At 41.5% G+C, this 144,179-nt stretch overlaps 1 protein-coding gene across 1 annotated transcript; it reads left to right on the top strand.

Annotated features, from left to right (window-relative positions):
• The first annotated feature begins 49,238 nt into the window (after positions 1 to 49,238).
• Positions 49,239 to 143,811, top strand: LOC126176730 (zinc carboxypeptidase-like). Its single transcript, XM_049923898.1, has 9 exons — positions 49,239 to 49,394; positions 68,431 to 68,567; positions 79,599 to 79,674; positions 90,927 to 91,068; positions 97,967 to 98,127; positions 103,955 to 104,039; positions 120,268 to 120,473; positions 133,246 to 133,330; positions 142,835 to 143,811. The coding sequence occupies exons 1-9, from the start codon at positions 49,242 to 49,244 to the stop codon at positions 143,011 to 143,013; spliced, it is 1,224 nt and encodes a 407-aa protein (XP_049779855.1). The 5' UTR covers positions 49,239 to 49,241; the 3' UTR covers positions 143,014 to 143,811.
• Positions 143,812 to 144,179: the final 368 nt, after the last annotated feature.

Genomic DNA, 144,179 nt, shown 5'->3' with positions numbered 1-144,179 from the left:
TGCAGCGCCCCTGACCGCTCGGCTAATCCCGCGCGGCCACACATTCTTCCTGAACATCCAAGAACGAATGAGGATTAAATGCATAGATTCGAAGCGTGTTATGGTCCACTTTAATACAGGGCATGGAATGTACCCACAATATCTCCATCGTTTCGGACTAAGTGGGGCAGACATACATACATGTTGAGGAGTGGCTCAGTGGAACACATCAAAAAACATTGCAACATATTTAGATACATACGACCACAACATCACGACAATGGCATATGACAAAGGATAACACTGCAGGATGAATAGTTAGAACTAATCACCATCGCAAAGAAAAATTCACAAGCACTCCATACAGCATGTAGACAGGTACAACCTTACATGACATGGAGAATAGGGAATCGCCTTACAAGAGAACACAACACATGGAACGATTCTGACCACAACACAGCCACTGACACAGGTGTCTCACAAACTCAGAGCAAGACGATATGGATACGCAGAACAATGTAACAGTAAATAATAGAACAATGAAGAAAGAAAAGTATGTATAGATCATTAGCCAACGATATAAAATGTATAAGGAGTGTAACTATAGATAAGTAACATATAAATAATAGCTAAGTTTAATTTAATAACTGCTTACATTACGGAAATATTCTGAGCTAAAACTTCCGATGAAGACAAGGCTCGATGAACTCCCGAGGCACCCCTCCCATAGGAAAGGCATGTCACTGCCACTAATTATTCTAGAGTATAATACTATTGTCAAATTCCATCTAAGCTGTAAATTTCCCGTAACAGATAATTTTCCCTAATGCATTACTAGAAATTGCACTATAATAGTAAAATTAATGTGAGAAATATATACTAATTTATTATCTATATAATGAAAAACTGTGAATAACATAATGAAATACAATGTGTATTTAGATCTAAGCAATTTGCTGCTCCATCTGGGACTGGTTAAAAGTTGTTCCAATGCCCTCCTACCTGGAACAACCAGATAGTGGGACACCCTCTTCTGTTAAAAACCTCTCCTCAATCTATTAGCTTCTTCTTAAATAATCAAATTGTTTCTTGAATGAAAATTTCATTCTGGAAACACACCCCAGGCTGTGGATAATCAGTGTCTCCGCAAATCCTTTCCTCAAGGAGTGCTAGTTCTGCAAGGTCTGCAGAAGAGCTTCTGTGAAGCTTGGAAGGTAAGAGACGAGGTCGTGAGCCTTGCTAGCGTAGAGGCGTAGGTCCCGAGTTGGACTCTCACAGTTTTAATCTGAGAGGAAATTTCAGATTGTTTATGTTTTCTTTTGCTCAAATTACGTCCATTTTATACCAGTATTAACTAGTTATTGATACCCTTGCTTTAGTACTCAATACAAATTTTGTTATAAATATGGAACCATATACTGTAACACGTAAAATTATAAAATGTACGACCTGCTTTCTAAAATAGGCAGCAGGTTTTTAAATATGTGATAAATGAAATGAAATGATTCCACTGGCCGATTTCTCGGTGTATGGCAAGTCTAGGTCCTGTTCGCAAGTTGTTGGATTTGAAGTCCACGCGAAATCTCGGAAGTCAGCGGACTGCCTGTGTCAACTACTGGGACAAAATTAATTAAATTACGAGCATTAGAGTTTCTACTGCCACTAAGTCACAAGTGAAGTGATTCTAGTTACCCTCTATGAAGCTATTTTTTCTGAAACATCAAGCATATTTCCATCACACACCAAGATAAAAGGGTAATAGTAATGCACCTGCAGAAAGTCCTGCGTGAGTCGAGTACAGGCTGTTGACCTTTCCACATCCACATCCACAGACAAAGGAGGTGATTTGATATTAGAAAGCCACAAAAGAGAAGCCAGAATGGTTGATATCAACAAGTACAGATAACACAGTGAAACAAATATATAAACTTATTAGGTCCTTGCTAATTAATTCCAGAACTGACCAAACTGTGAAACCGCAACGTATCAACAAACTTTTAATAAATCTGTGCAAATGTATGCGTATCACGTCTTAGCACTGTTCACACAGGAAAAAGTCAAACATACAATCAGATAGTCGACTAACAAGGCACCAGGAGAAGCCGAAATAAATTCGGACATGTTCAGATAGATGGTGATGTCGTGGTCCAAACCACTCAACAAATATTGCAGGACAACTCGCAAACTGAGAAAATCCCCAAAGAATGGCGCTGTGCACTCGTAAAAAAGGGAGAAGTAAGACCTAAGGAGATACAAAAAATAGATTTACTTTTAATTTTAGAAAAGGAGTGCTTATGGAACAAATCCTAAACAATCAAGTCATTCTACAAATTCGAAAAATCAAACAAGAAGTATTGCTAGGGTTCCGTTTTTCGTGCACTAACTAGGTAAGATTTTTAAAAAAGAAGTTTGTATGTAGAGAAAACCTAAACAGTCACATCACCCTTGAAATTCACAAAACCAAACTAACATTAATAATTAGAGCCCAGATTTTCATGCACTACTTAATCGCAAAATAGTTTTGCATTCATGCAGTATCATGTTACTAAACACGCTCAGTGAGGCAACAAAACAATAAAACTGAGCAATTCTTCTAGAGCTGTGCACAATAACCAGTTTCCCCAAATTTTCTTTACTTTAGCTCATGCGTTTATCAGATACGACAGTTGTGTACATAGTAAATAAATATTCTACGCCACGAGAAATGACGTGCATACATACGTAAGTGAAGAAAGTTTGGACAAAGTCAGATTATGTGGAAAGTCTTTTATATTTTTGCAATTTTTTGTGTCACCTCTATAAACTCGAAACAGGATGTCTCCCGATAACTTTATTCGTATTTTGCTGCAACATGCACTTCTCTGTAGCATGATTCCAAAGATTTTTCAGATTCTTCAATAACAGTCAGAGATTCCAACAGTTACATGTGGCTGCCAACTTCATCGATGCAGCAGTAAAATGCGCAAAATTGGATTTTATGTAAATCAGGTTTGGCTTCAAATCTTTTTTCCTGAATACCACTTCTGTGACTTTAAGGCAAGCTGCATTAGTAGTTTTCAATTTATCTACAGTTCAGAACCTAAAAAGTAAAATTAGGGAAAAATTACTTAAGGCTTTTAAATACATCTACATCTACATCCATACTCCGCAAGCTCCTTGACGGTGTGTGGCGGAGAGTACCTTGAGTACCTCTATCGGTTCTTCCTTCTATTCCAGTCTCATTTTGTTCGTGAAAGAAGGATTGTCGGTATGATTCTGTGTGGGCTCTAATCTCTCTGATTTTATTCTCATGGTCTCTTCGCGAGATATACGTAGGAGGGAGCAATATACTGCTTGACTCTTCGGTGAAGGTATGTTCTCGAAACTTTAACAAAATCCCGTACCGAGCTACTGAGCGTCTCTCCTGCAGAGTCTTCCACTGGAGTTTATCTATCATCTCCGTAACGCTTTCGTGATAACTAAATGATCCTGTAACGAAGCACGCTGCTCTCCGTTGGATCTTCTCCATCTCTTATATCAATCCTATCTGGTACGGATCCCACACTGCCGAGCAGTATTCAAGCAGTGGGTGAACAAGCGTACTGTAACCTTCTTCCTTTGTTTTCGGATTGCATTTCCTTAGGATTCTTCCAATGAATCTCAGCCTGGCATCTGCTTTACCAACGATCAACTTTATATGATCATTCCATTTTAAATCACTCCTAATGCGTACTCCCAGATAATTTATGGAATTAACTGCTTCCAGTTGCTGACCTGCTATTTTGTAGCTAAATGATAAGGGATCTATCTTTCTATGTATTCGCAGCACATTACACTTGTCTACATTGAGATTCAATTGCCATTCCCTGCACCATGCGTCAATTCGCTGCAGATCCTCTTGCATTTCAGTACAATTTTCCATTGTTACAACCTCTCGATACACCACAGCATCATCTGCAAAAAGCCTCAGTGAACTTCCGATGTCATCCACAAGGCCATTTATGTATATTGTGAATAGCAAAGGTCCTATGACACTCCCCTGCGGCACACCTCAAATCACTCTTACTTCGCAAGACTTCTCTCCATTGAGAATGACATGCTGCGTACTGTTATCTAGGAACTCTTCAATCCAATCACACAATTGTTCTGATAGTCCATATGCTCTTACTTTGCTCATTAAACGACTGTGGGGAACTGTATCGAACGCCTTGCGGAAGTCAAGAAACACGGCATCTACCTGTGAACCCGTGTCTATAGCCCTCTGAGTCTCGTGGACGACTAGTGCGAGCAGGGTTTCACACGACCGTCTTTTTCGAAACCCATGCTGATTCCTACAGAGTAGATTTCTAGTCTCCGGAAAAGTCGTTATACTCGAACATAATACGTGTTCCAAAATTCTGCAACTGATCGACGTTAGAGATATAGGTCTATAGTTATGCATATCTGTTCGACGTCCCTTCTTGAAAACGGGGATGACCTGTGCCCTTTTCCAATCCTTTGGAACGCTACGCTCTTCTAGAGACCTACGGTACACCGCTGCAAGAAGGGGCGCAAGTTCCTTCGCGTACTATGTGTAAAATCGAACTGGTATCCCATCAGGTCCAGCGGCCTTTCCTCTTTTGAGCGATTTTAATTGTTTCTCTATCCCTCTGTCGTCTATTTCGATATCTACCATTTTGTCATCTGTGCGACAATCTAGAGAAGGAATTACAGTGCAGTCTTCCTCTGTGAAACAGCTTTGGAAAAAGACATTTAGTATTTCGGCCTTGGCCTTTATTCTGTCATCCTGTGTTTCAGTACCATTTTGGTCACAGAGTGTCTGGACAGTTTGTTTTGATCCACCTACCGCTTTGACATAAGACCAAAATTTCTTAGGATTTTCTGCCAAGTCAGTACATAGAACTTTACTTTAGAATTCATTGAACGCCTCTCGCATAGCCCTCCTCACACTACATTTCGCTTTGCGTAATTTTTGTTTGTCTGCAAGGCTTTGGATATGTTTATGTTTTCTATGAAGTTCCCTTTGCTTCCGCAGCAGTTTTCTAACTCAGTTGTTGTACCACGGTGGCTCTTTTCCATCTCTTACGATCTTGTTTGGCACATACTCATCTAACGCATGTTGTACGATGGTTTTGAACTTTGTCCACTGATCCTCAACACTATCTGTACTTGAGACAAAACTTTTGTGTTGAGCCGTCAGGTACTCTGCAATCTGCTTTTTGTCACTTTTGCTAAACAGAAAAATCTTGCTACCTTTTTTAATATTTCTATTTACGGCTGAAATCATCGATGCAGTAACCGCTTTACGATCGCTGATCCCCTGTTCTGCGTTAACTGTTTCAAATAGTTCGGGTCTGTTTGTCACCAGAAGGTCTAATATGTTATCGCCACGAGTCGGTTCTCAGTTTAACTGCTCAAGGTAGTTTTCAGATAATGAACAAATTTTTCGAGAATTTTCTTTCACTTACCGACATAACTTTACAAAATTCTCACAGTGAAAGATAAGGCTAGATTCAGTGAGGAAGCCTTGTGCCCAGCGACCGTGAAATTATTATAATCGGGGATGAACACAGTAATCTGTATTATCACGTAAATAATGCTTATATTTGATCTTGGAGTCACTTGAATATTACACCAAAGGTATTGTTTCATATAATATTTTTTTTAACATACAGTAGTTTCTTTGTCTGTCCTTTCATTCCTCCAGTAATTGTTCCGCAGCAATATAGTATGGGGAAAGCTGAGAGAAAATTTTCGTTAAGTACTTACATCCTGTCATTCATTATGCGAACGGAAGTATCGGCACCAGCGAGCCACTTGGTGTAAACATTTTTACTTGGTTAGTCGGTCACCAAGAGTGCGACATCAACACTTCTGTATGTGAGTGTAAGTGAGCCCAGCTGGAAAGTGTAAGACTACTGCAAACCGACGTGTCTCCATTACTATCCTGACATTATGTAAGAAGCACTCCGGATACAACAACAACCTTTCTTGGTTTTGACGAACCAGTTATGACACTGAAACAATTTGATTAAGCTAATGCATCAAAACTGAAGATTGCTGACAACTTGTAATGAGGTGACTGATTCCGTTTTTACAACTGATGCCATACAGCAAATCCACTCCTTGCCACCATGAATACTACACCAGCCTAGCCTAGGGGTAGTCTAGGAGTAGGACCAATGGCATTCATGTCATTCGTACTTGATTCTCTGATTACTGTAAGGTAACATATTGAGTGGGGTCGTTGCAGTATTGCTCATACACTTGCTGTCTGACGTGATGCCAGTGACGTCTCTGAACTGGTGGAGGCACTGTGTCATTCCAACGCCTCACGACAATCGATGGTGATGAGTTGGCTGCCGGTCCTTAAATACGGCTTCCTGCCACTGGTGTTTGCGCTTCTTTCTCCCAGTAGGTAGGTGGAATACGCTGGTGTTGCTTAGCTGGCGTAACTGATCCGATTACTGTAGTCGAAGTTGACTCTAGGGCCAGCTGCTTCTTGTCATATCCTCCTATGTCGGTGATGAACTCGACCCTCCGGCGACCAGTTTCCGTCACGGTACCGTACCACTGACCGGTGCAGCAGAATGTAACACTCACACGACTTCTGGTCCCCATTATTCCTGAAAATTTTAAGTAACTTCATTATTGCAAAACTCCTACCTTAAACTAACTTAATCACTTTAATCAGACGTAGAGGCGCAGAAATTGGACCATGCTTACAAATCTGTAAAAAAGTGGCATCATGTAAACAAAGCAGTAGTTTCTCAAAACAGACGTGTCAACACACACACAGTGGTTCATTGATAGTGACCGGGCCAAATATCTCATGAAATAAGCATCAAACGAAGGAACTACAATGAACGAAACTCGTCTGGCTTAGAGGGGGAAACCAGATGGCGTTATGGTTGATCCGTTAGATGGCGCTGCCTTAGGTCAAGCGGATATTTTTTAAAATAGGAACCCCCATTTTTATTACATATTCGTGTAATAAGTAAAGAAATACGAATGTTTTAGTTGGACCACTTTTTTCAATTTGTGATAGATGGCGCTGTAATAATCACAAACGTGTAAGTACGTGGTATCACGTAACATTCCGCCAGTGCGGACGGTATTTGCTTCGTGATACAGTACCCGTGTTAAATTGGACCGTTTACCAATTGTGGAAAAGCTCGATATCGTATTGATGTATGGCTATTGCGATGAAAATGCCCAACGGACGTGTGCTATGTGTGCTGCTCGGTGTCCTGGACGACATCATCCAAGTGTCCGGACCGTTCGCCAGATAATTACGTTATTTTAGGAAACAGGAAGTGTTAACCCTCATATGAAACGTAAACCACGACCTGCAACCAATTTTGATGCCCAAGTAGATGTTTTAGCTGCTGTCGCCGCTAATCCGCACATCAGTAGCAGACAAATTGCCCGAGAATCGGGAATCTCAGAAACTTTGGTGTTCAGAATGCTACATCAACATCGATTGCACCCATACCATATTTCTATGCACGAAAATCCAAGATGGCTGCGACAAGTCAGAGACCTTGGCGGGTGGCCCCCATTTTATCTATAGCAATCTAAAAGGTGCAATGTATGCTGATTTTCTACGTAATGTTCTACTGATGTTACTACAAGATGTTTCACTGCATGACAGAATAGTGATGTACTTCCAACATGATGGATGTCCGGCACATAGCTCGCGTGAGGTTGAAGCGGTATTGGATAGTATATTTCAAGACAGGTGGATTGGTGATCGAAGCACGGCCCGCACGTTCGCCGGATCTGACGCCCCGGATTTCTTCCTGTGGGGAAAGTTGAAGGATATTTGCTATCGTGACCCACCGACAACGCCTGACAGTATGTGTCAGCGCATTGTCAATGCATGCGCGAACATTACGGAAGGCGAACTACTCGCTGTTGAGAGGAATGTCGTTACACGTATTGCCAAATGCATTGAGGTTGACGGACATCATTTTGAGCATTTATTGCATTAATGTGGTATTTACAGGTAATCACCCCGTAACAGCATGCTTTCTTAGAAATGATAAGTTCACAAATGTACATGAATCACATTGGAACAACCAAAATAAAATGTTCAAACATACCTACGTTCTGTACTTTAATTTAAAAAACCTACCTGTTACCAACTGTTCGTCTAAAATTGTGACTCATATCTTTGTGACTATTACAGCGCCATCTATCACAAAGCGAAAAAAGTGCTCCAACTAAAACATTCGTATTTCTTTACGTATTACACGAATATGTAATAAAAATGGGGGTTCCTATTTAAAAACACGCAGTTGATATCTTTTTCACCTACGGTAGCGCCATCTAGCTTGCCAACCATAGCGTCACCTGGTTTCCCCCTTCAAGCTATACAAGTTTCGTTCTTTGTAGTTTTTTCGTTTGACGCTTATTTCGTGAGATATTTGGCCCGGTCACGATCAATGGACCACCATGTATATATATGAGGAATTTACTGCTGCGTATAGAAATGTCGCCACATTTGGAAAGATCTGTAGGCGTGGTCCTGTTTATTAACTTCGTGTGTGTTGATGCTGGTGTGTTTGAGGGTCTCTCCATAGTTCGCACGTTTTTTGATGCATGTCTGTTTACAAAATTACTAAATAATCTGGCGATTCCCCAAATGTGAGAAACGTGTTATTACATAATCATTGTTTAGCAAACAAGACTGTTTGAAAAAGGTATTCGATATTCACAAAGCGGAATCGCTGGTCAGCGACCTTACTTGTCGCGGTGCCGCACAAGTCACATTTCAACCAACTTCAGCCAAAGATGTATATATTTGTCGTATCATAAAAATATGACAGTGTTGCTTACCTCTCGCTTTTTTAGTTGATGTTTCTACAAATAAACGCAACCCAAAACTTTATTAGGAGTATAGTAAACAAGCAGCTTAACATACTAGCCGGGACGCTGAAGGAAGACACTGTTGTATACGGTCGACAAAACGCTCTCGAAGACAGTACACGCGGTTTCTGACGCGCGATATCGCACGCATGGTCGCACTATTCAGTTTGAACACAAACTCAGTCCGGTTCAATACGCCGTAAGTAAAGGCCTCCAACAGTATGAAGGAGTTAGATTTTGTTTGTGGTTTTGGAGAGATGTACTTCAGCTCTGACGGGGAATATTATTTTGTGGACTATTTGAAGTTAAAGTTAGTGCAGAAAAACGCTTAATGTGCAGCGACACTGGAACAGTGCCAAATACATCTACTGTGTGAAGAGAAGTGCTGAAAATGACAGCCAACTAGACGCTTTTATTTGTGCAGACAGGACCATCGTCAACTGTGCAATCATTCCTCAAGTCAAACGTTTGTTTTGATGGGACGTACACAACAATTATTCATAATACATGTTGAGATCCGTTATCCAAAAATTATTTAGTTTATCCTTTTTAGCATCCATTATGGACTCAGATTTTAAAATTCACCTGAAGATGGGACATAAGTCCAGAAACCACGTTGTGATTTTCTTTTTACAAACAAATAATTTTTTCAACTGTAGTGGATTTTATCAATGATGATTGCTCAAGGGCTTATGTGAGACAGTGGTGTTTCGCAGCATCCCAATGGAGCAGCTGAAGATTCCACGCTTCTGACAGTTCTTGGAGGAGTTCACAACATATTAATTTCCTGATGAATTGACATTGCGGAAGAATACGTATCCATTTACTACGAGGAAGTGATCAGTCACCGATGTGGATGGGCGTTACGTTGCATATGTTGTTGTTGGTGTTCTGAAAGTGGCAGGCTTGGAGAAGTATTCCTCCTAACGTGTGAAGCTCTTGAGAGAGCAAACAACTCGACAATGACTATTTTATTGGACATATCTATGAAGCTACTACGGCCAGATGGAGAGAACAGAGACAATTTTTTGCTGCCGACAGACAGTGCTTCATACGTTGCTAAAGCAACCAAAGGGCTTCAGGTTCTATACTCCACTACGTGTAAGTCACTTGCTTTGCACGTACGTTACACAGAGTTGGAGAAGAGGTACGATCAAATTGCTGATGTGGACTTGCAGATTTCCTGTGGCAAGAATATCAATATGAAAGCTCAGCTACTGGAACAGAGATTAAAGGAGCAACCGCCTTTCTGCCTCTCCTCTTCTTACACAATGGGGCTCTTGGTTTAATATTGCACCATCCACCCCAGTATAAAGAAAATTTTTGTTAGAGTGCTAGTGATGAACCAAGTGCCGTCAAAAGTGTGAAGGAGGTCCTTGATACCTTACCTGGACGCTTGGGATAAATCAACGCCAACTTTTCAATAGTATCAAAAGCCATCATACTACTGAAAGCTGCTGGTACTCGGTTGAATGACGCCCTCGATGTTGTGCAACATGTGCAGAGTGAGTTGGAGCGAGGTAATAGCTAAGTGTCTGACGAAGTGAACAACAAATTGCAACACATTGTCCGGCAGAATCCTGAATATTACACAATGTGTTTTTGACAGTCTTTCTGAAAATGCTACAACATTAGAATGCCTGCATCCTGTGATGCGAAGAGGAGATTTAAAATGTGACAAAACTATCCTCAGCAACAACAGTAGATTTCTGAAAATAGAAAACGTTGTACCTTTTGATCCAGGTGCTCTGCGGAAACTTAATATTAACAGGCAGGACGTGTTAACTAATTGGGATGTTTTAAACAAGTGGCGCTTTGTAGTAACAACATGTCTTTATTGTTTGGACAGGTGCGTAGGGGTCAGTCACTTCCAGGCTGGTAGCCCTACAGTTTTGCCAGCATGAAGGCCGAGGAACCTGAGTGGTGTCGCTGCAGGCTATAAAATAGAATTAAATATTACTTCGTTTATTTTTCTGTGTACAAATAGTTGCCGTATTTCCTGTGGTGGCTGGTGGCTTAGCAAACCAGTGAAGGATCTGCTGAGCCCAGCAGCTGGCTCAGGTTATCACAGTTCGCTACATCTGTTTCAAGGCCGGTGACTTCTAGAAAGCGGGTTGCCACCTGAGCTGTAGATGGCATGCCCCTTCTGAAGCTCTGCGTGGAGATGGTGGTGGCCAAGGCGCGTGTGTGTTGTGTTTCACACGCAGTTCTGGGAGCATTCTATCCCTCCCAGGTCACTCCTATCAGATGGACCATATGTCAAATGCCAAAAGGAACACAGTATTCTGAGAAATGAAAACCTCTGTCTGCATGTTTCAAGCCATTGGTTCACACAGACAAACAGGTAGTGGCCTCTTGAGAAAGACGGAGATAGGAAGCGAGTCTGGAATTTGTCGATCATCAGAATGCCACCACCTGATGCTTTGTTTTGGGGCCGCGAGCTCGAAGGAGGCCGGTGTGTGGTCTGTGGTCGGTAGTATTTGGTAATATGATCTGTAATTAGGACATTGGGCGGTTTTGACCTTCGTGGCGACGCCGTGACGATAGATGCACCCACCGGAGACCCAAAGCTGTGGCCACTACACTGCACTTAATTCCATTTATTATCTGTACACCACTTTTGCAGGGTTTAACTATCAATGTAATATGACTGCTGTATGTTTCTTGATCTGTGAAAAATAGTTTGTCGCTAAGAGTCTAAGAATTTGTCCGCCTGCAGAAAGTGGCGATGGATTTCGAATTATGTCATGAACTTTTAGATATGTAATTGTTTGATTTTCCCCTCTGTGCTTGGACACCAGAGTGCTTCAAAACGTGAGAAAAATAAAAATAATAAGAGCCTTAACGTCCCTAACTCCGGCAGCAAATATAAACTAAACCGCCTCAGCGTTTCCATACGTTATCAAAATAAAAAAGCGCTACAATTGCTAAAAATTCCATACCGCGTCGTCAGCCGCAAATTGTTTCAATAAACAGTATCCCATACACTACTGCCAGTTTCCCGACAAATCCCTTAACTAAATAAATCATCACCTTGTATCCCATAAACTGTTTATTTAAATAATATACCACACATTGCCTTGTCTACCAGAAATTGTATAAACCATATCCCGTGGACTGCAATCGATTTCCCACCAAATTCTTTAAACAAATAAATAATTAAACTATATTCCAAACACTGCCTTTTACCCCATAAATTGTTTAAATAAACAATATTACACACATTATCTAAATTGTTTAAACGGAATACCGTACACTGCAATGGAACAATAGGTTGAGGACCTGTCAATCAAAAGAGAACAGTAGGTTTGCCCCTGAATGTATACCTGCCCCTGACGTAGACAACCTGAACTAACAAATTGTCCTGGTGTCCTTCTTGCCCTACTACCTACGTCGATAAAATAAATGACACGTCTTTTTACTATTTATTGCATTTTTATTGCTAAAAGTCACACAAGTAGTATGTCACAAAACGTCTAATGAACAATGCTACTGTAGAGAGCCCACTCTCGCTCTTATAAAGGCTTCTGAACAACTGCTCCATTGTTAACAGTACACTTTTTACTAACTGGAGCTAAAAATTATCAAGTGAATTTAATCTGACATACGTACAAAATTGTGTCAGATGCTCTTACTAGTTTCAGATGTAGAGCTCCATCAAATAACGATGTTATAACATAAATTTGCATCAATTGTATAAAACCGACAACGCTTTTTGCTAGTATAAACAGCATTTCTGTTTTTTTACACAGAAAGTATCTTTTTATGGTTTGTTGACGTGTTTGGGTTTTATAATTCCGCAAATTGTCTTAATCACCTTGAAAGTTAGTGACTTTCGCTACAAACATTTGTTATACAGGTGGATAGTAACCATTTCATATGGTATTCCGAACTTTGCTTCAGGTACTTTTTCTAACAGACGAAAATGAAGAGCACTGCGTTATACAACTTCATTGTATCTTAATTAGAACAGAATGCGATTATCCCAGAAGTTTCTCCCAACTGACTGAGTTCAGTAAGTCTGATGTGTTGATGTTTCATTATGATTTACATTTTATATCACCGACACAGTAGAGATTACTGGCACTGAGATAATAATTATCTCGTTAATTGCAATCTGGCCGATTACTTGCCTTTCTGGAACTATGAGTTGCTGTATCCCTAAAAAGTGAAGCCATGAGTTTAAGTAAAAGCCATCAACAATATAACATAAGAATCACCTTAAGTTTTCGAGGCACTCCTCAACAGAATAGAAGGAGTGACCCATGAGGAAACTCTTCAGTTTCGATTTGAAAGCGCGTGGATCACTGATGAGATTTTTTAATTCTTGTGGTAGCTTATTGAAAATGGATGCAGCAGTATACTGCACACCTTTCTGCACAAGAGTTAAGGAAGTCAGATCGAAATGCAGGTTTGACTTCTACCGAGTATTAACTCAGTGAAAGCTGCTTATTCTTGATTGTAAGCTAATATTGTTAACAAGAAATGTCAGTAAGGAATATACATATATTGGGAGGCCAATGTCAAAATACCCAGACTCATGAGGAGGGGTCGACAAGAGGTTCGTCAACGTACACCACCTATTGCCCGAACCGCCCGTTACTGAGCCAAAAATGTCCTTTTAGAATGGGAAGAGTTACCCCCAAATATAACACCATACGACATAAGCGAACGAAAATAAGCAAAGTGGACTAAGTTTTATGTCGAACGATCACTTACTTCAGATACCGTTAGAATAGTAAAAATGGCAGCATTAAGTCTTTGAACAAGATACTGAATGTGGGCTTTCCTCGATACTTTACTATGAATCTGAACACCTAGAAATTTGAACTGTTCAGTTTCACTAATCATTTGCCCATTCTGTGGAATTAAGACGTTGGGTTTACTTGAACTGTGTGTTAGAAACTGTAAAAACTGTCTCTTTCTGTGATTTAGCGTTAGTTTATTTTCTACAAGCCATAAACTTAAGTAATGAACTGCACTATTTGAAACCAAGCCAGTGTTGCACACAACATCCTTTACTACCAAGTTAGTGTCGTCAGCGAACAGAAATATTTTAGAGTTACTCGTGATACTGGAGGGCATATCATTTATATCAATAAGGAACAGGAGTGGCCCCAATACTGATCCCTGGGGCATCCCACATTTGACCATACCCTACCCTACTCACACCCCACATCATAGCCATTTTCAAAACTGTGATTAACGACGTTTTTCTGTGTGTTGTTAAAGTAAGATGTGAACCAGTTATGGCTACTCCTCATATTCCGTAATGGTCCAGCTCCTGGAGCAATATTTTGTGATCAACACAATCAAATGGCTTAGTTAAATCAAAAAATATGCCTAGCGTTCAAAACCTTTTGTTTAACCCACCAATAGTTTTCTCGAAAAGAACGTCGCCTTCCCTCCAGGTGTCCCCATTTGAGTTCCTGAAGCATCTCAGTAGCACTTACTTGTTGCTCCAACCTCTGGTAACAGATCTAGCAGCCCGCCGCTGAATTGCTTCGATGTCTTCCTTCAATCCGATCTGTCATGGATCCCAAACACTGGAGATAGCATCTTGGACCTACTGATAATAAACAGACCCGAACTTTTCGACTCTGTAAGTGTAGAACAGGGAGTCAGTGATCATAAAGCCGTTGCAGCATCTCTGAATATGGAAGTTAATAGGAATATAAAAAAAGGGAGGAAGGTTTAGCAAGAGTAATAAAAGGCAGATTTCAGACTACCTAACAGATCAAAACGAAAATTTCTGTTCCGACACTGACAATGTTCAGTGTTTATGGAAAAAGTTTAAGGCAATCGTAAAATGCGTTTTAGACAGGTACGTGCCGAGTAAAACTGTGAGGAACGGGAAAAACCCACCGTGGTTCAACAACAAAGTTAGGAAACTACTGCGAAAGCAAAGAGAGCTCCACTCCAAGTTTAAACGCAGCCAAAACTTCTCAGACAAAAAGAAGCTAAACGATGTCAAAGTTAGCATAAGGAGGGCTATGCGTGAAGCGTTCAGTGAATTCGAAAGTAAAATTCTATGTACCGACTTGACAGAAAATCCTAGGAAGTTCTGGTCTTCCGTTAAATCAGTAAGTGGCTCGAAACAGCATATCCAGACACTCCGGGATGATGATGGCATTGAAACAGAGGATAACACCCGTAAAGCTGAAATAGTAAACACCTTTTTCCAAAGCTGTTTCACAGAGGAAGACCGCACTACAGTTCCTTCTCTAAATCCTCGCACAAACGAAAAAATGGCTAAAATCGAAATAAATGTCCAAGGAAAAAGAAAGCAACTGAAATCACTCAACAGTGGAAATTCCACTGGACCTGACGCAATACCAATTCGATTCTATTCAGAGTACGCGAAAGAACTTGCCCCCCTTCTAACAGCCGTGTACCTCAAGTCTCTAGAGGAATGGAAGGTTCCAAATTATTGGAAAAGAGCACAGGTTGTTCCAGTTTTCAAGAAGGGTCGTCGAGCAGATGCGCAAAACTATAGGCCTATATCTCTTACATCGATCTGTTGTAGAATTTTAGAACGTGTTTTTTGCTCGAGTATCATGTCGTTTTTGGAAACCCAGAATCTACTCTGTAGGAATCAACATCGATTCCGGAAACAGCGATCGTGTGAGACCCAACTCGCTTTATTTGTTCATGAGACCCAGAAAATATTAGATACAGGCTCCCAGGTAGACGCTATTTCCCTTGACTTCCGGTAAGCGTTCGATACAGTTCCGTACTGTCGCCTGATAAACAAAGTAAGAGCGTGCGGAAAATCAGATCAGCTGTGTAGCTGGATTGAAGAGTTTTTAGCAAACAGAACACAGCATGTTGTTATCAATGGAGAGACGTCTACAGACGTTAAAGTAACCTCTGGCGTGCCACAGGGGAGTGTTATGGGGCCATTGCTTTTCACAATATATATAAATGACCTAGTAGACAGTGTCGGAAGTTCCATGCGGCTTTTCGCGGATGATGCTGTGTATACAGAGAAGTTGCACCATTTGAAAATTGCAGCGAAATGCAGGAAGATCTCCTGCGGAGAGGCACTTGGTGCAGGGAGTGGCAACTGACCCTTAACATACACAAATGTAATGTATTGCGAATACATAGAAAGAAGGATCCTTTATTTTATGATTATATGATAGTGGAACAAACACTGGTAGCAGTTACTTCTGTAAAATATCTGGGAGTATGCATGCGGAACGATTTGAAGTGGAATGATCATATAAAATTAATTGTTGGTAAGGCGGGTACCAGGTTGAGATTCATTGGGAGAGCCCTTAGAAAATGTACTCCATCAACAAAGGAGGTGGTTCACAAAACACTCGTTCGACCTATACTTGAGTATTGCTCAACAGTGTGGGATCCTTACCAGATCTGGTTGACGGAGGAGATAGAGAACATCCAAAGAAGAGCGGCGCGTTTCTTCACAGGGTCATTTGGTAACCGTGATAGCGTTACGGAGATGTTTAGCAAACTCAAGTGGCAGAATCTGCAAGAGAGGCGCTCTGCATCGCGGTGTAGCTTGCTGTCTAGGTTTCGAGAGGGTGCGTTTCTGAATGAGGTATCGAATATATTGCTTCCCCCTACTTATACCTCCCGAGGAGATCACGAATGTAAAACTAGAGAGATTCGAGCGCGCACGGAGGCTTTCAGACAGTCGTTCTTCCCGCAAGCCGTACGCGACTGGAACAGAAAAGGGAGGTAATGACAGTGGCACGTAAAGTGCCCTCCCCCGCACACCGTTGGGTGGCTTGCGGAGTATAAATGTAGATGTAGATGTAGACGAATAGGTCGTATGAGCGTCCTACATGCGGTCTCCTTTACAGGTGAACCACTCTTTCCTAAAATTCTATCAATAAATCGAAGTCGAGCGTTCGCCTTCCCTAGCACAGTTCTGACATGTTCGTTCCACCTCATATCGCTTGGTAACGCTACGCCCAGATATTTAAACAACTTGACTACGAACCAGTTTTATGTGTTCACTCCACTTTAGGTCATTCCGGACAGGTGTTACTGATACTGTTTCCAGAAATGCTTGACGATAGTGCAATCGCATGGCCTTGTCAACCGTTTCCAGCTTAGTTTGCATATCAGTACAATTTACTTCTTCCCAGTATACTAAAACATCGTCAGCAAACCACGTCACAAAGTTTTCGATTTTATTCACAGTATGATTTACGTACAACGTGAAATCTTAGAGCACCGTAACACTCTCTTCGGGTACGCTTATGCTGTTTTTATTTCTGACGATTTCATTACGTTAAGGAGGTAATGAAATAACGAAACCGGTTCGATATTCCATAATCTGATATTTTTCCCTACACAACGCAGCAGAAGTATAATGAACGCATTCTAAAGTCAAGGTACATAACATCAACGTGATCGACGTTGTCTACGGTCTTCTCGATCTCACGGGAGAACTGCACAAGGAGATTTTAATAAAATTTATTTTCAATTAATCCATGCTGTTCCTGCAGAGAATATTTTAGTTTTCCAAGGTGAGCAGACATAAGCATAAGACGTATTTCATAATTCTACACACAACTGACGCAAAAGATATTTAAACAGAATTATGTGGACCTGTCCGATCAGCTTTCTCGAAAACGAGAATGTCATGTGTCTTTTTTCTGTGGCCTAAAACCCTTCGTTGCCCCAGTGCCTAACAACATACAGCCGCTAGAAGTGCGGACAAAGACTCGTGATCATTACTTCAAGTCTTTCTTGATTCCATGTCGTGACCTATGGAGGCTATGGTTGCAGTATTTGGAGACTTTACACCCAATCTCCAAGTCAGAGATTATGTACAGTTTTATATACTTTATTATTTGTGCATTCTCATGTTTATGACTGTGGGGCGTCAAGTTTTCACTCGAATGCACCCTTTTGCTGCAGAAATATTCAGAAACGTTTGTGTATTTATTCAGAGTTGGGCAACAAGTTCACGCCAATCATCAGTGTAGAAACTCAGAATCTGAGTGATGTTCCTGCTAGTACCTGTTTTGAAGTACTCGTATTGATATCAAGTCAAAGAGTAGCTGTGCGTTAAATGTTATCCCTGCCTGGTCGATAATACCGACGCTCTCAAGCCTCTCCAATTATCACAAGTCTTATCGGAGGCAAAAGATACGGATCAGTGTTTTCTGCCAAGTTATTAACGTCACAAACGTCACATTAAGGTGCAGTCGGGTCCTGGCCATTGGAACCGATATTGTTCTTAGGCCATCGGCAACGCAGCGTTCGATATCAACGAAGGGAGGTACGTCACGAATATCCAAGGGCTCTTCGGAAAGTACGGTCCGATGGGTCGAGAAATGGAAACAACTGTGAAATAACAACGAAGCTTTGCAAATATGTGTTGGGTGGCGTGTCTAGTATCCCTGTCGATTGAGTCACGTCGTTCTTTTCAGTTCGGAGCATACCGTAAAGCTCGTAAAGACGACTAGAACAATAACGTCTCCAGCTAAATGTCGGTGCCTGCTGAGAGCTTTCGCCTGATTTCATGCAATACTATATAACGTTTCTGTTACGAATTTGCTTCTTCATGCAGTTACCCGCCGTACACTGCAGGAGAAATGAGGGCGCCCCTGGAGTATTTTCGGTGGGAAGTTTTTGATTACCCACCACACAGTCCTTACTTCGCTCCCTCTGATGTTCATCTCCGCTCACTTGAACCGCTGCTTCCGCAGACAACATTTTAGCACAGAGAACGAACTGCAGACTAGGGTAGAGAAGTGGCGGAAAGCACGGGTGGCTGCCTTCTATGACGAGGGTATAGGGAAGTTCGTACAACGCTGCGACAAACGTCAAAATCTAAGAAGTGATTGTGTAGAGAAGTAGCTGGACGGTATAGCGAACTGTTCCGAACAAAACATTTTTCATTTTCATTGTGGTTTCCATTTCCCAACCGATCAGACCTTACCTTACGAATAGTCCTCGTATGTATCTTCTGTATAAGCGACATTCTACATAGCTGTAACTTCTTTCACCTCCAAAGTCTGAAAATTGCATTTTGGATGCGTAAAAATACCCTTAAGGACGAAGTCTGAAAATTGTATGTTGGATGAGTAAAAATACGCAAAAGGACGAAAAAATGTTTCGCATGATGTATCACTGCCAACTAACTTAGGTCGACCAAATATGGACGTATAGAAAGAATTTCTACAGTCAAATGCAGAAAGTAACAGGAAGGAATACCGAAAAAGACGAATAGGAATGACTTTTTATGCAAATACAATAACCACTCTTAAGTCGCCGCGATTCTTTGTGGCCTTCTGGGCATTACAAATCGTGGGATATGGTTCTTAATGGAATGATGGATCACCACGGTCGCCAATGTATGCTCTTCGACACGCTTCTGGGAAGGCACTCCATTCCTCAACCAGGTTTGTCGACAGCTGCCGGGTGGCCGTTGGTGCAATATACCCACCCCAATACATCCCACACGTACTCTATGTGACTTAAGTCGGGGGAACGGGTCAACGAACCCGTTCGCCGAATACCCTCTCTTTCCAAGAGTTCCTCCATCTTCGCTGTTCGGTAAGGTCTCGCACAATATTCAAAAGAAATGAAATCAGGGCCAAATGACACAGGGAAGTACTACAGTCTCACCATAACGTTGACAGGTGAGCATAACTTTCCAATGACCTGGATGTCAGTACACCCATGCAACATTATGACTCCTGACAACATAACACCTGGACCAACAAAACGATCTTGTTCGGAAATGTTCCTAGGTGCAGTTCCTGTTTCCACTTCCCACCATACGAGGGTATGTAATGGGCCCAGCAGAATTGTCGCAAATGGTCACTTTGGAGGTCCATGGTGTGAGGCACAATGTTGCATGGGCATACTGACCTAAAAATCTTTGAACACGGTATGCTCTCTGGTCCCAATGGCCGTCTTTTCATAGGTGTATTCAACCCTGAGTTCATTTTTATGGATAACTTCGAACAGCTCAGACGGTGAAGTATTCGAGGAATGGACTGGGGTGCGACTTAAATCCCATCGACCACGTGCAGGATGCTTTGGGGGGATGTACTGCAGCAAAAGTTTTTATCTGTGAGAATTCACAACTGTTCTGCAACATTTTCATGGTAAATAAATCCTCCAAAGTTGTGAAATGTTTTTTGACCAAAGTCTTGCACGACAGAAGTCACTGTATATTACCATGGTTTCGGTGTCTTAGCCCCGTCATTAGGTGTATCTGAAATCCAGCAGTTGTAGGACTTCTTGTCAATGCCCTAACAACTGGCAGAAAATCATCTACCGTAGGCTGACCATCAAATAACATCCCCCTTTGAGGCTATGACTGAAAGTTGGAGTTCTTCGCAGTCAAAATTTGGGACGTTATTCGACGGTACACCAACGGTAGATGTTTGCCTACTAGTTGTTAGGGCACGGACATGACCTCCTACTACTGCTAGATTTTAGATACACGTGATAATGGGGCTCAGACACCGATACCTTACAATGAAAGTATTGCGGCACGTCCATATGCATCAACGATTATCCAGCACTTGTCTACAGCACTGGTGGAGGTGTGAAAAACTCAACCACAAGAACTGTCTACCAACCCTGCGTCCTGCATGGAATCACACAGCCGCGTGTGTTGATGACAAACCCCATTAAGAACCACGTACCGCCTTATGAAATATCCAGGGCATGATCAAGAAATGCGGTGACTTCTTTGTAATTATTCTCTTTGAAAAAAGTGTTATTTCTGTTCTTCCCACTCGGTATTTATTCCAGCTACCTTTTTTATTTTACAGTAGCAGTTCTTTCGACGTATGGCCTAAGTTCCGTCGAGCTATGTTATTTAGCAGTGACACATCATGTGAAAGCTACTTTCATCCTGAAATCTTGCACGCCGGTGTGTAATGGTCGTTTACGGAAAAGTGTACAATTTACCTATATCGTTATTGTACTGAATTAAGATATGCTAGGTGTCATATCAATTAACGGAGATTCATTAACTACTGAAGTCAGATGCAAACATTTTAGCGGCTAGTACTGTTAAGGCAGTGCTCTTCTGCGAAGAAGCTACAACCACTGTTTCCCATACGGAAACTATATTACGCTGCAAGGGAAGTGGATGACTCTAACTCCAGCGTGACTTTTTAAGTCCGATTACAGTGTCGCCCAAGTGGTCTGGTCTAGAATAGCTTTGCTAAACTACTTTTGAACAAGTACGTTAACAACGTGGATTACTTCAGATTTATGGGATGACTATCTGCAAATCAAACTGAATACAAGGAATGACCATCAATAGTACACACAACAGCTTCCTCATCAACCAATCATAACACACTGGCTAATTGCTCTGTTTTGGAAACTGTGCCCTCTTAGAGACATGCACCTATTGAATCATGTGAGAATTTTACAAATGTATACAATTTCCTAATTCCATCTCGCAAGATTCGTTTCGGCACTGCTACAGTTTCTTTCCTACAACAGGTAACATACCTCTGCTGTGTGTTGTTCAGTCGTAAGAACATGAAGTGCCGAACTGCATGATTCTGAAAGAAATCACTGCGTGGATTACTACTTTATCATTTACTTTAAGTTGCTTTGCTAAAGTATAATTTTGTTATCTTTCCAAAAATGCAGCTAACTGTTCACGTAATAGCGTTATCCGCATACTGTAATGTAAGAACGTGAGGATAAATTTAATGAAATGTTTGCAAACGAATGAAGAGGTTGCTCTGAATTTAAATGGTAAGGTGGTCCTTTTAATAACATAGAAGTGAATCGTACTAATGTGAGTCTATGATCTTTCTTTGCATTAAGGTATAAAATGAACACCCATTCAAACAAACAGTACTTCAGTTATCAAACTTGCTCTTTGCTTTTCCTACAAAATGCTTTGAAGTAAAAGTGGAGGGTGACAAAATAATAGTAATTAATATGTTCGACTCATGACCGACAGTTCGCCCTGGATACCAAACCGCAAATATAGCTGAATAAAATGTAATCTTTACACCACAATAATTACTCGACTAGCGCTGCCAGCAAATAAGAACTATATCCACGCTACGTTTTATCCAGATGTACTGTTTCTCTGTTAGATCATCTCAGAACCATTCTCTATTGTCAGAAACACCAGAAGGCATCTCAAATAAAATTCTTTCTCTATCCCTCATGTCAGCTATCAAAGCTAATCTCTCTCTCTATGTTTCTCTCTCTCTATGTCATTGTCGTCCATTACTTATAATACACATCTGGTAGCCAAAGAGTAACAGAGACACTCATTATGGCAAACCTTCCAAATGATCCTGCCATTTCTCATGATATATGGCGTGATTCAGGAGGAATGTCACATAGATAGTGTGATCAAAAGCATCTGGACACCTGGCTGAAAATGACTTACGAGTCCGTGGCGCCCTTCATCGGTAATTCTGGAATTCACTTAGGCTTGATGACAGCTTCCACTCTCTCAGACATACGTTCAAACAAGGGCTGAAAGGTTTCTTGGGGAATAGCAGCCCATTCTTCACGGACTGCTGCACTGAGGAGAAGTACCGATGTCGTCGCTGGAGCCCGGCACGAAGTCGGCGTTCCAAAACATCCGAAAGGTGGTCCATAGGATTCAGGTCAGGACTCTGCGCAGGCCATTCCATTACAGGGATGTTATTGTCATGTAACCACTGTGCCACAGGCCGTGCGTTACGAAAAAGTGATCGATCGTGTTGAAGGATGCAGGCACCATCCCAGAATTTATCTTCAACAGTGGGAAGCAAGAAGGTGCTTAAAACGTCAATATAGGCCTGTGCTGTGATAGTGCACGCAAAACAAGAAAGGGTGCAAGCCCCATTCACGAAAAACACGACCACACCACAACACCACGGCCTCCGAATTTTACTGTTGGCACTATACACGCTGGCAGATGACGTTCACCGGTCATTCGCCATACCCACACCCTGCCATTGGATCCCCACATTGTTTACCGTGATTCGTCACTCCACGAATCGTTTTCGCACAGTTCAATCGTCCAATGTTTACACTCCTTACACCGAGCGAAGCGTCATTTGGCATTTACTGGCGTGATGAGTGGCTTATGAGCAGCCACTCGAGTTTTCTCATCTCCCGCCTAACTGTCATAGTACTTGCAGTGGATCTCGATGCATTTTGGAATTCCTGTGTGATGGTGAGGATAGATGTCTGCCTATTACACATTAAGAATCTCTTCAACTGTCAGTGGGCCTCTGTCAGTCAACAAATGAGGTCGGCCTGTACGCTTTTGCACTGTACGTGTCCCTCCACGTTTCTACTTCACTATCACATCGGAAACAGTGGACATAGGGATGTTTAGGAGTGTAGAAATCTCGTGCACATACGTATGTCACAAGTGACACTCGATCACCGGACCATGTTCGAAGTCCATGAGTTCCGCGGAGTGCCCCATTCTGCTCTCTCAAATTGTCTAATGACTACTGAGGTCGCTGATATGTAGCACCTGGCAGTAGGTGGAAGCACAATGCACTTAATATGAAAAATGTATGCCGGCCGCGGTGGTCTAGCGGTTCTAGGCGCGCAGTCCGGAACCGCGCGACTGCTACGGTCGCAGGTTCGAATCCTGCCTCGGGCATGGATGTGTGTGATGTCCTTAGGTTAGTTAGGTTTAAGTAGTTCTAAGTTCTAGGGGACTGATGACCACAGCTGGTAAGTCCCATAGTGCTCAGAGCCATTTGAACCATTTTTTTGAAAAAGGTATGTTTTTGGGGTGTCCGGATACTTTTGATCACATAGTGTAATTTGTGAGGTGATTCTACATTTGAAAATATACTAAAAAAACCTACGAACATGTGTCCGATTTTATATGGTTACGGAACTGGAGCAGGTTGTAGACTACACACAGCCGTGAATGCATATGAATAAAAGTGTGAAAAATACTTAGCGAAATGCTGTGTAGATGCTGTGGCGGACAGTATAAGAGTGGAACAGATAACTGATCCATCCTAAAAGAGGTGTGAGGGTCCTCCAATAGATGGCAGTATTGTGACGTCGCAACAAGGTAACAGCTGCAAGCGTAACCAGTGTGCAGTCCTGGTTTGGATCAGTGAGAAATTAGCGAGGCCGTGTGCGTTCCGTGCATGACTGTTATTCCACTGAGCAAGTGCATTGTGTCCGTAAATACCAACACTCCACGTGCATTCACTCATGCAGAATATGCAGACATAGACATGTTATTTATGTAGGAGTATTGCAATAGCAGAGCCTGTGCAGCTGTGACAGAATACCACAGACGTTTCCCTCATAGACGAGCCCCATGTCCCAGGTATTTTCCCAAGCCTTTCCAACATCACGTGAATCCGGAGCACTACACAGTGTACACATTACACCAGAACGTGAGGTTGCCAAGTCATGAGACGAAAAAACTTCACTATTGCAATGGAACCACGGAGTCCAAACACCAATACACAATGCGTCAGCCGTCAGTTCGATATTCTAAAAACACGAGTGTGGCGTACGTTCCAATCTGAGGGCTTTTACCCGTTCCATGTGCAGCCGGTGCAACATCTGCATCCAGGTGACTCAGTAAGCAGACAACTATTTTGTGCAGTTTTATGTACCAACAAATATCGCCAAACAACCGTTTGTTTTGAGAAATGATTTTATTTTATTTTGACAACTTCTCAAACCCTACGGCTGCTTGGCGATTTTCTTTGGTAAATATTGGACGAGCCACAATCCCGTGTCCACAATGGATCAACACCGATTGAGTTCTGAGAATGGTTGGCTGCACAAAGAGACGTCGTGGGTACTCTTTATTTACAGATGAGGCTAAATTGAAACCCAGTGGTGTCATGAAACCTGCAATTCTCGTACAAGGGCGATGGAGAACCGACACGACATTACGAAAACAAGATTCGAAGTCAGGTTCTCAGTGAACGTCTAGTGTGGTATGATTGATGACCTGGTGATAGGGTATGACAGCCACAGCATACGCATGTTTCCTGACAGGAGACCTACCTGCATTTTTGGAAGATGTGACATTATAGCAATGACGGAAGCTGTACCTGAAACATGATGGATTACCCAGTTTCTGAATAATATGTATATTTCCTCAATGGTGAATTTGTCGTGAGGTACTCATTAACTGACCTGCCAGATCACGCGAGCTAACCCCATTAGACTTCTGTTTTTGGGACTCACCAAATGGAGATGTGTATGTTACGAAGCTGGATACACATGAAGAACCCTCGCATCACCGACGCTGTTGTGTGCATTAATACCCACCGAGATGATGTTAGATGTGCAACACAATACACCCTCGAACGCACTGACATTGTGCTTTGAGATGGATGAGCGACTTTTTTAACATCCCTTGTAGGATGGATCAATCAGCTGTCCCATCACTACTCTCCGTCCACCACAGCGCATACACAGGATTTCGGTAAGTAATATTCACACTTGTCCTCATTTTCATTCATGGATGTGTGTAGTCTTCAGTCCACTCCATTTCCGTAAAGGTCGAAAATTGGACACATGCTCGTAGCACTTTTCGGTTTATTTTCACACGTAGAATCACATCGTAAACTATGTGAGTACCTCCTGAGTCACCCAGTATAACGTTTTCATCTTCTAACGATTGTATTATTATCAGTTCGTGCAGTTCTAAATCAGATTCTGTTGTACATAAATTGCCTCTTTTACTGTTCTGTCCTCCTGTTCCACGAATCCCCGAATATTGTTCGTGAGTGGTCCATTACCCACATGAACTGTTTATATTGGCCAACTGTGTAGTGTTTTGTTACCACTTCTTGCTTGGCATCTATTAGGTGTCCGCATCATGCTAGATGAGTGCAAATATTCGAGGAGACCTTTGAGATCTGATATAAGGCACCTTAGGTGAGACTGGTATACCACAAGTTAATGATTCTCTAATGGCTTATGCTTCCGAAGAGGAAACAGAAAGTTCGTTTGATGATTAATTTTACCTTGTTTTACATTTCCTCTGAGTTAAGATCCATTCCTTCTGAATGCTGAATTTTAGGCAAACGTTATCGAGCAGCAGAAATAGATATATTAACACTGTAGAATAGCGTTAACAGCACCTACGTTGAAGCTGATGAAAGATTTTCTTAACTGACAAGCCGCCGTTCTTAAGATCCTGAACGCCAAATATAAACCAATTTTTGACCACAAATTTTTTTCAAACAACTGCCGTAATGTATCCTTCAAATGTACTGAGCTACCTAGGCCTAGCCTTTTATCCCACTTAAATTATGTTTGAGAATCATTTTTTGCTTTCAAATCTAATAGAGTCTGCATGTGCATTTTGAGTAATATACATCTATACCAATCTGAAAACAGGATTTCCAGTTAGATATAGACACTATTAACTTGTGAGTCTAGCAATGACGATAGCTCCGAATTGCAACATTCTACAAATGGAACAACATGGATCTTTCCCTACCTATATGCTCACTCTACAGTAAGAGTCATAACTCTAAAACTATAAGTACAAAAATGTGTTATATGTAAGAAACACCACGGTTCTAATTATACTACAGTGAAGGATAAACCGTCTTATTAAATAATAAAGAAGTTTATAAAGTCACTTGCATTAACTGTAACGAACTGTATATTAGTCAAACAGGCAGAGATATATTGGCTAGACTGGCTGTGAATGAACGTGGTTCTAGTTTATTCATGTGAGATACCACATCGTCTGTACACGTATGGATGGAAGGTCACAGTTACAAAATTAACGAAGAGTTGCTACCCAGTGGGATAAAAACTGGGCCAGCATAGGTCAGTACATTTCAGGAACACATCATGGCAGCTGTCTGAATACACACTGTAACATAAAAAACACGCACCACGAAGAAATTGTCCCCTTGGGACGAAAATCGGTAGACTTGATGTACCTTTACTGAAAAACAAATTATTTTAATTTAAAAAAATGGATTATTTATTCAAGGAACGAGGTTCGCAAACTGAGGAACTCAATAATGTGTTAGTCCACCCCTGGACCTTGTGCAACCAGTTATTCGGCGTGGTACTGGTTGATAGAGTTGCTATATGTCCTCCTGAGGAATATCGTGTCAGATTCTGTCCAAATTGCACTTTAGATAGTCAAAAACCTGAGCTGTTTGGGCGGCCCTACTCATAATGCTCCAAAAGTTCTCAACTGGGAGAGATCCGAGGAATTTCTGGCCATGGTAGGGTTTGGCAAGCACTAAGAGCAGCAGTTGAAACTCTTGCTTTGTGTGGGCGTCCATTATCTTGCTACAGTGTAAGCCGAGGATGGCTAATCATGGAGGGCCACAAAATGGGTCGTATAATATCCGTCAACGTACCACCGAACTGTAAGGGTGCCGCAGATGACGATGAAATGAAATGACACCCCTAGCCATTACACCTGATTGTCGGTCCGTATAGCAGGTGACTGACATATTGGTATTCCATCCTGTCTGAGCCGTGTCCAGACATCTCTTCATTGGTCATCGGGGCTCACTTCTAAGTGGGACTCACTACTGAAGACAGTTCTACTCCAGTCAATGAGACTCCATGCCGAAGAGGTTTCCGAGGACGCTCCGGACAGCGGCGGTTACCAACCTGACTGTCGCCTGCTATACAACACGACAGCCAGATGTGGTGCCGTGGGGTGCCATTTCAATTTCATAACAGGTCTCATCCGTGGCAAACTTACATCACAGAGTTACGTCGACGATGTTCTACGCCTTGTTTTGTTGCCCTTTATGGCGGGCAATCTCGGACTTACATTTCAGCAAAATTATGCCTGTCTACACGCAACTAGAGTTTCTACTGCTTCTTCTCGTGCTTGCCAAACCCTACCTTGGTGACCGAGGTGATAGGATTTCTCCCGAATTGAGAACGTCTGGAGCATTGTGGGCAGTGCTAGGGATTTTGACTACCTAACGCGCCAGTTGGTCAGAATTTGGCACGATACCCCGCAGGAGGAAAACTAACAACTCTATCAATTAATGTCAAGTCGAATGATTACCTGGTGAAGGGCCAGAGGTGTATCAGCGCGTTATTGATTTACTCAGTTTATGAAGATGTTTCTCTTGCATATATCATTCATTTTTTCTGAAATTGTAATCACTTATCAGACTGTACATATACATATAATCTGCCGATTTCCGTCCCACTCACATAATTCCTTCGTGGTATTTCGCTTTTTTCCTCTTAGAGTGTATTTGTGATAAACAAAGGGAAAACAGTACCTGATTAGAAGCACCTGAGGTAAGCAAGTTTTATATCGAAAATCACACCTGGTTGTAACTGATCGGTTGCAGCAGAGACGTCCTTACTCTTAAGCATCATATAATGCAATCGACTAGCCACACATTTCCAAACCACAAGTCAAATGATGAGAATCATCTCCTTGAACTTGAACGATGAGAGTGTTGTAATTATATGTTACTTTCTTTTTAATTATAGTTTTTGTATTATATACACATGACATGCACATTTTAATTTTATGTTTTTCCATAATGTACTGTGTCTTATGCTATTCATTTTGTAAATTGTAATTTAATACTGTAATTTAACATGTCCGTTGCAAAACGCGAAAGCTGAACCCTCGATTTGACGTTTACTACCTCATGTTATCGCAAAAGTTTCTGCTTGTGTTGATGGTATCATTGTTTCTGACATATGGCTTCGTTCACACTAGCGTCCCTACTGGACGATAGTCAATTGTCTCTCAGCAATGGTCCAGTAAGCCTGAAACTTGTTCGAAATCAACTATTAATAGAACAAAGACGCATTTTCTTGTTTTCATATTTGCACAACGCAAAACGGGTTACCTATTATGGAGACAGGAAAGGCTTCCGGCCACTCGCTAACGTTAACATTTTCAAACCCGACAGTAAATATGTGGACTTCGTGGAGGTACAGGATAAAGCTAAAAGAGAAATAAAAAGAATCAACGACTTAGGTACTACTTTCGGTTCAACCCTAATATGATAAAACACACAATATCCAATGGTAGCTACTCATCACAGTACCTGAGGACATCTTACATTTATTATCCACATTTACAATACTTGCCTGAGATCACAAGTAAACATTGCTCAATACGGCATGAAACAATAAATGCTAATCTTAATCTATGTAAATTGTGTTCAGAATCTTAAATCTCAGAAAGTTCTTCAAATTCTGACACAACGTTTCATTTGAATACGGAGTGCCATATATTAATATAGAAACACAGGGTGTAAACGGTTTAAGTTTCCAAAAAATCGTGATAGAACACAAGTAACTGCTTTAAAACGCCGAGTAACATGACTGTCCATTACGGTTGTTTCAGAAAAAAAAGCAGCTCACCTCGAGACAAGTGTTTGTGCAAGTATACACTGGACTGTGCTTCCAGATTTGACTGACTTGTGTAAATTTTATGCACAGTATACTGTGGGAATTGATTAAACGGGATCAAAACACTATGGATTGCCTGCTCCGCCCCCTCCGACTGCACAGCTCCTCATATCTGAGCAATCGGTTTGTGTTATTCACCGCTGCCTGCTCTTGTTGACACCGAGATCGAATAGTCGCATACACATAGGCATCTACTGTACGCGTCGTTGAGGTACTGCAACACGCCAATCGTCGACAGTCGTCGAGTTACTTGTGCAGACGTTATTGCAACTCTGTTAAACGTTATAATAGAAGGCAGATTTCCTATCGCTGAACTATGGGGTATTTATTTAATTTATGGTGAGGCAAAAGGTGTTGCGAGGGCAGTTGTGCGGATTTATCGAGAACGCATCCCACAACGAAGACTTCCTGCACAATCGACATTTGATACAGTTCACCAAAGATTTAAATCATCATAATTCTCCGCTTTTACCCGATTATTTTGGAGTACATTCGTGACGAAATACAGTAGTTAACTATACAATTTTATCATTTAATTCCGTATGCGAAACATATTGTCTGTTCTCAAATGCTTCCAATTTATTATTAAATAAATCATGGCAGAATACAACTTACGAGTATTTGCATAGGTTGAGAGATATTGGCTCTTTACTATACCGTGCAGAAGGCAATGGCCCACAACGTGAAGAACGTATTTTGGAAGCTGAGAAATTCTGGACCGCATCCACTTAGTGTGCTAGAAGCATCGCCCGCCAAGTGGCTGTATCGCACAGATGAAGCGTGTTTCACTTGCGACGGAATAACTAATTTCCATAACACGTACAGGTGAAGTATACACAGTCCGTGCCATTTAGCAGCAACGCATTTTCAGGGCCGCTTTTCGTGAATTTAATGGTGGGTATAATCGATGATTACATTGTTGGGCCTTATGTTTTTACTTGCGCTACTGACGGGTAACCATTACCGATGCAGATCGAATTGGTAATTGGTTAATTTTGTACTAACGGAAACACATCTTATTTAATGTTAGCTTTTCTTTACTATCACGACCTTCGTTAAGGTAACTTTGTAGAAGTGGAAAGCCTGCTTGCATTTAATTCATTCTTTACGAGAAATGAATTACACGTTCTTGACAACTAAAACTTTGTTAAAATTGCTTGTTCCGGTAGCACCTGACCACAGCGCAGCATCGTTGTACACGTCGAATGTTTACATTGCTCTGGTTCTTCCGTCGGCTTTCTCTGAGCACTGCGTCGATGGCGGTAGTAGACATTCAAGGTCGTGTACAGTCAGTTGAAATAAATGGAAAAGCGTCTCGAATCATACCTACAAATATCTGTTTTTAGGAGCGTCAAAATAAAGAACATGATACAATGTACTTCATTAGACCTGTTTGTCAAGCACACCGAGATGTACCGTCTCTATAATTCTGGCAGCTGATACCGTTTACACCCTGTGCATATTACGAATGAAAGCACGCAGAACACACATGCAATATTCTACAACATTTATTTGTTATTTCACAAACCGGTGTTCGGCTGTTACGTCATCTGGTACAAAGGTAAGTGTGTGGTGTAGTGAAATGTTGTTGGATCAAACATTTTAAAAAAGATCAGCTACAGAAAATCTCCATTTCCAGAGATGAAAATGTTAACGATAGGTTTATGAATAAAACAATAGGGATTATTTCAGTGTAAATGCGAGGTAAGATTATTTGACTAAGATAAAATATGTGACATATAAACTAATGAACGATATACAAATTACAGCAGTTGTTAAATTGAATAATAAACTTTGGTGACATATTCCAAACGTATGGCTGAACAAAATAATCTTGTCTTTAAATGTCCTAAATTACAAACATGCAAGGCATGCTAGTGAGATTATGGAGGTAAGTGAAGCACATGTATTTGAACAAAGTAAAATATTTTTTAACACAGCAAGAGAAAGTATAGTAACTGAAATAAAGGAAAATATGGCATGTGAGTAAGAGGTGTATCTACAACATGGACTGGATGGGATTATGAGTAGAATCTACACATAGAAATGGTGATAAGGAATTAAGCTTTGGCTGATGGACACATGTTTATTAATATCCCCTTTTTCAAGGTAATTCATATTACTTCCTTTGCAGATGTGAGTGACACTTCATGTTTCACCTTGTAGCTATGGCTATCTTCAAGTAGGTAGCCTTCAAAAGTAAACTCTATTTTTCTAAGTTTCCAACTTCTGTGGTGTTCCTTCAAGCGGGTGCATATTGCCTTGCCAGATTGACCTTTACAGAATTCGTCACAATCACTAGTACTTTTATATATCCCACTCTTTTCCAAAGATGGACTGCTGTCTCTACCATTGGGCAAAAAGTGTCGAACAGTGTCGTGCACACAAAATGCTGTTTTCGTGTTCCTAGATTTAAGCTTTCTGGCTACATGCAATGAGACTTTTCCTAAATAAGGAATCGTGCACCATATATAGTGATCTTGAGGTGATGGGTCGAAAACATTGTAGAGAAGAGAGTACTCCTGTTTTCATCTGTTTTTTGTGCTTTATGAAGTCCACTAACGTAGGAGGGTAGTCATTAATTGATGGTTCATGATCTCTTGCATTTAATTCCATTTTAAACTTGTCTTCACTCATGGGGATGGATATTAGGCGATGTATCATTGAATAAAAGGCAGCACGTTTATGGATCACTGAGTGTTGAGAATTCGCTGATATGACAATATCTGTGGTGGTGAGTTTCCTGTAAATCTTGAAAGTATGAATATGGTCACTGATGTCTTTGGTTCCTTCAAAATGTATAAAATATTTTACCAAGAACCCTCAGAACAGTTAATCAACGTAATAAACATACACACACACACACACACACACACACACACACACGCACACGCACACACACAAACACACATGTTGGATAACGTTGTCAGCAAAAAATCTGGAAAAGTTCCAGGCCGATTTATTTCATGTTTTTACATGATATTTTAATGAACATTTTGATGCACATAGGCTTTATATATTTAATATATATAAGGTGTATCAAAATTACACAGACAGATTTCGAGGGGATGTAGAAGATGTCTTGAGGAACAACAGGAGGGTAGGAACACTCGTCGGGGAACATCATCCAAAGACATTAGAGAGAGTCGAAGTTTTAGGTGCTGGCTCTCATATAGAGGAGCATACAGCTGCCCTTACCAATGGATTTTATGCAACCCCCAATGTCTTCAAAAATCAAGGGTGAGATTTTCATGTTCTCTCGCTAGCCGAGCGCCAACTATTAGTTTTACAAAAATAACAAACAACAAATTTCTCTAGGAAGCTTAATGTGTTAATTTTTGTTAAATGTATCAGTCTGAAGTAACGGACCCTAACCCAGAAACGAACGAGTCAGAAGTTATAAGCGAAAATCGTTCTAATACCTCTGGGAGTAGTACAGTTGTTGCTAAGATTTTATGCAGGCAAATTTCAGAGGTGGTGGTATGGTCTAAAACAAGAAAAAGAATTTCTAGTTTACATGGTCTCTAAAATGCATACCTTAAGAGCTATGAGAACTTGTTCAGTAGAGGAAATAAATTTCACAATAGCGAAGAGGAACAAGTGCTCTTAGCTCCTTAAGTATTCACTTTAAATCTCGTCTGCAATCCTAAATTAAGTTTCAGAGCATTGTTTTGTAATTTGGTTTAGGCAACTGTCTTGGGTTTCTTTAAAGAGGGCTTGTCGAACATTATTTCTCATCTCCAACATTCACACATTATGTTTCGTCTCAAATAATCTCATCGACGACCCGGTGTTAAACTCTAATCTACTGCTCTTCTCGAACACAGTCTTTTAATTAGTTATGAAGTTATTACGTTGTATTACGTTGTCTATTATGAGTAACGCGTAAACTGTACAGAGTTAGTGGCTTATAGAAAATGGAGCCTGTAAAGAAGCTACATCAGTTCTCATATTCTTCAGTTGCCAATAACTACATCGAAAGTTGCTCATTAATCACTGCAGTAAGCAGACGATCTTTTGCTGGTAAGATATACGGAAAGAATTTTTTTTCCTGTTAAGATTTTCAAACGTGAATTCTGATATACACTCCTGGAAATTGAAATAAGAACACCGTGAATTCATTGTCCCAGGAAGGGGAAACTTTATTGACACATTCCTGGGGTCAGATACATCACATGATCACACTGACAGAACCACAGGCACATAGACACAGGCAACAGAGCATGCACAATGTCGGCACTACTACAGTGTATATCCACCTTTCGCAGCAATGCAGGCTGCTATTCTCCCATGGAGACGATCGTAGAGATGCTGGATGTAGTCCTGTGGAACGGCTTGCCATGCCATTTCCACCTGGCGCCTCAGTTGGACCAGCGTTCGTGCTGGACGTGCAGACCGCGTGAGACGACGCTTCATCCAGTCCCAAACATGCTCAATGGGGGACAGATCCGGAGATCTTGCTGGCCAGGGTAGTTGACTTACACCTTCTAGAGCACGTTGGGTGGCACGGGATACATGCGGACGTGCATTGTCCTGTTGGAACAGCAAGTTCCCTTGCCGGTCTAGGAATGGTAGAACGATGGGTTCGATGACGGTTTGGATGTACCGTGCACTATTCAGTGTCCCCTCGACGATCACCAGTAGTGTACGGCCAGTGTAGGAGATCGCTCCCCACACCATGATGCCGGGTGTTGGCCCTGTGTGCCTCGGTCGTATGCAGTCCTGATTGTGGCGCTCACCTGCACGGCGCCAAACACGCATACGACCATCATTGGCACCAAGGTAGAAGCGACTCTCATCGCTGAAGGCGACACGTCTCCATTCGTCCCTCCATTCACGCCTGTCGTGACACCACTGGAGGCGGGCTGCACGATGTTGGGGCGTGAGCGGAAGACGGCCTAACGGTGTGCGGGACCGTAGCCCAGCTTCATGGAGACGGTTGCGAATGGTCCTCGCCGATACTCCAGGAGCAACAGTGTCCCTAATTTGCTGGGAAGTGGCGGTGCGGTCCCCTACGGCACTGCGTAGGATCCTACGGTCTTGGCGTGCATCTGTGCGTCGCTGCGGTCCGGTCCCAGGTCGACGGGCACGTGCACCTTCCGCCGACCACTGGCGACAACATCGATGTACTGTGGAGACCTCACGCCCCACGTGTTGAGCAATTCGGCGGTACGTCCACCCGGCCTCCCGCATGCCCACTATACGCCCTCGCTCAAAGTCCGTCAACTGCACATACGGTTCACGTCCACGCTGTCGCGGCATGCTACCAGTCTTAAAGACTGCGATGGAGCTCCGTATGCCACGGCAAACTGGCTGACACTGACGGCGGCGGTGCACAAATGCTGCGCAGCTAGCGCCATTCGACGGCCAACACCGCGGTTCCTGGTGTGTCCGCTGTGCCGTGCGTGTGATCATTGCTTGTACAGCCCTCTCGCAGTGTCCGGAGCAAGTATGGTGGGTCTGACACACCGGTGTCAATGTGTTCTTTTTTCCATTTCCAGGAGTGTAGATAACAATGTGTTTTCCAAGGAGTGCTGAAGTCTTGATTTCTGTCTCCAGAGATATCTTGTTTGTAGCGCAGCTGGGAAGCTTTTGAGTGGCCCATTGACTTGTAAGTGGATTTCGTAGCAGTCGGAGGCGTGTGCTTGGGAGTGACTCTTGATATTAACTCAGGTGATAAAACTAATGGGATACCTCCTAGTATCGTGTCGGAAAATCTTTTACCCTGTATATTGCAGCAACTCGACGTGGCAAGGACTCAACAAGTCATTGGAAGTCCCCTGCAGATATACTGAGCCATGCTGCCCCTATAATCGTCCATGATTGTGAAAGTGTTGCCGCTACAGGAAGTTGTAAAGTTGTACACGAACTGGACTCTCGATTTATGTCCCATAAATGTTTGATTGCATTCATGTCTGGCGTTCTCGGAGGTCAAATCATTCGCCCGAGGTTCCCAGAATGTTGTTCAAACAAATCACGAACCACTGTTGCCCAGTGGCAATTCCATCGTTGTTTGGGAACATGGAGTCCATGAATGATAGCGAATGGTCTTCACTCAATGATCGATGAACTTTGTAGGCCACTATAAGTAATGGCCCTTCCTCAGACATTTATTCCAAGTGCCGATCTCATGCTGTTTCCTTCGGCATGTTCGCTCGGAAAATGGTTGAGATGTCAGCAGGAATTCCTGTTGGGTTTGAAACCGTTTGTCACTGACACAGCGGGACGCTGCTCTACGGCTCTTGTCCGTTTCACGACAACCGCCCTTACGCTTGTTGCGTAGCTGCGACTAGTACATCATACATTGCAGACATATTGGAGGGTCTGCGTTGATGTGCAAACAACTCGAGCAACTTCGGCCATGGTGTGGTCACGGGCAAGTTCAAACCTAATAGCTCTTTTCTGTCACGTCTGCATGTCGATCCATCTTATTGCAATGATTCCATGCAACCTCCTGGCACATACATACAACAGTATTGTAGTAAGGTTTTTCTATATGTAAAAATTGAAACAATCATTGAATGGAATCATGTCTGCAGTGAAGGGTCACCCAATCCTCTGGCACCAGTTATACACCAGCTACACAGGTCCATAGTTTTTGTACTTGCTTTAAACTATTGTTAGTTTCCATGTTATCATATCCCAATATACCCCTTTGATTAACGTTCCCGTATCACTGTACAAATCAGATAAGGGTGAATAAGTATTGCTATTATTATTGTTGTTTCTTTTCTTTCTCAGGCATTATGTCTCGTTGACAATGGAAAGTGACGCGGATCTTGATCAAGCGTGACTTCCTTTTAACTGTATGGTATATGTTACATTGCATTTAGGAACTTTTGGGTAATTGAACAAGTATCAATAACTACAGATTTCTGTAGTTGTATATATAAGTTTGGATGTAGCTGTATTGCGTTGATGTACTGGTGGATATTGTTTGGTATGACTCCTGTAGTTGATAGTATAATCGGTATAATGTCAACTTTATCCTGATGCCACATGTCCTTGACTTCCTCAGCCAGTTGGATGTATTTTTCAATTTCTTCTCCTGTTTGCTTCTGTATATTTGTTGTATTGGGCATGGATATTTCGATTAGTCGTGTTAATTTCTTCTTTTTATTGGTCAGTATGATGTCAGGTTTCTTATGTGCTGTTGTTTTATCTGTTATAATCGTTCTGTTCCAGTATAATTTGTATTCTTCATTCTCCAGTATATTTTGTGGTGCATACTTGTATGTGGGAACGTGTTGTTTTATTAGTTTATGTTGAATGGCAAGTTGTTGATGTATTATTTTTGCTACATTGTCATGTCTTCTGCGGTATTCTGTATTTGCTAGTATTGTACATCCGCTTGTGATGTGATCTACTGTTTCTATTTGTTGTTTACAGAGTCTGCATTTATCTGTTGTGGTATTGGGATGTTTAATAATATGCTTGCTCTAATATCTGGTGTTTATTGTTTGATCCTGTATTGCAATCATGAATCCTTCTGTCTCACTGTGTGTATTGCCTTTTCTTAGCCATGTGTTGGATGCATCTTGATCTATGTGTGGCTGTGTTAGATGATACGGGTGCTTGCCATGTAGTGTTTTCTTTTTCCAATTTACTTTCTTCATATCTGTTGATGTTATGTGATCTAAAGGGTTGTAGAGGTGGTTATGAAATTGTAGTGGTGTAGCTGATGTATTTATATGAGTGACTGCTTTGTGTATTTTGCTAGTTTCTGCTCATTCTAGAAAGAATTTTCTTAAATTGTCTACCTGTCCATAATGTAGGTTTTTTATGTCGATAAATCCCCTTCCTCCTTCCTTTCTGCTTAATGTGAATCTTTCTGTTGCTCAATGTAAGTGATTTATTCTATATTTGTGGCATTGAGATCGTGTAAGTGTATTGAGTGCTTCTAGGTCTCTGTTACTCCATTTCACTACTCCAAATGAGTGGATTAATATTGGTATAGCATAAGTATTTATAGCTTTTGTCTTGTTTCTTGCTGTGAATTCTGTTTTCAGTATTTTTGTTAGTCTATGTCTATATTTTTCTTTTAGTTCTTCTTTAATATTTGTATTATCTATTCCTATTTTTGTCTGTATCCTAGATATTTATAGGCATCTGTTTTTTTCCCTCGCTTCTATGCAGTCGCAGTGGTTATCCAATATGTAATCTTCTTGTTTAGTGTGTTTTCCCTTTACTATGCTATTTTTCTTACATTTGCCTGTTCCAAAAGCCATATTTATATCATTGCTGAATATTTCTCTTATCTTTAGTAATTGGTTGAGTTGTTGATTTGTTGCTGCCAGTAGTTTTAGATCATCCATGTATAGCAAATGTGTGATTTTGTGTTCGTATGTTCCAGTAATATTGTATCCATAATTTGTATTATTTAGCATGTTGGATAGTGGGTTCAGAGCAAGGCAGAACCAGAAAGGACTTAATGAGTCTCCTTGGTACATTCCATGCTTAATCTGTATTGGCTGTGATGTGATAGTATTTGAATTTGTTTGGATATTAAGTGTGGTTTTCTAATTTTTCATTACTATGTTTAATAACTGTATCAATTTAGAATGTACTTTGTATATTTCCAATATTTGTAGTAACCATGAGTGGGATACACTATCAAAAGCTTTTCGGTAGTCAATGAATGCGTAGTGTAGCGACCTTTGTTTAGTTTTAGCTTGGTATGTCGCCTCTGCATCTCTTATCAGTTGCTCTTTACACCCTTGTGCTCCTTTGCAACAGCCTTTTTGTTCTTCATTGATAATTTTGTTCTCTGTTGTATGTGTCATTAATTTCTGTGTAATGACTGAAGTTAATATTTTGTATATTGTTGGTAGGCATGTTATGGGCCGATGTTTAGCTGGCTTTGCTGTGTCTGCTTGATCTTTAGGTTTCAGATAAGTTATACCATGTGTAAGTGTATCAGGGAATGTGTATGGGTCTGCAATGTAACTGTTAAATAATTTAGTTAGATGTGAATGTGTTGAGGTGAACTTCTTTAGCCAGAAATTTGCTATTTTATCTTTTCCAGGGGTTTTCCACTTGCGAGTAGAATTAATTGGTTGTGTGACTTCATGTTGCAAAATTATCACTTCAGGCATTTGTGGTATCATCTTGTATGTGTCTGTTTCTGCTTGTATCCACCGTGCATGCCTGTTATGTTGTACTGGGTTTGACCATATGTTGCTTCAGAAGTGTTCCATGTCTGTTATGTTTGGTGGATTGTCTATTTTAATGTGTGTGTTATCTATTGTCTGGTAAAATTTCTTTTGGTTTGTGTTGAATGTTTGGTTTTGTTTCCTTCTATTTTCACTTTTTTTGTATCTTCTAAGTCGTTTGGCCAATGCTTGTAATTTCTGCTTCTTTTCATCTAATTGCTCTATCGCTTCTTGTCGTGAGATTTTAGCTAACCTTTTTCGTTTTTTGTCTGATATTTCATTTCTTATAAATTGTGTTAGCTGTCAGATGTCTTTTCTCAGTTTTTCTATTCTGATCTGTAGCCTGTGTTGCCATGCTGCTTTTGTGGGTTTCTTCTATGTGTTCGTTGGTTCTGATCTCTGCCTAGTGTGTATATTTAGTGTAGTGAGTGCTCCTATATAAATCAGTAGTTGTAACTCTTCCATAGTTGTATTTTCATTTATTTTGTTGTGTATGATTGTGTTGATAGCTGTTATTGTTGTTTCGACTTGTGGGTTATTTGGTGGTCTATGCAAGAATGGTCTAATGTGTGTATTTGCGTCTTTGTATTCTATATATGTCAGCTGAAATTTTTCTTCTATATCTAACATGTGTGTCACTTCGTGTTCTATTTGTGCTTGTTCTGGTGGCTGTCTTAAGATTTCGTTTTCCTCTGATTGTTTAATTGATGCGTGTTGTTCATAGTTTGTTTGCTCTGGGATGTTTGAGTCCATTACTGTATTTTCTTCTTCTTCTGGTTGCACATTATTTTGTTCCAGTATTTGTTGTACTTGTTGTTTGATGTTTTCTAATTCTGACTGGGGTATCCTGTTATTTTTGGTTATTACACAGATCTGATCAGCTAGTCGTTGTTCTGTTAAAAATTTTAGTTGTGGGTATCTGGTAATAAATGTTGTGTATACTTGTGATCTGTATCCAGTTGTGTTTGTTCCTAAGTTTGTTGCTTGGTAATAACAGAACATGATGTGTCGGTTAACTTCATCTGACCATCTCATCCTCTGTCTTTGTTTTCCTTCTAGAGTGGTTGCAGGAAGCATATCCTGCAAAACACCTCTATTTGAATTTAAATCATTTTCCGAGTGGCTAGCAGTGTCGTTACCATTGTGGCCGGGCATAGGGTTCAAGTGTCGTCCCCGACCATGACAGCACTTGTCCGAGGCTTCATTAGTTCTGTCCTGAACCAACTAATCACACTAAAAGGGGGGTTAGCCCTATTAGTGGTTTGTTCTTTTCGTCGCCTTGTACGACTGGCAGAACATACCGGAGGCCTATTCTTTTCCCGTGCCTCCACGGTTATTATTATTATTATTATTATTATTATGTTACATTATTTCGATCTACGTTGGGCATAACTGGACGACAGTGATGTTTGAGTAGAACCACTGGATGGAAGAGGAGCAATAAAAGAGTGACAGATTCGGCAAAGTAGCTGCTTAGCGAAATAATAGGCGTTTGTTTATCATGTCCATTATCTGACGCTTAGGTTCGTCCAATGTTGAATCTGCGCCGCAGCTTTCCTGCAGGTGTGAGTCTGCCTGCGTCGAAGTTGGCGGAAATGTCACCCGCGTGCCATTGTCTCGGCTACCACTTGAAACATATCGAGTTATCCGTCTGGTATGTTTTACTGCCGCCCCCGCTCTGAGGTACTGTCACTGCAAAGCCAGGGAGTCAATATTGCTCAAGGTGGGTGGAAGAGATGATGTGTGTTGTGTTTTTGTCATGTGGGAGTATGACTGCAAATGAGAGTATTGATAGTTGAGTGAATGTTGTGGTTTTACGGATAGTGAACGAAAAATAACGGCCAAACAATCTGACTTTAGAGTAGTGTTACCTAGGGATTGCAAGAACCATACTTATGTTGTTGTCCACCTAAGGTTAGCGCCAACAAAAGTCACAGTAGATTGCTGCTAGTATACACATTCATCTACATCTACATCATACTCCACAAGCCACCTAATGGTGCGTCCCGAAATTTCAGTAGTAAACCTCTCCGTGATGCAAAACTTTTTCTCTCTGCCAGTGAGTTCGTTTAGCATCTCGCCAGCTAAACGATCCCGTGACAAAACGCGCCGCTCTTCGTTGGATCTTCTCTATCTCCTTTATCAGTCCTACGTGATAGGGATCCCAGATACGTGAACAATACTCAAGAATCGGGCGAACAAGTTCCTCATAAGCCACTTCTTTCGTGGATGAGTTACATTTCCTTAAGATTCTTCCTATGAATCTGAGTCTTGTGTCTGCTTTTCCCACTATCTGTTTTGCATGGTCATTCCACTTAATGTCGCACCGGATAGTTACGCCTAGATATTTTACGGCAGACGTTGTCTCCAGCTGTTAGTCATCAATAGTGTAGCTGTATAGTAGTGGATTTCTTTTCCTACGTGTGCGCAATATGTTACGTTTATTTACGTTCAGGGTCAACTGCCAGACTTTGCACCATTAATCAATTCTCTGCAGGTCTTTCTGGTGTCGCTACTTCGGTATAAACAACTACATCACCTGGAAACAGTCTTAAAGAGCCTCCGACGCCTTCTACTAGATCATTTATATATACTGAAAACGTCTCAGGGTGTACATTACCTATGTGTGTTTTAAGTGTCGCATTGAATAGCAATATGTAGTGTTTCTACAGTTACCCTCCTTCAGCCTGTTCTATTGCTATGACGATGAAAGTATGTTGGACACTACCACTTTGATAGGATTCATAGGATTCTGTCAGTTTATGAAAGTTACAGGCTTCGTGCAATAAGGGAAATCTGGACTCCAACGTCAGAGAGATTTTAGGTGCATGAGTTAATCTGAACGCCATACTTCACTAGAACAAGTCCAGCAAGGAGACTCATATTGAAGTTGCGTATTAGAGAGAATGTAGCTAATCAGAGACATATAAACAGTCTGAAATTATTAGAAATGGATTTTAGGAGAAGATCAGTAGGAATTTCCAACATAGAACATGTAAGAAGCACTAGAGTAATAAAGAAAAAACTAATTTCAGAACGGATCATGGAGAGGAAACTGAGAAAAGAAGAAGATATTGGCTAATGACTACTTGGCTACCAAATGTACAGATGACAATGAGAAGATTTGGTGCAAAAGAAGAGGACTCATAAGATCGAAATACCTGGAGGAACATCTTCAAGGGATTGTGATTGATTCTTATGCAATATTCATTATAATAAATATTTACAATAATTACTATTATAATACGTTCCCAGTGTATATCGGAGACAAACTCTGTGTTGAGGAATTTCTTAATCTGTTATCTGTAATATATATGAAGTTCAGTGTATGTGTATGTGTGGAGGATATCCTCCAAAACCCCTTCATCGATTTCAAGCAAATTTGGCACAGAAATAGCAGACTTCTTGAGTATCAACACGGTGCAGTTTATAACTGCCTAGTTATGACAAGAGTGGAGATATGGGAAGAGAAGGCTTTTAGGCTGCGCTGCACTACAGGCATGTTGTACGAACAATACGGGCCTGCCAAATCAACTTGCTTTGCAGGGCAGGCCAATGGACACCTAAAAATGAGACGTCGAATAGGAAAGCTTTCAGTGGCCCACAAAGTGGCCATACCCAAATACTGAAACGGAAGTAACGGCATTTGCGGGTAGAAACGTAGAGAAGGAATGACACTTCTATGCGATGTCATACGAAACACAGCTCATGATTGGCACGGGAACACGTCGTAAAATTTAAAGCCAGCTCTGTGTGGTGGTACATGAATGATGAAACGCAATGGATTCGTGTTGCAACGTCGAAGTATCGAACATTCCTTGTTTAGCGTCCTCCACCTTCATATGTAAAGAAATAGGTCTCGTATCAGTGACACGTTATAAAACTGAGAAAGAAGCTTGCTTACTCCTTAGGGCAAATCTGAAACTCTGGTGAGACTCTCGTTTACTTCGATATGCCATCCAGCACAACAGTCGAAGGAACAGGCGCCGACAGTATACTGGTCCGCACTATGGGCAGTGAGAAATCATGAATCATCGTGATGTGTGTGCTTGTCGATGCCTTCCTCAACCGTAAAACTATAGCAAAGGAAAAGCTGCTGGTTGGTGACATATTCCGTTGCAACGGAAAAGAATGGATAAGCAATGAGTTGCCTTCGTACAGTCTGGAGTAGGACTCCAGGTGCTCTTCTAAAGAATCGTAGGAGGTTGATCCTTGATACTTTCAGGGAACATATCGCACCAGCAATGAAGGCAGAAATTCTGAACTTAAACACAGATCTCATCGTCATTCCAGAAGGCCTGACTTCGCATCTACAAATGTTTGATGTGGTGGTGAATAAGCCATTTAAAGAATATCTGACTGGAGGTTGATCCCTGTACTCCCACATATGAAACAAGTGTCTCAAGTCTTACTTTCTGATTCACTTCTCACAGCTTAATATCTGCAGCATAGTGCCCAGAGTCGATCGCGGTCCTCTGGTTTGGAGCCGTGTGGAGGGTCTAAACCAGAGGCTCAGACGACTCTGCGACTATAATGGTTGCAAATTCATCGACCTCCGTTATTCGGTGGAGAACTGTAGGGCCCCCCTAGACAGGTCAGGCGTGCACTACACACCGGAAGCAGCTACTAGGGTAGCAGAGTACGTGTGGCGTGCACACGGGGGTTTTTTAGGTTAGAGGGACCCCCCCTTGGGCGAAACGATAAAATACCTGACGGCTTACCAGAGAGGACATTATCATCGTTGATAAAGAACGTCCGTCCTCAGAGACCAAAAACAGGAAAAGTTAACGTAATGTTGGTAAACTGCAGGAGTATCCAGGGCAAGGTTCCTGAATTAGTATCTCTTATTGAAGGAAATAGTGCGCATATAGTATTAGGAACGGAAAGTTGGTTAAAACCGGAAGTGAACAGTAACGAAATCCTAGACACAGAATGGAATATATACCGCAAGGATAGGATAAACGCCAATGGTGGAGGAGTATTTATAGCAGTAAAGAATTCAATAATATCCAGTGAAGTTATTAGCGAATGCGAATGTGAAATAATCTGGGTTAAGCTAAGTATCAAAGGTGGGTCAGATATGATAGTCGGATGCTTCTATAGACCACCTGCATCAGCAACCGTAGTAGTTGAGCGCCTCAGAGAGAACCTGCAGAACGTCGTGAAGAAGTTTCGTGATCATACTATTGTAATAGGGGGAGACTTCAATCTACCAGGTATAGAATGGGACAGTCACACAATCGGAACTGGAGCCAGGGACAGAGACTCTTGTGACATTATCCTGACTGCCTTATCCGAGAATTACTTCGAGCAGATAGTTAGAGAACCAACTCGTGAAGCTAACGTTTTAGACCTCATAGCAACAAATAGACCGGAACTTTTCGACTCCGTGAATGTAGAAGAGGGTATCAGTGATCATAAGTCAGTGGTTGCATCAATGACTACAAGTGTAATAAGAAATGCCAAGAAAGGAAGGAAAATATATTTGCTTAACAAGAGTGATAGGGCACAAATCGCAGAATATCTGAGTGACCACCATCAAACGTTTATTTCTGAGGAAGAGGATGTGGAACAAAAATGGAAAAAATTCAGAAACATCGTCCAGTACGCCTTAGATAAGTTCGTACCGACTAAGGTCCAAAGCGAGGGGAAAGATCCACCGTGGTATAACAATCATGTACGAAAGGTACTACGGAAACAAAGAAAGCTTCATCATAGGTTTAAGAGTAGTCGAATCATAGCTGATAAGGAAAAGCTGAACGAAGCGAAAAAGAGCGTAAAGAGAGCAATGAGAGAAGCATTCAACGAATTCGAACATAAAACATTGGCAAACAATCTAAACAAGAACCCTAAAAAGTTTTGGTCATATGTAAAATCGGTAAGCGGATCTAAATCCCCTATTCAGTCACTCGTTGACCACGATGGCACCGAAACAGAGGACGACCGAAGAAAGGCAGAAATACTGAATTCAGTGTTCCGAAACTGTTTCACTGCGGAAAATCGTAACACGGTCCCTGACTTCAGCCGTCGCACGGACGCCAAAATGGAAAATATTGAAATAAACGATATCGGAATTGAAAAACAACTGCTATCACTTAGTAGCGGAAAAGCATCCGGACCAGACGAGATACCCTTAAGATTCTACAGTGATTATGCTAAAGAACTTGCCCCCTTTCTATCAGCAATTTATCGTAGATCGCTGGAAGAACGTAAAGTACCTAGCGACTGGAAGAAAGCGCAGGTCGTTCCCATTTTCAAGAAGGGTCATAAATCAGATGCGAATAATTATAGGCCTATTTCGCTTACGTCAATCTGTTGTAGAATAATGGAACATGTTTTGTGTTCTCGTATTATGACGTTCTTAGATAATACAAATCTCCTTCATCATAACCAACATGGATTCCGCAAACATAGATCATGTGAAACTCAGCTCGCCCTATTTGCCCAAGAAATTCACAGTGCCGTAGACACTGGCGAGCAGATTGATGCCGTATTCCTGGACTTCAGGAAGGCATTTGATACGGTTCCGCACTTACGTTTAATGAAAAAAATACGAGCTTACGGAATATCGGACCAGGTTTGTGATTGGATTCAGGATTTCCTAGAAGAAAGAACTCAACATGTCATTCTTAACGGTTCAAAATCTGCAGATGTAGAGGTAATTTCGGGAGTACCGCAAGGAAGCGTGATAGGACCTTTATTGTTTACAATATACATAAATGACTTAGTTGACAACATCGGTAGCTCCGTGAGGCTATTTGCAGATGACACGGTTGTCTACAAGAAAGTAGCAACATCAGAAGACTCGTACGTACTCCAGGAAGACCTGCAGAGGATTAATGCATGGTGCGACAGCTGGCAGCTTTCCCTAAACGTAGATAAATGTAATATAATGCGCATACATAGGGGCAGAAATCCATTCCAGTACGATTATGCCATAGGTGGTAAATCATTGGAAGCGGTAACGACCGTAAAATACTTAGGAGTTACTATCCGGAGCGATCTGAAGTGGAATGATCACATAAAACAAATAGTGGGAAAAGCAGGCGCCAGGTTGAGATTCATAGGAAGAATTCTAAGAAAATGTGACTCATCGACGAAAGAAGTAGCTTACAAAACGCTTGTTCGTCCGATTCTTGAGTATTGCTCATCAGTATGGGACCCTTACCAGGTTGGATTAATAGAAGAGATAGACATGATCCAGCGAAAAGCAGCGCGATTCGTCATGGGGACATTTAGTCAGCGCGAGAGCGTTACGGAGATGCTGAACAAGCTCCAGTGGCGGACACTTCAAGAAAGGCGTTACGCAATACGGAGAGGTTTATTATCGAAATTACGAGAGAGCACATTCCGGGAAGAGATGGGCAACATATTACTACCGCCCACATATATCTCGCGTAATGATCACAACGAAAAGATCCGAGAAATTAGAGCAAATACGGAGACTTACAAGCAGTCGTTCTTCCCACGCACAATTCGTGAATGGAACAGGGAAGGGGGGATCAGATAGTGGTACAATAAGTACCCTCCGCCACACACCGTAAGGTGGCTCGCGGAGTATAGATGTAGATGTAGATCCGTTGTTAAGAACCTAGAAAGCCTCATGGCAGGACCAGATCAGCAGGTTTCAAACTGACAATGAAACGGTTTGTTCTAACGTAGAAACTCATTAGCTTCTCGAGATAGTGTCCCTTCTATGGGAATTTGTGGACCTAGATTTCATTCACTGTTTCATTCAACATCATGTAAAGTCAATTGAATTCCAAGCGTACTGTGAAGTTCTTTTCTTGTTGGCCTTCAGATAACTTAAACCAATGCTACGCCTATGTTGAAGAAATCTTTACTACAGTTAATTCTTGTCGCAAAGTGTACAATTTTCTTTCACGCACCTGTAATCGCCGATAGCCCATTACTTTATTTTACATTTTCGGCAAGTTTCCATGCGTGTTCGCTGTTGTTGGGCGTCCTTAGACATCTTCTAAGAGCCATAGGACCACTTTTGAAACTAACCATTCTATTATTAACTGTTGAAAATGAAATATCAGGCCCTTAACAAACAAACATTCACCGACTTTGAACGAAATACCATTGTCGACAAACGTCATAAATAAAGAATTACAAAACAGTACAGTATTTCAGATTACCATTTTAAAGAAACACTCTCAATACGATTGCTTCAAACAGATGTAGTGTGGAGACTCTCTAGAAGTAGATAACTCAACAATAATGTTCTATTATGCCACTGTCGAACAGCCCTCGGAGGAAACGAACAACTGTATCTTTCCGCGAGAGCTTTGTTTTCCCTTATTTCATTGTGATGATAGTTTCTCCCTTTTAGGTCGGAGTCAACAAAATATTTCCGCATTCGGATGAGAATGTTGGTGACTGAAATTTCGTGATCCCGCAGCAACGAGAAATGACTTTGTTCTAGTGATATCCGCCTGAAATCCTGTATCATATACGTGACACTCTCTCCCCTACTTCTCAATAACACAAAACGTACTGCTCCTATTTGAACTTTCTCGATGCACTCCGTTAACCTATTAACCAATAAATCACAGTCTTCCATTCGCCTTCCCCGTAACATTTTATATATGTTCTTTCCAGATTTTGTAGTTCGTAGTTGTAATTCCTACGTATTTAGTTGAATTTACGGCTTTTCTATTCGATTGTTTTATCGTGTAACCGAAGATTTTAGCACTCATGAGGATGACCTCACACTTTTCATTATTTAGGCTTGATTGTCATTTTTCGCCTCAGTCAGATATCTTTTGTAAATCATTTTGCTATTTGTTTCGACCTTCTGTTGACTTTACTAGGCGATAAAAGACAGTATACTCTGCAGACGACCAAATCTCTTCGTTTGAGGGCAGCACTTACACCACCGTCCTCAGTTACTTGTTGGGTATGTTCCAACTTCCTTGTTCTCCTACAGTTTTTAGCCTCTAAAGCTGCCTTTCGTACAATGAAAGTTATTCACTGATGCCCTGTCATCTCGTTCCTTGTTCTTAGCAAAGTTTTCTATATCTTTCTTTCCTCGTAGGATCTGCGGAGAATCTTCACATTTCTTATCTTATCAGGCTATCTCAAGTTCAGCATTCTTCTAAAGCAGCACATGTCAAACGCTTTGATTTTCTTCTTTTACGGGTTCCCCACAGTAACCTTAAAGAACATGCTGTCATTACAGATGAATAGAACGTATATACTATTTTAAAAAACACTCGTAGGTTGCAGAATGCTTTTATTAACTTAAGAACTACGCGTTTCTCTCGGCTAGGGCGTCATCATGTTATCTGAAAATTTAAGGGAATCACTATATTACAATGAATTCGGCGTAGTCCTACTCTGGATTACTATGAAAGCAAATAAGCTTCAACATCCGATCGAATTAAATTACGCAGACAAACGTAATGTAACTCAGGTTAAAAGAAAAGAAATTTTCTATTTCATTATTCTGTTAAACCGCTTTTGAGCATAAGGATTTTCTATATCTCTGTGCATAGCTTTCGATCTGGCATGTCCTGCAGGTACTGTTTATTCCCATTTACTCAGTTATTTCTAATTTATTTCTTAATTTATCATTTACTATTCCAATTTTACGCTATTATCACACTGTAAAACTGACGGCAGCGCCGCATGGTGACTGTCATTATCACTAGCCCAATATTTTGCATGAGCTCCTATGTATACTCCACGCGAATACGAACGAACCTCTGGGGCAGTTACAGCGTATGGCTGTTAACGGTTTGCGTGCGAGGTCCCGTTTTGCGCTGCTATACCTGTCGTCGCCTCCCTGAAAGGTGATAAGCATTTCTTGGTTTCTTCTTCGCTCTCTACTAGTGCCTGATCCCGTTGATTTTATTTCATTAAATTTTGGTATTTTTTCACATAGGTTGCCTTTCAGTATGTTTTATGCGGATGCATGCCTTATTCACGGATACTTTCTGGTAGACAATTTCTGATATTTCAACGTGAGTTACATTACGTTTCTCTGTATAATTTTATTCTGTCGGTTTTTGAAGCTTATTTGCTTTTATAGTAATCCAGAATAAGACCACGCCGAATTTATTGTGATATAGTCGTTACCTTAAATTTTCAGATAACCTGGTAATCCCTATCCGGCCGAAACGCTTCGTTCTTAAGTTAATATAAAACAATCTGCAACCTACGACTATTTATTAAATAGTAGTAATAGAAGATTGCTCTACCACAACACCAAGGTGGAATGAAATAGTTTTTACAATTAAGATCATTTAGTTGCTAGATCTGAGGAGGTCTGCTTAGTATTACTCAAGCAGCGAGCACAGTAACATAGGAAACGCTCCATAGGGGGTGTGTAAGGGGAACATGTGCTCATCTTTTAACTCATTTTGCGGCGTATTTGATAAATGAATACACGATGCACGACGTAATGGGGCACATAGTGGATGGCCGGGTACTACTGGAAAATATGCAGGAGCTACGTGCTGTGGCAGCAGCTGACAGCCTTGATGCATGGAGAAGAGTAGAAGAGGCCTGTACCCTTCAGTAGCAAGCGACTGATGAACATAATGCTGGTTAAGCTTTGCTGAAGAATATATATCCTGATTTGTTTATACTGTCGAGCCTTCTAGGAAACCAAGAAAGTAACCATAGCCTCCACCAGCGTAGGCAATGAAATGACGGTCTTCAGTAATCGAAACTTTTAATCCGACTCGGATTCGAATGGTTGGTCTCTTTTGCAGATCAGCTTAAATTTTTATGCACTGACCGTGAATGGAAAGGATCCGCTTTTCAGACACAAATCGCGTACAGACATTAAGTTTGTTAAGAACGCGCTGTAGACATTTATTCTCACTTTTTTTGGCTCTTGTGAGTACAACAGTAATGGTCCAGGACATGAGAGTTATCCCTCTGGGTTTCAGCTTCAGGATGGATCCTCGAATTTTGATGTTCCTGGTGGCTGTTGTGGTGCTGGTTGCCGGGGAGATGGTGCGCTACGACGGCTACCGAGTCTACCGGCTGGTGCCAGCGGATAAGGACCAGCTGGAGTTCCTTAGAGGACTCGTCAAGTATCATCCCGATGTGAGTATTGCATCACCACCCTAGCGGAATGTTCCATATTGTTTTTGGCTGCTGTCCTTGTAACAGCATTGGGACTGAAATGTAAGTCGGGATGTCTAACCTTGCTTAATATAACTACAATAATTAAGAAATATTCAATGAGTGAATTTAATTATATTGTTCAGATTAATGTGCCGTTTAACGCAACAAGCAATCAGAATATAAAGTTTATGTTAAATTATCATTGGACAGTCGTAGAGTGAAGGTTTATCGGCTTCTGAAGGAGAAACTCTTAATGTTCAATGGAACTACTTCCTCAGTACAGAATCTAAATAATATTCACTTTGATTAACAAGTTATAAAATAACTAAATGTAGCGTGAAAACCTATATTTAACTCATCGAAGGATATTATAATTCCTAAGAACCTAGTGTGCAATCAAACACCGTACCTGGCGCACTCGAATACTGATAATTTCATTTACTATCGGTATCGACTACAGTTCTATTCTTTCTTCCGAGAACTCCAAAGAAAACACTTACAACACAAGCGGCGACCACAACAACTAACCTTTTAAAAACTGTACTCAGGAATATGTTACATTTCAAATAAATACCCAATCCCAGTTTCACAATTATTTAGTTTCTGCTTTAACCAATTTGTTATCAATATCTTGTGTTGTGAAACTTTTCTTCTCTGACAAAGAACAAGATGGTGGATCATGTAATAGCTCCCTATACTTATATCAGATCTAAATTACTTTTCTCTTTTGAAAACTTAGTTCACCTTTTACATATTGTACACGAAAGGATCTCTAATTATCATAAAGGAGCAACCTTTTCATCGAAGCATTCATGACAATACTAGTGTACTTTGTGGTTTTCGCACTTAAATGATAACGATACATACGTAAAATCGAAACTGGTTCTCAGTTAGTTGCCACATTAAATTTATATGATTTGAAACATTACATTTCCACTAACACAATAGAAGAGATATCGCAACAATAACTAGTAAATGAAATTGTTGTTGAACAGAATGCACCCTGTACCAGAAAAGGGAAGATTATATTACAAATTCAGTTCGCAGTGCTTACAGATACACTGGTAAGATTGTAATAATCACATGTGTTGTACTTTTCAAACATGAAAAGCAAAAATAAGTAATGCTTATATCTTTCTTACAAAAATAAAAGAACGGATGATTTATTGTGCCTTACTACAGTTGGGCGTCCAGTCATCAGATTGCAGCGTTCTGACTTGGACAATTACAAAACGGGTACTACGCTCTCCTCACGACGTAAGACTCTACACGCCAAAACCATCAGTATTTCCTTATCTCGTGGGTGGAGACTACTGTCGTAATGAAAGGATATTTTACCCTCAGGGAGCAATTAAACTGCACACAATTGCAGTACGTACACAAATAAAATGCAATTTCATAACATTTGTAATATTTCTTGTTTTGCACGGAAACAATAAGTTCGAACAAAATCAATACAAATCCACTGCTGACCACTAAAACTGCAACACCATGAAAGAGGTGTGTAACAAACGCCATGTTAGATTACAGTGTGCTACACGTTTGAATATGCAAATGCTTAGTATCTCAACATCACCGCGAGATGTAGACAGAAGTAACACCATTTACATTCCGTATACTGTATCAGGAAAGATTTTATACAGAAAACTCATTTGAATGGTGGTTGTATGTCAGCTGGTGTTGCGATACGTGTAAGAAGGCTAAACCTGTACTAACACGTGTAGGAATTTGTCAGGGGAGGGAGCGTTGCTTGTCGAGAACGATCGGCTACCATTCGTCCGTATCACAGGCCTGTCATGCGAACGTCGAGTCGATGCTGTCAGGAGGTTGATATCCAACTCCATGCTGGCTCCCAGCGGCCGCGATCGGCTAGGTTCGAAATGACAGACACTTTATTCTCTCGACCGTGCAGTATTACGCTGCAACGTCTTGTAGTTGTTGTTGTTGGGGTCTTCAGTCCAGAGACTGGTTCGATGCAGCTCTCCATGCTACTCTATCCTGTGCAAGGTTCTTCATCTCCCAGTACCTACTGCAACCTACATCCTTCTGAATCTGTTTAGTGTATTCAACTCTCGGTCTCCCTCTGCCATTTTTAACCTCCACGCTGCCCTCCAATACCATACAGTAAAGCTGCATGCCCTCGGGAAAAATTACGGCCGTAGCTTCCCCTTGCTTTCAGCCGTTCGCAGTACCAGCACAGAAAGGCCGTTTTGGTTAATGTTACAAGGCCAGATCAGTCAATCATCCCGTCTGTTACCCCTGCAACTACTGAAAAGGCTGCTGCCCCTCTTCAGGAAACACATATTTGTCTGGCCTCTCAACAGATACCCCTCCGTTGTGGTTGCACCTACGATACGGCCATCTGTATCGCTGAGGCACGCAAGCCTCCCCACCAACGGCATGGGGGAAGACTGCACCCTAGACACAAGAATTATTGTGTAGTGTTCGTTGTGCTACTGTCACGTGGATGCTACAATGAAGAACAAATCAGAAGGCAGGGTCGCCAACGAAGTGCAACACTTAGCACTGATATCAGAGTTATTACTGTTACCAACGTATAGGCCGACCATTGTGGCCGAGCGGTTCTCGGCGCTTCAGTCTGGAACCGGCGACTGCTACGGTCGCAGGTTCGAATCCTGCCTCGGGCATGGATGAGTGTTATGTCCTTAGGTTAGTTAGGTTTAAGTAGTTCTGAGTTGTAGGCGAGTGATGACCTCAGATGTTAAGTTTCACGGTGCTCAGAGCCATTTGAACCATTTGAACCAACGTATAGCCAGAATAGAGCTGACTTTGTAGGCGGAGAGTGCAGCTATTTATACAAACATGAATATTCCAGAATTCACAAATACTAGATGTTTCGAGGACCATCCAGAAATATGAAATACTAAGTAACAAATAACTGCTGGTATCGGGACTGAGCAGGCGCACGCCAGCCAGCAGTGCTGATCACTAAGCCACACTGCATGCAGTGGCACAGCTCTCCCTCCTGGCGAAACAGTTTCTTCTTGAAGTCTGAGGGTATTTCGCCAGTCTCATACATCTTGCTCACCAGTTGGTAGAGTTTTGTCAGGACTGGCTCTCCCTAGGCCGTCAATAGTTCTAACGGAATGTTGTCTACTCCGGGGCCTTGTTTCGACTCAGGTCATTCAGTGCTCTGTCAAATTCTTCCCGCAGTATCATACCTCCCATTTCATCTTCATCTACATCCTCTTCCATTTCCATAATATTGTCCTCAAGTACATCGCCCTTGTAGAGACCCTCTATATACTCCTTCTACCTTTCTGCTTTCCCTTCTTTGCTTAGAACTGGGTTTCCATCTGACCTCTTGATATTCATACAAGTGGTTCTCATGTCTCCAAAGGTCTCTTTAATTTTCCTGTAGGCAGTATCTATCTTACCCCTAGTGAGATAAGCCTCTAAATCCTTACATTTTTCCTCTAGCCTTCCCTGCTTAGCCAATTTGCACTTCCTGTCGATCTCAGTTTTGAGACGTTTGTATTCCTTTTTACCTTCTTCATTTACTGCATTTTTATATTTTCTACTTTCATCAATTAAATTCAATATTTCTTCTGTTACCTAAGGATATGTACTAGCCCTCGTCTATTTACCTACTTGATCCTCTGCTGCCTTCACTACTTCCTCCCTCAAATCTACCCATTCTTCTTCTACTGTACTTCTTTCCCCCATTCCTGTCAATTGTTCGCTTATGCTCTCCCTGAAACTCTGTACAATCTCTGGTTCTTTCAATTTATCCAGGTCCCATCTCCTTAAATTCCCCCCTTTTTTCAGTTTCTTCAGTTTTAATCTACAGTTCATAACCAATAGATTGTGGTCAGAGTCCACATCTGCCCTTGGAAATGTATTACAATTTAAAACCTGGTTCCTAAATCTCTGTCTTACCATTATATGATCTATCTGATACCTTCTAGTATCTCCAGGATTCTTCCATTTATACAATCATCTTTCATGATTCTTGAACCAAGTGTTGGCTGTGATTAAGTTATGCTCTGTGCAAAATTCTACCAGACGGTTTCCTCTTTCATTTCTTAGCCCCAATGCATATTCACCTACTACGTTTTCTTCTCTCCCTTTCCCTACTCTCGAATTCCAGTCACCCATGACTATTAAATTTTCGCCTCCCTTCACTACCTGAATAATTTCTTTTATCTCATCATACATTTCATAAATTTCTTCATCATCTGCAGAGCTAGTTGGCATATAAACTTGTACTACTGTAGTAGGCGTGGGCTTCGTGTCTATCTTGGCCACAATAATGCGTTCACTACGCTGTTTGTAGTAGCTTACCCGCACTCCTATTTTTTTATTCATTTCTAAACCTAATCCTGCAGTACCCCTATTTGATTTTGAATTTATAACCCCGTATTCACCTGACCAAAAGTCTTGTTCCTCCTGCCACCGAACTTCACTAATTCCCACCATATCTATTTTTAACCTGTCCATTTCCGTTTTTAAATTTTCTAACCTACTTGCCCGATTAAGGGATCTGACATTCCACGCTCCGATCCGTAGAACGCCAGTTTTCTTTCCCCTGATAACGACGTCCTCTTGAGTAGTCCCCGCCCGGAGATCCGAATGGGGGACTATTTTCCCTCCGGAATATTTTACCCAACAGGACGCCATCATCATTTAACCATACAGGAAAGCTGCATGCCCTCGGGAAAAATTACGGCTGTAGTTTCTCCTTGCTTTCAGCCGTTCGCAGTACCACAACAGCAAGGCCGTTTTGGTTAATGTTACAATGCCAGATCAGTCAATCATCTAGGTTGTTTTCCCTGCAACTACTAAAAAGGCTGCTGCCCCTCTTCAGGAACCACACGTTGGTCTGGCCTCTCAACAGATACCCCTCCGTTGTGGTTGCACCTACGGTACGGCCATCTGTATCGCTGAGGCACGCAAGCCTCCACACCAACGGCATGGGGGAAGACTGCACCCTAGACACAAGAATTATTGTGTAGTGTTCGATGTGCTACTGTCACGTGGATGTTACAATGAAGAACAAATCAGAAGGCAGCGTCGCCAACGAAGTGCAACACTAGCACTGATATCAGAGTTATTACTGGTACCAACGTATAGGCCGGCCGGGGTGGCCGTGCGGTTCTGGGCGCTTCAGTCTGGAACCGCGCGACCGCTACGGTCGCAGGTTCGAATCCTGCCTCGGGCATGGATGTGTGTGATGTCCTTAAGTTAATTAGGTTTAAGTAGTTCTAAGTTCTAGGGGACTGATGACCTCAGACGTTGAGTCCCATGGTGCTCAGAGCCATTTGAACCTTTTTTTTTTTTTTTTTTTTTTGTATTCACAACTGCGAATATGGAATACCATCGACTTTATAATGGAATGACGACAATGAAAACTTCTACAGGATACGGACTCAAACAAGGATTTCTCGAGTACCGCGAGCAGCTGCCTTACAATTTCACTACACGAGCACGACTCACGACCAGACCCAAGCTTCCGCATGCATGTCCGAAGGGACTTCGCTGTTTAATTCGGAATAATACAGGTGCTGCAATATCGAGTTCATCCGCCGACACCGGCGAGCGACGTTCAAATAATATGTCTGCCCTGTACGGAAATATACATAATGGAATACGAGTACAGACACATGGTTGACGACATATGGAAGTTTGGTTCCGCCCATCAGTTGTGCTCGAAGAGCCAAATGCTGCCGGCACAGTGGCTCAGTGTGTTCGATCAGAGGGTTAGCTAACCTCTGTAATATAAAACCGAGTGAACGTATCGACGAAGAATTTGAACGGGTGTCATCGGACGTCTGCCCCGAACAAATTAAACTAACTATATAGAATGAAATGAGGCGCGCCATGGTAGCCGAGAGCGCTAACGTGCTGCTTCCTGGACTCGGCTAGGCGGGCCGGCCACAGATCGAATCCGCCCGGCGGATTAACGACGAGGGCCGGTGTGCCGGCCCGCCTGGTTGTGGTTTTTAGGCGGTTTTCCATATACCGCTAGGTGAATACCGGGATGGTCCCCATGTTCCGCCTCAGTTACACGGCTCGCAGATATCTGTACACTTTCACACTATTCCATGGATTACGCTCGATGCAGACAGTTGGGGTACACTAATTCCATCACGGAGGTTACAGGGTGGCGGCAGGATGGGCATCCGGCCACCCCTTAAACATTAACGTGCCAATTCCGATTAACAATGGCTGACAGTGCGTAACTGCGGGACAAGGCTCAAGCGATAGAATATAGAACGAAATGAGATAAAAAAAATGCTAAGGGGAGCGCTTGCGATAAGCGGGAAATCTGCGTTCGAGTACCTGTTCGGCAGAAATTTTCATTGTCGTTATTCCATTATACAGCTGATGGAGTCCACATTCGCAGTTGCGAATACATTTCATGACTTATTACATTGTCGTAACAAAAGATGTTCCACACTTCACGAGAATTTTCATTTCTGGCAGACATATAACAGCCTGATAAACAAATCAGTACGTTGATGAATTTTTAGCTCTGATATGAAACTTTCTGGCAGATGAAAACCTTGTGTTTCACGGGAAACGAAAGCCACGAACTTGCTTTTCACGGTCATTTACTACACTGGCTCATCTACTCAATCGCGACTCGCAAACCCTCTTCGCAGCCTTACAATAGCCAGGTACCACGTTTAAGTACCGATTGGGCACACAATTTTAGTTAGCCATTAAGTTTCGTATCAGGCTAACACTGCTGCAGAGTAAAAAATTAATTTTGGAAACAATCTCCAACAAATGGCAAGGAAGAACTTCTGTGATGCGGGCAAGTACAGGCAGAAAAAAGTTATGACTGCTGCTCGTGTCTTCTGCTTGCAATGCTCAGTCATTAGAGTAATTGCCAGTAAAACGCAGTCGGCCTAATTTTGAGTTCCGATCCAGTATACTACTTTAATCTGCCACAATGTCTCAAATATTTCCTGGTTCGTCCGCGTCGTTTTACCAGCAGCCTCTGCTACCCAATGCATACTTTCGACTTGATTTTGAAAACACCGACATAAAATTACATAACGGACATATGTACGGGCTGCCAGTACTGTAACTTAAGAAAACTTCAGCAAGCATGTTGCTTTCTAACTGCTACAGCGCTGTATGTATTTATGGTATGTGGACAAATAGGGTTCAAAGTAAACGGAAAGCCTAGATGTCGAGCACTGCTCTCTTTAGTTTTGAATAGCGTTAGGTCTCGTATAATTGCATAGGCAAAAGTGTTGTGACCATTGCCCATGCAACGTCGAGCGTAAAGAATACTGAAGTATGTACTCTCCGATCCACGCATAATGGCCCTAAAAACTTTATACTGATGCATAAATTCGTGGAGCTTTTGTTAGGCCTGTTGTAAGTAGCTTGCTATAAGTACATTCACCAGCAGTCATTCTTTATTTGAGGTTCTCCTTTCTTCTTCCTGTTACTTATTGACTGTTGCAGATTTGAAGGATTGAGTGTTGTTGAAGCGTAAGGAAATGGAGTGTGAAACACAAAAATTCTAAAATTTGTGACATTTTGTTGGATGTTCAGCTGGAAACCCGTGTGCTATGTATGGGGTAAGTTCATTGTGGACATCACGTCAGAAAATAGTCTTCGTTTCAAGTAGGATCTTTTTGACATCAGTTATTCGCTACATTTAAGAAGACTAATTGACGAATTGAGGAAGTAACGGAAAGCTTAGCTTAGGATGACAAAATGGGAATTTGAAACATTGTTTGCTAACTTCAGAAAACAAAAATAGTGGTTGACTCTAACAAAAAAATATTCAGAACAAAGACCAGTGTGAGCCCTCAGACTGTAAAGTTATGTACCTGGTGGCACAAAGAATGAGTTTTGTGTTACAAACTGTATTCCAGGGTTGTGTCCATCGCCAAGCTCGCATCTGCTGCCAACTACTGAGACGCTTTGTGGTCGCAGTATAAGAAAACTGCCCAAGGAATCTGAATCAAGTATTTATACCGTACAAGGACGCCTCTATCCACACTGCTGATTGTACAAATTGATCTCTCCAGGAGCTTGGCTGGAAAACCATTCCTACTGCACTTATTCTAATCACGCGCCCTCAAGCACTGACCTTTCTCGCTTCTTATTGAACAGCTCTGATGAAAATTTCTTTGTGGCAGAAAATTTACTTTAAATTTGGACTGACGACATCATTATCGCTGAACCAGTTGGTTTCTACAGATGCGGAGTCGAAAACCAGCCTCAGAACCATCATCAGACTGTTTTTGTTGATGATTAATTTCTCTCTATTGTCTTTCTGTTATATTCAAAAAACCAGTGAAAAACGCTACATAAATGTGCATTGGTCCAATACAAATGAATTACAACTTACCATGGTTACCTTGTGTCTAATTTAACAAAACAAATATTGTGCAAAATACGAGTCTGCCCAGAACTTTACACTTTCTTGATACACCAGTAAACCACCGATTCTTTAAAGAATCGGATTGACTGACGACCTCAGAAGTTAAGTCTCACAGCGCTCAAAGCCAAAGAATCGAATTCCAATGTATGAAACATTTTCAAACATCTGATCACTTTATAAATGAGTTAGTGGGTTAAGTATGTGACGTTAAGAATGTAAGCGAGAAAAGTTTAGCAAAACATTTGATATTAGGTTGAAAGTTTATTGGGACTCGCTAAGTGTTATAATTAACAAATAAAGGTTGCGTATATTCCGGGCAATGTGCACTAAATTTTAAGCGAAAGATAATTTTTCAAGCTATTCAGCGTTTAAGACGTCACATCTACTGAACCATGTATCGTATAATGATCCAATTTTGCAGTTATATTCAATAATACATGTAAATACTGTCTGCAAAACGCTTTGCGAATACACTTACTTGTAAAGAAGTAACAAATTGAAACGTCATGACTGGTACGGCAGTTTTACTGCACGAGCAGCGAAAATGTAGTGAGTTGCGAGCTAACATCTCAAAGATGTTCGGGCTCACTTTCGGTTCCTCTTCGTCGAAATGTCTTGGCTCAAACTCGTCTAGTGACTGAACCGCACGAGTGGCATTACATGCCCTAAATTAGACACTTGCGACCCTTTGGTTAAATTGTGTGGCGGATGGCAAGTTTGCGAAAACACAAAGTTAACATAACATATGTAAGTAGGCTGTTTAGGTTTTTATGTTGGTAACGCCACTTAGCGCTCTGTATGAAAATCGCTGCCTGTGCTGTGTGCAGTCTGTGGCTGCTTTGCATTGTTGGAATTTTTGCTATTGTAGTGTTGGGCAGTTGGATGTGAACAGCGCGTAGTGTTGCGCAGTTGGGGGTGAACCGCCAGCACTGGTGGATGTGGGGAGAGAGATGGCAGAATTTTGAGAGCGGACGATCCGGACGTGTGTCCATCAGAAAGAGTAAATTTGTAACACTGTATATCATGAACTGATATATATATATATATATATATATATATATATATAATGACTTTTGAATATTAATAAGGTAAATACATCGTTTGTTCTCTATCAAAATCATTTGCTAACTATGCCTATCAGTAGTTAGCGCCTTCAGTAGCTAGAATCTTTTATTTAGCTGGCAGTATTGGCGCTCGCTGTATTGCAGTAGTTCGAATAACGATGATTTTTGTGAGGTAAGTCATTCATGAAAGGTATAGGTTATTGTCAGTCAAGGCCACTCTTCTGTAGGGATAATTGAAAAACTGCGTTGCGCTAAAAATATTGTGTGTCAGTATAGTGATGATCAGAATAAGTAAAGAGAGAAATGTCTGAGTACGTTCAGTTTTGCTCAGGAGTTTGAAAATCAAATGACGTAAGAGGTTTATCAGCACAGTAACTCGTCCGCCGCTCGTGGTCTCGCGGTAGCGTTCTCGCTTCCCGAGCACGGGGTCCCGGGTTCGATTCCCGGCGGAGTCAGGGATTTTCACCTGCCTCGAAATGACTGGGTGTTTGTGTTGTCCTCATCATTTCATCATCATCCAGGAAAGTGGCGAAATTGGACTGAGCAAAGATTGGGTAATTGTACGGGCGCTGATAACCACGCAGTTGAGCGCCCCACAAACCAAACATCATCATCATCACAGTAACTCATTAATTCTTCTAAGGGGACGTTTCATATGTCGGCCCTTAGCTGAGGCTACCTCACTGGAATCTTCTGATTTTTCTTGTAGTTTGTGTAATTAGTTAGCTATTGTTTATTTCTAACGCGTAATTGCAGAGAGAATCTTCTTTGTAGTTGCAGTTTTTCATTGTTGTACTGCAAAGCAGTTGTGGCATTCTTGTAGATTTGCATCAAGTATTTCGCAGCTGCGCTTGCAATTAAGTAGATATTATTTTCAGTGCTATATTAATGTGTTTTCTTATTTTACTCTTCAAATTGTGCTTTTCTGTGTTATCATGTGAAATATTGTGACAATTATGGCGTGTGAAAAACGTAACACTAATCTCAAAACTAAATTGAGAAATAATAGTGACGACGAGCGTAGCTTATCAGCACCACCGTGTAATGAATTAACAGACATTTAAAGTAGTACTTTGGTAACTGTGCATAGGGAAATGAAGCGGGCGGCAAATAATGATGTAGACAGTGAAACAATTAGTAAACAGGGAAGCATTATCGATCGATCGGTGGGCAACAGCTCGCCTCAGGATTCCGAAATGACAGGACACAATCAATACTATAGATTCAGGTTTTGCGTCCTCACCGTTTTCTCAAATAAGTCAAGACATATTTTCTGCTTTTCAAAATGCGAATATTTCCGGTTCAAATGCAGTGCCAAATAGCACTGAGGAACATGTTTCAGACACCAGTGCATTGTTATTACAATTAATGCAACAAATGGGACAAATGCTTCAAAAGATAGACACAATGGAACAAAATCTTCAAAAGTTAGACACAATGGAACAACACCAGACACAAACACAGCAACAGTTAGAAGCAATGGAACGAAATAAAAAACAGTCACGGCTACAAATGGAACAAAATCAGAAACAAATTAAAGAAACACTTCAACAAACATGTGAAGATTTAACTACTGAGTTACGTAACATCGAATAGAAATGTCAAAAAGTCTGTAATGACGTAAAAACACAAATTTGTGAGCATTTTCAACCTATTTTGTCGCGGCATGAAAATGCATTACAGAATAACGAAGCAGCCATAAAAGAACTGCAAAATATTGTTCATGAAAATCACGAGACCTTGCGGCTAAAATTGACTCAGTTACATCTACCGATTCGGTTACGCAACTTGCAAAAACTCAGGAAAACTTAAAGGACACAGTAGATACTTTGAAAATTGGTTCAGAAAGACACATGGAGGAAATTAGTTCATTATCAGAGAAAGTAGTCGAACTTTCGGATCAGCTAAATAATTTATCTATGAAGGTAGATGATAATCTGAATGACACAAGATCGGTAGTCTTTAATAACACAGAGGAGTACGAACAAATCAGGAAATTCAAACAAAACCAGAATCAAATTAATACGCAACACAAAAGAGAAATCTGGGAAGTACAGGATCAGTTGGCACAAGTAATACAGGAATTACATATTTCAGAGGAGACTTGCACTCCAACATGGGAAGAGGGACTCAGAAATACGGAAAAAGCCACAAAATAATAACACAGGGCATTTAGGAAATTATGAAAGAAATTGGCAAGGTGCACCGAATTTCGAGATGGAACCGCCAACATGACGTAAAAATGACCGATGTGCGACTCACCGACATAATGACTTTGACTATAAGCTGTTCATTACTACACGTAAATTTAAAACATTTAAGAAATCTGGCAACGACATTCATCCACAAGCGTGGCTTCATCAGTTCTCTTATTGTTTTCCTCCAAACTGGTCATTGGAGCAAAGTTAGAATTTATGTGTGGCAATTTAGAGAATGAACCAGCTGTAAGAATGCATTCGGTCATTCACGATTGTCACCGTGAAGGAGAATTTTATCATGCCTTCCTCTCAGTATATTGGTCTCAAGCTACACAAGACCGAGTAAAACATAGCATCATGAGGATGAAACATTTCGAACAATCTGAATTTTCCAGTCTTGTGAAATATTTTGAAGACATGTTGCGTAAGAATCAGTATCTGTCAAACCCATACAGCCCCTCAGAACTCATCCGCATTTGCTTAATCAAATTGCCTGAACATTTACGACATCTTATTTCGGAAGGACGTTGGAAAGACGACATTGAAGCTTTTCAGGGACTGTTAGAAGAATTGGAAATTGACACTGACAATCGCGGGACGCGAAAACAGGAACACAACAATTACAGATTACATCCGTCACATTTCCGCGATGGAAGAAATAAAAACTGGACACGACAAGGCTATTTTTACAACGCAAATCGTGACCAAAACAGACACCACCCGTATGACAACCATTGGCAGAGTAGTAATAATTACAGGGAAAGATCGTTTCTCCGCTGTAATGACTATGACAGAGAAAATCAGAGTAACAGACAATATGGGAACCAAAATAATTATTATCAAGGGAGAAAGAATAACTTCAGATGCAACGGTCCACCACGCAGTTACGATTCCAGGAGAAATTCACCACCACATGACTGACAAACAAGAAACTATGGAAACTACCGATATAATGACAGACCTGAATGTCATCAGAACTGGCGGGATTCAAACAAGGCAGGGCCCTCTCGGCAAGGTGAATTTATAGAAGTAAGGTCTCCTAATCCCAATGGCGATGTGCGCCAACAAAGAGACAATAGGCAGTGACTCACACCGCTAGCAGCCACAAAACGTACTTATGAAGCTGATGACGTAGCTGCCATGGCTAGTAATTACGTAAAAATGGAAGACATTAGGGACATCTTACTCCAGGAACAGAACAACATCGCATATCCTGTAATTCATATTATAGTAAATGACGTAAAATTTATAGCAGTACTTGACTCTGGCAGTCCCATTTCAGTAATTAGTGAAACAGTCTTTAGCATATGCAACAATCGAACGATTGCCCCACACTTCCGTTATGTAATCTTTGGAAAAAGTGTAGATGTATGCCAACAAACCAACGTAGAATTCCTTTGCCAAAGCCACAGTTTCTCTATGAACTTCCTTATCGTTCCGTTATTGTCAACAGAAATTATATTAGGAGTAGACTTTTTGAATGAATGCAAAGCAATCTTAAACTTCCACGATGCTGAAATAAGTGTAGAGAAAGAAGGTAAGTCAATACCTTTGAAATTTGAAGATTGGCTCTCATACCATGACGAGGAAATTAATCGGTTTTACCTCCTGTTAGACAACAGTTTGGAATTTTCGACAGAACTTGACACTAACAATCACTCTGAAAGTATTGACAGGGATGATATCGACTGCGTATTTGATACTAATGAGTTAATTCAGAATAAAATTCAAACAATTGAGAATTGTAATGACACTGATAGGCAGGACCTTTTTGAGATTTTACAAGCACATTCCACAGTTTTTACTCACAAAACAGGAACGATCGAGGGATTTCAATACCAATTTTGTGTTCGTGAGCATACTAAATTTTGTGTTACACCAAACGTAAATCCGGTACATTTTTGGGATCGTGCTAGAACAGAAATACGATCTATGCTTGACGAGGGCATTGTTGAGCCTGCAGTAAGCTCATACAACAATCCATTACATGTTGTTCAGAAAAAAAATGGATCGATCAGGCTTGTCTTAGATTCGAGACAAATCAATACTATCATCATTCCTGAAACAGACAGGCCGCAAACGTTGAAAGAACTTCCTCAAAATTTTAATGGTGTACAAGTGTTGTCTTCCATTGATCTCAGATCCAGATTTTATCTGATCGAACTTCATCCAGAGTGTAGAAAATACACAGCTTTTCTTTGTTTCGGCGTTTGCTACCAATTTCGGAAACTTCCTTTTGGTTTGAACATTTCATCGGTAGCATTCATTCGCGGGCTAAATTCCATATTACCTGATTTCTTAAAACGTCACATCACCTTATATGTGGACGATATTCTGATTGCAGAATCCTCATGGGAACAGCATAATCGTATCCTCAACAGTGTTTTACGTATTTTTGCAGAATCTGGAATTACAGTTAACTTGGGAAATTCTGAATTCGATAGGACAAAGGTGAAGTTTTTTTGACACATTATTTCTTCTGAAGGCATTCAGCCGGATCCTGAAAAGTTAGAAGTAATCAGAGCCATTCCAGTTCCATCCACAAAAAAACAAGTCCGCAGTTTTCTAGGTCTCGTAAATTTTTACTGTCGTTTTCTGAATATGCAAATTCTAGTTACACCAAAACTTTGTTCTCTCACTGGAAAAAATACTATTTGGAACTGGGACGAAAAGGCACAGTTGGAATTCAATTCTTTGAAAGAAGCGCAACTTAACGCGCCAATACTAGCTCATCCAGATCCGTCACAAGATTTCTGCCTTAACACTGATTCTTCTAAAGTCGGTCTTGGTGCCCATTTATTTCAAGAAGCCATGGAAAATGACACTACTGTTCAGAAAACCATTGGTTTTGCTAGCCGAGTGCTAACAAAACCTGAAAAAAATTATTCCGTTACCGAATTTGAAGCTTTAGCTATCGTTTGGGCATTTAACAAGTTCCGTTTCTTTCTTTCTAGTAAGCACGTAAAAGTATACAGTGATCATCATGCATTACAATCTCTTATGTCTTCAAAATTAAATCATGACAGCTTAAAACGTTGGGCATTGTTTCTGCAAGAATTCCACTTCACAATAGTCTACATTCCCAGCAAGGAGAACGTTGTTGCGGACGTACTGTCACGCGCACCGGCTGGGCTTGAGAAAAGTAACACAGAAAAATTTCAGTATTCTTTACATTCAGAAAGTCGCCTTTGAAAACTTCATAACTACATCTTTAAAGGACATTTCAAAAAAAATATTTTGTGAGTGCACAGGTGGTGGGTGGTTAATGGACTTGCTACATCGTCTGCAAGACTCTTCGATGGTGATTGTGCACATGCACAGTCGCAACAGATGGCTGCTGGCCGTCTCTACAAGGACTGCAGTGGTTCTGCACCTTTAATTGCCCACCAATACCACACTCTCAACCAGGACTACAGTGGGTCTGCTCTGTGATCACCTACCTACCAATATTCTTCAAAACTTTGACTGACTCTTTTGTGGGTTTGCTCTGTTGTGGCCCATTACCTGTCTGCATGTCAAGAGACAGCACTGTCTTTCCGTTGGAAGGACAACACTACTTCTTCAAGACTGCATGGAAATTCATTACTTCCGTGTGCATTTTCATTTACTGCTCAGACTTTGAGAAAAAAAAAGAAAACTGTAATTACTATTGTGATGAATGATCAGGACTGTCTTTATGAGAACAATTTTTGATTTTGACCAACATTGCATCAATAACTGTGTGCATTTGATATCTTTGTCATTGTAATTGTGAAAAATGTTTTCAAATCTGTATTGGCCACTTCCCAAAACAATTTATAAAATTTTTGTGGGGAGCATGGGGGCTATGTAAGTAGGCTGTTTAGGTTTTTATGTTGGTAACGCCACGTAACGCTCTGTATGAAAATCACTGACTGTGCAGTTGGAGGTGAGCCGCTAGCAGTGGTGGATGTGGGGAGAGAGATTGCAGAATTTTGAGAGCGGACTATCTGGACGTGTGTCCATGAGAAAGAGTAAATTTCTAATACTGTATATCATGAACTGATATACAGGGTGCTACAAAAAGGTAAGGCCAAACTTTCAGGAAACATTCCTTACACACAAATAAATAAAAGATGTTATGTGGACATGTGTCTGGAAACGCTTAATTTCCATATTAGAGCTAATTTTAGTTTCGTCAGTATGTTCTTCCACCTACGCTCAATGGAGCACGTAATCATGATTTCATACGGCATACTCTACCTGTGCTGCTAGAACATGTGCCTTTACAAGTACGACACGACATGTGGTTCATGCACGATGGAGCTCCTGCACATTTCAGTCGAAGTGTTCGTACGCTTCTCAACAACAAATTCGGTGACCGATGGATTGGTAGAGGCGGACCAATTCCACGGCCTCCACGCTCTCCTGACCTCAACCCTCTTGACTTTCATTTATGGGGGCATTTGAAAGCTCTTGTCTACGCAACCCTGGTACCAAATGTAGAGACCCTTCGTGCTCGTATTGTGGACGGCTGTGATACAATCCGCCATTCTCCAGGGTTGCATCAGCGCATCAGGGATTCCATGCGACGGAGGGTGGATGCATGTATCCTCGCTAACGGAGGACATTTTGAACATTTCCTGTAACGAAGTATTTGAAGTCACGCTAGTACGTTCTGTTGTCGTGTGTCTCCATTCCATAATTAATGTGATTTGAAGAGAAGTGTTAAAATGAGCTCTAACATGGAAAGTAAGCGTTTCCGGACACATGTCCACATAGTATATTTTCTTTCTTTGCGTGTGAGGAATGTTTCCTGAAAGTTTTGCCGGTTTTTGTAAAACCTTGCATATATATATATATATATATATATATATATATATATATATATATATATATATATATTTGAATCCCACAGAGCATATCTGGAATGCACTGTAGAGACGAATTGCATCACGTCAGCATCCACCAACCACTCTCCAAGACTTGCGAACGGCTCGGCAGGAAGAATGGTCATTATTGCCTCACTGTGAGATTCATGACATCATCCACAGCATGTCCCGTCGTTGTCAGGCCTGTATTGGTGCCACAGGTGGTCACACCCCATACTGAGCACAGCAGTCAGTTGCCGGAATGTGTGTGCAAAGTCGGTAAGATGGAGAAACTAAGAACATTTTTATCTACCGCTATGCACGTTGCAGCTTACTTTCTGAGTTATTTACACAGTTTCTACTTTAGTATCACATGTTGATACTGTTTCGTGGCAAAATAAAGGCAGCCTACAAAATTTCCGTTTGTTCCTTTAATTTTGGACAACAGTGCATTAAAATAATTTTATTTATTATTATTTTCGTTATTAAAAACGTAGGCATTTGCTTTTGTTATAAATGATGGTTACAGCTAGTTCTGCTTGAGAGAGGGGGGAGCGGGAGAGGGAGAGAGACAGTAAAACCTGTGAGCCTACAACCCAGTGCTCCCTCCCCCCTCGTGTATCGAGCGGTGATCCACACATGAGTACCAGACCACTCCTGTGGCACTGTCACGTGACAAACTACACGAATTTAAAAAGCCACTAACTCAATCCTGATAACAAAGTATCCAAAATAAAAAAAAAGGTCGCAAACACTGGGTCTAAGTTAGTAGTTCTCAACCTGGGGCTAATCGACCCCTGAGGGGTGAAATGAAATTTTCGGTGGGATAACATTGTTTATATAAATTATCAATAATTACTTTTTCTCAGTTAGGGGCATTAATCCGGTAGAGGTTACAGATTCCTCACATAGTCCACCCAATACACAAATATGTTCTGCTTTCTCCCGTACATTGCTGATAAAAGTGAGACACACACGTAACAAACATCTTCAAGTTGCAGATAGTACCTCCAGTCATTCAGAAATTGCTTCGTTACTTGCTTCGAAACAGATATATAAATTAACTGACAGAACGACACAGCAGTAACTACGGAAGTCACGCAAGTGCCGCAATGGTGAGGAGTAATTCACGGGAAGTATGTTTTGTACCTAGTGTCTATCCTCACTGTGGGTAGAGTTTCCTTGTCTGAGAAGGAGTTGTGGGTGGTGGCACTTGCGATGCATCATAACCTACTTCATCATTCTTTCTAAAACACACACACACACACACACACACATACATACACACACACACACACACACGCGCGCGCTATGTATCATTCACCTTTCACACGTTTCATCATTTTAAAAATAAAAGTGTTCCAATGAAAGTCTTTCATACTACAGCTTAGTTAAGTGCTAAACTTGGTGATAATGTGGTGGGGAGGGGAGGGGTGATAATGTGGTGGAGGGGGGGGGGCAACAGACGGCAGGTGGGGTGGGGGTAACAGCTAACATCTAATTGCATTCAGGGATAAAGGCCTAAGAAAGGCCCTCTCCTCTAAGTGCTCTACTCAATCTAGTTGCTTTTAATAACTTGCTGTGACGAAAGACATTACAGCATTTCGTTTATATTACAATAGTGTTCAAGCATATTTTATGTATTCCTTTGGAGGAATCACAGTATCCTAAGAGCATGACTGCGCCTTATCAACTCCTTCCAGTATCATTAATGGAAGATCACAATGTCACATTCTGTTTACATCAGTGTACATCAACAGATACACACAATATTTCAAAAAATTGCAATCCGTTATGAAGATGTATATCACTATCGTTTTTACACATTATTTCCACTGAGTTCCTAGTCTCACCACAACATTTTAATTCACACTATTTACTATTTTCGTTAATACACTGGTGTGAGTACTTCATGCACTCTCTAACGAAACAGAAAAAGGAAAATTCCTTAATCTACAGGTTTTTGCAGTACATCAAGTGACTCACAGGTCGCTATTGACTTCACACAAATATGGCTACAGCATTCGAAGGATTATTTGTCTAGACGTGAGTCTAGTAGATTTGTGTACAAATTACAATAAATACATTTCTCTTACATCACACAGTTAAATACACAGTCACTGTATATGGATAACTCATTATCTGGCGAATGTGGTTGCATGCATGCATACATGCAAGCGTGCGTGTATGTGTGTTTGTGTGTATCTCTGGCTAATTCACTAAAATAACACATGAGATAAATAAATTTATGGAGCACATTAACATCGGAAATATTCGTAAATGATGTGATGAAGATGTTTAACGTGAGCGAAATTTTCGTACATTGCAATGTTAGCACAAAACTGTTATTTGCCTTTGTGCACAACACTGCAGGGAATCTTTCAGTTAGTTATTGTCTACGATAACGGTTTTATCTCACTTACAGTATAATGTATGTTTAATATAGCAATTAATTTATGTGTATGATTATTTGGTTCCCTTCTGCGTTAACGATAACTTCCGCCTTAAAAACTAAGACATCATACTGACAAACAACTTTCCATTCTTTCGCAGATTCGCTTCTGGAAAGATGCCAGAGCCGTCAACGTGGCAGCGGATGTCATGGTGGCGCCAAAGATGCAAAACAGCTTCATGACATGGCTTCAAGCGAATTCTATCGAGGAGTCCGTCCTCATTTACAACGTACAGGAGTAAGTTTCAATGTAAAACGAGCCATTTACAACTCTCAGTAGGTAAAATTCTTTATACGTACAGTAATAATAAATCTGTAGAAACGACTTCCTTTTCTGTTTGGCTTTCTACACGCTGATCTCCGAAACTACAAAACGAATATTCAAGGGGTTTTAGCGTAATTTGTGGCACCGTACAGGATTTACATCGCCAGAATCAGATCACGGGGAAAAAAGATAACATGATTTAAAATTTCACTGAAACTTCGGTGTCCGCAGCTCGTGGTCATGCGGTAGCGTTCTCGCTTCCCGTGCTCGGGTTCCCGGGTTCGATTCCCGGTGGGGTCCTGGATTTTCTCTGCCTCGTGGTGACTGGGTGTTGTGTGCTGTCCTTAGGTTAGTTAGGTTTAAGTAGTTCTAAGTTCTAGGGGACTGATGACCATAGATGTTAAGTCCCATAGTGCTCAGAGCCATTTGAACCATGTTTCTTGAAACTTCCTTTTTGAATGAAATGGTCCGTATTGGCTGTAGGACGCATTTTGTTAAAAGTCACGACCAGTTTGACGTCAACTGAAGACGCATCATCTAGTGATCTGTTCAAATAATAAGGAAAAATTTTTTTTTCAAAGAATTCTTAACCATGGTCTATAGAAAAAAAAGTGTACTGAAATGGAATATTATTGAGCTGTCCTCCAAGAGTTGCCAACAGATTCTTTCTACTTAGTCATGGCGGAAAGATAATTACCTTGGAGCCACTCCCCATCATTCGTGTCATGTTGTAAAGAAACAGCATCCCAAAAGCAGTAGTCCTTATTTAAAAAGGAGGGGTAGCGGAACCTATAAAAATTATATTTCGATGAAATCTCAAAGGGCCAAGTCAAGCTGTAAACTAGTAAAGCATTAAGATAACGTCAAAGCCTGAGCCCAGTAATCGAGACGAGCCTTACCGCGTCACAAGCACGAAGGGGGTTGCACGGCAGCAGACAAGGCAGAACTGACCGCCAAGCAATGGGGAGGATGTTTACAGCTGGCGTCGGAGGCGACAGGAACAAAAGCGACGCTATAGAGGCCGCAAATGAAAGGGGGGGGGGTAATCTGTATATGGGCTAAACTACTTAAAAATACGTAAAAATACCAAGTCCTATTAATAAAAAATATAAAAAGTGGACAATTAAAATGCAAAATATTTATAAAACCTGAATGATACTGTAAATCTCCTCTTTGGCAAGTACAATTTATAAAGATATTGAATGTGGGTAGTTAAAATGTAAAATATTAATAAAGCACGAGTGGTGGTACAAATTCCTTCTTTCACAAGTACAACGCCATATTAGTGAACGAAGGCAAAGCCTAATCAGGGAAGCTAAACGATTGTGGTAATAAAATAGTGGGCCTTAGGAGAGATGCCTGTCTATTTAGGCAGTCAAAATTTGCTAAAAGGCCCCTGTCTCACTGATTTGTCTGCGATTCAGGGAATGCTTTTCAAGCACGCTAAATCTCGACTTCTTCTAAAATATTAAGGGTATTGCCTTTGCTTTCGAAATGTAGTACCTGCCTGTTCTTTCGGTTGTCGGTGGCTTCACGGGACACTGGGACACTGTGTAGTCTGTGGAGTAGAGGCCTGAATGCAACCTTTTTGAATTGTAATGTGTGGTTAGATATTTTGTGTATAACGATGTCAGAGGCGATCAGCTTCCTAAAAATATCGTAACTAATCGAACAGCCATCGGTTTTGGCATATATATATATATATATATATATATATATATATATATATATATATATATGAGAAAATGCGAGGGTCTCATAATTGCTTTGTTTCATAGTGAATTGGATCCTGACTAGGAAATTTGCTTTAGTTCGACATAATATTGTGTTCTAAAAAAATCATAAAAAATTTGGCAAGGCAGTAAGACACAGGTGAGGCCACTGTCAAACCCAGTTTTTCGGACCTAAAATCATTTTCAGTAAATGAGAAACTTCGCCACTTTCGTCAAAAGATCTTCCGCTATGCCCCCTGAGATTTTCGCTGATTATGTGATGAGGTTGGTCTGCAGGTATGCTTGAATACGTATTATATATGGCAAAGGAAACTAGAGATGTGCCCTCTAGGGCTAACTAGTCATAAAATTCACTAAACAGCTCCTCTTTATTCGAAATATTGAAATTCACTGGATTTTAAAATTCCTATTCAAATATTCTGCCAATAAATTCTCCTGATGAAAACCGGGTCTACTCCTGGAGTTAACAATTGTTCAATCAGCATACCTTCTTTATGCAACTGTACAACACTTCGAAGTCTAGGGGCACAGTGGATCACCGGAATAATAGATAGGGACTAAGAGATGATATACTGTTCTTTATCGTTTTTTAGTACGTGCTACATATTTAGCAGTTGGATTATACCTACTTTTTTCAATGTGATTCGCCTCAGTGGAATGTTGCACTTTAGTGATTTATTGCTCTTCAGATATAACCACGGCTGGTTTGGATTTTTCCACCTGTATTACAAGCTTATTTTTATCCTGAAGTTTTTTTATGAATTCTGTTTGTGGTAGTGTTCTCTGTAGATCTTATAGAAGATGGGTCTCTAGGAATACATGAAGTACTAGAGTTATTCTCACCTATCTTATTTACTCCTATAGCCAGTTCATTGCGCTGGGCCACCGTCAATAATTTTCCGTCCAAAACTGGAAGAGTAAGGGAGATTAACTGTCCGAACTATTGTTGCTATAATTTCTATGAGGTATTGTATGATAAGCTCTTATAAAATAACTATTTCCCTTTCTTATCGAAGGCGATAGTCGTTAAATTACACGTTTTTGGGAAAAAAACATAAAATCACAGTTTGTTACTGAATTACAAAAACTACACCGTTTCAGGTCACGAAGTTTATTTAATTTTTTATCCTGGTTTTTGGTCAAATAATGTCCAGATACACACCAAACTGCTCTTCAATTCCCTGAAACTGCTGTCCATTCAATACCAAAGATAAATGCAAATGAGCTAGATATGGGTACTTATTTACACTATATTTTTTTGGACTATAGAGAACGTATTTCATTTCGAAAGCAAAACAGCGTAATATTCCACATACCATTTCTTGTATCACAACTATTTTTGCGAAACAAAAACTTGACATAATTTGGAATAATTTTCTGTGTTAGACATTGCTTGTTATACTGCATGTTAGTGAAAGTTTTTTGTGCTGTCTATACAGCACTCTTATAGCCCACTATTTTATTACCACAAGCTTTTAGCTTCCCACATTATCCTTTGCGTTTGTCCGCTAACGTGGCACTGTAGCTGTCAAAGAGGGCATTAGCACTAACACTCGGGCTTTATTAATATTGTCAATTTTAGCTATCCACTTTCAGTATTTTTATAAACTATATTCGTCAAAGAGGAAATTTACTTTATGACTCATGGATTATTAATATGCTGCACATTTTCCACTTTCAGTATTTTTATAAGTAGGGCAAGTCTTTTTTCTTTTTTTGCTTATTTTAAGTATTTCAGCACATGTTTCTCCCCCCACCCCTCCATCACGCCAGCTGTAGTGTCGGTGTTGTTCCTGTCGCCTCTGACACCACCTATAAACGTTTTCCCGATTCCAGAGCGGTCAGTAGTGCCTTGCCTGATGCCGCTCAACCACTTTCCTGCTTGTGTTGCGGTTTTTTTTTTTGTTTCTTTTGTTTTAAGACGAGAAGAAACACTAGGGGCATTGGCTCCCATGTCAAAACTGTGAAACACGAAGACAAAGAGAGGAGTTAAAAACAACTAAATGTCAATTTCAATCGACGGAAGATCAAACAGGTAAAACAGGGACGTGGAGGAAGGTCTATAAAATACACCATAGAGAAACGGAGGTCCAGAACTAAAAGTTAAATGACCTCCGCCGTATTGCTACGACGGATAAAAAGTGCAACGCAGACGACAGCCCGAACGTGTCGTTCGCAAAAACGGCCAATAACTCAGACGGCAATTCTCGTTTACTGGGTTTATTCTTTGAAATTGTCTATGTACATTATTATCTACAACTTCGTTTGGCCTCTTCAGTTTTTATCCAGATTTTATTTTTAAAGGTTTCCCCTTCATATTAAGTATGAACTACCTCTTCAGCGAGTTATTTGTTTATAACTTGATTTAAATGATGGGGAGTGGTTCTAAGACAATTTCCTTTCGGCGATGAGTTGTTGAAAGGAAACTTTGTGACTACGCTTCAAGCACAGCTCTATAATACAATCTTACGGTGTCCCTCTCTTCTTTCCACCATTGTCATTGTTAAGGATTGTTTGTAAAAGACGTTTTCTTATTATTTGTACAGATCAGCTGAGGATGCGTCTTCAATTGACGCGAAACCGGTCGTGGCATTTAATAAAAGGTATTCTGCAACCAGTGCGGATAATTTCATTCAAAGTGTGGAAATTTAGCTGCGGTTGTCCACAATTTAAAATAACATGCTTCCAGCTTTCTTTTCTGTCTGTCTTAACACACTAATCTCAAATACTACTAGACGGATTTTTATGGAGTTTTCACTTCTAATTTCAGTGAATCTAGGAGCACCGTATAGGTTATATTTAATGAAAATCGGATCACCAAAAAAAAAAAAAAAATTCATAAATATTATAAAAATGTGTATATTTCCACATGACCTCTGAGACCACTGGAACTACTTCAACCAAATTTGGTAATCACACCACTTAGTTTCAGGAAATAGTCACTGTTGTGGTAAGAACCTACTGCGTATCAAAGGGGTAGGGGTGAGAAAGAAGGGTTTTCCACGGTGCACGAATATCCATATTTTATTCAACCAGTACTTGAAAACGAGAGCACCTAGTGACTTGTAACAAACTCTACACATGATTTCAAACATTTACATGAAACTTTTCCTTCTGAAAATATCCACAAAATAATGAAAAGAAAGATGATCGCTTACTACGTTTTCGCTAGTTATGCAGGAAAACTGCAGCATCACGTACGACTTCATGACGTTTACATTTACAGCTTCTTTGCTACTAACTCAATTCGCAAGAAATCTTGCAAACAGTATCCCAATTTGGTGCTCAATATACCTGCTGAATTATACACCGAAGGGCCAAAGAAACTGGTATAGACATGCGTGGTCAAATACAGAGGAATGTAAACAAGCATAATACGGCGCTGCGGTCGGTAACGCCCATACAAGACAACAGATGTCTGTGGCAGTTATTAGATCCGGTTACTGCTGCTACAATGGCAGGTTACCAAGATTCAAGTGAGTTTGAATGTGGTGCTATAATCGGCGCACGAGAGATAGGACACAGAATCTTTGAGGTGGCGATGAAGTGGGGATTTTCCCGTACGACCATTTCACGAGTGTACTTTGAATATCAGTAATCCTGTAAAACATCAAATCTCCATCACCGCTGCGGGCGGAAAATATCCTGCAAGAACGGGACCAATGCCGACTGAAGAGAATCGTTCAACGTGGCAGAAATGAAACCCTTCCGAAAATTAAAGCAGATTTCAATGTTGGGCCATCAGTGTCAGTATGCGAACCATTCAAAGAAATATGGGCTTTCTGAGCCGAAGCACCACTCGTGCACCCTTCATGATTACACAACGCAATGCTTTACGTCTCGCCTGGGCCCATCATCACCGACATTGGACTGTTGATGACTGGAAACATGTTGCCTGGTCGGACGAGTCTCGTTTCAAACTGTATCGAACGGATGGACGTGTACGAGTGTGGAGACAACTTCATGAATCCATGGCCCCTGCATGTCAGCAGAGGACTGTTGAAACTGGTGGAGGTACTTTAATCGTGTGGGGCGTGTGCAGCTGGAGTGATATCTCGCCCCTGATACGTCTAGATATGATTCTGACAGGTGACACGTACATAAGCATCCTGTCTGATCAGCTGCATCCATTCATGTCTATTGTGCATTCCGAGGGACTTAGGCAATTGCAGCAGGACAATGCCATACTCCATAAGTCCAAAATTGCTACAGAGTGGCTTCACGAACACTCTTCTGAGTTTAAACACTTCCGCTGCTGACTCAACTCCCCAGAAATGAACATTGTGGCGCATATCTGGGATGCCTTACAACGTGCTGTTCAGATGAGGTCTCAACCCCCTCGTACTCTTAAGGATTTATGGAAAGCCCTGCAGGATTTATGGTGTGAATTTCCTCCAGAACTAATTGAGATTAGTCGTGCCCATGCCATGTCGTGCTGCGGCACTTCTGTGTGCTCGCGGAGCACGTACGCAGTATTAGCCAGGTATACCAGTTTCTTTGGCTCTTCAGTATATCATTGTACGATTCATAGTTCAGGAAATATGGGAGAAAGGGGAGACAGACAGACAGAGGGAGAGGAGGGGATGGACAGAGAAAGGAAAGCGGGTGAGGTGGCTGGAGAGAGAGGGGGAAAGGAGGTGGACATAGAAAGGAAAGCGAAAGAGATGGATCTAGAGAGGGGAGGAGCAGATGGGCAGAGATAGAGAATAGCAGTTGATAGATAAACAGAGGGGCAGGGGGAGATGGGCAGAGATTGGGGTTGACAAGGTGAACAGAGAGGAGGGACAAATGGAGGTTGACAGAGAGGGGAGGAGGAGAAGGTGGGCAGAGAGGGGGGGGGGAGTATCAGATGGATAGACGGTGGCACAGGAAGAGCTGAACAGAGAGTGGTGGTGGAGGAGGTGGACATAAATAAGGGGGAGAAGCAGATGGAAGGACAGCAGGCAGCGGAGATGGAAAGGGAGAGGAAGGAAGAGGATGTGGACTAATAAGACTGAAGTAAATGCATACTAGCTAGTAATAAATAGAACTCCTATCGTCCACGCGACAACTCAGGGAGGCTGCGGGGAAGAATTACAATGCTGAACGAAGTTATTCACGTGTGGATTATTTCTCATCTTAACACATGGCATTATTTTGAGAGATGATGGTGAAACGTCATGATGACATCGCAGAGGAACAATATGATTAAATATTACTGCACATGTTCAGTATTTAGGGAGCACTTTAAAACTTAGATGTGGCTTCTAAGAGAATTATGCTGAAACAAATAGAAAAGCTGGAAAGTTTTCACTGATGGGAGCATTTCTCAGTTCGATGAATATGGTGAGTGAGGAAATCTTACACTAAAATTTTCACACAGGGTGCACACATGAGTATGCAGGTAATGCTCTACAATATAAACAGTTAAACGTTTATGAGCTTAGTTACAGTCGATACACAGTATTTTGATTTCAGCTTCCACCATCTGAGTAGTGACTGCATGTTTGCGGAACTTGTGTCTACTGACATACATTTCTGGTCAAAGAAGCAATCAGTTTACATTTACATATTGAAAGCACTAAATGTGTCTCAAAAGTTCACTGGTAGAAACTTGACTGTATTGAAGATGAAATGGAGTACTCGAGCCACAATAAAAACTGCAAGTTTACATTATATGGTAAGCACCGATACTTTCAAAGTCCAAATCGTTTTTTCACCGTAACGTCGACAAAGTCGAAAAATAAAGAAGCTCGCTTTTAGCACTAGCAGCGAACCTCTTTACTTTTCGGTTTCGCTGCTATTGCGGTGAAAAAGCGGTTTGGACTTCGAAATTATCGGTGCGTTTCGTATGCTATAAACTTTCAGTTTATATTGTGGCTCGTGTACTTTGAAATTGTGTCCTTTCTCAGGATAATTTCTGAGAACTGTTCATTTTATCAATTGTAACCTAACCTGGCTGCTCCTTTTTCCAGTGAATTCTCGAACCTGCTGTTTCCCTGCGTCTGTTGATTCCTGTTTACATCCCATCTCTAGTCCTTCATCAGTACTTATCCCACGTTCGTTCTCCAATCATTTTCACTCCAATCTCATCCGCATCTAAATTCCACACCTTGAAAATGTTACCAAGGCACCACAGCACCAGTATTCTCACAGCATGTCAACTTAGCAATCCCACATCATCGTGTATTATTTAGTTTTTTAATTGTATTAATCAACGACTGAAGAGGGTAGCATGAATGCTGCGTGCCCGTAGCTGTAATTTCGGAACGAAAATAGAGAATAAAAGGGATTGAATTTGTGTTCCGCTCCTCCCATTTTTAGGAATCCGTCCAAATTCCTGAAAAACAAACACTCGTCTTTGCTTCCTGCAGCCAAATACGTTCTCCGATTTGTATGCTATGGCAGCTTATAAAGTTTCATCATATCCACCTACACCTTCGCCAGTCCTACGTCCGCAGTTAACATGAGTCCTAACACCCCATTGTAATGCCCAGTCTTGAGAACCGAGACCTTCTGCCACGCCTATGTAAGCACATCCAACCTTCTTTCCATCTCGAAACACTCCAAATACACTTCCAGGACGATTCTGTCTCCCTATTCCAGGCCGTCATAAAATCCGTGGAATCTACCCATCCTGCTAAATGTAGCTACCCCACCTCACCTGCATCATTCTGAATAAACACTCCACGTCATCCTCTCTCAAATCCTATAACCCTCTAATCCCGACATCAGCCCTATTAATTCTTATGACCAGGTACATCCGTCATCTTTTTCATGTAACATCGCCTAAGACACCTGCCTGGCCCAAATTAATTTTCCATATAGTTACCAGGAATCATTACTACTATCATCACTGTACGGAGTAAACAGAACTCGATTGCATCATGTCTGGATTCCCTCGTTTTCCGTCATCATAAAAGTTAATGGTTGCATTTCTTTTACTTCTATACTAAAGGCTTGAGTGGTAACTTTATCACTGCTATCTGATAAATAAAAAATTAATCAATAAAAATTTATTAACAAAGAATGAGGACTTCGTGATGCTGAAATTTATTGATGATAATTTTTTTCCCCGCGGGTTTGGCCTTGTGACATTGACGTATATATCGCACACATCTCCTCCTCCCCCATCTGTATGTCCAGCTCTTCCTCCCCTAATCTCTCTGTGCAGGAGATGTGGAGTTGTTATTTACTTCAGACTGTAACTGCTAATGCAACAGTGTGAAATGTCTCTGTAATAGTCGCGTTGGCGTGATATGCAGCCAGAAAGTAGGAGCCTGTGTGTAGCCACTTCTACCCCTGCTTCAACCAGTTACGTGAGCTAAATTTGTGCACGTCTCAGTGCCAAGACCTCAATGTTGTTGGAACTGTGTCGAAGAATAATTGTTGGTGTATGTTGTCACTTGTTCCTGTAAATACAGTTACATGTGGAACTTGAACAGCTGTAATGAATGAAAGACATTTGTGTTGGTACAGGAATACTGCGTTGAAACCCAATAAGTGAAATTTGTCTGTTTTGTCATTACCTTAGGCGTAATCCTGTTGTAGCGTTGATGTAAGATGAATAAGGATGGATGCAGTGTGCATGGCGCTACTGCCTCACGAGCTTGCCTGAAGACATCAGGTGAGCCGAACTAGTAAACATTTCTATGGAAACGCTACTGTGCAGCTGGTATTCTGTTGATGTTTCTATGGAAACGCCTGAGTGCAGCTGGTGTTATGTCAACGGATATCTTCATGATTTTCTAGTCAATAGCGCATTGTAATTGAAAGCTTACCCAACTGCCTGCACTTCCCTTACGCTATGTCGACAGCTCTCTGTCTCCCCTACTCCTTCTCTCTGTCTACGTCCTCTTCTTTTCTCTGTATCCATGTCCCCTACCTCTGTCCATCTCATCCTACCCCTCTTTATGACCATTTCATCCTCAACCCTTTCTATCCATCTCCTCCTCCCTACTATCTTTGTCTGTCACCTCCTCCTCTCTCGCTCTCCTTGTTCGTCTCCACATTCTCACTCTCTATCTATCCACCTCTCCCCTCCACCCCCTCTGTCTGCTTCTTCCTCTCCTTCCCTCTGTCCAACTCCTTCTTCCTCCTCTCTCTGTCCACCTGTTCACCTCCCTCTCTATATCCATCTCCTCCTCTTACACACTCTCTCTGTCTAAACACATGAAGCCCTGAGAGGCATGCTAATACTATCTGCACAACTCTATCTTTACTCCTACGGGACCTACGAGGCTCTAAACCCCACAGTGCTGATTCTCATATAGCAAGCATTATATATACCAAACCAGGATGAAATAGTTCCATTGATTTAGGAGACGATGCTGGACCTACGTACATACATCCTGTCTTATGTATGTAAAGGTGTATATAGGTTACTTATAGGAGACATAGCCTCGATTCAGACTACTAATTCCATCATCAGATATACCTGGAAAACCAGTGACATCTCTGTCAAACCTCTGAAATTCTTCCAAGCGCAGTATCCTCCCATACCACTGTACAATGTAGCAAAATCATCTACAGTTATGAGAAAAAAATTTTTTTTTCATCTTACGACACGTGTGAAAGCCAAACAGATCGTAGAGTGTACTTAGTAACGCTCTGCAGTCAGGTTGCTTGACTTTCAGAGGGCGCCCACACTTCCGCAGTTTTGCCTAATGAACAAAATATGGTGATAGAGAATATAAGACCAGCTTTGTGACCAAGTAGAACACACTATGTCATTCTAGCGGAAAACGTGGAAACGCACACGAGACTATACTCTCATAAAACTGTTGCTTATAGAAATGTCAGAACGCTTTAGGTTATTTTCTTGAGATATATACAGATGATTAGAATTCACACGGGGGCCCAGAAGCAATCGGACTGCTTGTGTACTTTCACTGACTGGAACAGGAAAAGTGCCAAGTGACACCGTTACACAAACTATTCCACGCCAAGTACCGCCAGGCGGTATAGAAATAGTACAAGCAAAAGCAGAAAAAATACGCATAACATGTGCAGGCATGTTTGATTAGGGGCATAGTTTGTATTTTATATGTGGATCCTTAAAGAATTTTTTTACCAGAACATGGAAAGACTAGCTTTTCTCGAAAATAACAGTGTAACAGTAAACACTTAAGTTTTACATTGATTTAATGTTATTTTGATGCACACAAATGGCAATGTAAGCTGTGTCTGAAACAAGAGCAGACATCATAGTCAGTTGGTCTGATTACCTCTGGCAAATTGCTTTGAATTTCAAACCATCGTTGATTATTACATTACTTCTCACGCTTTTCAGACTGATAGACAACCAGAGGCGAGCAAAAGCTACGAGAGAGGACTTTGCCTTAGATGAATATCACACCATTGAGGAGGTGAGCAATTCTTTGAAAAATCCTTCTGACAAGTTCGTAAAAATTAGGCACAGCGTGTCCTTTATTTTCTGAGGGTTTATCATGGCCAGCTTTAAATTTAAGAACTGAAAATTTGTGAGTTAAGCTTCATACCAATGATCTATTTGCATAGTAGAGATTATTAACGGTTGTGGTGGCACTAAACTTGAGGTAGCTGCTTCGAACCGGGATTGCGAAAGAAAGGTTCATCTGTTCTGTTTTGTCAAAAAAGAGTATGTATGTGGTGTGTGTGCGTGTGTGTGCGTGTGTGTGTGTGTGTGTGTGTGTGTGTGTGTGTGTGTGTCTGTCTGTCTGTGTGCACTTGACGATGTTGTGGAGGGGCGTGGGGGGAGGGGGTTGGGGGGGGGGGGAAACGTTTGCAAAATGATGAGTGATGAAAAGATGAAAAGGAGCAATGAGTTGACTGGCGTAAAATTTTCCTGATCTGGGTTAAATGTTAAATTGAGAGCTTCTGCACAGCGTCCTCTCATTGAAACCCTGAGGCTGTCATTTGTGCTTATTTAGAGGAGTAAGTGGAAGCTAGTACTGCATTTTACCGTCTTCTTCACCACAACACAAACATAAAACTTTACCACGTAAGTAAACAACACAGTTATCCACACTATACAGTTAGATATCTGACTTGGACTTTATGCCACCGTAACAACTTCATAACAGATCGGACCCGATCAGGATGGCAAGGCGGTATTTTTGCCAGCAGTGCTCGTTTTCCATGTATTGTACTGTCCGACGTTTAAACTAGACGATAAAAACACTTAAATGTGACCACTGTCTATGTTAGACATTAACATGCAGTCGCCATTCACAGACGAAAGGTGGTAGCACCAGCAGTGGAGGGTATATAAAGTGTTTCGGCGGACGCGGGAAACAGCACAGTCGTTGTCGTAATGTTGAGACGAAGCGATTTATCTGACGTCCAAAAGGACGTGATTATTGGCTTTCGGACCATGGGTGCAAGCATTCCCGAAACGGCTAAGTTTGTAAAGTTTTCGCGTACCGCTGTGGATAAGTATAACGTGCTTGACAAAATGGAGCTGTCCAAGACCGGCGTCGCGGCAGTTGGAGTGTACCACGAGCCATAGATGATAGGGATGAACGGCAGCTACGGACATATGTATGGGCGAATAGATATATATGTAGATCTGTGATACAGCCCGGGAGACTTGGTATTGGTTTTTACGCTGTTGCGGAAAGTGGCACTATCGGAAAAATAACTAAAGCGCCACTTTGGACCGTATGGTATTGGTCGGAGCTTGTCAGTCGCCATAAATAAATTTGGGGACTGAGAGCATCAAGAAGACGAGAAAGTAGATAGGTCGTCCCCGTCCTCTGTATGAATCCCTACTACAGTCCAGAGGCGCAGATCAATTATGGGAAGTTCAAGGAAACAGAAAACCTACTCGACGATCGTGAATCTTGAATGGGAGGATCCACCTTTGGTGCTTACATTAGTGAAGAGGGTGTACCAACTCGACCAGAACCTGACGATTCATCAGCACTGCCGTACAGAGGACTGCCAAGATGTAAATCAAGGGAACTGTAGTCGGCTCGACTGACAACTTGGAACAGCGGATCGCTGTTTCGCCAGGAGGGAGAGCTGTGCCACTGCATGCAGTGTGGCTTAGTGATCAGCACCGCTGGCTGGCGTGCGCCTGCTCTGTCCCGATACCAGCAGTTATTTGTTACTTAGTATTTCATATTTCTGGATGGTCCTCGAAACATCTAATATTTGTGAATTCTGTAATATTCATGTTTGTATAAATAGCTGCACTCTCCGCCTACAAAGTCAGCTCTGTTCGGGCTATACATTGGTTCAAATGGCTCTGAGCACCGTGAAACGACATCTGAGGTCATCACTCGCCTAGAACTTAGAACTACTTAAACCTAACTAACCTAAGGACGTAACACACATCCATACCCGAGGCAGGATTCGAACCTGCGACCGTAGCAGTCGCGCGGTTCCAGACTGAAGCGCCCAGAACCGCTCGGCCACAATGGCCGGCCTATACGTTGGTACCAGTAATAACTCTGATATCAGTGCTAAGTGTTGCACTTCGTTGGCGACGCTGCCTTCTGATTTGTTCTTCATTGTAACATCCACGTGACAGTAGCACATCGAACACTACACAATAATTCTTGTGTCTAGGGTGCAGTCTTCCCCCATGCCGTTGGTGGGGAGGCTTGCGTGCCTCAGCGATACAGAGGGCCGTATCGTAGCTGCAACCACAACAGAGGGGTATCTGTTGAGAGGCCAGACCAACGTGTGGTTCCTGAAGAGGGGCAGCAGCCTTTTCAGTAGTTGCAGGGGCAACAGTCGGGATGATTGACTGATCTGGCCTTGTAACATTAACCAAAACGGCCTTGCTGTGATGGTACTGCGAACGGCTGAAAGCAAGGGGAAACTACGGCCGTAATATTTCCCGAGGGCATGCAGCTTTATTGTATGGTTAAATGATGATGGCGTCCTCTTGGGTAAAATATTCCGGAGGTAAAATAGTCCCCCATTCGGATCTCCGGGCGGGGACTACTCAAGAGGACGTCATTGTCAGGAAAAAGAAAACTGGCGTTCTACGGATCGGCGCGTGGAATGTCAGATTCCTTAATCGGGCAGGTAGGTTAGAAAATTTAAAAAGGGGAATGGATAGGTTAAAGTTAGATATGGTGGGAATTAGTGATGTTCGGTGGCAGGAGGAACAAGACTTTTGGTCAGGTGAATACAAGGTTATAAATACAAAATCAAATAGGGGTAATGCAGGAGTAGGTTTAATAATGAATAAAAAAATAGGAGTGCGGGTAAGTTACTACAAACAGCGTAGTGAACGCATTATTGTGGCCAAGATAGACGCGAAGCCCACGCCTACTACAGTAGTACAAGTTTATATGCCAACTAGCTCTGCAGATGATGAAGAAATTGATGAAATGTATGATGAGATAAAAGAAATTATTCAGGTAGTGAAGAAATACGAAAATTTAATAGTCATGGGTAACTGGAATTCGAGAGTGGGGAAAGGGAGAGTAGGAAACGTAGTAGGTGAATATGCACTGGGGCTAAGAAATGAAAGAGGAAGCCGTCTGGAAGAATTTTGCACAGAACATAACTTAATCATAGCTAACACTTGGTTCAAGAATCATGAAAGAAGGTTGTATACATGGAAGAAACCAGGATATACTAGAAGGTATCAGATAGATTATATAATGGTAAGACAGAGATTTAGGAGCCGGGTTTTAAATTGTAATACATTTCCAGGAGCAGATGTGGACTCTGACCACTATCTATTGGTTATGAACTGTAGATTAAAACTGAAGAAACTGCAAAAAGGTGGGAATTTAAGGAGATGGGACCTGGATAAACTGAAAGAACCAGAGGTTGTACAGAGTTTCAGGGAGAGCATAAGCGAACTATTGACAGGAATGGGGGAAAGAAGTACAGTAGAAGAAGAATGGGTAGATCTGAGGGAGGAAGTAGTGAAGGCAGCAGAGGATCAAGCAGGTAAAAAGACGAGAGCTAGTACAAATCCTTAGGTAACAGAAGAAATATTGAATTTAATTGATGAAAGGAGAAAATATAAAAATGCAGTAAATGAAGCAGGTAAAAAGGAATACAAACGTCTCAAAAATGAGATCGACAGGAAGTGCAAAATGGTTAAGCAGGGAAGGCTAGAGGAAAAATGTAAGGATGTAGAGGCTTATCTCACTAGGGGTAAGATAGATACTGCCTACAGGAAAATTAAAGAGACCTTTGGAGAAAAGAGAACCACTTGTATGAATATCAAGTGGTCAGATGGATATCCAGTTCTAAGCAAAGAAGGGAAAGCAGAAAGGTGGAAGGGGTATATAGAGGGTCTCTACAAGGGCGATGTACTTGAGGACAATATTATGGAAATGGAAGAGGATGTAGAGGAAGATGAAATGGGAGATATGATACTGCGGGAAGAATTTGACAGAGCACTGTAAGACCTGAGTCCAAACAAGGCCCCGGAAGTAGACAACATTCCGCTACAACTATTGACGGCCTTGGGAGAGCCAGTCCTGACAAAACTCTACCATCTGGTGAGCAAGATGTATGAGACAGGCGAAATACCCTCAGACTTCAAGAAGAATATAATAATTCCAATCCCAAAGAAAGCAGGTGTTGACAGATGTGAAAATTACCGAACTTTCAGTTTAATAAGTCACAGCTGCAAAATACTAACACGAATTCTTTACAGACGAATGGAAAAACTGGTAGAAGCCGACCTCGGGGAAGATCAGTTTGGATTCCGTAGAAATATTGGAACACGTAAGGCAATACTGACCTTACTACTTACCTTAGAAGAAAGATTAAGGAAAGGAAACCTACGTTTGTAGCATTTGTAGACTTAGAGAAAGCTTTTGACAATGTTGACTGGAATACTCTCTTTCAAATTCTGAAGGTGCCAGGGGTAAAATACAGGGAGCGAAAGGCTATTTACAATTTATACAGAAACCAGACGGCAGTTATAAGAATCGTTGGGAAGGGAGTGAGACAGGGTTGTAGCCTCTCCCCGATGTTATTCAATCTGTATATTGAGCAAGCAGTAAAGGAAACAAAAGAAAAATTCGGAGTAGGTATTAAAATCCATGGAGAAGAAATAAAAATTTTGAGGTTCGCTGATGACATTGTAATTCTGTCAGAGACAGCAAAGGACTTGGAAGAGCAGTTGAACGGAATGGACAGTGTCTGGAAAGGAGGATACAAGATGAACATCAACAAAAGCAAAACGAGGATAATGGAATGTAGTCGAATTAAGTCGGGGGATGCTGAGGGAATTAGATTAGGAAATGAGTCACTTGAAGTAGTAAAGGAGTTTTGCTATTTGGGGAGCAAAATAACTGATGATGGTCGAAGTAGAGAAGGTATAAAATGTAGATTGGCAATGGCAAGGAAAGAGTTTCTGAAGAAGAGGAATTTGTTAACATCGAGTATAGATTTAAATGTCAGGAAGTCGTTTCTGAAAGTATTTGTATGGAGTGTAGCCATGTATGGAAGTGAAACATGGACGATAAATAGTTTGGACAAGAAGAGAATAGAGGCTTTCGAAATGTGGTGCTACAGAAGAATGCTGGAGATTAGATGGGTAGATCACATAACTAATGAGGAGGTATTGAATAGAATTGGGGAGAAGTGGAGTTTCTGGCACAACTTGACAAAAAGAGGGGACCGGTTTGTAGGACATGTTCTGAGGCATCAAGGGATCACAAATTTAGCATTGGAGGGCAGCGTGGAGGGTAAAAATCGTAGAGGGAGACCAAGAGATGAATACACTAAGCAGATTCAGAAGGATGTAGGTTGCAGTAAGTACTGGGAGATGAAGAAGCTTGCACAGGATAGAGTAGCATGGAGAGCTGAATCAAACCAGTCTCAGGACTGAAGACCACAACAACATCAGGGTGCCGTATCGCAGAGACGATAACTCCACACCCGTAAACGACTAGACGTATTCGTCGAAGCGTCGTCACATCGTCTTCACAGAGGTATACGGACAAATCAACAGTCTGCTGTGATAAAGAGCGACACCTGTTTAATCGTGGAGTATTAGAATCCCTTTTCTACCAGGACTGTGCGTATAGAAATGCACAGCATACATTTCAGAGGGGAATGAAAAAATTAATGGAAGCCGTCCTTGAGGAATGTCAGTTTGGGTCCTAGAGAACTGCAGGTACATACAAGGCAATACTTACTCTACGAGTTAGAAGACAATATGAAGAAATTCAAACCTACGTTCATAGCGTTTGTGGACTTAGAGAAAGCTTTTTAAATATGCTGATCGAACTACGCTGTATGAAAATTGGAAGGTAGCAAGGTCACGACACAGCGTGCGAAATGTCATCCACAACTTGCATAAAAACCAAACAGCAGTTATAAGAGTCGAAGGATATGAAATGGGACCAGTGCTTGAGAATAGAGTGGGACAGTGTTGTATCCTGTCCCCAGTGTTATTGAATCTGTAAATTAAATAAGCAGTAATGGCTTGTTACTTAGTATTTGATATTTCTGGATGGTCGGTGAAATATCTAATATTTGTATATTCTGGAATATTCTATGTTTGTATAAATAGCTCCACTTTCCGCCTATGAAGTCAGCTGTGTTCTGGCTGTACGTTGGTATCAATAATAACTGTGGTATTAATGCTATGTGTTGTACTTCGTTGACGAACCTGCGTGCCTGCCAAGAAGCAATTTGCAAAGGGAATTACAGTTCAGGAAGAAGAAACAAAAATTTAAAATTTGCTGATGACACTGTAATTTTGTCACAGATGTGGTAGAATCTGGAAAAATGTTGAACAATATGAATAGTGTCTTGGAACAATACGAGATGATCGTCAACAAAAGTAACTCAATGGTAATGGAATTTAGTCGAATTTCATCATACGATACTCCGGAAATTAATTAGGAAACAGAAACGTTAGGAGAGCGGAGCTGGGAGTGGAACTACTCGGTGACCATATAAAAATTATTCACATGAAGACAGAAAATGTGTGTTTACTTAGACCACGGCTGTAATGGTTTAAATTAACACGCCAATAACTGCCAAAAATTGTACGTTCTGAAAAAGCAACCAAGTCGTTTACAATGACCTGATAATACAACCAGCAAGAAGTCGACGACTATCACCAGGACTGGAGATGCCTACACCCCCGTCGCACCCCCCCCCCCCCTACCCACCCTCAGAAGTTGGTCTAAGTTCTAGCATCCATTTGCTGTACTACAATATACCGGGGCGCTCATTAAGTAGCAATTTTTAGTGAGGACCAGAGAATGGATATTCCTAAGCCCTAATGATTAACAAAATATAAACAGCCGGAAACACCGATAATGCAAAGAATTCTACAATGTGATAATTATACCAATAAAAAGAATCAATTGAGCTTGAGACAGGTTAATAAAAAAATAAAATAGCAATTTACAGCTTAAATAGGACAAACAGTTGCTTTTTATGATCCAAGAACTTTGCAAAAGCCTTCAAGAAGCTTCAGTTAAACACAGAATAACTGATTTCCAAAGATCCACAGAACTTAGAATTTCAATAACAACAACAATCTCAATGTCTTGGGTAGGAACTCGACACCCTTCTTCGCGTATATAAGGGACAGTAAATTGAAAGAGTCTTTAAACATAAAAATAAATAATTAAATCACAAAACCTTTCAGCAACAAACAAGGCGGCAAAATTTCCTGTTCTCAGATTTATACTGTCACACAACGACAGCAAGAAATATCTTCAACGGTCCTAGCCTAAACGTGCTGAAACAAGGAGCCAAACAAGCTCACGCACCCACAGATGTAAATATCACGACATTCAAATGGTGTGGGCATATGTTTCACGAAGATGCTCACCAAATTCATTTACTCATATCGGCCAAGGTTAAACAAGGTGTACCCTGCACGATTTCACAAACAGTGCACCAGTGCATCCAGCGTGCCATTTAGTTGGCTGCGTATTACAGCCTGGAAGGGACCAACCAGCACGCCCACTTCCTGTTGTAGTTCGGCGCTTCTACACTATGCGCGGTTCCAGTCCAGTCCAGTGGCTGTAATTATTCTGTGCCAGCGAAGCTTGGTAGATATTCTGATGCGGTAATGCGGAATCGATTGACGCTGCAAAAAAATTGCTACCAATTTTCGCCACCAGGCACATATCTGTGGCGCTGTGAATGCAAGAAAGAGGTTTACAAAATGTTTCCATATCTAATGGATTACGAACGGGACGCTGGCAGTAAAAGTCAAAGAGGTGAGAAAAGTATAGTGTAGAGTTTATTATTAACCGTCACTTACACAATTTGTTCAATATGAGCACTGGAGACGTCGACGAGATGCTGCACAGCGCACGATTTACTACTGGTGGTCAAAATTAGAACAAATTTTTTCCAGCGTAAATCGGTTCTGCATTAACGTATCAGCATATCAACCAATTTTCGCTGCCATACGTTAATTACTGTCCACACTGGGCTTTTTATGAATAAGTGCCATTTAATTACAATCAACCGATAATATGGCCTTTCTCTTGAACGTAATTCTATCAAGCCCGCTCCAGTTGCAGTTGTAAAAGCTGTTTCTTCTCCTTCATAAGCGTTGCTGTACGTGAGCCATACTTATCGCTATTAACGGGTCAGAGCCTTATACGATTGTACTTGTTACTTAAAATGTATTGTTACACTGTCTCTTCTCCAATCCACGCACAGACCGACATCTACACAGCGCCTGTCGAATCCTCTCCGAATGCGAAACTCTAGCCTACTGTTGAGTAGTTCCCACCACTAACAGCGCGATGCGTTTGCAAAACTGTTCTTTGCATCTTATAAAAGTTATTATCTGTACCAGTTTCCGACGTTACAAAAAACGTAAAAGCTTCACAGCCCTATATCTGCACATACTACCAGTTAACTTTCACCTGTAGAAAAATTTACGAGCAATTATTAATTTCTAAGCATTTAAAGATGATGAGATTTTTACAATTGTATCTACTTGTGCGAACAATAAGGAGGATTCAGTTATTAATGGATATTAAGTCCGAATACGAAATAGCACGTGGGCATGCATGTCCAAAGGAACATTGTATCGTACTTCTAAATAATACAGGCACTTTTATTTCGTATTTATTTGCCATGAACACATCAACAAATACGTCCTTTCTGGACAGGAATTTATGTAAAATAAGAATGCAGAATGTGACACATGGACGACGACATATGAAGGTTTGGCTGTGGCACTGATTCATGATCGGACGGCCAAAGCGGTGAAGGCGACCGCTCACGTAATTCCGAAATCCGGTGCTGGTTCAGCACAAATTTTCACAATCGTCATTCGAATATACTGCCGACGACGCTTCATATTAGCAACTGCGAACACGTTTCCTGTAGGTAATAAGTCGTTGGATGTCCGTGACTCTAGCTTCTACTTTAGGAGTATATTTTATTAATAGTATTTCCTTTTCAGTCACAGTATTAGTACAGTAATTAGAATATAAAGGCACAGTGACAGGAGACGAAATATTATTAATGAAATACATCCCTAACCAATCAGGATTTAGATTTGACAATTCGTCGAAGATGTAGTTGTCATTCGTGAAGGATCACAATCTGGGTTCCGATAAGGGGAAAGGGGGGGGGGGGGGGGAAGAACAATTCGTCGCCTCCAGTTCAAATGCATTTTCCTCTAGTGGCATAATAGATAAACAGAAAACCAAAACCTGAATGGCCAGACTGAGATTTGAATCTCGCTTGTCCAGTCTGCGAAGCCTCTCTTAGCCACCTACACTCGTGTCAGCATATCAGTGACTCAAGAGAGCTCCCGTATTTTGTATTCACGGTGTCCTGAAGCCTTCGTGAAGTTGATGAGCGACTGTGTATATACCTTCATTTTTGTCAGTGAGTTTGACAAACGGAGCTTGTTCCGTTATTGTTTAGGAAAAACTTTCCTGACTTTCAGTTCTCTAATGTAGGGTAAGTCATTTATATAATTGTTTCTAGCTCTCTTATACATAAGGAAATACATTTTAAAAACTTGTGTGTAAAAACATATTTTGGTTTTCTAATATAGTGCTTTGCTGTTTCGTTCGGTTTTATGGTTTCATTTGTGAACCAATAATGCCAGCATGTCGTCCAGTGAAAGGGAGACCACGCTACTCGTCGCCAAGTTGACTATTTTCCCTGGAATTTATTTTGTATCCGCTTAACTCAATGAGAGTTAATTACTTCCATATGTTAGGCGCATTGGTACAGATGGACTTCTAAATATGCTTATATACAAAGCTATCATTTGTATTATACTCGTTATGACGATTTTGAATTAATTAATTACTTATATTTGAAACCATTTCCGTTCTGTTATACTTGTACAAAAATCCGATTGAAAATGGTCTTCTGCAGCCGCCCGGTATTATTTTAGGCACTAGGGCCTGAAGATTATGCAGATACGTCTAGAAATCACAGGAACAAACATGCGATCCTGTTGCGATGGAAAGTGCGATTGAAAGCATGATGTCTTTTTCTAAATCAGCAAAACAATTTATAAAAGAAAAGAAGAGTTATAGCAAAAAACTGAGACGCAGTAGGTGGTCAAATAATCATTGAAAGCTTAAGGAATTTATTCAGTGAAGAAAACGAACAAGAAATCGTTAATAATAATTTTGAAACGAAAAAACGATTTTATGGATTTAGTTGAATAACCTATGGTGATTAGCAATCTAGTTGGCAGAAGAAAACAAAATACAACATCGTTTTTATACTAATGACCTGAACCGTAATGTGGTCAGGCACTGGTCACGTAATCCACTAAGGTAGGGAAAAGTGGCCACTACGTGAACCTTCAAAAATGCTCATAATTCCTGTACATCACTTAAAAATATGTAGTGTGAATGCTTATATCAAGTAGGCTCAAAACGTATTAAAGGCAAGCTTCCGTCAATTAAGATGGTTTGGTGAAAACTCAGTTTTCATTTTAGTGGCTACTTCATCGCCCCCCAAATATGTATACAATGTCATTCATCAATATTCCACATAAACCGGCAACCAGCCGGCCGCTGTGGCCGAGCAGTTCTAGGCGCTTCAGTCCGGAAACGCGCTGCTGCTACGGTCGCAGGTTCAAATCCTGCCTCCGGCATGGATGTGAGTGCTGCCCTTAGGTTAGTTAGGTTTAAGTAGTACTAAGTCTAAGCAGCAATCGAAATGTCATTCCGAGTTTCAGACATTACTGCACAGAATAAGAAATCTTACTACGACGATGAATTGACCTAAACTGCATTTTTAGAGTTTCGTATTTATTATTTGGTAGCTTCCAAAATAAAATGTAATTAAAATTCATTTTATATGTACTAAAAATGAAAGTTCATAGGAAACAAACAAGTGTAAGATTTTTTTTAAAAAAAGTACGTGTATAGTCCTAGCTAGTTTCTTTTGGTAACTCACAGTAGGGTTTGAAGACTGTGCGGTAGCTCAGAAGCTTCCTAAGTATGGCGAACGCAATGCATGAAATGTTCAGTAGTATTTTCCTTCGGTCGTGGACTGGTTGTTGCGTTGTCCTCATCATCGACGCGTAAGTCGTCCAGTGTGGTCCCAACTGTAGAGACATGCAACTCGGGCTCCAAACTTCTCCTGGCGGATACTCACTGCCATCACTGTCATACGATCATTTAACTTTTCTTTTTTTGTTCACTAGAGTATAGCTTGTAGTTAAAACATTCATTCTCGTTCATAGATCTACGCATGGTTGCCATCACTAGAGGAGAAGTACCCTGGCACTGCGAGGTTTATTGAACTTGGGACAGCATACAATGGTCTACAATTAGGTATGGAGATCAAATTTGCAGAGGACAACAGGCTAGTAATGCTTGAGGGAGGTACGTATACCACATTATACTTTATAACCAATATTTTTAACTTAGTTTATAAGCATACTGATCCATTTGCAATACGTAACTCATCGTGGTCGTGGCCAACATAGAGATCTTACTTGTCTATTTATGAGACTTGTCGACAGCGAGAAATTCACTTTCTCATTAAGAGTAAGTGAGCGTGCAAGTTGCACCAATATCAGCTTCGCCAAATACATAGCGGTACAAGTTAACTATTTGAAGAGATAAACACTAAAGAGATGGCGGAGTAAAGTCTGCAACTGCTTTATAATAAAATAAGTGAGTGAGTGAATTTCTTTCAATATAATTTCTTGTGTAGCTTTGACGCAATTTCTCGTGCTGGGTGCCTTGGATGGGTCTACAACTATTTACTCATTATCCTCAGGCATTTATTTCTTCTACAAACTTTCATGTTCAATAGCTCAAACAACGTAAACTTTTTCTTATACCTGTGAATAATGACCTAAGTAGATATTTCCTTCGAGATTGTTTTTTCGTAATTTGCCACGCTAATTTTGTTGACGTTTCTTAAGTGGAAAGAACGTCTCTCAAAGAAAGACACATATTCGGCAACATAGACAAAGTTTCCGCGTATATTACAATGATGATGGCATGTTGTACTAGATGGAAGTAATGTGAAATTACGTGTTTAAAAATTTGTATGTGCAATCTGCCATGAAACTTTATAAACTTACTATTGCAGAACGTCTGCTACGTTTTTAGTATATCCAATTCGCTTCTTTCAACCCTACGTATTTTGTACGCCACTGTTTCTTTTACAGTAAAGTAGTACTATTTAGCTTATAGTGAAGGAGTTTTAAACACAGCAAATTAACATGTAGAAACTGTTTCATATACAATTCAGTAAGTCAGGTCTCTTATAATTTACTGTCAGCCTCCTGAGTTACTGAATTCACGTCTCTCGTTGGAGGTTCTCTTCTTTGGAGCTATTTATTGCTTCTGTTCACATAGTTACACCCTTGAGAAACTGAATCATAGACTACCAGTCAGTAATTCGTGTGCAGGGCGCTATAGGGGAAGAAATGAATGCATTTAATTTGCGAGTGAGTTCGGCTATGAGAACTGATGATTCAGGAGCCTTGTTTCATTCCGTATAACCATCTCGTACATGACAATCCCTCCACTACTTACATGTAGCGTGTCCTGTTGGCAATTTCGATACACTGTCACATGTGATTTTTGAGGTACTAATCCCCTAGCATCGAAGGTGTTCCGTGACTCATGACTCCTGGCGACCTTTTCCCTTCTCTGACCGTCCGATAGAGAGGACGTGGTTCTGCTTCATACAGTTGTTCGTAAGTCGCCAGCCTCTTCATCTCAGGGTACTTGTAACCTATTTCCTCAGCTATTAGGTGGATATAGCAGATGCCCTACTAACCTGTCGCTTCTTCCTGTCAGTGTTATCCATATATTCCTTTCCTCACCGATTGTAAAAAATAAAAAATAATAAATGTTCAAATGTGTGTGAAATCTTATGGGAATTAACTACTAAGGTCATCAGTCCCTAAGCTTACACACTACTTAACCTAAATTATCCTAAGGACAAACACACACACCCATGCCCGAGGGAGGACTCGAACCTCCGCCGGGACCAGCCGCACAGTCCATGACTGCAGCGCCCTAGACCGCTCGGCTAATCCCGCGCGGCTGTTCCGGTTTTCCCACTGTCTATATTTTACCACCATACAATGCTGATCTCCAAATGTACATTCACAGAAACTTTTTCCTCAAATTAAGGCCTATGTTTGATACTAACGGGCTTCTTCTGTCCAAGAATGCCTTTTCTGCTAGTGCTAGTCTGCCTCTGATGTCCTCCCTGATCTGCCCATCTTTGGTTTTTCTGCTACCCCGCTATCAGAATTCCTTACTTCATCTATTTATTGATGACCAATCCTGACTTTAAGTTTATCGGTTTTCTCATTTCTATAACTTCTTATTATTTTCATCTTTCTTCGATTTACTCTCAATCTATATTCTGTACACATTATATTGTTCAATCCATTCAGCATTTCCTGTATTTCTCCTCCATTTTCACTCAGGATAGCAATGTCATCAGCCAATCTTATCCTTGCTATCCTTTCACGTTGAATATTAATTCCACTCTGAAACCTTTCTTTCATTTCCGTCCTTGCCTCTTCGATGTATAGATTGGGCAGTTCTTGTACATTTTGTATATTCCCCGTATTTCCCTATAGCTTACTCCTATTTTTCTCATAATTTTGAACATCTCGCTCCGTTTGACATTGGCAAACGCTTTTTCCAGGTCGACAAATCCTATAAATGTGTTTTGATTTTTCTTTAGTCTCGGTTCTATTATCAATTGTAACGTTATAATCGCCTCTCTGGTGCCCTTCCCTTTCCTAGAGCCAAACCGATCGCCATCTAACAGATGCTCACTTCTCTTTTCTATTTGGAACTTGTATGCAAGAGCTGTTAAAATGATAATTCTCGCATTTGTCAGCTGATGCAATTTTCAGAATTGTGTGGATGATGTTTTTCCGAAGATTAGTTGGTATAACCTCAGACTCATACATTCTACACACCATAGTGAACAGTCATTTTGTTGCCACTCCGCCAATGATTTTAGAAATTCTGATCGAGTGTTATCTATCTCTACTGCTCCATTCGATCTTTAGTCTTCCGAAGCTCTTTTAAAATCTGATTGTAATACTGGATCACTTATTCCTTCTATGTCGACTCGTCTTTCTTCTTATATCACGCCATTAGACCAGTCTTTGCGCTCATAGAGGTCTTCAAAGTACTTTTTCTACGTACCTGTTCTCTCCGCTACATTTAACAGCACTGTTACCATTGCACTCTTAATGATGCTACCCTTGCTTTTGATTTTACTGAAGCTTGTTTCCATTATTTTATATGCTGTGTCAGTCCTTCCGACAATCATTTCAGTTCCGTTTTTTCACATTTTTCATGAAGCCATTTTGCCTTAGCTTCTCTGAACTTACTATATCATTCATTCCTAAGAGACTTGTATTTTTCTATCCTTTTTCTTCTTTCGTCTACTCAAGTATTTCTTCTGATACCCATGGTTTCTTCGCAGTTACCTTGTTTGTAGCTACGTTTTTCTTTCCAACTCTGTGATCACCCTTTTTAGAGATGTCCATTCCTCTTACATTGAACTGACTAATGAACTGTTTCTTATTGAAATGTCAGAGAATTTCAAGCGTATCTTTTCATTCTTCTGCTCCAGGGAACGCCTTACAACCCAGTATCTGAGTTCGGTATCACTGCCTGACAATGATGTAATCTAAGTGAAATCTTCATGTATCTCCCGGACTTTTCCAAGTGTACCTCCTCCTCTGCTGTTTCTTCAACAGAGTATTCGATATTTCCATCCGAGATTTTTGCAGAACTCAGTTAGCTTTTCTCCTCTCTCATTCCTACTACCAAGCCCATATTCTCCCGCAGCACCTCCTTCCGCTCCTTTCCCTACAACCGAATTCCCCCCATGATTATTAGATTTTCGTCTTACTTTACGTGCTGAGTTACCTGTTCAACATCGTCATGTATTTTCTCTATCTCTTTAATTTCGGCTTGCGACTTCAGCATGTATACCTGAGCTATCGTTGTCCATGTTGGTTTGACGTCGATTCTGATGAGAACCACCCTATTACTGAACTGTTCACAGTAACACATTCTCTGCCCTACGTTCCTATCCATCACAAATCTTATTCCGGCTATATCACTTTCTACTGCTGTTGATACTACGCCGGCCTGAGTGGCCGAGCGGTTCTAGGCGCTATTGTCTGGAACCTCGCGACCGCTATGGTCGCAGGTTTGAATCCTGCCACGCGCAAGGATGAGAGTGATGTCCTTAGGTTAGTTAGGTATAAGTAGCTCTAAGTTCTAGGGGACTGATAATCTCAAAAGTTAAGTCCCATAGTGCTCAGAGCCATTTGAACCATTTTGTTGTTGTTGATACTACCATCGAGCGAGGTACCGCAGGGGTTAGCACACTGGACCTGCATTCTGGAGGATAAACCCGCGTCCGGGCAGCCTGATCTTGACTTTCCATGATGTCCCTAAAATCGCTCCGGGGAAATGCCAGCGTGGTTCGTTCGAAAGGAAACGGCCGATTTCCTTCCCTATCCATGACGCAATACGAGCTTGTGCTCCGCTTCTAATGACCCCGATGTCGACGGTACGTTAAATACGATCTTACTTCCTCTTTTTAAACTACCCTATACTCACCTGTTCAGAAATTCTAGTCTTCTTTCCATATGACTCCATTGACCCCTACTCCATCTAGACTAAGCCTTAGCATTTCCCTTTTGAAATTTTCTAGCTTGGCTACCACGTTCAGTGCCCTGACTCGTACAACGTTATCACTCCGTTGGTTATTCAAGCTTTTCCTCATAGTTAGCTCCCCACCGGCAGTCCCCTCCCGGAGATCCGAATGGGTGACTAGTCGAATCTTTTACCTATGGGGAGGTCATCATTCCAATTTGTCGATTACATGCTACATGTCCTGTTGATACAGATTATGTGTTTTTAATGCCATTTGTTTTTAATTCCTTTTCTTTCTTCATCCTGATGCCGTTGATCATTAGCGACTCTTCTGCCATAAGGGTGAGTTTTGCACGCCAAGGACAAGAGGGCCCTGAAACTCTAGTAGCTCTTCTACCGTCTTTGACAAGACCGTTGGCAGAATGAAGGTGACTTCTTATGCCGGATGTCTTCGGGCACCATTGGTGGCGATTTTTGTTCAAATTATAAGCGGTGGCAGGGTTCGAACTCGGGACCAATGACATTTTGATTGTGAGCCAAAGACGCTTACCCTAAACCACGGTGAATACTGTGGTCAAATCCTTATTTACACATAACTTGGTAGAATGAGACCACTTATCAGTATAATGTTGCACCACCTTTTTGCAGTATACAAGCACTCATTCGGTTTGAAAAATTTTCTTTCATAAGGCCATCGTATCCTCTCTTGAGACAAACTGGTCCAAAGTGCTGTTCCTCATATTCTGCACAGTGGCACTGGGATGAGTTGACATCCGAGATGTCCCCAGACATTTTCTACTGTGGACCGATGTGGGGATCCTGCGGACCACAGGTGTACCTCAAAATCACGCATACAGTTCATACAGACACTATGTCTGGACGTGCATTTTCCTACTGAAAAATAGCAGCACAATACTGCCACACGAGAGATAACTATGAGGATGGAGGATAACAGTGGCACACCATTGTGTTGAAAAATAGCACTACAGTACTGCCACACGAGAGATAACCATGAGGATGGAGGGTAACAGTGGCATACCATTGTGCCATCAGTGTTTCCTCAATCGCTGCCATCCATGACCTTACGTCACCACAGACGGCTCCCCAAACCATGACACCAGGAACAAATACTTTGTGCCTCTCCAATAGATTGGAAAAGTGTGACTTTTCCCCAGGTCGCTAACGTACTAGCCGACGATGATCATCCAGGGTAGTATAGAACCACTATTCATCGCTAAGTACAAACCGACGCCATTCATCGCCACTACCTGCTTTTCAGTCACGACACCACTCCTAATGCAACCTTTTGTGTTGTGGTGTTAACGGTAGTCTACGTTTGGAAAGATAATTCCGTAGTCCGGTTGGTGTCTCCAACCAAAGGTGCAGTTGCTGTAGGATGGCAGGCACCTATACGATGGGTTAACGATGCTCCTGATGCACAATACGGCGATCCCCCCTTCTGGTCAGACGTGGGCGACTGGTACCTCGACGACAACACGCCTGTCCTCACATTCCCATAAAGTCCAACGCCTGGGCAGCGCCACAGCCAAATGCTCCACAGGTCAGGATACTGCACGATTCGACTATCACGCCACATGGAGACGCACAACGAGGCCCCATCAAACTCTGTCGGTTGCTGTAACACTCTCAAACGAGCACGCGGCATCTCCGTGTCTTTATCAATTGTCACTCTGCGTCTTGAATGGCCGTGCCAAGTTGTTACACCGGTTAACGTCAGACCACCGAAGTCAAACACCGTCTGATGCGGTCCATACTTCAATGGGTGGCCGCCCTGTTACGTCACGTGCTTTTGACCATTTCCCCATTGTCTTTACGGTGGAGGGACCGATGTCGTGGATTAAATACCAATCCTCTCGATCATTAGCCTTTGCGCCGATGTCGTGGATTAAATACCAATCCTCTCGATAGTGTTTCGTGAAATGAGGGCATGCGACACTGTTGATGGTGATCCGTCTGTCAGATGGAGACGTTAAGCTGGGCGGGCCCCTTTATGTTATTAGAGAGGTGTAAGCTATAAGCTGGCTCCCATTTTCACCCTCTTCCTTATCTCATCGTCGTGTTAGAGACGACAACACGATACGACACTACACTCCACGAACACACACTACAGTCACCTCTACTTAACAGGTACACTTACCCATACAACTCTCACATTTCGCGAAGGAAATCTACCTGCGGGCGCGAAAGATAGGAGAAATCTTTCCAATTAGGTAACTAAACCTATCCATCGGGTTCTCACAGTCATTAATGCCATACGACTTAACGTAATCAACATATGACGCTCTTCACTCCCCTTGTATATCCTACTAAACCTGGTAACAACACTAAACGCGAACAACATCAGAGCACTCTGATGGCCGTTTTACCTTTCAAAGAGAATCGCAGTTGTAATGAATTATATACCGGTTAATGGTGTGTGCGTGTACTGTGTTACATTGACATCCGAAAACGTCTTTCGGTGCTTTACTTTTTTTGTCCGTTAATATATACCCCTAAGGAGCGAGAACATGAAGTCTCTGTGGCAGTATTGTTGGGTTTAAAAAATTTTGCCGATGGAGTGCCTCCTTTCGGCGTTGAATTAACTTTAACTTCACAGGTATGCACGGCAATGAGTGGATCGCCACCGCCTGCATGAACTGGTTCATCAACGAGATCTTGACCACAGACGACGCAGACGTCAGGGACGTCATCACCCGTGTCACGTTCAACATCTTGCCCTCCAGCAATCCTGATGGGTACAACTATACCTGGACGACAGTGAGTAACTGCTTGTAATATAATTCTTCTTTTGAGTGTCTTTTATGACGTATTCGTAAATCAGCTTCGTCTTTACGCAATCAATGTAGATTTCCAAGTCGTTGTTGGAATATCGAAGTCAACGTTTCCACTGAAATTATTCTGGTTTCATCCATTGTGAAGCCCGTTGTGTACGTGTAACAAGTCATCAACACAGAGATTATGAAGCACCAGTTGTCCAAATGTGTGATTCGTTTAATTTTAAAATACAACTTGTATCGCGAAGAACAAGCTCTCGTTATCAAGACCTATAAACAATGCTTTTAGACTCTACTATGGCATAGACATACAAATATGAGCGCAAATATGAGCGCCTGCAGTAATTACCATGACATGCATAGCGGAGGGTCTTACATGTCTGTTAGTGCAGTTTTACCGCTTGATTTTTGACTAGGCCTATTAGCGTAACACTTTTTGGACACAGATTAGTACATAGGCAGAATAAACGGATATCCATTACATGTATGATGCTTATGTGAAATTATGGAAAATAATGATTCGTGGTACCACTGTTTATAGAATTTCATAATTTTCTTTCTGAAACATGTGTTTCCAAATTGAATAAATCACGTATTTTCACAAAAGATGGGACATAATCCCAGCAGTGTTCCTATTGTTGTGATGCTTTAATATAAATCGTTATTTATTGGTTATCTCACTATCTAATTCTCATTATTTAAGTACTAGGTATTATACAACACTCCTTAGGCATGTATGTGTCGAGGAAAATTGTGAGGATTCGAAAGAACTGTAGTGGTTCCTAAATGATGTTGGAAAGTTCCATCCAGATACAAAAACAGCTTCTCAACAGATTTAGACTAAACTGAAATCTCACAGACAATCATAAACTGAAGGAAGACGAAATTTGCGTAAGGAGAACAATGTGTGAAGCGTTCAGTAAATTCAAAACTAAATTCTAACTACATCTGATAAAAAGTCTTTAAATGTTTATGTCTAAGTTTAAATCAGTAAACGGACCAACGCCATGACACAGATACGGAAGATGAGAGAGATAAAGTCGAAATATTAAAGTCCCCTGCCAGAAATTGTTTCGCTGAGGAATATCGTACTATGTTTACTGCTTTCAATCTTCTCAAGTGTGAGACAGGAAAATAATAAAAATCACTTTACAGAAGAAAAGAGTCTGGAGCTGATGGTATACCTACACGATTCTACATGGAATATGCGAAGGGTCTGCTCGTCTTGTAACTGCAGTGTAACGTAGGTCACTGGGAAAACAAGATCATAAAAATGCCCAGGTCATTCTTGTTTTCAAGGAAGATCGTCGAACAGACGCACACAAATATAGGCCTACATCAGTGGCACCGGTCTGTGTTATACTCGCATGTGATGACCTTTCCAAAGACTGAAAATCTTCACTGTGTGAATCAACATGAATCTCGCAAACAATGATCGTGTAAAACCCAGATCGCTCTGTTCATCCACGAGACAAAGAAGGTACTAGACAACCGCGCCTAGTTTGAAGTGCTAGTTGGTTTTCCGAAGGCATTCGATACAGGTCGGCAGTGTCGCGGAATGAACGAAACTAGTGAGTCCTCAATATAAGACGAGCTTTGCCAATAGAGTGAGCATTTGTAGAAAACATAACACATCACATGAATCTTACCGGAGAGAAATCTTCGGACCTAAAGGTACCTTCAAACATAGCCCAAGAGAGTATTACAGGACCGTCATTATTCAGCATGCGAGATGAATCATCTAAAACTTGCACCGCAAATATTGCGCAAATGGAAGATGTTTCTGATCTGCGGTTTTCACAGAATGTATTGGTAGTCGGGAACTGGTGTTGTTAGCCAATAAACAAACTGTAACAATACTTTGAAAATGTATATTTTGTGCAAACGTACGCTCTCTTGAAAGAAACAATGCCTATTGACATTAATAACATTATGGTAAATTAGATTGTCAGTGGCGTGTGTTGCACGATTCTGGTGAGAGTCTTTCAGAAGATATACTATTTCAAACGTTTCCACACCGACAGTTGTGTACGCCATTCAAGCAGGGTAGTTGCTAGGTACAACGCTGTTGGTTTGTTTGCATACAGTGTGCTTGTGTGCTCCTTGAGTATACTGTGCTTTGCCATTCAGTTAGTGTGTGACAGTCCAAGCAGCTGGTCGTGAGTGGACGATGGGGTGGACGAATGGACAAAAATCCGGTATGCTCATAGCGTACGGACTGTGTGGAAGAACGCAGTCTGTTCTGGCACGGTGTATGCGGCAAGATATCCCAATAGACGTCAACCATTTCGGCAGTTATATATCAACCTTTTCAACCAGTCACGTGAAAGTGGTAGTATAATACTTAGGCAAAGTAACAGAATGAAATACGTGACGACAGAAGAGAGGGAAATTAATTTTCTTGCTGCTGTTGTTGATCCGCACATTAGCTCCCACGCAAACACACGAAGAAGCGGTGTGAGTCACGCAAATGCCCTACGCATTATCCATCGACATAGTTTTCATCCCTATCACATCTCTCTCCATCAAGAGCTATATGAAAACGATTATGAGAATCGTGTTAACTTCTCTACATGGGCCTTAAGACGAGCTACTCTAGATTACCACGTATCTTGTTTAGTGATGAGGCCACATTTACCAATCATGGCCATATAAACTACCGAAACATATGCTATTGGTCTGTTGACTACACCCGTTGGCTTTTTCGGGTGGAACCTCAGCATCCATGGAGTGTAAACGTGTGGTGTGGGATAGTGAAACATCAGGTCATAGGCCCGTATTTCACAGCCAGAACACTGACCGCGCACAACTATCGCAGCCTCCCAACGGATCATCTTCCACGGTTGCTAGAAGACGTTGCTCTGTAGATTAGGATGACATATGAGACCAACATGATGGCTGTCCATCCCACGGTGCACGAATTACTACAGTACGTCTTCATGTATTTTTTTCCAAATGGTTGGATTGGCCGGCCCGTTCCCCGGATTTCACACCTATAGACTTTTTATTCTGTGGGGAAAGCTGAAACACGCTGTCTACAAAGACATACCAACTACATCCGGTGATATGCAACGACGCATTACTGCAGCTTGATCCGGAATCTCCGCTGAAACTCTAGCAGTTGAGCAGGTTTTCAGCGATAGTTCCACTGCCGATGATCGTTTTGAACATAACCTGTGACGGTCAGTTGTCCCTTTAGCGGTCACAGTCCACATAACTAGTGTGTAAACTTGCGTTGTTCTTTGGTGTGTAACACTACAGATATTGTACAAGTGTTATTGTGAGAACTTTTCAAAATATTATTGCCTCGTAATCCTGCAACAAACACCACTGATAATTTAATTTACCCTTCTTTTTGTTTGTTAATATTGTGAGGCGTTCCTCCACTCAAAAAACTGTATGTTTCCACAAAAAATGAACCTTCTAGGTATTATTACAATCTGTTTATTGGCTGGCTACCAATCCATTTTGTGAAAATCATTCATCAATAGCACTTTCCATTTCAGAAATATTTGCGGAGCAGGTTTTAGGTAATTCACCCTTCGTGCACGAATGACCTAGGGCATAACATCGGAAACGCGTTGAGGCTGTTCGCGAATGAAGCTTATGTATGCACTGAGGTCTCAACTCTAGACAATTGTAGCGAAATGCAGGAAGACCTGCAGAGGGCCATTGCCTGATAATTGATTAGCAGCTGACTCTCAGCATAAGCCAATGTAACGTATCGCGCATCAATACGCCCAAATACACATTATTTTATGCTTACGCGATTTCGGAACAATCAGTAGAGTAATCATATGGAGAGATTTCATGTGGAGCGACCGCTAAAAGTAATGGTTGGTAAGTTAGATGTCAGACAGAGATTCATTGGGAGAATCCTCATGAAGCGTAGTCCATCCACGAAAGAGGTACCTTACAAAACTCTCGTCTCTAGGTACCTGAATATTCTCATCAGACGGACGATTGACAGAAGCAGCAGAGAAGAGCAGTGGCTTCGTTTCAGGTATATTCAGTAAGCGCAAAAGTGTCACGAAGATTTTCACCCAACTCCCATGGTAGACTTTACAAGAGGCACTGTGCATCAGACTGTGGTTTAAAGTTAAAATTCCGTGAACCTACTTTCCAATAAGAATTAAGTAACACATTTCTTCGTCATACAGACAATGAACGTAAAATCTGAATAACTAAAGGGCATACACAGGATTACCAACAATCTTCGTGAGCACTATTCGTGACTGGATGGATGCTGTGGGGGGGGGGGGGGGGACGTGGCAGTGGACAAAGAATTACCGTCTGCATCACAATATAAAGTGGCTTGTGAATTACAGATGTAGATGCAGATGTAAACATCAGTCTACACAGAAATTTTTATTTGTTATAATCTACTGTCACACCCTTTGTTTCGCCCCATGACTACAGATTTCGGTGCCATGTACCATCTTCATATCAACACAGGGCCGCAGTCACCACACTGTACAACTGAAATACTTTTCCGGAAGTACTGATAAAATGTTTTTCTGTATGTAAATATGGTTCAAAGTGAATCATTGAAATATAGGCAGCCCGTCACCGCTGTTGTTCATTCATCAAAATCACTTTAACAGTTAGATGTGTATGTAGAAAATAAAACATCACAGTTAAACAGTAGTTCAGAAGATAAATAAAATGTTTATTTTGCACTAAATGCTTTTAGAAACTCTTACATTGTGGAACGTGCTTCCTCATTACTTGTAGTGGCTATTCGCTTCTACAGAATTGACGTTCACTTACTCGTACATTCACACATTTGCTTGGGTAAGCGCTTAGTGATTACGCACCGTAGGTAGGGGTTCCCTGTATTTTAAAAGTGCAGTTTGTGCCATAGTTTAGCTATCAAATGGAAAAATATTTCGTAAATATTTTCTAAAGTATATTTTAATCGAGCACTGTGTAATTTTGATCGTAGGACAGACTGATGATGGTACTTGTTGTCGCAACCGGTAATCATTTGGGAAATAGAAGTACAAGTGTAGGTTAAAGCCTATTAGATTTGTTTTTCTTTTTCTTTTTTTTTCGTGTCTGTCGATATCCAAATGTTCGAACCGACAGTATGCGGGAATATGTAATCACCCGAAACTCTCACAATTGATTACCGTCACTGTCACCAAGTTCAAACGTGGCACGGTGATACGAGGATGAAAGTAGAGGGGTACCTATTTTACTTTACGTCCCAACACTCAATAGCTGCCGATGAAATGGCGGTCAAAGCTTCGAAGCGATTTCATCAGACTACTAGCGCCATAAAAAGAAGTGTGCTTGTAGAGCAGTAGCTAAGAGTACGATTTTAGAAATTTAGTGCACCGTGTTCAAATCTAATCTTATGTTCATTTTCTTTTGTTGTCAAGGAGGCACATGACATCAAAATTTTTAACATTAAACGGAATTAATATCATAAGAAGTAAAGGTTTCAAATCTTGTTGTAAAAACCTCAGAGAAGCAGAGAATAAAAGCTTTTGAAATGTGACACATCGTCTAGCTCTGAATTCCTATCCAGCTCAGCTTTTAATATATCATGTAACATCTCCTTTTAGCAGATTTGTGAAAATATACGTCTAAAAATACTGTGTGAAATGTAACCAGTAAATGACTTAATGAGATACATAGCTACATAGGATCGTAAGAAACTTATTCTTTTTCTGTTCATTGTTGTTGATGTTATGAAGATACGCTAGAATTAATTATAACGCACTTGACTGCTCAACTACTGCTAAGAGGCTATAAGTCTCGTAGATGGTAGCACTCTGTAAAATATTCAGTTCATCTGTTTACAGGATCGTCTATGGAGAAAGAACATTCAGCCCTATCAGAACTGTACAGGTGTCGACCTGAACCTCAACTACGACTTCAATTTTACAGGTAAGAATTACGACAGTGTGGCATCTTGGAAAAACGTTGTCGCGTGATGCAGTTCGTACAAAGAAACAGCGACTGAGTTTTGTTGCAGCAAAGTTTAATTTGTCATCTACTTCAACTTGGTATTCGTACTGTCTTGCAGCGTGATTTGAAACATGTGTTACAGATAGTCCAACCAACGGCAACTGACACAATCCGACACTGCATTACACAAAAAACTGGACTGAAATGACTGTCGAAAAATTGAAACACATGCACAAATAAAATCGCATCACCAACATGTGAGAACTTAAAAACGTCCTTAACATTTCGTTAAGACCAAATTAGACTACCGTGGTTATTAAAACTTTCAAATAATATGTTACTTTAAGTCAAACTACGCAATCTGCAATAATATGGAACCTCTAGAAAGTAACGCGAAAGACTAGGTACACAAGAAACGAAAAATAAGTAATGGAATCAAATATCAAGGAGCTACAGAAAAAATAAATATCTAGCTTGAGTTGTCTTATACTACGATTAATTTCAAATTTTTCACTGACAGTGAAATCTGAAGATGACCCTACAGTAGTTATCATTGACAAATGCGAATATGTAGGTAAGATACATTAGTTCTTTCATAATAATCACACACAAGAAATCTCCCGTGCTATCAGAGATTTTTAGATTCCACCCAATGCAAAGGACATCTCCCTTGACGTACTGCCTAAATTGATACAGCAGCACACCAATCAAAGAACCTGAACATATAATCAAACAAAGCTTATTAAAATGTAAACTACGTCCACAGCCAGAACAGTTGTACTAAGAGAATTTGCTAGAACTTGTCCTCTCCCTCAGTTATTTCACATTCAGTGGCAAATGTACAAACAAGAGGTACGCCTAGCGATGGGAAGTCCTCTCAGTGGGATCACAGCAAAAGTTTCATCATTTCATCAATCACCACGAAAATAAAATTCTGAACAACAAGTACATAATTACCCAGAAAACTGTGCGCTACTGCAGACACCTAGATGACATATTAATTGTCCATAATGGCACCAATGAAGAAATAGAAACACTGTTAAACAGGTCCAATAACTTACGCAGTAACATTCATTTCGCCACAGATCACCAGAAATATAATAAAATAAATTTCTGGATCCTAAACATCAATGTACAGAAAACCAACAAATATAGACACTGTCATTAATAAATCTTCCACACACCCAAAGTCACATAACAACCTGCTTTCAGATCCCTCTTAAAAAGAGCACAGAAATTCCGATTCAATGCTGCTGACTATGAGACATACATAAACACATAAACGTTATTAAATACACGGCTATCATGAACAGGAAAAATATGCACTCTCATAATGCGTAACTAAAAACAAAACCAAACAAACACGTCTCACTTTCACAGCATACAAAAATCTGAGTATATAACAGTACCATATTTAAGGGTCTTCTCAGACAAACTAGCTAAGCTGTTTAAAAACGTAGATATCAGAATCACTTTTGTAACCAACAACAGCTTAAGAAACGGGCTAGTCCATGACATCATATAACCTTCAGAGAAACTGAGCTAATCAGGAATGTATAAAATTACATGTATTCATTCAACAAATACAATATTGGCTAGACGGGAAGAAATTTTAAAAGGCGCTTTAAAGAACTTACCGACTGTTTCAGACTGGACAAACCTAATAAGTCAGCTATAGCGAAACATGTAAATGAAACAGGACACAGTGTTGCAATACACAACGACCTCAGAGTACTGCATACTTCGGAAAAGAGCTGGAGAATGGACAACACCAGGATGGACATATCGATAGTGAAATGAAAAGTAGCCTTGTTTTGACCGCGGTCTTGTTTCCTGCAGTGCTGATATGTTTTATGTTATCTTGTTACAAAGCCACCCTCACGAATTTGTGAACAGTGATGAAGAAACCCAAGAAAACCGTGGAACTAGTGATACCTTATCACATCACAAGAAGGATGCTACACCACATGAACGAGATGAGTCACTGCTTTTTTTAAATTTTCATGTGAACAAATAGACCAACATACAAAGTGACATCGCCTCATACTAGGTTATCCTTCTGTTTATCCACAGGAAGATCACAACAGTCATGTAATCAAACTTCAATATCTGTATAGACTCAGGTATTTTTGTAATGCCAGTAAAGCCTGATGATGAAGTTAACTCGAAACATGTCGCTAAATAAATAATTTAGTAGTCCACAAATTTTGTGGCTGGTAGCTGTATCTTGAAACCCATTCACAGCTTTTATTACGTCCACAGATATGACTGGTTTTGACACATGGGTCATTGTCTCATTCTTCCGTGTCAATCCTCTGTGTCATCATAACACAAGTCACAGGGAAGATACAAGCCGGCCGTGGTGGCCGAGCAGTTCTAGGCGCTTCAGTCGGAACCGCGTGACTTCTACGGTCGCAGGTTCGAATCCTGCTTCGGGCCTGGATGTGTGTGATGTCCTTAGGTTAGTCAGGTTTAAGTAGTTCTAAGTCTAGGGGACTGATGACCTCAGATGTTAATTCCCATAGTACTCGGAGCCATTTGAACAACAGGGAAGATGGGGAGAACGGTTACAATTAACCATCTGACCAAGATCACGTTCATTATAGAAGAAGCACGATCTAAAATTCGCTCAAACGGTGTCAGAAATAGATGGAGTTCTGGTCTAGAAGCACGCCCGTATCCGTCTGATGCAATGAAGCAGAACTATGAAAAACATACATTAATTTTTATGGATGAGTGGATATTAAGTTCATTGTCGTAAACACCACGAATTATCTGTTAGTAAAAAGCCTTTACGTTATACAGCGTGTTTCCGTAAGAGGGTGCAAAAATGTAACAGGACGTAGAGAATGCTCCACTGAACAGTTTGAGGTAGGGAACGTGGGGTCGGAGCAGGCAGCTTAAGGATACATGGAGGTAAATTTGTCTACCGCTGTTTAGCATTACTGTTTTCCAGCTTATTTACAACTCACCTGTGTACAAGTTTACAAGTACTGTGCTGTTTATTTACATGTACATTCTTTAGTTCCTGCAACGAAACAAGGATGACGAGCCTGATTACTAGGAAGCCTACTTACCCGTCTGAATGGCCACCTCTACTTGAGGTTAGTGCAAAGAGTTCTGCCTGAGTTTTTAGAGAACGTACCCTTGGCTTTTCGGGGAAGAATGTGGATACAATGTGACGGTGCCCCCCCTCACTTCTGTGTGGATGTCTGCAAACATCTCAGTGCTATATTTCCTGGTCGCTGGATTGGAAGGGGGGGACCTATTCCATGGCATGCGAGGTCACCTGACCTGAATCCCATTGATTAATTCCTATAGGGATAGCTCAAGACCTCAGTGGACAGGAGACGTAATTAGCTGCCAGATTTGTAGCTGTCTGTGATGTGATTCGAAACACACCAGGGATATTTGTCAGGGTCCATCATAATCTTGCCATGCTTACCTTGAGGGTGATGGCCATCAGTTTCAGCATATTTTGTAAGTTACAGTACATATAGGACATTCATTGTGTCAGTGATGGTATTTGCAGTTAATTGTAAGTAAAAAAGAACACAGTAATGTGATTTTATTCCTATTATCTCTTTAAGCTGGTTTCTGCGACTCCAGGTTCCCTACCTCAAGTTGTACATTGGAGCATCCTCTACGTCCTCTTAAATTTTTGCAATCTCCTACAGAAACACCCAGTATATAGGGAAGACACAGGCATGTTGCAACAAAAAGGAGATACAAATTTTTATTATTTTCTTATTACAAACTGATTAAATTTGAAAATAGTATTGAGAGACTTCATATTTTACACGTAAAAACCACAAATAAAATGTCCGATTAGACCATTATAATGGCTACAATAAAGTATAGGGGAAAGGTTGACACGTGTTTCAATTTACCCCGCCACGGGACACATTGCGACATACTAAAATTTTACTGAAAAGAGACTACTCAGTTTGAAATATCTGACATGACAGAAGTGTCTTAATTGTGTCCACAGTCTGCACAAACGTAGACAGGATCATTATTCGCATACGACCAATGAGACCACAATTTGCATTTAGTACGCTGTATCCATTCCTCTCCCTTTCTATAAACATCTCCACAGATCAAACAATAATTCTCTTCTTCTTCTTCTTCAGAAGGTGGATGAAACTGCAATTTTTTTTTTTTTTTTTTTTGTTTGCTGCTAGTTGTTGCTTCATTATCAGGTATTTTTCTCTTTCCATTCTTCGGTGCCATCTAGTAATTTCTCTCCTCTCTTTCTTTTTCTAGTGCCTGTTTTTCGGGTATGTCTGTTAAGAGAGGAAATTTCTTCTTCTTTACTCGACGGTTGCTCTCTTTCCTTGGTCCAGCTTTAGGGAAAGCGCGAGTATGTCCAAGGGAAAATGTTTCTCCGCTGAAGTGCCTGGAACAGAATTAATAGCACTCTCCACATTCTCGGAGCTAGCCAGAGAATCTGAGAGTTTTTCTCCTGGAACTGGCCTATTGGTCACAAAAGATGCAGAAAAACTACTTTCTTGGAATTTCTCTGGCTCAAATAGGAATACGCCTGTTACAGAGAATCCTGAAGTGATTTTTTCTGGTATGAAAATGGTGAGAAGTCCTTTGTTTGTACACGAAGGGAAATTAGAGATTGTTAGTTTCTTTCCTCGATTTTCTTTCAACCAGGTATCGATTCCCCTGGAGCAGATCTTCTTGAAAGGACTATAAACGCTTACATCAAGGGGCTGTAATTTGTGATAACAGTGGGGAGGAGATGATAGAAGTAGTACACCAGCGTTCTTACATTTATTAAGAGCTTCTATACCGAAATGGGATGAATGTTGTCCAGCGGTAGTAGGAAAGGAGCTTCTTTTATTGGTCTAGCTTGCCTAATAAAATGGTCCAGAAATGTTACAAAAAATTGCTCCACCATCCATTCAGAATCTGTGGCAGCGCCGATGCATCCAATGGGCCCGTCACGAATAAAATGATTTTTAAAATTTCTTCTTGAAAAATACTCACGGATAGAATGAATGTCTCTTGTGCACATACAGCAGCTGCTACTGTTAGCTACAGGGTGCAAAAGGTACAAATGCAGATATTTCTGTTGATGACTAAGTATGGTGTTCTGAACAACATTACCTCAGTATTTACCTCACTTATATAATAATAATGTATGTTTTTAGGTTGCTTACATATGGCAAGTGCAAGCTTCTGATGCTTATTTTGCCCTTGGCGGCAGGTCAGGTACTGAACTGTGGACACGTGGACACAAACCGGTACATCTGTAGTAACAGGTTTAATCCACCTAGCAGAAAATGTCAAGTCGCAAAGTTTGTGACATATCTCGGGGAAGACTCTTCGACACAGAAAAAAGCAACTAACACAATGATGCGTTGACGCATGAAGGTATCACATACAAAAACATCTGGTGTTATAGCCGCTACACCCTGTGTTATCGATGACTGTTACAATAAAGTACACTACGTTTTTCGCCATTTCCCCCTTTTAAGCGTGTGCGAAATATAAACTGGAATACATAACAATCGCAGCAAATGATTGTGCAAATACAGATCAAAATGTTAGGTAACTCATGAATGTTGCAAGACTCCAGTTAGTTTTCGTACTTTTATTCAACCGATCCTGTCAAAGGCAAGCTGCAATAATAATCTTTCTTTGCTTTGTGCAGTCCTCACACGTTTCACACTCTGGGAACTAATGAAATGCGCTTGTACACGTCATTTCCTCTGTATAGTAAAGAAAACCGAACACTGTGAAAATCAAAATAAGTAACTTAATATTGATGCTGTACCCAATATTGTAGCGCAGTGGTTCGGTTCAAATACATGGTTCACCATCATTTTCGCGGAAGTGATGAAAGTCACTTGTCCGTTGTCAGTTGATAAATACGATGATGCAATGACTGTGCTACTGCATCGTAATTCGGAGTAACACAGGTATTGCAGTATCCTATTTATCCGCCGACACCGGGTAGCGAGTTTCAAGTAAAATGGCTTACCAGTACGTGAATATACAAAATGGATATACAAGTACAGGTTGTGGGCACATGGCAGTTAGGGTGTCATTGCGGGTCGTGCTCGGATAGTCATATTGGAAGGCAACCACTCGCGAAAAGAGAGAAAACAGGGTTCGAGTTCCTGTCCAGCACAAATTTTCACTGTCGTTACTCCGTTATGCAGCTGATAGTAAACAATAATCGCAACTGCGAATACATTTCAATTATTTCATAACGGTTATAGACGTCGAAGTTCCTGCTCATGCATACACGTATGAAGGAACTTCGCATCGTAAGTCGGAATAACACAGGCACTGCGTTATCGTATTTGTCAGCCGACACCGGGATAGCGGCTTTCAAGTAAAATGTCTCCCCTGTGTGGGAATATACATCACGGATGTACGAATATAGTAACTTTGCTTCACTCTGGCTAAATTTTACGTAGGCAAACTTTTACTAGAACTGTTTGCAGTAGTTAAGAAAACTTTCTCATAATTTACACAGAAACAACTTAGATGGTGCCTCTTTATATTAACTTGGCACTTCATAAGCCTGTAGAACAGGGTACTCGGATTAATCAAACACCAGGAAGGAACCCTATATAGGTGTACGATTAGGATGAAATAATAGGGTGAACCAGTTTCTTTAATGTTCAAGACTGATTATCAAAACACAGTTTAAATTCATGGTTCATGCTGACCAAAAGTAACATACAAAAAAAAAAAAAAATTATCTGGTGGCTGTAGGCCTGTGAGTGGCGAACAATTATAGCGGCTACAATACCCACAATACCCACAATCCGGCCTGCAAGTATCTTGCTGTATGGGCTCAATTTCTCTTCTTGGCGTCGTTCAGTTTTACATACAGTAGCCCAACAATTCACAGGTAAACCGTAAGCCGTTTCCAGACTTAATCCGAGGGATTCTTCTGAAAATTTTCAGGCAAAGCTTCTCCTGCTCCATTAAGGTCTTGCCTCAATGACTGCTGCCTACAGACTGCATGACTTACTTCCCGCGCTCGCCCTAGGTAGCGTGCCAATTCGCCCTTGCCATCTTTCTCACTGCCCTAAGCCAGTTTTGTTTCAGACCAAAGCAAACTGGCTTTTACACAACACCTATTTCATATATTGTTTCTAAGCGTGACCATTTCTTACAGTTCTCAAATTTACATCAACATGAACAGTTCATACATACAAATATTTTTAAATACAAAAGTCATCAGAAAATTATTTAACATAATAAACAATTTACATAGTATTTTGCATACATTCCTCACATACAATGCAAAGAGCTTCAAACTCCAGTAGGGCACAGTTTACTTTAGATATACATATACTAAGAATATGAGAAAATTTAAAGCAAAGTGTCACGAAAAACTAGATGAATCATAAACAAATAGTTTTATACATTGCATAGTAATTCGAAATAACACATACACTGCAATATCGTACTTTCGCTTAATGGTCTGAGCTGACTGGGTGGAAAAACGTAGAAGTAGCGTCTAACCATTTCTTTAGGAACCAGATTGTCTTTTAATAAGGACTGTACATTCATATATCACACTATTGGACCTTTCTAAAAAAAACTGGTTCACTTACAGCACCCAACATATAAATACTTTGTTAAAACTAAGCAACTCTCAAGCAACATAATAAATGATTTTCAGTGGGACATTTGCTTAGCTTTTTAACACCTGTCGCTTTGCGGCTCATGTAAAATAAGCTATATGAAAAACATCTTTAAAGTGGGGCAGTTCCTCTACATGAAAGAAAACATTAATTTTGAACTGCCACGACTCTCCTATCAAGGAACTATTTCTTGTGTCAGGACAGCTTTATCTCAAATGCTGCTTATAAAGTCAAATAAAAAATTCGACTTTCTTGGCCATGCATCTTTATACAAATGATTTGTTGGAGGCAGTACTCTGAAATATGCTTGTATTAGAAGACTGAACGAACATTCCACTCTCACATAAATGAGTGAAACTATCTTTAAACTACTTCCTTAGCTATGAACTACTCGCCTATGAATTCTCAGCTACAGCTGAGTTGATAAAAGTTATGGAACATCTTCTAATATCGTGTCCGACCTCCTTTTCCACGGCATACTGGAGCAGCTTGGCGTGGCGTGCTCTCAACAAATCGTTGCAAGCCTCCTGAAGAAACATTGAGCCATGTTGCATCTATAGCCGTCCATAACTGCGAAAGTGTTGCCGCTGCAAGGATTTGTGCACGAACCGACCTCTCGATTATGTCCCATAAATGATCGATAGAATTGATGTGAGGCGAGCTGGTTGGCCAAATAACTCACTCGAATCGTCCAGAATTTTCTTCAATCGCGAACAATAGTCGCCCGGTGACATTATCGTTCCTAAAAATTCCATGATTGTTTGGGAACATGAAGCACACTTGGGGCTGCAAATGGTCTCCTACTATCCGAACGTAACAATTTCCACTAAATATAGGTTCATTTGGAGCGTAGGACAGAGTACATGCCATGTAAACACATGCCACACCATTATAGAGCCGCCGCCAGCTTGCACAGTCCCCTGTTACTCTCTTGAGTCCATGGCTTCGAGGTGTCTGCGCCACACTTGAACACTACCTCTTGTCCTTAACAACTGAAATCGGAACTCATCTGACGAGGTCACGATTTTACAGTCGCCTAGGGTCCAACCGATATGTTCATAACTCTGGAGAGGCGCTACAGGCGATGCCGTGCTGTTGCCGTAGGCACTCGTGTCGGTCGCCTGTTTCCTTACCCCGTTAACGTCAGATTGCGCCACATTGTCCTAACGGATACGTTCATCGTACGTTCCACATTCGATTCTGCGGTTATTTCACGCTGCGTTGCTTGTCTGACAATCTACGCAGACTCTGCTGCTCTCGGTCATTAAGTGAAAGCCGTCGGCGCTACATTGTCCGTGGTGACAGGTAATACCTGAAATGTGGTATTCTTGACACACTCTTAACGCTGTGGATCTCGGAATATTGAATTCCCCAACGATTTTCGAAATGTAATTTCCCGTGCGTCTAGCTCCAACTATCGTTCCGCCATCACATTCTGTTGCTTCCATCGATAGGCCATAATCACGTCACACACCTTTCCACACGTCACCTGGGTATTGCGATGTAACAAAATAACAGTGATGTTGTTACTCAATGGAAAAGTTGGAATTTGAGATTTCGCATACTGTTTTATCAATCACAATGTCATAAAATATTGCATTATGAAATGTGAATAGTCTTTACTTGCAGTTTCGCGTTGCTTGAAGCAGTCACATCTAGCGTGCTACTGATTAAGAAATTGCATTATCGTCTTTCTAATTACTTCATGATCGTAGATACGATCATACCCGGTCGTGAAGTTATTGTTATGAGAAAACAATTTCCTAAGGGACCAGAAAGTTCTTAAGGGCGCAAAAACAACTGTAACATCACACAAAAGAGAAATTCAGTATTAAAGCCGAATGAAAATAATACTTAGGAGATGAGAGGAATGGGCACTGCTAAATGATTCAATATTTCCAGAAAAGATATTAATTATAACTAAAACATATATCGTACCTTAAGCTTAGTACTACAATGACGGTAGATTTTTATGTCCGTTTCATGTCCATTGAGCGCTATTTTATATAGCCTTTGTCCTCTTGAGTCGCTCGTGCGTCGTCACAATAAGTTATAACAGTTCTTCTTTTTACACTTCACTCAAACTTAGACGGAACTCGTTTTTATTTATTTGGTAAAAAAAATTAGACCAGACCACCACAAATCTGCGTCCGTCTTACTTAAGAAAAACAATACAAGTGTTTAGCGCTCAAGGCTTCATTTGTTCTCCAGCGAACAAAATAGTGAAGGATCGCATATCTATCCGTATTCTTCTGTTTATGTTGCCGCCCAAAGACGACGAATTACTTTACTTAGGAAATCCCACCGCTGCTATGCGACGCCTTATTATACATTAATCATTCTTTATAAACAAGTATTTGCCTTCTGGCTGAAAGTATTAACTATTTGCTGTTTTAATGAAACCAAAATTGCGAATATCACACCGTACCTAAAATCACGAATATCTCATGAGGACATGAGGATCGAGGTAATCCTTCGGCATTCCCTCTCTCCTCATGGGAGGCGGTGCTCTAGCTTCGTCCATCTGTTGTCTTTTCTTCTTGCGACGTGGCCAGCCCACTGCCATTTCAAGGAACCCACTGTCTCTAAGATGTCATTAACCTTCGTCACAGACCGGATGTCATCTGCCCTTTTCCTATCCTTTCTTGTACAGCCCAGCATTGATCTCTCCATGGCTCTCTGTGCTGTCCTAAGTTTCCCTTTTGTAAATGAGTTCAGTGTCCATGTCTCGAAGCCATACGTCATCACAGGAAGAATGCATTGATCAAATACTGCTTTCTTCATATTTACTGGCATTTTTGATCTGAATACTGTTGAATTCTTCCCAAATACGTCGGTAGATTTCTGGCCTTATGTCTCCCTTCATATTTATAATCTGGCCAAGGTAGACATATTCACTGACCTCTTTTAGTAGACTGTCCTTGACTTTCACATCTCCAGCTGGGACCTATTTGTTGGACATTACTTTTGTTTTGGAAAGGTTCATGTTCAAGCCAACCAGCTGACATTCCGATGATGATCTGTGACTAAGTTTTGGAGCTCTGCGAAGTCTTTGGCCAGTAAGGCAATATCACCAGCAAATCTCAAGTTGGTAAGCCTTCTTCCATTAATTCTAATTCCCTTACCTTCCAGGCTCAGATTTGACATAGCCATTTCCAATACAGAGAGAACAGTTTTGGGGAGATGGGATCGCCTTGCTTGACACCCCTCATGATGCGGAATTCTTGATTCGCCGATGTTAACATAAGTTGAAGAATTCTCTTAGATTTTCCTCAGCACTTCAATGTATGCTGCTCCCATTCCTTGCTTACTCAAAGCTTGGAGGACAGCTACATGGCTAACGGAGTCAAATGGCTTTTAAATGTCAACAAAGGCAATGCAGAGAGGCAGTTGGTATTCATTCGCTCTGCTTATCACTTCACTAACGGTCAGAATGTGGACAATAGTGCTAAAATTGCTTCGGAATCCTGCTTGTTCTATAGGTTGGGCTGAGTCTAGGGTGGAACTAATTCGGTTTAACAAGATCTTTGTGAGAATTTTGTACAAAATTGAGAGCAAGCTGATAGGACGGTAGTTTTTAACATTGTGAATCCTTCCTTTCTTGTGTACCAAAGTAATCTTAGCCTTGTTCCACGATAGTGGGATTGAAGCATAGTGCAGGCAGGAAGTAAATACCTTTGCCAAGTGATTTATTGTTACCTCTCCTGCCAGTTTGAGGATATCAACGCTGAGCTCATCATCACCCGGCACTGTTCCCTTCTTCATGCTATCTAGAGCACACTTGACTTCCGATGGGAGTATATCTGGAACACTAGGTACATCATTTAATTTAGATACACCTAAATTTTCCCTTGGATTGCTATAAAAATTGCTATAAAAGTCTCTGATGAACTTCAAAACCTCTTCCTTTTCAGTGATTCGACTGTCATTCCCATCGAGTGCGATAATCTGCTTCTTACCGATTGTGAGTTTGTGTTTGGCTGACTTTAAACTTGTCTTGTTCTCCAGACTTGCTCGTAAGGTGTCTTCAGTGAATTTCTTCATGTCAGTTTTTATTTCTCTTCGCACTACCTTACATAGTTCGGAATACGCTACCATGTCACGATCGGTTTGGATTTTCATTTCTCTCCTCTGTTGTAAGAGGGTTTCAGTTTTGGCACTGAATTTCTTTGGTTGTTTATTTTTTTGGCATAGGCCACCGACTTCTTGTGCACTTTAAACAATCATTTCCGCCAAATCACCATCTTTAGTTACGTGGAACTTGCTTTGGAGGACTTCTTGGAATTTCGAGGAATGTTCTTCCAAGTTTTTGAGGCTGATTACCCTTCTCTTCCCCTTCATAAGTTTATTCCTTTCATTTCTTACATTGAGTTCGACCCTTGCTTCACAAGACGGTGATCACTGCCAGTGTTGAGCTGATTTATCACTGATACGTCTTTTACAATCTGCGGAATGTTTGACAGAATAAAGTCTATCTCATTTTTTACACTGAAATTTTGGCTCCTCCAAGTCCATTTTCGGTCAGGGTGCTTGTTAAAGAACGTATTCATGATGGACATATTGGTGTACTCAGCGAACTGGACTAATCTCTCACCACTATCGTTTCGGTCGTCGATCCCATAGTTGCCCACCACTGTGTCGCCTTGTTTCTTGGTGCCAACTTTTGCATTGAAATCGCCAATGACCATCTGGAAGTGAGAATCGCTACTTTTTCTACAGGTGCTATCCAGACTTTCATAAAAGGATTCAATTTCTTCGTCAGGGTGTCTTGAAGTGGGAGCGTACACCTGAAAAATCTGTATTTTATACCTATTCGACACCTTCAGGACCATTCGAGCTGTCCGGCTGGAAGTATCTTCTAAGACAAATACTTTATCAGCAATATTCTTGTTGATTAAGAACCCAGATCCATTGAGTGTTCCTTCTGCGTCGCCACAAAAGTAAAACAAGTTGCCAGAGTGCAAACGGAGACAGTCTTCCCCTTTTCGGCGTTCTTCGCTTAAACCAACAATACTCCAGCTGATTTTTGTAAGCTCTGTCTCGATCTCTTCTAGTCTGTTTTTGCCTATTAGAGAGCGACAGTTATATGTACAGACTTGAAGAGTCTGTATCTTCTTCTCAGCACCTCTTGGTGTTTTGGACATGAAAGTTGCTCCCACCCGGAGATCCGACTGTGGGGCTATTACTCCGGAAAATTTAACATTAATGTCACACAACGTAACTCGAAGGTGAGAAGCATAATCGCCACGCTTGCTTCAGAACGGATTGGCGATATAATTTCCAGGCCGCCCATGACATGGCGTACAGACGCCTTAGGTAGGACGGTCCACTAGAGTACAGACGCCACCACGTTGCTAGTTTTGGTCCATCCCGGATATTTCATTTCCCCAGTGCCACCCATATCTGAGAGGCTTTCCCCTATATATACACTCCTGGAAATGGAAAAAAGAACACATTGACACCGGTGTGTCAGACCCACCATACTTGCTCCGGACACTGCGAGAGGGCTGTACAAGCAATGATCAAACGCACGGCACAGCGGACACACCAGGAACCGCGGTGTTGGCCGTCGAATGGCGCTAGCTGCGCAGCATTTGTGCACCGCCGCCGTCAGTGTCAGACAGTTTGCTGTGGCATACGGAGCTCCATCGCAGTCTTTAACACTGGTAGCATGCCGCGACAGCGTGGACGTGAACCGTATGTGCAGTTGACGGACTTTGAGCGAGGGCGTATAGTGGGCATGCGGGAGGCCGGGTGGACGTACCGCCGAATTGCTCAACACGTGGGGCGTGAGGTCTCCACAGTACATCGATGTTGTCGCCAGTGGTCGGCGGAAGGTGCACGTGCCCGTCGACCTGGGACCGGACCGCAGCGACGCACGGATGCACGCCAAGACCGTAGGATCCTACGCAGTGCCGTAGGGGACCGCACCGCCACTTCCCAGCAAATTAGGGACACTGTTGCTCCTGGGGTATCGGCGAGGACCATTCGCAACCGTCTCCATGAAGCTGGGATACGGTCCCGCACACCGTTAGGCCGTCTTCCGCTCACGCCCCAACATCGTGCAGCCCGCCTTCAGTGGTGTCGCGACAGGCGTGAATGGAGGGACGAATGGAGACGTGTCGTCTTCAGCGATGAGAGTCGCTTCTGCCTTGGTGCCAATGATGGTCGTATGCGTGTTTGGCGCCGTGCAGGTGAGCGCCACAATCAGGACTGCATACGACCGAGGCACACAGGGCCAACACCCGGCATTATGGTGTGGGGAGCGATCTCCTACACTGGCCGTACACCACTGGTGATCGTCGAGGGGACACTGAATAGTGCACGGTACATCCAAACCGTCATCGAACCCATCGTTCTACCATTCCTAGACCGGCAAGGGAACTTGCTGTTCCAACAGGACAATGCACGTCCGCATGTATCCCGTGCCACCCAACGTGCTCTAGAAGGTGTAAGTCAACTACCCTGGCCAGCAAGATCTCCGGATCTGTCCCCCATTGAGCATGTTTGGGACTGGATGAAGCGTCGTCTCACGCGGTCTGCACGTCCAGCACGAACGCTGGTCCAACTGAGGCGCCAGGTGGAAATGGCATGGCAAGCCGTTCCACAGGACTACATCCAGCATCTCTACGATCGTCTCCATGGGAGAATAGCAGCCTGCATTGCTGCGAAAGGTGGATATACACTGTACTAGTGCCGACATTGTGCATGCTCTGTTGCCTGTGTCTATGTGCCTGTGGTTCTGTCAGTGTGATCATGTGATGTATCTGACCCCAGGAATGTGTCAATAAAGTTTCCCCTTCCTGGGACAATGAATTCACGGTGTTCTTATTTCAATTTCCAGGAATATATATATATATATATATATATATATATATATATATATATATATATATATATATATATATATATATATATTGTCGAGACGAATTAGTCAGGTAGGATTATTCATTTCTTAGTAAGTATTCCATGTAATTTTTGCCATTCAAGGAATATAAAAGTAAATTCGTTACACTCTAAGTTAGTGTCTGAGGACTGGAATAGATAATTGGTACACGTCAATGACCATTTACGACAGTGCCAGTTTGCACCAGAGGAGCTGTGGGCAAGATAGTATCTTGCTTTGCAGAAATAATCGAAGATGTCTATCTTGAGCGGGCTAATTGATTCGTTTTGTCGCAGACCTTTGTTTAATTTCACTACTACTACTACTACTCCTGCTGCTGGTGCAACTTCACACGTGAGAAAACGACCGATCTCTTTCGCGTATCCACTGGTTATCCTACTCAACACGAGTAAATAAGTCCGGAACCGCGCGACTGCTACGGTCGCAGGTTCGAATCCTGCCTCGGGCATGGATGTGTGTGATGTCCTTAGGTTAGTTAGGTTTAATTAGTTCTAAGTTCTAGGGGACTGATGACCACAGATGTTAAGTCCCATAGTGCTCAGAGCCATTTGAACAATTGAACGAGTAAATATAAGAGCATCACAATCCAGAGACACCTTGGTCAGTCAGAATGCACTCATCGGTAAACATGCAATTCAGTATTCAGCAACACATATTACACATCCCACATGTATAGTGCCTTAAGATAAACAGAATGAGACCTACCATTCTGTGCAGCTGTCAGTCACTGTCTGTCAACACTAGAATCCTTTATAACGTCTGCTGCTACGTGGCCCCATTACAAGCCGTTTCTCTCAGATGATGACCACCACTACTATATTACGGGTGCGGTTATGTTATAGGAATCAGAGAGGCACAAGGCAATTGCTTTCTGCAATAAATTTCATCTAGCAATAAAAAATGGTTCAAATGGCTCTGAGCACTATGGGACTTAACATCTGTGGTCATCAGTCCCCTAGAACTTAGAACTATTTAAACCTTGCTAACCTAAGGACATCACACACATCCATGCCCGAGGCAGGATTCGAACCTGCGACCGTAGAGCTCACGGGTTCCAGACTGAAGCGCCTAGAACAACATGGCCACACCGGCCGGCATCTAGTAATAGCTAATACTAACTCATTTATCACCATCACAGCCAGCACTAGTACCTGCTCCTGTCTACCGCCGGGAACCGCCTCTCAGCCTTTGCCACCTGCCATGATATCAAGAGATCCCGAGACGAGCCCAGACAAACAGCTGGCTCAACTATCATCCGTGACTTAGAGCTTACGAAGGCATAATAGTGCCGTCCGTTGCACATAACGCAGCTTGTGAGCAGTATAAGTCAAACTGGTATGAGAATAGCGTTCAATAATTTTTAACAAATACAAAATTACCTAGAAACGGTTTGCAATAGATATTCAGTACGAGGATCTGTTTCTGTCATAAGTCAGTGACAAGCAGGGGCACAGTTTTATGACGCCAGAAGAGAGCTAAGTAATTACTGTTGTGCTTAGTATGCATCCAAATATCATTTTTTCATCTTCCACTACTTCATTATCGGTTCACTGACGGACGGTCAATGTTTCAGATACATGACATTGACAAGAGAACTAAGAATCAGCATTTAACAAAACCAGAAGGCACTGAAATGAAAGTAACCTGGTCCACAGAGATGATCGGATTCGTTTTACGACAGGTTTCGGCACCAGCGAGGACTTCTGTGCAGACAACTACCCTGGACCGGTGCCCTTCTCCGAGTACGAGGCGGCGACGTTCTCGGGTATGCTGTGGGATAACGAACCAGGGACACTGTTGCTGTATGGCAGCTTTCACGCGTACGGCCAGAGGATCATGTTTCCTTACGGCGTCCCTGGCAACGTGGCCTCCAATTACGATGAGCTGGTGAGTCTTCCTTCTTGAGGTTATGACTGGTGTCTTTGGTTTTCCATGTCGTTCTCTTTCTTCTGTTTATTTTTTTACGTCTTATGAATTATTTAATTTTGTATATACAAAAGCAGAGTCTGCAACACTGCTTCTCAGTTTTATGTCGTCAAAGGTCATTCAGTATCCCCCTGCCCCTTTTCTTACTTCAGTTAGATACCTGAGATGGTAGAAAGACCGATTGGGTTCTGCGCTAAATTTCAGCTAGTAATAGACAGTACTCCGTTCAAGAATGACAAGAGAAGGAGAAGGTATACTCTGAAAAATATCGGGAGATATGGGAAGATTCCAATTACATTACATCATGGTGAGGCATATTCTGAAATCAGATATTGGATTTTAAGGCGTACGGAGGAGCAGATATTAGTTTAGAGCACAATTTAGTAATTATGAAGAGTAGGCTGAAGTCTGAGACACTAATCAGGAAGAATCGGCGCTCACAAAAGTGGGATACGAAAGTACTAAAGAATGAATACACACACTTGAAATTCTCTGAGGCTATAGATACTGAGATGGTTAACAGCTGAGTAGGGAAATGAGTTGAAAAAGAATGGATATCTCTAAAAAGAGCAATCACAGAAGTTGTAAAGAAAAACATTGGTACAAGGGAGCTTACCACAAATAAAACATGGCCAACAGATGAGATACTTCAGTTGATCGACGAAGAAGGAAGTACAAAAGTGTTCAAGGATTTTTAGGAATACAGAAATACAAGTCACTACGTAATGAAATAAATAGGAGGTGCTGAAAAGTTAAGGCGAAACGGCTGACTGAATAATTTGAAGTCATCGAGATAGAAGTAACTGTCGGAAGGACTAACCCAGCAGACAGGACAGTCAAAGCAACCTCCGGTTCAATTAAAAGCAGGAGCGGTAACACTAAATGTGCAATGGGAATTCCTCTGTTAAATGCAGAAGAGAGAGCAGGTCGATGGAAAGAGTATTTTGAAGACCTCTGTGAGAGGGAGGACTTGACCGTTAACGTTATCGAAAAAGAAACATTAGTAGGCAGGAAGAGGTAGGGGAATCCAGTATTAGAATCAGCATTTAGAAGAGCTTTGGGAAAATGAAGATGATATAATGCAGAAGGGATGGATAACATTCTAACATTTCCAAAATCATTGAGAGAAATGGTAACAAAACAACTATCTACGCTGTTGTGTAGAATGTTTGAGACTGGCGAAGTACTATTAGAATTCTGGAAAAACATCATCTACACAATTCCAAAGTTAGAAAGATCTGAGAAAATTATCGCTCAATCATTTAAACAGCTCATGCATCCAAGCTGGTGACAAGAATAATTCACAGAAGAATTAAAAATAAAATTGAAGGTCTGGTAGATGACGATCAATTTGGCTGTAGGAAAGGAAAAGGCACCAGAGAGGCAGTTCTGACCTTTTGGCTGAGAAATAAGACAGACTGGAGACGAATCAAGAGACGTAGATAGTATTTATAAGATTTGTCGACCTGAATAAAGTGTACGACAATGTCAAATGGTGCAAGATGTTTGAAATTTTCAGAAAAATTGGGGTAAGCTAAAGGGAAAGACGGGTAATGTTCAAATGTGTGTGAAATCTTATGGGACTTAACTGCTAAGTTCATCAGTCGCTAAGCTTACACACTACTTAACCTAAATTATCCTAAGGACAAACACACACACCCATGCCCGAGGGAGGACTCGAACCTCCGCCGGGACCAGTCGCACAGTCCAGACGGGTAATATGCAGCATGTGTAAGAACCAAGTGGGAACAGTAAGATTTGAAGAACAAAAAACGAAGTACTCGGAATAAAATTTGATGTACCCCTGCTGTTCAGTCTGTACATCGAAGAAGCATTAACGGAAATAAATGTTCAAGAGTGGGATTTAAATTCAAGGTGGAAGAATATCAGTGATAAGATTCGCTGATGACTTTATTATCCTCAGCCAAAATAAAGAATAACTGCAGGATCCGTTGAACGGAATAGTCAAGTGAGTGCTGAATATAAACTGAGAACAAATCGAAGAAAGTCGAAAGTAATGAGAAGTAGCAGAAATGCTGTAACTCTTAAGGCTTTCCCGGCGATCTAATAACATCTTGGGTTGTCGGGTGTTCTGCCGGATATCAGCGTCGTACTTGCACGATATTTCGGTCACGTAGCTCGTGACCTTCATCATGTGCGACCTGAGACTGCCCTCGAGTGGACCTGGTCCAGTATTTATGCCTATGGCCTAGATCATGCCATGAAGTATGAGGATACCAAGATTCTAGCACAAACACTCAGATTTTGGGACAGTGTTATAAGAGAATCGATAGAAATTAAATTGGCTGACGATCTTATGAACCGTGACACAGGTTACCAGCTAAGCAGAGCCTGGGAACGGGCTCTGGAATTGTTAAAGGAGCAACCGGGCCAGCTGCAACACTACACAAAGAGAAGAACCAGAGACATGGAGATGGAAAACGAGCCCCTGACGGGCTGCCAGGCGCACCAGACCGAAGCTGCTGCTTTGCACTTGAATTCCTCTTCTTGAGGATGTTAAGGGGGAGTTTGTTGTCGTTAGACATTTACTCCACTTAGATGGGTTGAAGTTTACTGGGACGTTTGGGAATAACTGGGACGGTTGTGCATGTTTGGGTACATATAATTGCCGGTCAGAGACAGGCGGTAGGTCACGTGAATTAACAGGTATGCATCGACTAGGGGCCTTTACTTGACTGGCCCTGTCGACGCCTAGGGACTGTCAGTCAGCGACTGACAGAGCGGATGTTTGATGATGATGACGATGGGTGATCGGGCGCAGTGAGGAGGAGAGTCTTCTAAGTCCTCCTGGCGTCAGGGTACCTCTTCTTGTCCTTCTTCTTTTTCTTGTTGTAGTATGTGTCTGCTTGTGACATTTTAGGGTGTGTCACATCCTCCCAGTTGGCAGCTTCGGCGTCTTCGGCGGTCCTCGCCCCTTGTTGTTGGCTTTCGTTCTCTTCTTCTTGTTCTTGTTGTTCTATTGAGACGAAGAGAGCTTCCCACTGAACAGGCGTGAGAGGAGGGCGGGCGTTGTAGGACCTGAGAGTATCCAAGTGAATGGACACTACCTTCTGCAACTGCGTCTTGGAGAGGGGGCAAGGAGCCTCTTCCATGATGACTTGGGTTGCCATGTTCTTCGCCGCGATGATTGTCTGTGCGGCTGCGTCTTGTGTTTCCACCCTCGTGGCTTCCTGTATTACTACAGGTTCCACGGGGGCGGCAGTCTGCGTGTCGGCATCCTTCTTCTGTGCTGTGTGGGGCTGGCTGGCCAATGCATCACGGAGACTGTGCACCAGCAGCCGAGCCTCGGCTAGTTCGGCTTGGAGTGTTGCCTTCTCTTCCGCCATTGCGGCTTTGAGGGCAGCAATTTCTTCATCGGCGGCGGCGCGGACCCTGGCGCACGCCTCGCTGACTGCGTCCGGTGGTACAGCCACGTCATCGGCCACCACGGATCCGCCAGAGGCGGGGGGTGGCGAGGACGCAACGGCCTCGGCTATATCCAAGTTCTTGGTGGTCTTGTGTCTCCGTCTAGCTTTATCGCCGCGACTCCAGTTCTTGATGTAGCTGCACCCGCGGTAATTCGCCGCATGAGGGCCGCCACAATTGGCGCAGCAGCGTGTGGCGTCTTTCTTGGCGCAGTGGCGCGAATCGTGTGCTTGCGCACAACGAAGGCACGCCACTGCATTACGGCAGTACTTGGCAACATGGCCAAGTTTTTGGCAGCGATAGCACTGCTCCTTCCGCTCCGCCGTCTTCTTGCGTTCCCCATCTTCTGATGCGCCGAGCACGAGGCTCAGCAATTGCAGCAGGGCAGCAGCTTTGCCTCCCTTTCCGCGTCGTCCATACATGCTAGGGAGCTAGCGCTAACATGCAGCGATCAGCTCACCTCCGCAGCCTGAGCGGGAATGCCAAGACCGAAGATGGAACACCCAGAAGTGGGACTGGTGGGCGCGGACCGCAGAGGGAACATCCAGAGCCGCAGCGGACGAAAAACGGGGCGGCAACGCTCCAACAGGTCGTGATGAGCGGGCGCGGACCGCAGGGGGAACACTTGGTACCCCAGACCGTAGATGAAACCCCCAGGAGCGGGCTTGGTGGGCGCGGACCGCAGAGGGAGCACCTAGAACCGCAGCGGACGGAAAACGGAGCAGCAACGCTCCAGCAGGTCGCAGGGAATGGGCGCGGACCACAGAGGAAGCGCCTGCAGCTGTTGGTGGAGGGGGAAGGCCATAGGCATAAATACTGGACCAGGTCCACTCGAGGAGCAGTCTCAGGTCGCACCTGATGAAGGTCACGAGCTACGTGACCGAAATATCGTGCAAGTACGACGCTGATATCCGGCAGAACACCCAACAACCCAAGATGTCAGCAGAAATGCTAACGGCGAGAAATGTAAGATCAGGGTTGGAGATGACGAAATAGTGGGGTTACGGCATTCTGCTACCTAGGCAGCAAATTTACCCAGACGGGCGGATTAAGGAGGACATAAGAAGCAGGCTAGCACTACCAAGAAGGGTATTCCTGGTCGAGAGATGTTTACTAGTATTAAACATAGGCCTTAACTTGATTAAGACATTTCTCAGAATGTACGTCTGGGGCACAGTATTGTGCGGTAATGAAAGATGGACTGTGGGAAAACCGACACAGAAGACAACTGAAGCATTTTAGATGTGGTGCTACAAGTGTGTTGAAACTTACGTGGACTAATATGGTAGGGGACGAGGATATTCTCCGCAAAACCGTTGACGAAAGTAATATACGGAAATCACTGACTAGAAGAGACGACAGGATGGTTGTTCTGTAACACCCCACCCGTCACTTACCTCGTTTTGGCGTTGACTAACAGATCAACAGAGAGTGCAAAACTGCCGCAATATCGGATAACGCAAAGAAATTAGTAAGGCCCTGTGACTCCTGATTGAACTGCGGTGGATGTGTTGACATTAATTGATTCATAATTCATCACTTTTAATTAAAAAGGGGTGCACATTGATGTTATAGTAAGCTATTGAACACCAGATGCACATGTTGAACATAAAATTAATTAAGAAAGTGGCTTGGGATTTCAACTACTTGATTGAAAACAGATGCATCCGATTAGCACAAATTTATTGGAACTTCTGACCTTCATTCATCACATTACATGACTCTCCTAACAGGCAGTGGTAATAAATTGCGTTTACGTGGAGTAAAGCGCGATAAATCAAAATTAATTCCTATTGACAGACCCAGGCGTAATGCGAAGTGCAAGAACAATTCCCCAAAACACGGCCCATGAAACCCTCGTGGAAACTTTGCAGACGTGCTCCACAAATTAATCAGTGGCCTAATTCAAGCCGGAGGGGGTGTAATATCACTGAATTCAGCGTGGTGGGGCGTTGTTGTTGTGCGGACGTCGGCCGACCTTGTGGTGCTGCAAGGCTGTGCTCGTCTATTCACTCCTAGCTATATTGCTCAGTACATAGCTGAACCAAAACTTTCTATCTCCAAGCTCAATCGTTCCGTTTTCTAAGTCTTAAACTGCAGAGATGCTCAATCTGTCTCAGGCAAGCTGAGTAAAGTATGCCACGTCAGCACTCTAGGCAAGCTGGGAACGGAAGATCCCTACGGAGACTTCTCCCAGACCGCTCTTCGCCTTGGTTTCCCCTCCAGCAAAATCACTTACGCCAATTGCAGCACAAGTCATGTTAAATATGCATCGCTTCCCAGCGCCGACCAATGCCTGCTCTGGGAAGTCAACAAATTCCCACAAAATTTCCCTTCCTCTCAACCTCTGCTATTTAGCTCCTCCCAGGCCACCCATCAAAGTTAGCGTCTTCACAAAACACCAATTTTTCTGGAATTCTGACTCCCAGGAGAGTACTTCAAATTCCTTGGTCCTACGTTCACATCGGAGGCCAGCGTATTTCATTCTGTTGCTCTTCACCTGATTTACTTCAGACTCTGCCGACCATGAATTCAGCGTGAAGTTGCTGTAGTCATGAACACGCATATTTTGGCCTCTGTTGACCACTCCACTGTAGCTTTGCGTGGCTTTCTCGCATGTTTCACTGAAAACGGGACAACGGACATTTATCAACAGTCATACAAGTTCTCCGTTTGCTTCATGGTACACCAGCATCTGGTCAACCACCCACTCACTGTCACCCATCTTAAGGCAGCTGGAGGCTCTCAGAGCTTGAGCCACCCTAAGCTGCCTATTGTCGCTTCCCTTCGCCACTCGCCAGCCGGCCACGGTCAAGTCTGAATACTTCCCTGGGGTAAACTAGACTCCAACAAATCGACGCGTTTCCACAAAGTTTTCATGTCGTGTGAATTGCTTTAAAACCATCACCCAACATTAATTATTCCAACATGTCCATACTATACCCTCTACAAGGTGCATTGTGCCTTGTCAGTCATTTTCGTTCAGCCCTACTGTTCGCTCAACTTGAGTTAGGTGATCTTTAATAACTTCATGTAAGGGGCATAGTTCTTGCCATCTTATAGTTCATCTGTTAACACTTCTGGGAATAACTTCCATGGTACTAAAAGAAACTGTAGAGGGTAAACCTCACAGAGGAAGACAGGGACTGAAATACAGCCAGCAAATAAGTGCAGACATGAGTTGGAATTTGCAATTGCCACTCTGGGAAAAGATTGGAACATTGGTACCGGAGTGGAATTCGTGGTGGGTCACGTCAAACAAGCTAGAAGAGTGATGAGTGTAACTGAAAAGTATAACATTATTAAAGACAGGTATTACTAGAGCACAGTTGTGCCACTGTTATTTATGTGGAAGATGCTACCTAGGAAGAGAGTTCAACATTCCTCCAACTCTGCAATTGGACTTTGCTGTTAAAGTATTTATTCCATGTTCAATCGTCGGAGGCATATTCAGTTTTCTTCCTCGATAGCACAATGCACTGACCGAAGATATCTCATTGATGATAGACTTTGAACAACCTGAAGCTTTTCACGTAAATAACAACGCCACAAGCGTGCTTTAATAACTGAATGTTTATCGTTAATAACTTTTTTTTTAAATTCCGATTTTGGCCGTCTAGGGACCGCGTTAAACAACTATTTTTCAATGTACATTTCTCCTATTGCGCTCCTCCTCTTTTCTCTTCTGCCAATATGTCTTCATCCTCTTTATAGTTTTCTCTTTTTTTCTTTTTTACAAGTCTTCTGACTGGTTTGACGCGACTCGCCACGAATTCCACTCCTCTTTAACACAGGACATTGCACAGACGAACACATTCGTGTACGGGTAAGAGCTACTTGCGGTGACACGAAGTGACCTACTTGTACTAATTCTATAGGAAATAATACAATGGATGTAGTTATAAGAACGTAGGGTACTATGAGTGAACGTTCCCATGAAACTGATATACTACCATAACAAAAAAACCTAAACGTTGCAACAAATAACAGCTAAATTTCTCGTGTTGACTTGTAAGGAATATCGTTAACAACGTAGACTGCTGACCGTAAGACATATTACGAGAAATAATAATTCCCAGAGAGTGGCTGACGAGAAGTAACTCCTTACGATAACGATGAAACAAGCTAAGGTCGTGTCATTCTCGCAGTTTATCGTCAATAATGTACGGGGCACTTCTAGTCAATACACTTCCGTGCCAGAACCGTTGCCAGCAGAATTATGTTGTCTCTAATTTTGAAGCCTTCGTAATTCTTCAACACATCTTACGGTGATATGTTGATAACATGATATTTCATTTTGTCTATTAAAGGTTCCGTATAACTTCTGAACTAAATTGCAGAGCTCCTAACACAATTCCCATTGCTCGATCAGTGCACTCAAAACATGGTGGATTTACCAGATAATACATCGAGAAACATAAGATATTTCTGATATAGTAATGCTTTGACTATTTTTCATTTTTTCATTTTATCAGTTTTCTCGAATTTTCAAAACTGCCTGCGGTATTAAACAAAACTGTTCAACCTTATAACTTCCATCATACATACATACACATAAATTCAATTCACCATGAAAAAAGAAACACAAAAGCAAATAAATTTCACAGATATAACAATAAAGAGTGGTAACAATAAACACACTCTTGACATCTTCAGAAAGCCGCTCAACAAAGAAAACTATGAAAAAGAATTACAAACAATACAAATCATAGCCACAAACAATGGTTACAGCACCTATATAGTACAAAAATTCAACCAAAAATTGATAACACAAGTATAGAAAAATGAAAACAAACAGATAACACAAACACCAAAGGATCACACAGAAAGTGCAGGACACACGCAAACACAAAACAAGAACACTCATGACATGAATAACAGGAAAAAATGGTACACTCTTACATACAAGCAACACACAAGACAGAAAATATGCTAAAGAAACAGGGTTTACATATAGCTTACGGAACTGGAAAAACACTCCAGTCACATTTACAAACAACAGACAAACCAGATAAATATCAAGGAGCTGGTATATACCAGCTAGAGTGCCAAGTATGTAAATCGATATATCTGGGGATGAGAAGCAGAAACTTCAAAACTAGATATAAAGAACATATAAGAAGTTGGAAATATGAAAGTAGCCATTCCACCTTCGCCGAACTCCTGATAAAATATGGACACGAACTATCCAACATGGAATGTGCCAAGACAGTTATCAGGGTGAATAATCACAACAAAAAGCCTATGACATTGAAAGAAAACTTTCACATACAAAGAGCCACCGAAAACGACCAAATCCATATAAGTAATAGCTCTCTGATCGTGGTAGCGACTGAAACAACAACAAACCGAAGTGTAACCAGGATAAACAATTAATGAATCTCCGTCCCCCCTTCTCTCCCCCCCCCCCCCACATATATGTCCTGTGTATGTATGTGTGTGAGTGTATTTCCTGTGTGAAATCGTGTCATTCTTTCTTGAGATGGTCTTCTTTTTCCCATTTTTTTAATAAATGGATATTTTTGTGTATGTGTGTGTATTTTGCTGTGTGTAAATGTTATATATTTCTGTGTTATACAGGGTGTCCCAGCTATCTTGTCCACCCAGAATATCTCTGGAACAATAACAGCTATTGGAAAACGACTTTCACCGGTATCAATGTAGGGCTGGAGCCCATGAATGTATATATTTGGAAACATTCTAAAACGAAAGCATATGTGTTTTTTAAAACAAACTTATGTTTTTCTAAATGGACCTCCTATATTTTTCCTTCAGCAATCCATAGCATGACAACGCACATACACAACGGCGTTGATTGCATCGCAATATTCCCATTACATCCCGAGATATTGAGAGGCGAATTTGACGCTTGAAACGCCCGACATGCGCTGCTAGCGCACGTCCTGAGGCTCAGGCGTGAACCCCATGCTGCCCGTAATCGCGATGTGATTGACATGTGTAATCACACCTCCATACTTATCAAGAGGTCCGAAACGAATAATACGGTCTGCTGCCATCCTGCATTAACGTCGTACATTCCAGCAGGTATTTATCCCATTGGCTAGGGCTAATGCGGTTCTGTAACATATACGTATGTGTACCGCAACGTTAGTCACAAAGTTAACCTCGCTTATCGTTAATCCGTTACTAAAAAGGTATAGCCGTTCTACGTTAAAACTTTACTTTACTGTAGATCTAGCGCAAGTGACAGTTAATCATTCACTCGTAATAGTAAAATTCATGTTGATGGTTTTAGTGAAACGAGCAAGTGGACTAAAAGTTTTACCGTTGTTTAGGTAAAAATGTTTTGATTTGGGAAGTTCAGGTAGGACATAGAAGATGAATGTAAACATGTTTAGCCAATTAGTTTTATTATCACATAATTATCAATGTTATGTTTATCTAATGCGATAAATGACAAATTGTTGCAAACAAATGTTTCTTAACATCACTGGGTAAAATGGCCCTTTCTAGAAACTTCCACTGTGATACCAGCACTACATACTAAACATAGCGTTCACATCTCATGCTCAAAGTGATGCCCATTGGCTTGCATACATAGGGTCACTCTGCGGATGAAGGATGCCCTACTTCGTGCTACTGTTTCCTCTTTGATGGCTGTACAAGCATCAATAATGCGATGCTTCATGTCCTCTGCTGTTGTTGGTTCATGTTGGTAAACAGCATCCTTCACTGCTCCCCAAAGAAAATAATCCAGCGGTGTAAGGTCCGGAGATCGGGCAGGCCACCTAACTGGGCCACCTCGTCCAATCCACCTACCAGGCAACTTACGGTTCAGAAGTCGTCGTGCTCGTAAGGCGTTATGTGCAGGGCATCCGTCATGCTGATACCACATGACCATTCTCCGGCTCAGAGGTACGGTGTCCAAGAGAACAGGAAGATTGTGTCGTGTAAATCTGGTGTATTGTCTGCCATTTTGGATGCCATTTATAAAGAAAGGTCCGATAATGGTATCTCCAATAATCCCACACCAAACATTAACTTTCCACGGACGTTGATGCTCTACCTGACGGAGCCATTTTGGATTGTCTGCGGACCAATAATGCATATTCCTCATATTGACAATTCCTTTGTTGGAGAATGATGCCTCGTCGGTAAAGAGAACATCTGCAAAAAAATTTGGATTAGTCAGAAGTTTTTGCTGAGCCCACCGACAAAATGTTACCCTGTTGCGGAAGTCATTTCCTAGAAGATCCTGGTGTAAATGAACATGGTAAGGATGAAATATATGACGTTTAAGAATACGCTGTGCACTTAATTTCGACACACCAACTTCACGTTCAATTTGACGTGTGCTGATTTGAGGATTCACAGCTGTGGTAGCGAGCACAGCAACTTCAGCACGTTCATCTGTGCGTGTTCTAGGACGATGTCGAGGTCTTGGATTTAAGCTTCCAGTTTCACGTAGACGAGATGTGAGACGACCAAACATCCGGCGCGAAGGCGATGGCTTGTCAGGGAATCGTCTTCTGTACAGTCGTTCTGCCTGAACAGCATTTCGTCCACCTACAACAGGGTACAGTACAGGTATGTAGAGTAGGGTAGAAAATAGACATATTAATAATCATAATGTTCGCCAACAGTACTATCAACAAACAAGCAATCTCATAACGTATTTCCCGTCAACGTACATTCTCCATAGATCAGCAGCATTTCTACCATATCGTCATGTGTGTACATTATACTGTACAGTATAAGTTCCACAACACAACGTATATTCACAATGTGTACTAACTCCGTGCCGTCACTAGATTACTCTGATGCACGACTACACTGGCAAGCGGTGTACTGCACGCCAAAGCAACAACAAATGGGATGCTCGGAGTGTGGTGGAGTACAGGAGTTTGCATGGGTCGCAAATCATAAACAAGGCGAAGTGGTAACTGTGGCAGTAGTGGGAACTACGTTGGACACTTGACTAGGTAGAGCCAGGCCCTGCGCGACAGGCACAATGGGTCATATAACGCATTAGACAAACCTTATTTTGGGTGTGCAGGATAAATAAGACAACCTGACGGGTGTACACCGATCGGTACTGGTTCATACTGTGTACGTAGATACGTAAAACGTGCAAGAGGGAAACCATTATGTGCTTATGAGAGTTGATGGAAGCAGACCGTATTATTCGTTTCGGACCTCTTGATAAGTATGGAGGTGTGATTACACATGTCAAGCACATCGCGATTACGGGCAGCATGGGGTTGACGCCTGAGCCTCAGGAAGTGCGCTAGCAGCGCATGTCGTGTGTTTCAAGCGTCAACTTCGCGTCTCAGAATCTCGGGATGTAATGGGAATATTGCAATGCAATCAACGCCATTGTGTATGTGCTTTGTCATGTTATGGATTGCTGAAGAAAAAATATAGGAGGTCCATTTAAAAAAACATATGTTTGTTTTAAAAAAACACATATGCTTTCGTTTTAGAATGTTTCCAAATATGTACATTCATGGGCCCCAGCCCTACATTGATACCGGTGAAAGTCGTTTTCCAATAGCTGTTATTGTTCCAGAGATATTTTGGGTGGACAGGATAGCTGGGACACCCTGTATAACATAAATATCCATTTATTAAAAACAGAGGAAAAATAACACTCCCTCAAGAAAGAATGACGCGGTTTCACACAGGAAATACACACACACACACACACACACACACACACACACACACACACACAACAAATGAAAAATATCAAACCACACACACAACACAAACAGAAGACGACAGATGAACGCACAACAACTGTTGACAACATACACACCGAAAACACGCGTATGTTGATCACAAAATTGAAAGTGCAAGTAATACATGCGATGTGACAAATGTGGGTGAAAGAATGTCAGTAATCGTCCAGCTGGAGCTCAAGCATGAGTTAACAGCGCGGGAAATCTTAAGTAACACCGAACGATAATTTCATATTACGAGATTTGTGGTACAAAAGTTTATTCTAACCTAGAAAACAACAGTAAAACAAGACGAAATGTAACACAGCAGCAAGTTGCATCAACCACATAATACGTTTATTGTATATATAAACATTATGTGTTACAGGCCACTGAAGATGCTTCCCAAATAAAAGAAGCGAAATGCGTATGGCAACAAACAAACTGCCTTCAATTAATTGCATACCTCCACAAATATAAAGCAACTTAATAAAGATGGAGAACAGAAGAAAGGTCGATATTACATCTGCGTACTAGTATTACTATAGAATACTGAATTGCTTTGCAAACAGAGGCTGTATGATATGTTTTTTTTGTAATTAAAACTTTCTTGCTTTCTTTTTCAGCTCGAAATGACACAGAGAGCCAGCGAAGCTCTAGCAGCCAGATATGGCACAACCTATACCGTCGGTAGCGTGCTGGATCTTCTGTGTAAGTATCACAGTGTCCTGACTGCTATTTCAATTAATCTAAAAACTTAAATCATTGCATGTTTTCTCTTCAAATTACTTTGTCTGTAGTCCTTTGTAGCCAATATTAACGCTGCAAACTTTTAATACTGCGAGAACAACATGCAAGGTTTATCACCTGAATTTTAAAGACAGTTGTGGGGTAGCAAGCACTTACCTATATTTCTAGTGGCGACTGAGTTATTGATTTTTCTCCATCACGTGGCCAAGGTGAAGACCGCAGAGATTAGCGCATGCCGTGCGAAGAGCTTACAAAGAGATTGCGTAATAATTTGATGCAAATTAAAAGGTTTAAATATTATTTAAAATGTAGACATATTATGTTAAACTAAACCAATGACTAAAGATTTGGAGTGACAGCATTATCTGATAATTAGCTGTTTCAAAAATCGAGTTTTACGAAATATTGAATTTAGAAAGTTGGAATTTTGGAGTAAGGTTCAGTTGATTATCAGAATATTCTGTGGGAGTTTTCATGGAGTTTCAGGGAGTTCTACTATTGAAATTAGGTTCAACTTATGGTAAAAAAATATATGGTAGATGTTTTATGAAGCTACCTCTACTTCTTGGATTATTGAGCAAAGACCAACTTTTGTGGTAAAAACTAAAAAAATGAATCAGATTAACTTATCTCAGTGCATAAGATACAAAGCTAAAATGAACAGCACTTTATTTTATATAAGTAATAATGAAACAGTATCAACTTTGACTATGATATTGTAACTTAATATAGATACAGAAAATTAGAAAGTGGCCACTATCTACCAGTAGTTCCGTTTGAAATATTCTGGAGGTTAAAGATTAAACTATCAGACTGAGAATTTTATACAATATAAAGAGAGTTCAGACTTACTTTGAGAAAAATTGGCATCGGTATAGGTCTTCCATTAACAACGTTATAAATAATTTTCTAATAAAAAAAGGGTTCTGGGTTAGCACTGAAGCAGATGCTGGAACCAGTTTAAGATGCTAGTATATAATGCCCTCTGCATATGCACTGAGGAGGTTATTGGCTCTGAGCACTATGGGACTCAACATCTTAGGTCATAAGTCCCCTAGAACTTAGAACTACTTAAACCTAACTAACCTAAGGACATCACACACACCCATGCCCGAGGCAGGATTCGAAACTGCGACCGTAGCAGTCCCGCGGGAGGAGGTTATTCGATCGCCGTCAGTCATACGGGATGCGTTACGCTCAGCTGCAGAATGTGCTGTGATTGGCTCCGTGACAGTGCGCTGAAGCCTCGGGACGTGATAATGACGACTGAAGCTATCGATTTTTCGATCGAATAAAATATGGCGGATGTCTCGTGAAAATTTGTAAAAGTGAACCTATTTTAATTAATGATTTACAGGGAAACCCGTGTTTCATTTTGGAAGTTCTGTTTCGTGTGCCGCTCTGTGCTATACAAAACCGCGGGGCAAGTGTCTGAGATTAGTCCCCCACTTTTAAGGAGAGCAGTTAACTTTACGTAATTCTGAACAACAGTAGAAATCGTCTCTGAATTGTGTCAAGAACAACTTTAATAATTTTCCAGACAAATTCTTGTGCGTATAAATTTTTGTCAGATTATACTGCTCTGCTAAACGACAGCAGACTTTTACTTATCGTCATGTTTGCTGATTTCTCTGCCTTATTCTGAGAGAGCTAGAACATTTTCTTTGAGTTTCGGCGTGGAGTATGGTAAACCTGTGGACCGAAGACTGTGAACAGTACTTCCTCCATCGTTTTCAGTCTGTTTGGACAAATGGTTTCCAGGGCTTTGTAAAATACTGTGATATCCTAAAATCACACAGGCTGCCAATATTTCAGCTTATAAGACTAAGTAAGAAACCAAATATCTTTACCCGTCGCCCCACACAGTATTCTTACGTATTTATCTATGCATTACCCTCTATACAATAACCTTTCGATCAGTGCAGCTGTTCAACATGTATTCCATACACAGGACCGAAGACGCTATCCGATCCCTTTTTTTATACGGGGATAGCTGTACGTCAGAGAGACCCGAATATGGATATTTCAGAAATTTGCTCACTTCCATACCACGTTTGTAGACGGCAACGGGATTATGTTGCAGTCTTTTGTCCAAAGACTAGTATGATTAATTTGATGCGACTCTTCATCCTAGTCTCTACAGTGCAAGTCTCTTCGTGTCTGCCCAACTATTGAAACCTACATTCTACATTAGCTTGAAGCTGCTTACTGTATTCAAGGCTTGATCACCCGCTCCAACATCATTTCTCACAACTACCAAATTAACTATATTAATAATACCAGTCTATGTATTATATTTTATTACAAATCTGCAACCTATGACTGTTTTTACAGTCAAATTATATTAAGCTCGCTGAATCAATTCGACACCATGGAATGAAACAGATTTTACATTCTCTTTGCACGAGTCATTTTTAGTTGTTTCTCTGACAGAACAAAATTACGTATCTTCTTTCAGTGACTCAATCCGTAATCTAATTCCCTCGTTATCATCTGATTTAATTGAAATTATCCTTCATCAAATGATCTGCCAATTACATTGCGGTGCCTGACATAATAACGTCGTCAGCAAACATTTATGTTCTCATTTCTTCTCCCTGAACTGTAGTTTCCTTCCTAAATTTCTCCTTGAATTCTTTTACTGCTTTCTCAGAGTATAAATTGAATAATATACCAAGGAAACGAATCGAAGACCATGTTATTGAAAGGTATGGTGAAGTAGACGAATGTGAAAACGGAGACATGATCTGCTAGAAGAATTTGCCAGAGTACTATAAGACTTTGGTCAAACAAGACACCATTCGCTCAGAATTATTAAGTTCCTTGGGAAATTATACCATGATGCAGTATCTCGCCTTCTGTTAAGGTTACATGACACAGAGATATCCGGAAACGTCACCGAGTGATGTGGCGCAGTAGGTAGCACAATGAACTCACATTCAGGATGACGACGGTTCAAATCCGAGTCCGGCTATCCAGATTTAAGTTTTTCGTGATTTCCCTAAATTGCTCCAGGCAAATGCCGGGATGGTTCCTTTGAAAGGGTGCGGCCGATTTCCTTCGCCATCCTTGACACCATCCAAGCTTGTGCTCCGTCTCTAATGACCTGGATGTCGGCGGGACGATAAACCCAATCTTCCTCCCTTCCTTCCACAGACTTCAAGAAGAAGCTAATATTCCAAAGAAGTCAGATGTGTACAAATGTTAATAATATTGAATAAATAGTTTAATAAGTCACGGCTGCAAAATAGTGACACATATTATGTACAGCACTAGGTAAAAACCTGTTAGAAGCTGATCCCAGTAAATATCAGTTTGGGTTCAGAATATACATATGATCACATGAGGTAATACTCGCTCTACGACATAAAATATCTGTTCGGAAATATTGGGACACACTTACATAGTACCAAAATGACTACTGGCTATCACAAGAAGGGGGTATACCATTATAAAAGTGGGCGGTGGGTATTGTGTTTCCAGTAGAGAGGCAATAACAGTAGAATAGGTCACTCAAGAGTGCTCAATGACTTCAAATACGGACTACTCATTGGATGTCACCTCTGTAAGAAATACATAAAAGACATTTGAATCCCAAATTTGCCCAAGCTGGTTGCTGGTAATGTGACTGTGACTTGGAAACACGAAGAAACAATCACAACCAAATCACGCCCGGCTAGATGTCATCTTCTAACAGGCGGAGGCTGTCTAACACTGCAGGAGGTGGTTGTAAAATATAGAGTTCTGTATTAACATCTCAATAATACCTAATGGAACATCTTTGGTATGAGTTAGAATGTTCATTTCGCTCCAGATCACGGCGTTCAACATTACTACCTTCTCTTGTTTCCGCCCTTCAGGAGGAATGCGTTTCCATTCTTTCATAGACATTCAGACACCTTAGTCAAAGTTTCCCCAGCAGAGTTCAAGTGATCGCAAAGGTAAAAGGTCGACAAACCCATTATTAATATCCAATGATACTCAGGATGCTTTAGATCAGACAGTGTATCTTAGACGACGGAATGAAAAAGGCAAATCCACATTTATAACATTCGTAGGCTTACAAAAGTATTTGACAACATTGTCTGAAGAACACCGTTGAATTTTTGAAGGTATCTTGAATAAAGTAAAGGGAGCGAAAGGGTATCTACAACGTTTACTGAAACCAGACTGTAGTTATAAGAGTCGAATGATATGAAAGTGATGCAGCAGTTGAGAATGGAATGAGGGCTGTAGTGTACTCCTATGTCATTCCATATGAATTTAGAGCCAGGTGTAAAAGAGGGCAAGGAAATATTTCGGAAGAGTGGTAAAGCTTAACGGGAAGAAAGATTGCTTCTGACACTGTAAACCTCTCAAAAATGGTTATGGACTTGGAAGTTTAGTTCAAGGGGAAGGATAGTGTCGTGGAAATCGCTTACAATATTAACATCAACGGAAGTATTGATGTGTAGTACAAGCTAGTCAGGCAATGCAGACGAAATTACATCAGACAATGAGAGCCAAAAGTTGCGGACGAGTTTTTGTACGACCAAAGTAGAGAGGGTATAAAATTAATACGTTTATTATGAAGATTATAAACCTAAACCCAATATCTTAATAAAATCCATAAAATGACTATAAAATCAAAGTTTCACAATTTAAAATAAATAAATTATAAATTAATAACTTTAAACTTGACCCTTAAAGAGTAAATAAGTTAATATTTACACCGGTATCTAAGAAGTTAAATAAAAGCAAATTAAGTTTAAAAAATTAATATTTTTGTTAAGAAACAAATCGAGGTGAGTACGTAAACACCAACATTTTTGGAAACATTGATACAAAAGGTACAAGAAATTAAATTTGCTTAAACAAATTTTAATTAATATTTCATAAACCACTTACAATACCAGCAAACTATAATATAAAAAGATCAGTTCTACAATGCACACCAAGACAATATAATACATTAAAATTATTTCTATTGAACAATTAAATAAAGAAAAATCTAATACAACATAATTAATAACCAAGATCATGATTTGCACAGGAAAATTTTCAGTACATGCAAAATATTTTGGTAAACAGTCCTACCTAGAACCTGTTCCTAGCGTTTCTGAAAAGAGAAATTTATTAATACTGAATGTAAATTTAATTGTTAAGAAATTTTTCCTGAAAGCAAATGTCAGGGATGTAGCCTAGCGAAATAAAACGTGGACGATTGGCGTCATTGACAAGAACAGAACAGAAGCTTTTGTAACATGCTGGTAAAAATGAGTAGACTGAGTAAACGAGTAGCCTGAGTGAATTATAAAAAGGTAGTGTATCGAACTCGGAATGATAGCGCATTAAGGCACAATTTTGCAAGAGAAGCGATCGATTGATAGAACACACTCTGCGGCATGCAGCAACAATGAAGTTAATTATGGAGGGGTGTTTAAGGCGGGGGTAAAAATTTTATATGGTGACCAAGACGTGATTAGATTAAGCTAGTTCAAATTGATGTCCGTTTCAGTAGTTATGCAGAGCTGAAGAGGCTTCCGTAGAATATATAGAGTGGAGAGCTCCATCTACTGCGTCTTCTGAATATAGCCCATGAAAAAGAATCAATAGAAGACATTTGTAAAATTTGTTATATCAGGTCCAGAAACAAACAAATTCGTTTAACGTAATACCATTAGAGCACAGAATATTAATTTAGTTCTGCTTTTCGTATCAAGGGTGTTATGCACTACACTATAAACATCCCTATTATAACAGACTGGTTATTAATGATCTTTTACCGCACCAAATTAACGTTTTCTCGAAGCACAGTTCTAAGTTTTACACACTCACGTTGCACTAACTGTTTCTTCTTTTTTTTCTTTTGCCTCTCCTTAGACTGATGTATGGGATGATTCCGTAATGATTTTACAAACTTTTAGGCGTGAAGGAGAAGTTAAATTTATCAATTTGAGGTAAGGGGCGCGTGTCCAGAAACAACCACGTCGAAAGTTACCAGCGAAAATCGTTGTGATACCTACGGGAGTGGAATACATCTATCGGTACTTTTGTTGCTAATGCTATAGGGTAAGCGAGTTTCAGAGGAAGAAGTATGAACCAAAAGAATAAGATTGTCTTGCAAACGTGGGCTGTAAAACGCCAAGCTTAAGAGTTGTGGGCATTTGATCAGTAGAAGAAATATATTAACGGAATAGTGAAGATAAATGGATGCTCTTAGTCTTGAGGTATGCATTATATAACCCGTATTTACTGGATTTTTTCTTGTTTTTGTCCATACTATCACCTCTGAAAGTTGTCTGCTTACAGTCTTAGCAACAGTTTGCGGATGTATGTACACTCCTGGAAATTGAAATAAGAACACCGTGAATTCATTGTCCCAGGAAGGGGAAACTTTATTGACACATTCCTGAGGTCAGATACATCACATGATCACACTGACAGAACCACAGGCACATAGACACAGGCAACAGAGCAGGCACAATGTCGGCACTAGTACAGTGTATATCCACCTTTCGCAGCAATGCAGGCTGCTATTCTCCCATGGAGACGATCGTAGAGATGCTGGATGTAGTCCTGTGGAACGGCTTGCCATGCCATTTCCACCTGGCGCCTCAGTTGGACCAGCGTTCATGCTGGACGTGCAGACCGCGTGAGACGACGCTTCATCCAGTCCCAAACATGCTCAATGGGGGACAGATCCGGAGATCTTACTGGCCAGGGTAGTTGACTTACACCTTCTAGAGCACGTTGGGTGGCACGGGATACATGCGGACGTGCATTGTCCTGTTGGAACAGCAAGTTCCCTTGCCGGTCTAGGAATGGTAGAACGATGGGTTCGATGACGGTTTGGATGTACCGTGCACTATTCAGTGTCCCCTCGACGATCACCAGTGGTGTACGGCCAGTGTAGGAGATCGCTCCCCACACCATGATGCCGGGTGTTGGCCCTGTGTGCCTCGGTCGTATGCAGTCCTGATTGTGGCGCTCACCTGCACGGCGCCAAATACGCATACGACCATCATTGGCACCAAGGCAGAAGCGACTCTCATCGCTGAAGACGACACGCTCCATTCGTCCCTCCATTCACGCCTGTCGCGACACCACTGGAGGCGGGCTGCACGATGTTGGGGCGTGAGCGGAAGACGGCCTAACGGTGTGCGGGACCGTAGCCCAGCTTCATGGAGACGGTTGCGAATGGTCCTCGCCGATACCCCAGGAGCAACAGTGTCCCTAATTTGCTGGTACATGGCGGTGCTGTCCCCTACGGCACTGCGTAGGATCCTACGGTCTTGGCGTGCATCCGTGCGTCGCTGCGGTCCGGTCCCAGGTCGACGGGCACGTGCACCTTCCGCCGACCACTGGCTGCAACATCGATGTACTGTGGAGACCTCACGCCCCTCGTGTTGAGCAATTCGGCGGTACGTCCACCCGGCCTCCCGCATGCCCACTATACGCCCTCGCTCAAAGTCCGTCAACTGCACATACGGTTCACGTCCACGCTGTCGCGGCATGCTACCAGTGTTAAAGACTGCGATGGAGCTCCGTATGCCACGGCAAACTGGCTGACACTGACGGTGGCGGTGCACAAATGCTGCGCAGCTAGCGCCATTCGACGGCCAACACCGCGGTTCCTGGTGTGTCCGCTGTGCCGTGCGTGTGATCATTGCTTGTACAGCCCTCTCGCAGTGTCCGGAGCAAGTATGGTGGGTCTGACACACCGGTGTCAATGTGTTCTTTTTTCCATTTCCAGGAGTGTATTTCATTGTCGGATGTATTAGACAACTTCTCGCTTATAAGTTTCCACTAGGTTGTTTACGGACACGGGTCTCTTACCTCAGATTAATCCATTTAGCATTCTGTCATCCTCGTACGTATAGTGGGAAGAATGGTACGGAGTGCACTCGGCCTCGTAATGGAGACAGAGGGGCTACTTGACTGAATAGTCGCCTCTCCACGATCTGGAAAATCTCAGAAATGCCAGGCACAGCGGGTGCTGACCACATGCCCCTCCACACATCTGCATGAGGCCGCAGAGCAGACGATGACACTGCGGCCGGTGGACATCGTTTTTGTAACTCCTAGCCGTTCCCAGATATCTAATTGGAAACTATACGGCCCCCAATCACATTAATATGACCTTCACGTACATTCGACGAGAACGTGCAGTAACCACTCGCAGACAGGAAGTTTTATCGCCACCAGAAGACTCCATTTAAATAGCGTCTGGGAGACGCGAAAAAACAGTGCGGTCGTTGTCGTAATGTGAAAACGTAGCGATTTACCTGACGTCCAAAAGCACATGATCATTAGCTTAGGGGCCAAAGGTGGAAGCACTGCCGAAGCGGCTAAGTCCGTGAACTGTTCAGGTGAACAGCCGCGCACCTTTGAACAACAGTGTCTCTCCAAAGACTGTTCATGGAACATTGCTACATATGGGTCTCCGGAAGAGGGGATGTTTCATGCATTCAGGTTGACTGCTGTATATATACGACAAAGGCAGGAATTTTCACGCCAATACCGCAACCCGACGTCCACTGAGTGGCGACAGGTGTACTTTGCAGGTGAATCACGTTTTATGCTCTGTGGGCCAGATAGGCGCTGGCGTGTACGGCTCAAAACGTCTGAAAGGAAACTCCCTGCACACAGGAGGGAGCGTTATGGTCTGGAGAATGTTTTGTTTCATTCCCTGGGTGATATTGGCATTCTGGAAGGCACTGCGGATCGAACGAACAAGGTTTCCATCATTGGAAATCGAGTTTGTTTTCCCTAGGCTCAATGGCATCTACCAGCAGGACCATGCGACGTGTCACACAGCTCGCAATGTGCGTGCTTCATTCGAATAGCACCAGAATAAGTTTGCTGTACTCCGCTTGCCTTCAAACTCATCGGATTAACGTCCAATCGAGAGTTTACGAGACCACCTCGCTCGGACCGTGCTATGGATCCTCAGCCGACAAATCTAGCCGACCTGGCCTCGGCACTAGAGTCGTCATGCTTTAACATCCCTGCCGGTACCTTCTAGAACCTCAATGGCCACGTTCCTGCACGTCTCACGCCGCAAAAGTTCCTTATTTAGGCTTTTGAGAGGTGGTTACATTAATGTGACTGGACAGTGTATTTAAAGTATAACGAGGAGACTATTTTAGCTGTAGATAAGCATTTCGTAGACATTCAAGAAATACGTTTGAGGGACAGAATGTGCTAACCAGAAACATATGGGACGTAACGTATTGACTTAAACAAGCGCTGCCTTAGAAATGTTAGTACATTACTTAAAGATCAGTGTCTGTTTCAGTAATGCCTAAACATTTTCCCCAATCTCGTATGTACATCACCAACATGTTTTTCATGTTATTTACTTTTGGGTTCTTCAATCACAACTTTTGTCTAAATAATGACTTTGAGAATGTTGGTTAATAAGATGTAGGGTAACATAGCCTCTGTGAGAACTGAAACAGTTTCTGTTTTGACATGTTTTAGCTCCAGCATCGGGGTCTAGCATCGACTGGATGCAGGGCGTGGTCGGTCACGAGTACAATATTGCGTGGGAGCTGAGGGACGAGGGCCAGTATGGCTACCTGCTGCCTGAGGACCAGATCGTCCCCACTTGCCAGGAGGCGTTCGACAGCTTGGTCTCCATCCTCCGGGATTTGCTTTAAGACGAAAAAATGCCAAAAGAGCACTAGCCCTAGTCACAGCTCTAGGCCAACACTACAGTGTGGTGCACGGAGCATCACTCTTTTTTTTTATGAACGACTTCGTTTTGGACACGGCCAGTAGAGAATTCATGCAAAAGTAATTACTACATCTGTTCATCTATTGAATGTAAGTGTCCCAGTCAGAACTGCATAACTAGATGCAGCACATTTGATGTTTAGAAATGAGTTCCAGTTTGAACAGATTTATCTCCATAAGAAAACGGAACGTTACGGAAAGAAGAGATATTTCAAGAAAAACTGGTACTTTTATTCTTGCCCATCCACCATTGCTACGTAAACTGTTCCATTATTAACATTCTGTAAAATATATATCAAGAAAGAGAAACAAGGGCAAGCTAATCATGTTGAATTACACATTGTTAATTAATTCAGTTTTTAGGTATTTGTGGTTTATGTATTAAACTTAAAACTAAATAGAAACAATAAAAATTATTTTATCAGTTCTACAAATTAATACGAAAGTGTAATCTGGCCCAGTGTGGGGTAAAGATGATTCTGGTCAAGGGTCAAAATGACGACACTGATAAAAGTTGACAACTTTTATTGTTAGAAAGTAAGAGACAGTACATTATTTAATGATAAATGCTATATATATTTCTTATTAAATGGTATATAATGAAAGGATTATTGTGTATAAAATCAGTATAGTTCAAGATTAGTGCATTTCATTCTCAAAAGTCACGTAAGAATTTTCCGCCTTCGAAGTTCGAGAGCAGAACTCATACCACCGTGTGTGGCATTTGCAGTCTACTTGCGGATTGTCAAATAAATCCCACTGTATGCAGGGCACCGCCCTGCACTTTCTTTGAGTGTTTTTCTTTGTTTCCGTAAACGTACTTGACCCATCTTCCGTTCTTCCTTATGACGCAGCCATTTTTCCCTTGCGGAGCCTGTTAATAGACTTGCATATTGCATACCCGGACGTTTACATTCTCTCGTTTAGACAGTGGTTTGAAACCAAGTATATTTTGGCACTGATTCAGGACGATGAAGCAACATTTTATTGAAGGTGTTGCTTCTTCATTTTACTCTACCTGGTGTTCATCAGGACACTTAGACATTTTAGTGGACGGGTCTGTAATTGCTATATCCTGAGCCAGAGCGCT

Source organism: Schistocerca cancellata, chromosome 3 (assembly GCF_023864275.1).
Source record: "Schistocerca cancellata isolate TAMUIC-IGC-003103 chromosome 3, iqSchCanc2.1, whole genome shotgun sequence".
Lineage (NCBI taxonomy): Eukaryota > Metazoa > Arthropoda > Insecta > Orthoptera > Acrididae > Schistocerca > Schistocerca cancellata.
This window is presented reverse-complemented; position numbering and strand designations above follow the sequence as displayed.

Excerpts from the sequence above, each read along its gene's own strand:
- LOC126176730 (XM_049923898.1), top strand. The coding sequence starts at position 49,242 with ATGGATCCTCGAATTTTGATGTTCCTGGTGGCTGTTGTGGTGCTGGTT. Across the intron at positions 91,069-97,966 it reads GCTAGTAATGCTTGAGGGAG|GTATGCACGGCAATGAGTGG; the intron begins GTACGTATACCA and ends TTAACTTCACAG. Across the intron at positions 133,331-142,834 it reads TAGCGTGCTGGATCTTCTGT|CTCCAGCATCGGGGTCTAGC; the intron begins GTAAGTATCACA and ends GACATGTTTTAG.